The following is a 141362-nucleotide window of genomic DNA, read 5'->3' on the forward strand; positions in this document are numbered from 1 at the left end:
GGATCGGCCGTCTAGTGGCCAAAGACAGCCCACCGGCGGCCGTCGGTACGAAATCCCTCCCCCCTTGTCGGTACATATAGCAACACGAAAATGCAAAAATAATACTAATAATAATAATTACTTAGTTTTTTTGAGATTTTTTTTAGAAACACAATCCTTATTGCTATTTTGAATCGATTAAGTAGTTTATAACAGGTAGTAATTGGTAAGATTTGTTAAAACAGGTAATGAAATACATAGTAACTAATACTAATCAAGATTCATATCATGTATACTAATACTATATATATTATATATACCTTTATAATAGGGAATTGATTTTGTCACTACTCTTTGGGTTAATGTCACTCCCCTTCTTTCACAAAACAAATTATCTAATAAAGACACAAAGAGGAGTGGTATTAACAAAAAGAAGAGTGGCAAAATAACTTCTCTTATAATATACGTTGCATAGGTAGTATGTATAACTGATTTTGGGGCGGGACGGGAACGAGCATTTGGGGCGGGGATTATAAAAATCATACCCCAAGCAAGTATTCTTTAAACCCACCATACCCGTCACTATTGGAAAAAATTTGGGGTAAACCCCGCCTCCATATGAATGGGGCGGGGCGGGTATACATCGGATATGGGGCATTGTCATCCCTATAACTAAGGTTCATCGCATCAGTGAAATCTCGGTAGCTAGGAGCTTTAGAGTGCTCGTTGAAAGGTTTTAGAGTCAAAAATTCATTATGACCATTAAAGATAAAATGATAAAAAAAATATTATCTTTGCACTGATTAAACCGGATTGAAATATTGGAACGCTTAAATAATATTAAATAAATATAAGTTATTAAGTAAATAAAAGAGAAATAAGGGGTTGGGGTTTTTTCTGGGGGTATTTTCGGAAAGAGGGAGGTAGGGTCGGGGGGTGGGGATGACAATTTTTGAAACTCGTGTCATTTTTCATCGCTTATATCTTTCAATCTATAATATTTTTCATGAGTTTGAAAAACTTTGTATAATAGAACTAATCAAGAACTATCAAACAAGATCCATATTGCATATATTTTGAGATCCATATTGAAAGATATAAGTAATTGAAATTGGCACAGATATCAAAAATTGACATCCAATTTGGGACGGAGGGAGTATATTAAATGCAGAGTGTAGCAGAGATGTAGAGAGTGTTGGGTCCACCCAGTGGGCCTGTTTTTTGTTATTGGGCAGGTTAGGCCCTGTTGGGCTCTCTTTTGTATTCTCATTTGTATAGCGTGTTCAAGAGAGAGAGAGAGAGAGAGAGAGAGAGATTGAGAGGAGTGTTCATTGTATTGAGAGGAGAGTGTGAGTGATCTTCACGCTAGAGGACCATTCCGAAGTCCTTCCGGTATGATCTGTTAATCGTGCTTCCTTATGCAAGTTAGGCTCGAACCCAGCTGAACCAAAAGCTAGAGAAGTAACCTAACCGGAGATCTAAAGCCCCACACTTATTAATTGCTGTAACATTTGAATGCTATGTTGTTTACCAAACACGACTTAGTTAAAACTGCTCAAAAGAAGCGGCGAATTTATGTATGATATTGATAGTTTCCTAACATTTTATTGATGCTATAACGACTAGGTGTAGATGCTAGTTTGCATGGTTATTTGACTAGCATGTCTAAACGAAACATACTTGCAAATGTGCTAAAGTCAACAAAATGACGGATTTTGGGACAAGTTATTCCTCTTACATACAACTAGGGGTGTTCATGGTCTGGATTGGATCGGACTTCTAGAAATCCAAGGATCGAAGTGCTAGTCACGATTTTTACAAAATGAAATTCGTGTTTGGACCAAAAGTTCTATGATCTGGTTCCAATCCAATCCATGAAGCGCGGATCGGTTACGATTTTATCCCCGGACTACGTTACATAAGCAAGCAAAAATAAACACTTCACAAAAAAAGATCTTCCATCAAAGCACAATAAAGTATTTAGCAAAATGCAATCAGTCCTAAATTTTCGAATTGGGGGATGGTGTCATGCAGTGGTGTGGATTTTAACAAAAAAGTATTTAACAAAACGAGCTCTTGTTCGCCTTAGGGTTTTCTTGTGCTGAATTGTTTGTAATATGAGCTTTGAGGCCCATAGGGTGCAAGCTTTAGCCCAATAGGTGTGGGCGCTATCCCAAGAGTTAGGTTGGACTATGTTGTCTATGGGTTGATCTCCGGCTTGGAAATGCGCAGCACGGTATTGTGAATTTCACTGCACAGCACCAACTCAAAGTCCTAAATTTTCACCTCTGGATTAGGAAGTTCAGGAAGGCTCATAAGTGATGTAATTTGATTACCGGCAACGATAAACCTGGAAGCATTTTAATTAGCAAAAATAAAAAAAGAAGAACAAAGCATCTCAATACCTTCCCACATCACGTGTGAATGAAGATAACGGATACACACCTGTAGGGCTCTGCAGTTCTCAAGTGGTTCAAATCCAGGCCCTTAAGCTCAAATCTACCTTACATCACAATATAGTGTGTGTGTACGTGTGTGTGTTTATTTATTTATTTATTTATTTATTTATTATTTATTTATTTATTTATTTATTATTTATAAAAATAAATATCTTACGGTTCAGTTCGGTTAATCCAAGGTTTCGTAATAAAAATTCATGGACCGAACCGCGAGTCACGGTTCTCTAATTTTTCAATTCGTGCTCAGACCATTAAATGCACAAAAAAATCCAAAAGGAACGGATTGGTTCAGTCTAGACCGGTTTCACGATTCATCGGATTTTTTGCACAGCCCTACATACAATATCTAAAAGTCTTTTAGAGGAAACAATTTGTCTAAAGTCCTCAAGTTATATGTCAACTTTTTAGGGAAAACCTCAAGAGGATCGTCCGAACTCTGCTTTGTTTCTGTTTCTAAAATGTTTTCCGTTTTTGTTTCTCTCTCCGAATGATTGACTCCCTGTTAACTGTAATTCTGTTTTTTGAGTCTTGTTTGACATATGATTGTCAATGGTTTGGGTGTCAACATAGTTAGAATAATTTTAATCTTTGTAACAATTTTAAAGATTAATAAAATTTCCTGCTGCCTTTCAAAAAAAAGTTTTTAGGGACCTAACCTAATAATGAACCAGTACTCCGATAGGCTTTGAATTCGCAAACAAATTGCTGGCCGGCCATCATTAAGAGAGGCCCAAGTTGTGCGCAAGGCTCAAACCACTGGCTAGTACTCGATTTATAAATAGCAAGGAATTAACAAACATTTTAGTTAGGCTACCGTATATTTCTCTCACTTGAAAAACACTTCATAAATTGCGAGCCCAAGAGCTTTTTTCTCTAATCTCATGCATCAGCCAGGGAGTGAAAGGAAAGACTAAAGAGTGTTCTTTAATTTGTTGTTGTTTAGTCCCTCTTCTCTTAACATTCATTGCCACCAAACAGCCCATACCCATCCAAGAAAAATGGAAATGACTACTAGTCCAACTCTGTCATTAACCCAGAGTAGTGTACCCGAGGTCACACAACGTCGCTCTGCAAATTACCATCCTAGCATTTGGGGAGATCGTTTCCTTGCCTACGGTTCTACTATCACGGTAAAATTGCTTCAGGTTTTATTAAATCATGCATATAGCTGTACAAAATACACGAATAGTTATTTCAGCCTTTTAATGTGGTCAACTAAAATGCAGTAAATATATTTTTGCGGATTTTTTTTAAATGTTTCTTATATTTTTGTTTGATGTAGGAAATTAAGAAAAATCTATTTCTCCTTCATTATTCTTTTAACTCATGACAAGTGTAAGATCAAAACGGGCTTCTAACACGGTAGTTTTCTCTTCTGGAGGGCCTGTCCTCTCTTTAGAATTCTGCTCTGCCTTGGTTGGTATCTTGCCAAGTGGGCTTCTTGCTTGGATTTGGAGTGACATATGATTATCTTGATTCTAGAGGTTAGGTGCATGGCAACATAGTTGGGATGTTTGAGTACTATATTCCTGGCACCCTTTGACGTAACGTGTTTGTAATACCCGTCCCGGATATTTAATATTTTAAACTCATATTTTAATTGAATTATGTGTTTACAAGGTTAATTATTATTTGATGGGAATTTAACTAAATGCTATTGGTCGGTTGCATAAGTGGATGGGTGGTGTGGTTACACCACATAATTTTTCAAAATGAGATATTTCTTAAATATCTCATTCCTCCCCCTTTCCCTGATATTTTTCGTGGAGAGAGAGAGAGAGAGAGAGAGAGAGAGAGAGAGAGAGAGAGACGCTGGGAGAAAGAAGAGGAGAAGGAGAAGAAGAGAAGAAAAGAAGAAGAGAAGAGAAGAGGATTTGCTTGTGGATGATCATTCTTTCTTAGAATTGAAGTCCTAACATGGTAATTCATGTTTTTTTGTATTTGATTTCATATTTAATTTGTTGAGTTCATATGTTTGGGGGTTGAAATCGTGCCTAGAATAGATGGGCTTGGGTTAATTTGGATGTGGGTTGGAGTTCTTGGAGAAATTAAGAACCTAGTCTTAAATCCCTTGAATTTGGTGTTTAGAACTTGATTTGATTCGTGGGTTTTGATGTTCTTGAGTAGCTCTTTGTTATGTACGAGTTTGAGCATGATTTTGTGAAGTTTTAGTGGGTTTTAGATGAGATTTGAGTGGAGAAAAGGTTGGGAATCGGAGGATGAACAAACTGAATTTTCGCTGAAAACCCAGTCGGTACCCGTACCACTTTTTGGTGGTACCTGTACCGGCAGATTAGAATTGAAACATTTGGGTCGATTTTGGGTGGGTACCCGTACTGAGTTTTTGTGGTACCTGTACCTCTCGGGTAACTTTTCAGCAACTGTTGTGAAACTTCGGACGATCATATCTTTTTCATCCGAACTCCTTTTTGGGCAAATTATATATCGAAATTGATGTACTCAAAACGTACTTTCTAATGGTGGAGGTTTCATAACCCAATTCTAATCCTAAAAGAAGTTATGGTCAAAATATGGTGAAATGGTTATAAGTTTCCATATAGATTTTGGAGATTAAGTGCTACTCTAACTTTATGTATGCTTTGGTACACATATAGGTCTTTGAGATGGACATGTTTGTATTTGTTGGGTATTGTTTAATACCTAGTTAGCTCTACAACTCGATATTAAACATTCGTTTGAATGCCTTAGGGATGTTTGGTGACTTGGTTAACTTTTTGGCATGTGTTAGCTTGGTAAAATGTTATGAGGTGTTATCATATATTTGTTTGAGCATTTCAATGGAGTCGTATGCTAATATGGTTAGCTTGTGATTAGGTAGCGAGTTGGTCAAGTGGGAGGTGTCGAAACCGTAAGTTTGGCATACTCCAGTCGAAGCGAAGGTGAGTGTGTCTGATATGGTACTTCTCAATAAGATATTGTTGTGGTGATATGTGTATATCATGCTAATGGTATTTTAGCTTTCGATATGATTATCGTTATATAGATAATGCGGTGGAGGTGATTGTATATCAATGATATCATGCTAATCGAGGTTTAGCTATTGATATGGATATATATGGTCGAAATTGTATATCATGCTATATGTTGTTTTAGCTAATGGTATGCATGCTTGTTGTATGTTGATTGTACCCGCGAAAGGATTGTGGAGTGAGTCATGCCATGTCGTATGCCATTCCGTCTAATTAACGGAGGTTGGGAGCATGGTTTGCGGGACACAATGCCTTGGGTACATGGGAATGTGGCAGACGTGTCACTGCATGCTTGTGTGATTTACATTCATGCTGTCGTTAATTCAGTTATTGTTACGTGGCTGTTTATTGGATAATATTGCTATGTTTGGCGGATGTGGTGGTTATAACTAATATACTCATATGGGTATTGCAGTTATGTTGGTGGTGAATATTCTTATTGATATTCTTATGGGTATTGTGATATTTTATTGAGCATTACTATATCTCACACACTCTGGCTTTCCTTTTTGGTCTGCCAGGTAGCAGGTTCCTTAGAGTGGTTCCACTACCGGTCGACGTGTTGAGGTGTACTCGAGTATTAGCCTTGGGAGGTGTTGGTGGTCGAGCGTGCTGTAGGTAGTTATTGAAGGAATTGATTTTTATAAGTTGTAATTTAGTCATTGGTGAATATGTTGAAGTATAGAACTTAATAAGTATTGTAGTAGTGGTTATGGTTTTAGCTATGCAGGCTTGTGATTGGTTGATCGGTACGTTGACTCATTTCTGTTTTATTGTGAGAAGTCTTCCGCTAAGTTGTATTCTGATTGGTTGTAGAGTGTGGTGTGGTCTTTTGTGTGGAATGCCACGTGGCCGCGCCGACTCGGGCCCACTTTGGGTGTCGTTTGCGGGGCGGGGCGTGACAGCTTGGTATCAGAGCTAGTACGTTCTAGTCTCTGCGTTGAGAGTCGATTGGGGATTTTGGTAGTGGACCATAGGTTGTTGTTACTGTCAAGGAGGAGTTAGTGGGTGACTAATGTGAGAGTATTTAATACTTTGCACTATGTTTGTTGTTGGTGGTTTGAGTTGTTAAAGCAGGTTATTGATATGGCTCAGTTCAAGGAGCAACAAATGGTAATTATTCCATGGCAGATTGCGTTGGCACTGGTGGTGTTTTATGTGGGTCATGTTATGTGTGTTAAAAGTAAAGGGACTGATGGCATTATGGAGGGTATATGCTTATGCGTGTCAAGGAACTCAAGCTTTGCCGGATATCGTGATAGGTATTTTCAATATTGAATGTTGTCAGGTGTAGGTAACGGTAGATGTGGTGTTAAACTTATTTACTGTATTATCAATGGTTAGTGTGCACTTAGAGTAATTTTGTGCTTTTGTAAGATAAGGTTTATGTTGTAGTGAGATGGTTGTATTGTCATGTGGTATGACAACCTTGTTATGGTGTAAGTTGGCGGTGGAAATATTCTTGAGAGTTGGAAAGGTACGCGCTAGAGATGGTTCATTTTGAATTTGGAAGGTTAGTGTCAAAGTTGTAGGAATTTTGGTGAATTTTGGGAGATATGGAAAAAAAGGGGTGTGTGTGTGTGTGTTTTTATGGAAGTGGCATGGCTTCATTGGTGTGTGATTGGGTACGTGTATGATTTGTGCATGCTAAGAAGATGATAAGAAAGTTTAAAATGATTGTTATCCGTTCATGGTGTGGAAAGTGTTAAATGTTGTAAAAATTGAAAACTTTGAAATGTGTTAAACGTGTGTAAAGAATGTTAAACTTTCAAAATAAAGTGGATAACTTGAGTATGTACACATCTAGTGTGGTAATATTCTGGGCATAGCGCCTAAAGAAATGTTGTGGGGATGTGAATACTTTCGTTTAGTTGAAAGGTTCAAATACGGTTTGATATTCTTATGGATGATTGTTTTGTGTGGCGTTGAGTTTGGAGTATTCGATAATGTTATAATATTACTTTTGGGGACTCGAATAAGTAGTGAATATGTATCTAACCCTTTTTTCTACGAATGTTTGTGTATGCTTAAATGGCCTGTACAGTATTTGTAGTTATGGTGTGAGATATATTATTTAAAAGTTAAAGGCACGTACGGAAGGGTTTTGTATTCTTTGAAAAATGTTAGAAACTACACTTGATAGTCGTAGAAAATAAATCCATATTTGGTGTTTGAAAGGAGCGAAATGAATATATGTAAATGTGAATAGTAGTTTAGTGTTACGTGAAGATGGTTTTATTGGTTCTATATGAACTAGTATATGATTGTGGATATCTTTGGGGAGATAGGTGTTGGTGAGTATTTTTATGTCTTATTTCATGTACAGATGAGTTGGAAAACTTTAGTGAGTTAGTTGTCAAATGTAGCGTTAATGGATGAGATGAGAAAATTTGGGGTATTAGTTGTTGGAGGTGGAGTAGGTAGGGGCGATAGTGTGTTTAATGGTTGAATTTGTGAGTTGAGAATCGCATGTTGGGCGAATGAGATCAAACAGAAGGGGAAATCAGCTACAAATGGTAACTGTGAATGTTTGGATACCACAAGGGTGAGCTATGGTTGGGATTGTTCAGTTAACGAGTTGAAATGATACAAGTCTGGGGAAATACAAATCAGGTCGGGATTGAATTGTGTTGAGAGAATGGACAATGCCTATAAGCAGTTGCAGTGGTCAGATGGGAAATGGGTTAACTTCCCGAAAGTGAAACTGGGGCAGAGTGTTGGTGTTCTTGAAAACCATTCGGAGAGAATGGAACAGGTATAACTTTATTGTTGTTTAATTTGATAACATGTTCATGCATTATGGCTTCGTGTCAAGGTCAGTCCAGTCGACTGGAGTATCAGTGGTGTTACGATGAAATAGGCAACGTGCCTATCAAATCACGACACGTCTTGCATATTGTCATATTCGCATGCCATCAATGATACATATGTTGTGGACTAACCTTGTTTTGAAGGGACACGTTACAACAGAACTGAGTTTGGATTTCTGGAACAGAATTCGGGGGTGGTACTAAGTTGATAATGAGACGTGGAATGGTGTTGGGATCTGTATTTTGATGGAATGATGGAAAGGGCGTTGGGGTTTATGAGGGAATGCATAGAGGAAGTAGATTAAGGGAAGCACAGGTGATTGTTAAGGTCAGATGTGAAATTTTAAGTGATAATTGAGCTACGATGGTAGTAAGTTTTGTGATGAGTTGAAGGTTAGGAAGATTGGGTGGGTTGTTGATTCATGTTAGTATGCGTTGGGATGGATTGTATACTAGTATATACGAATTTCTTGAGGTGTTGTTTGTGTGAGATGGATGTGCTTGTTTGGTGTACCTAAGTGATAAAATGGTTAGTGAGGAATGATCATATAATATACATATAATATTGTTTCAAAATTGATGTTTGTTGGTGTATCAAGTAGTGTGATTATACTAATTGATAGTGTGAGGTTAAAACTTAGTTCTCTTAAAAAGGTCATACTCTTGTTTTGGGAGTGCGTGGTGGTATGGGGATCATGATAGTTTATTGAGTTGGTACTGATGATGAGATCAAATTTTATAAAGAAAACTGTTGAGATTGCGTTATATTGTTTTTAACGAGAGTTGATATAAAACAAAGGGGGTTTTGATTAGGAGGTGAAGCCAAGGGAGAGTGGGTTACGATGGTGTATTTGAACGAGTAGCTAATTTATGGTTTCGTGTGCTGTATATATCAAGATGTTGTGAGGTTGTGTAGTTCAGCGGTTTATTCATTCCTGGTGGTGTTGTTGCTAGGCTTAGTCATGTGGCAGGGTTGCTTTGAATAATCTAATAGTTGTGGTTGTCGTTGGTGTGGGGTGGGTGGTTCTAATTTCGGGGACGAAATTTTCTAAGGGGGGGAGAGTTGTAATACCCGTCCCGGATATTTAGTATTTTAAACTCATATTTTAATTGAATTATGTGTTTACAAGGTTAATTATTATTTGATGGGAATTTAACTAAATGCTATTGGTCGGTTGCATAAGTGGATGGGTGGTGTGGTTACACCACATAATTTTTCAAAATGAGATATTTCTTAAATATCTCATTCCTCCCCCTTTCCCTGATATTTTTCGTGGAGAGAGAGAGAGAGAGAGAGAGAGAGAGAGAGACGCTGGGAGAAAGAAGAGGAGAAGGAGAAGAAGAGAAGAGAAGAGGATTTGCTTGTGGATGATCATTCTTTCTTAGAATTGAAGTCCTAACATGGTAATTCATGTTTTTTTGTATTTGATTTCATATTTAATTTGTTGAGTTCATATGTTTGGGGGTTGAAATCGTGCCTAGAATAGATGGGCTTGGGTTAATTTGGATGTGGGTTGGAGTTCTTGGAGAAATTAAGAACCTAGTCTTAAATCCCTTGAATTTGGTGTTTAGAACTTGATTTGATTCGTGGGTTTTGATGTTCTTGAGTAGCTCTTTGTTATGTACGAGTTTGAGCATGATTTTGTGAAGTTTTAGTGGGTTTTAGATGAGATTTGAGTGGAGAAAAGGTTGGGAATCGGAGGATGAACAAACTGAATTTTCGCTGAAAACCCAGTCGGTACCCGTACCACTTTTTGGTGGTACCTGTACCGGCAGATTAGAATTGAAACATTTGGGTCGATTTTGGGTGGGTACCCGTACTGAGTTTTTGTGGTACCTGTACCTCTCGGGTAACTTTTCAGCAACTGTTGTGAAACTTCGGACGATCATATCTTTTTCATCCGAACTCCTTTTTGGGCAAATTATATATCGAAATTGATGTACTCAAAACGTACTTTCTAATGGTGGAGGTTTCATAACCCAATTCTAATCCTAAAAGAAGTTATGGTCAAAATATGGTGAAATGGTTATAAGTTTCCATATAGATTTTGGAGATTAAGTGCTACTCTAACTTTATGTATGCTTTGGTACACATATAGGTCTTTGAGATGGACATGTTTGTATTTTTTGGGTATTGTTTAATACCTAGTTAGCTCTACAACTCGATATTAAACATTCGTTTGAATGCCTTAGGGATGTTTGGTGACTTGGTTAACTTTTTGGCATGTGTTAGCTCGGTAAAATGTTTTGAGGTGTTATCATATATTTGTTTGAGCATTTCAATGGAGTCGTATGCTAATATGGTTAGCTTGTGATTAGGTAGCGAGTTGGTCAAGTGGGAGGTGTCGAAACCGTAAGTTTGGCATACTCCAGTCGAAGCGAAGGTGAGTGTGTCTGATATGGTACTTCTCAATAAGATATTGTTGTGGTGATATGTGTATATCATGCTAATGGTATTTTAGCTTTCGATATGATTATCGTTATATAGATAATGCGGTGGAGGTGATTGTATATCAATGATATCATGCTAATCGAGGTTTAGCTATTGATATGGATATATATGGTCGAAATTGTATATCATGCTATATGTTGTTTTAGCTAATGGTATGCATGCTTGTTGTATGTTGATTGTACCCGCGAAAGGATTGTGGAGTGAGTCATGCCATGTCGTATGCCATTCCGTCTAATTAACGGAGGTTGGGAGCATGGTTTGCGGGACACAATGCCTTGGGTACATAGGAATGTGGCAGACGTGTCACTGCATGCTTGTGTGATTTACATTCATGCTGTCGTTAATTCAGTTATTGTTACGTGGCTGTTTATTGGATAATATTGCTATGTTTGGCGGATGTGGTGGTTATAACTAATATACTCATATGGGTATTGCAGTTATGTTGGTGGTGAATATTCTTATTGATATTCTTATGGGTATTGTGATATTTTATTGAGCATTACTATATCTCACACACTCTGGCTTTCCTTTTTGGTCTGCCAGGTAGCAGGTTCCTTAGAGTGGTTCCACTACCGGTCGACGTGTTGAGGTGTACTCGAGTATTAGCCTTGGGAGGTGTTGGTGGTCGAGCGTGCTGTAGGTAGTTATTGAAGGAATTGATTTTTATAAGTTGTAATTTAGTCATTGGTGAATATGTTGAAGTATAGAACTTAATAAGTATTGTAGTAGTGGTTATGGTTTTAGCTATGCAGGCTTGTGATTGGTTGATCGGTACGTTGACTCATTTCTGTTTTATTGTGAGAAGTCTTCCGCTAAGTTGTATTCTGATTGGTTGTAGAGTGTGGTGTGGTCTTTTGTGTGGAATGCCACGTGGCCGCGCCGACTCGGGCCCACTTTGGGTGTCGTTTGCGGGGCGGGGCGTGACAGTGTTACACAGACCAATCACATGAACTACGTGGAAATTATTAAGCTATGTGGTTATTGTCATATTAGACATTATATTCACTAGTACATCAGGTAGTACCAAATGAGCTTATTTTAAGTTGTGTGGCTTTTGCAGGAAATGGAGGTTAAAATGGAGCAAAGAATTGAGAAGCTCAAAGAAAAAGTGAGAGAGATGATCGCGGCGAGAGCTAATAAATCTTCACAAAGCTGAACTTGATTGATGCGATTCAACGCCTAGGTGTGGCCTACCATTTCAAAACCGAGATTGAGACTGTATTACAGGACATCTATGAAACCTATTATGAAATGGCCGATGATGAAGATCTTTACACTGTGGCTCTCTCATTTCGGCTACTTAGACAACATGGACATCCCATTTCCTGTGGTAAAGTCACTTTGTCTTGTGGGTATTGGTTTAAATACTCTAGCAACATCTCTATTAAATTTTCTCGATTACTACCGCAACCTTAGTTTGGATGGCAGAAACATTGGGATAGAATGAGAATGTGATGATATATTCCTAATATTTTTATGTTCACTTGACCACTCACTGGCTTAAGTATTTTTTTATTTTGCCCAAGTTTAGCATTTGACCCTTCCCAATTCGGAAAAAATTTAACTAAAACCCTCTCCCTTATCACTATTTTTGTGTCGCTCATATATACTTTGAAGCGCATATGAATCTATGATCATGTCATTTCTTCTTTTATTTCACACGGTTCATCACGCCTCAAATCATGTAAAATAGATGTGTTCAATAAATACAAGGACAACAAAGGAAAATTTCAAGAATCCGTAGCTGGTGATGTAAGAGGAATGCTATGCCTGTTCGAAGCTACACATCTAAGGGTGCATGGAGAAGATATATTAGACGAAGCACTGACTTTTACCACCACTCACCTCAACTCTGCACTTCCAAACTTAAGCAAGAATCCTCTTGCAGCACAAGTAGTTCATGCTCTGAATCAACCCATCCACAAGGGCTTGACAAGGCTTGAGGCACGATGTTACTTCTTGTTCTACGAACAAGATGATTCCCACAATAAAACTCTACTGGATTTTGCAAAATTGGACTTCAACCTCTTGCAGAAGTTGTACCAGAGGGAGCTACGCGAAATCACAAGGTGCATGATCGACTTCATTAATCGAGTCGAATTGCAGTGGTCTTACAAGTATGACATACTGATTTAGTTTCATGGTACTTTCATCTTTGTTTTTGCTTTTTCAGGTGGTGGAAAGATTTAGACTTTGCAAATAAACTACCTTTTGCAAGGGATAGATTGGTGGAGTGCTACTTTTGGATGATGGGTGTGTGCTTTGAGCCTTAATATTACTTTGCTAGGAAGCTTCTAACTAAAGTGATTATCTTGGCTTCAATTATGGACGATATTTATGATATCTATGGAAACTTGGAAGAACTTGTGCTCTTCACGGATGCAATTGAGAGGTTTCATTCTTTCCCTTCTTGATCTTAATTTAGATTTCATCTAATGCAAGACTAGTCATTCAAAGTGGCAACTTGATTTGCAGGTGGGAAATGAGAGCATTGGACCAACTACCGGCCTACATGAAACTATTTTATCAAGCCCTTTTAGATGTTTACAATGAGATTGACGATGATTTGACCAGACGGAGTTCCAGAGTGTCTGAGACAAACCCGCAAAGTTTGACCTTTTAAGCAACTGTAGTGCGCCCCAGGCGCATTTTGATGCTCCCCAGGCGCACACCATTGCGCCCCGAGCGCATTCTTAAAATTTTATGACAAGCGAAATTTGCTGGCTAGATATGGACAAACCCGAAATCTGATTTGCGCGTGGTTTGGACCATTGAAAAGCTTGTTAAATATATTTTCTAACCAAATTAGTTTTGATCCAAAATCATTCTTACATTAAAAGAAATGACCATTTCACCCTTAGTGGGTCGAAAACAAATTCTTTTGATAAAACGCTCGTATCCCACTCATTTTAAATCGTATCAAGACCAATTGTATATTGACAAATAGGATTTTTAAAATACTAAAATGTAATGAAAACTTAAAACGAAGGTAGTGAAGTTCTATTTATGAAAAGTTGGTTGAAAGCAGATCGATTCAAAAGATCATCGGAGCCACTAAGGCTAAAACTCATTTGCAGGACTTCTACACATTCTAAGTTCCATTTGGCAATCACATGCACAGTTCTAGATCATAGGGCTTTTTATATACACAACCCATGTAACATATGGTCATCAATCAAGCAAAATACACATCCATGTAATCTTTCACGAACACCACCAAATTCCCCTTTTCTCTGTCCTTTTTTCTTTTATGCCGATAAGTTAAGTGACTGGAGAAACAGAGTAAGAAATCTTGAAACTGGGGGTTCTAATCACACTTGGCCAACTTGTGCTATGCACACATTGGCACTACTAAAATCTTATTTATAGGTGTTACTGGAGAAAAAAGGAAGAAACTAATAGGCTTAACGATTTTTCGAGTATAACTAAAGTTCGGGCAAACTCTGACACGAAGATTACTAATGCTAAAATGCTGACAAAAGATTTAGGTAGCCGATGGTGAGGTCACAACTTCATTTTCTTGTTTCGCAATCGCACACCATTAACATGCCGCTACCGGAACTCCTAATATGGTACCTTATTGGTTCAGAAGATTTTTGTAACGGTCTCCTTTCTACCCACTTTTCATGAACTAAAGCTTAACATTTTTATGGTTGCATTCTAATATCTTGTAGTACTTTGAAAACCCTATTTATCAATATATAATAGGTCTTGATCGAATTTAAAATGAGGGAGTTGTGAGCATTTCATTGAAATGAATTATTTTTTGACCCACTGAGGGTAAAATGATCAATTTTTTTTTATGTTCAAATCATTTTCGATCTTAACTACTTGGGTTAGAAAGTAGATTGGACAAGCTTTTTAACAGTTCAAACCACACGCAAATCGGATTTCTAAAGTGTCCGGGACTAAAGCGCAAAGTTGGACCTTTTAACCAGCTTTTGTGCGCCCAGGCGCATTTTGATGCTACCTAGGCGCCTTCCATTGCGCCCCGGGCGTATCCTTAAAATTTTCTGACAAGCAAACTTTTGCAGGCTTGGCACACACACACCCGAAATGCGAATTTCGTGTGGTTTGGACTGTTGAAATCCTTGTTAAATCTACTTTCTAATTGAAGTAGTTTTGATAAAAAAAAAAATCATTTAAATTACCATTTTACACTTAGTGGGTCCGGAAAAAAAATTCTAGTAAAGGCTCGTATCCCCGTCATTTTAAATTGGATCAAGACCAATTGTATATTGACAAATAGAATTTTCAAAGTACTAAAAGATGATGAAAACCAACAACGAAATTAGTGAAATTTCATTTATGAAAATTTGGTTGAAAGCGAACCGGTTCAAAGATCATCGGTGCCACTAAGATAATTTGCAGGGCTTCTACACATTCTAAGTTCCATTCGGCAATAACATTCAAAGTTCTAGGAGGTCATAGGGCTTTTTATAACGCCACCCATTTAATTTTTTGTGGCCAGAAGTAATTTTTCACGGTTAGGAGTAATTCTCTGTGGCATTACTCTTGGCCGCAGAGAATTACTCCTAGCCGCGAAGAATTACTCTTAACTGCAAAGAATCATTCTTGGCCACGAGGAATTACTCTTGGCCTCGAAGAATTTCTCTTGGCCGCTAAGAATTACACTTGGCCGCGAATAATTACATTACTTGTGGCCATGATTAATTCTTCGCTGTCAAGTGTAATTGTTAGCGGCCAATAGTAATTCTTCGCGGCCAGAAGTAATTCTTTAAAGCCAACTGTAATTCTTAGCGGCCAAGAGTAATTCTTCGCGGCCAAGAGTAATTTCTCGCGGCCAAGTGTAATTCCTCGTGGCCAAGTGTAATTCTTTGCGGCCATGAGTAATTCCTCGTGGCCAGAAGTAATTCTCTGCCGCAAAGGGTAATTCCTCGGGGCCAAGGGTAATTCCTTGCATTCTAATACCTTGAAGTACTTTGAAAACCCTATTTATCAATACATAATAGGTCCTGATTTGATTTAAAATGAGGGAGTTGTGGGCGTTTTACGGAAATGAATTATTTTTTGATCCATTGAAGGTAAAATGGTCAAATATTTTTATGTATAAATCATTTTCAGTTGAAACCACGTGCAAATCAAATTTTAGGAGTGTCTATGATAAACATGCAAAGTTGGACCTTTTATGCAGCTTCTGTTTGCCCAGACACATTTCGATGATCCCCAGGCGCATTTTTAAAATTTTATGAGAAAGCGAAATTTTGACGACTTTGCACGGACACACCCGAAATCCGAATTGCTCGTGGTTTGGACCGTGGAAAACCTTGTTACAACTTTCTAATTGAAGTACTTCTGATAAAAAATCATTTGTACATCAAACTAAATTAACATTTTATCTTTAGTGGGTCTGAAAAAAAAATATTTCGGGAAAAGGCTCGTTTCCCCCTCATTTTAAATTGGATCAAGACTAATTGTATATTAACAAATAGAATTTTCAAAATACTAAAATATTATGAAAACAAACAACAAAATTAGTGTAGTTTAATTTATGAAAATTTGGTTGAAAGCGGACCGGTTCAAAGATCATCAGCACCACTAAGGTCATTTGCGGGGTTTCTAAATATTCTTAATTAAGTTCCATTCGGCAATAATATTCATAGTTCTACGAGGTCATAGATTTTTATATACACCACCCATGTAATTTTTTTGCGGCTAAAAGTAATTCTTCGCCGCCAGGAGTAATTATTTGCGGCATTACTCTTGGTTACAAGGAGTTACTCTTAGCCGCAGGAATTATACTTGGCCGCGAATAATTACTCATGGCCGCTAAGAATTACACTTAGCCGAAAAGAATTACACTTGGACGCTAAAAATTACACTTGGCCGCAAAGAATTACTCCTGGCAACAAGTATTAGTCGCGGCCAGAAGTAATTATTAGTGGCCAAGTCTAATTATTAGCGGCCAAGAGTAATTCTTAGCGGCCAATAGTAATTTTTCCCAGCCAAGTATAATTCTTCGCGGCCAAGTGTAATTATTAGCGTCCAAGAGTAATTCCTCGCGGCCAAGAGTAATTCTCTACGGCTAAGAGTAATTATCTGAAGCCAGGAGTAATTCTCTGTGGCCAAGAGTATTTCTTTGTGGCCTTGAGTAATGCTTTGCGGCCAGAGGAATAATTTTTTGAGGCCAGAAGTAATTCTTAGCGGCCAGGAGGACTGGAGAAACAGGGTGAGAAATCTTGGAACTGGGGTTCTAAACAAACATAAGGCCAACTTCTTGTTGTCCACACTGTGGCACTAAAAAATCTTATTCATAGGTCTTACCGGTTAAAGGAGGAAGAAACTAACAGGTTTAACGATTTTTCGGGTATAACTAAAGTTCGTGCAAACATTGCCACGAAGATTACTAATGTTAAATACGACACAAGATTTAGGTAGTCGATGGCGAGGTCACAACTTCATTTTCTTGTTTGCAATCACACACCATTAACACGCCCCTAACGGAACTCCTAATACGGCGTATACCTTATTGGCTCGGAAGATTTTTGTAACGGTCTATTTTTTCACCCACTTTTCACGAACTAAAGCTAAACATGTATATGTTTGCCTTATAATATCTTGGAGTACTTTGAATATTATTTTTTGACCCAGTGAAGGTAAAATGGTCAAATTTTTTTTATGCATAAATCACTTTCTGTCCAAATTACGAAGGATAGAAAGTAGATTGGACAAGCTTTTTAATGGCCCAAACCACGTGCAAATCGGATTTTCAGAGTATCCGGGACAAACGCGCAAAGTTGGACTTTTTAGCAGCTTTTGTGCGCCAAGGCGCATTTGGATGCTCCCCCGGCGCACTCCATTGCGCTCCGGGCGCATCCTTCAAATTTTACGACAAGCAAACTTTTGCAGGCTTGGCAAGGACACACCTGAAATCTGATTTGTGCGTGGTTTGGACCGTTTAAAAACTTGTCCAATCTACTTTCTAACTGAAGTAGTTTTGATAAAAAAATCACTTGAACATCAAATGAAATTACCATTTTACCCTTAGTGGGTCGGGAAAAAAATTTATTTTCAGAAAAGGCTCGTATCCCCCTCATATTAAATTGGATCAAGACTAATGGTATATTGACAAATAGAATTTTCAAAGTACTAAAAGAAGATGAAAACCAACAAAAAAATTAGAGTAGTTTCATTTATGAAAAATTGGTTGAAAGCAAATCATTGGAGCCACTAAATTCATTTGCGGGGCTTCTACATATTCTAAGTTCCATTTGGCAATAATATTCATAGTTCTAGGAGGTCATAGGGCTTTTTATATATGCTACCCATGTAATTTTTTTGTAGCCAAGAGTAATTCTTCGCAACATTACTCTTGGCCAGCCACAAAGAATTACCCTTCGCCGCGAGTAATTACTCTTGGCCGTAGAGGATTACTATTGGCCGCAAAGAAATACTCATGGCCGCGAAGAATGACTCTTAGCCGCGAAGAATTACTCTTGGCCGCAAGAAATTACTCTTGGCCACTGAGAATTACTATTGGCCGGGAGGAACTATGCGGCCAAGTGTAATTCTCTGCGGCCAAGAGTAATTCCAGGCCAAGCATAATTCTTCGCGGCCAAGAGTAATTCCTCGCACCCAATAGTAATTCTTCGTGGCCAAGAGTAGTTCTCTGCGGCCAAGAGTAATTTCTTGCGGCCAAGTGTAATTGTTCGTGGCCCTCAATATCGCGGCTAATAATAATTCTTTGCATCCAGGTGTAATTCATTGTGGCCATGAGTAATTTTCTGCGGCCAAGAGTAATTTCTCGTGGTCAAGAGTATTTTATCGCGGCCCCGAGTAATTCTTCACGGCCAGGAGGACTGAAGAAACAGAGTGAGAAATCTTGGAACTGGGGTTCTCAACAAACATAAGGCCAACTTGTTGTGCACACTGTGGCACTACAATTTTTCGGGTATAACTATAGTTGGTGTAGACTTTGCCACGAAGATTACTAATGTGGTCCCGAGTAATTCTTCAAGGCCAGGAGAACTGAAGAAACAGAGTGAGAAATCTTGGAACTGGGGTTCTAAACAAACATAAGGCCAACTTGTTGTGCACACTGTGGCACTACAATTTTTCGGGTATAACTAAAGTTGGTGCAGACTTTGCCACGAAGATTACTAATGTTGAAATATGACAAGATTTAGGTGGTCGATGGCGAGGTCACAACTTCATTTTCTTGACTGCAATCGCACATCACTAACATGCCCCTTAAAGAACTCCTAATACAGTATACCTTACAGGCTCGGGAATTTTTTGTAACGGTCTTGTTTCTACCCACTTTTCATGAACTAAAGCAAAACATTTTTATGGTGGCATTTTAATATCTGTAGTACTTTGAAACCCCTATTTATTAATATATAATAAGTCTTGACTTGATTTAAAATGAGGGAGTTGCGAGCGTTTACCGAAATGAAATATTTTTTGATCCACTGAGTGTAAAATGGTCAAATATTTTTATGTATAAATCATCTTCGGTCCAAACTACTTGATTTAGAAAGTAGATTGGACAAGCTTTTTAACGGTCCAAACCACTTTCAAATCGGATTTTCGGAGTGTCCGGGACACACATGCAAAGTTGGACCATTTATGCAGCTTTTGTGTGCCTAGGCGCATTCTTATACTCCCTAGGCGCACTCTATTGAGCCTGCTTATAATTTTATGACAAGCACAACTTTGCAGACTTGGCACTAGCACACCCGAAATCCGATTTACGTGTGGTTTGGACTGTTAAAAAGCTTGTCCAATCAACTTTTGAACCGTAGTAGTTTCGATATTCGTACATCAAATGAAATGACCATTTTACCCTTAGAGGTTCAAAAAAAATTATTTTGGTAAAAGGCTCGTATCTCGCTCATTTTAAATCAAACCAACACCAATTGTATATTGACAAATAGGATTTCCGAAGTACTAAAATATGTTGAAAAAGAACAACGAAATTAGTGAAGTTTTATTTATGAAAGTTTGGTTGAAAGCAAACCGATTCGAAATCTACTCTAGAACCGAAGTGGTTTTGATCCAAAATCATTCGTACATCAAAAGAAATTACCAAGAAAGTTTGGGATACTCTAAAACATCTAATGTGGATATCGGCACAGGCTAGTGTACGGGGAGAATGGTCCTTCAAAAATTAGTTGAGTATCATGTAAATCGGTCTAGAACTATGAAAAAAACATCTATTTGTGATATCGATTAATAATTTCAAAAAAAAGGAATACACAAATAATGGTAAATAATTAAGAACATCAATCATTCATTAAGTTTAGGGACATTCTCCCACTAACTAAACTACACAGCGTCGATGGCACCACGGAGAGTGGCCGGTAGGAGTGAACGTAACGTTGTATGTTTTTCCTTTTCTTTGGAGTCTGTTTTGTCAGCAAAACTAAGAGCATATCATGGCTCTTACCGAGTACCAACCTCGCTTTGCCCCTCTCCAATTTCTACAATAGCTACAGCAAGCAAAACCATAAAAGCACGATTGCCCGTTATTTCATCGGCAAGATAGTGGTTTCTCACATAAATACTCATGATTGATTATATGTGTGGCCTCAGAGCGGCTGGAGAGATAAGTCCGGTTTATCGGAACACTCTTCATTGCAAAAAAAGAAGATTATATCTGTAATATGTTCTGTAATATATATTGACCAGCTAACTTCCTCTGCATTGATCTGGTTTTGGGTGTTTGGTGCAGGAATTCTATGGGATATACGGGCCGGGGTGGCAGTGTATCGCAGGGACAGATTTCAGCTCGTTCGTGACTCACTGTACGGATGTTTCATTCACTTCTGCATTGGAAACCTTGCTATTTTGCTCTTTTAGGGGCTCAGCAGGCCCAGAGGCTGAGGCAACCCAAAATTCTATCTTGGAGGCTGTGAAAGCATGAACTTTGTGTCCATTTTCCTTCTGTTGGTTTTCTGCTCTAGACTTGGAATTAATGAGAAAATCTCTTCATTGACAAAGTCTCTTAACTGTCACCTCATATTTTGCACACTTGTTCATTTGCTTGTTTCATCTGCTCGGATACGATTTGTCTTCTCTGGTGAACATTTTACTTTTGTCCTGTGAGTTAGAGAGGAGGAGAACCATGGTGACCAAATTGTGACTGAATTATCACCAAATTCATTTCAATCTTCAAACTTCAAATTCACTTCAACTGGGAAATGCTGTCCAAGCACACGAGGCAGATTCAGTGGATGGTCAGTGACCCGGGTTGGGAAATCTTGTAGGGAGGAGACAGGGATTGTAGTGCGGCACATGAGCCGTCGGGATCCTCGGGTCCGAACCCATTCAGTCACGAACTCAGAGACAACATTCCCATCACAATTATTAGACAAAACATAGCCGATGACGGTCTTTTTTATGTACGCCACCCATGGAACATATGGTCATCGATCAAGCAAAATACACATCTGGGTAATCTTTCACGAACACCACTTTTTCCCCTTTTCTCTTTCCTTTTTTTCTTTTAAGCCGATAAGTCAAGTGATTGGAGAAACAGAGCAAGAAATCTTGGAACTGGAGTTTTAAAATGGTCAAATCTTTTGATGTATAAATAATATTGGATCCATGCTTGGGTTACAAAGTAGATTGGACAAGCTTTTTAAAGGTTCAAAACACGCGCGAATCGGAGTTCCAAAGTGTCCGGGACAAATCCGCAAAGTTGGACCTGTTAAGCAACTGTAGTGCGCCCCAGGCGCATGTTGATGCTCCACAGGCGCACTCCATTGCGCCCCAGGCGCATCCTTAAAATTTTATCACAAACGAAATTCGCTGGCTTGACACGGACACACCCGAAATCTGATTTGCGAGTGGTTTGGACCATTGAAAAGCTTGTTAAATCTATTTTCTAACTGAATTAGTTTTGATCCAAAATCATTCGCGCAGCAAAGGAAATGACCATTTCACCCTTAGTGGGCCAAAAACAAATTATTTTGGTAAAACACTTGTATCCCCTCATTTTAAATCGCATCAAAACCAATTGTATATTGACAAATAGAATTTTCAAAATACTAAAATATAATTAAAACCAACAACAAAAGTAGTGAAGTTCTATTTATGCAAGATGGTTGAAAGCAAATCAATTCAAAAGATCATCAGAGCCACTAAGGCTAAAACTCATTTGTGGAACTTCTACACATTCTAAGTTTCATTCGGCAAACACACAGTTCTAGCTCATAGGACTTTTTATATACACTACCCATGTAACATGTGGTCATCAATCAAGCAAAATACACATCCATTTAATCTTTCACGAACACCACCAAATTCCCCTTTTCTCTGTCCTTTTTTTCTTTTGTACCGATAAGTCAAGTGACTGGAGAAATGGAGCAAGAAATCTTGGAACTGGAGTTTTAAAATGGTCTAATCTTTTGATGTATAAATAATATTGGATCCATGCTTGGGTTAGAAAGTAGATTGGACAAGCTTTTTAAAGGTTCAAACCACACGCGAATCGGAGTTTCAGAGCTTCCGGGACAAACCCGCAAAGTTTGACGTGTTAAGTAGCTGTAGTACGCACCAGGCGCATGTTGATGCTCCCCAGGCGCACTCCATTGCGCCCTGGGCGCGTCCTTAAAATTTTTTGACAAGCGAAATTTGCTGGCTTGACACAAACCCGAAATGTGATTTGCGCGTGGTTTGGACCGTTGAAAAACCTATTAAATCTATTTTCTAACCGAATTAGTTTTGATCCAAAATCATTCGTACAGCAAAAGAAATGACCATTTCACCCTTAGTGGGTAAAAACAAATTATTTTGGTAAAACACTCGTATCCCCCTCATTTTAAATCGTATCAAAATCAATTGTATATTGACAAATAGGATTTTCAAAATACTAAAATATAATAAAAACCAACAACGAAAGTAGTGAAGTTCTATTTATGCAAGATGGTTGAAAGCAAATCAATTCAAAAGATCATCGGAGCCACTAAGGCTAAAACTCATTTGCGGGACTTCTACACATTCTAAGTTCCATTCGGCAATCACATGCACAGTTCTAGCTCATATGGCTTTTTATATACACAACCCATGTAACATGTGGTCATCAATCAAGCAAAATACACATCCATATAATCTTTCACGAACACCACCTAATTCCCCTTTTCTCTGTCCTTTTTTTCTTTTATACCGATAAGTCAAGTGACTGGAGAAACGGAGCAAGAAATCTTGTGACTGGAGTTTTAAAATGGTCAAATCTTTTGATGTATAAGTAATATTGGATCCATGCTTGGGTTAGAAAATAGATTGGACACGCTTTTTAAAGGTTCAAACCACGCGCGAATCGGAGTTCCAGAGCGTCCGGGACAAACCAGCAAAGTTTGACGAGTTAAGCAGCTGTAGTGCGCCCCAGGCGCATGTTGATGCTCCCCAGGCGCACTCCATTGCAGCCCGGACGCATCCTTAAAATTTTTTGACAAGCGAAATTCGCTGGCTTGACACGGACACACCCGAAATGTGATGCTCCCCAGGCGCACTCAATTACCCACTTTTCATGAACTAAAGCTAAACAATTTTATTGTTGCATTCTAATATCTTGTAGTACTTTGAAAACCGTATTTATCAATATATAATAGGTCTTGATCTGATTTAAATGAAGGAGTTGCGAGCGGCTTATCGAAATGAATTATTTTTTGACCCACTGAGGGTAAAATGGTCAATTTTTTATGTGTAAATAATTTTCGGTCCAAACTACTTGGGTGAGAAAGTAGATTGGACATGTTTTTTAATAGTTCAAACCAAGCGCAAATTGGATTTCTCATGTTTTCAGGACAAACGCGCAAAGTTGAACCTTTTTAGCCGCTTTTGTGCGCCCGGCGCATTTTGATGCTACCTAGGCTCCTTCCATTGCGCCCTGGGCGTATCCTTAAAATTTTCCGACAAGCAAACTTTTGTGGGCTTGGCACGGACACACGCGAAATAATTCTTCATATATGCCACCCATTTAATTTTTCTAACCGAAGTAGTTTTGATCCAAAATAACTTGTACATCAAATGAAATTACCATTTTACCGTTAGTGGATTGGAAAAAAAAATTATTTTGAGAAAAGACTCGTATCCCCCTCATATTAAATTGGATCAAGACCAATTGTATATTGACAAATAGAATTTTCAAAGTACTAAAAGAGGATGAAAACCAACAACGAAATTGGTGAAGTTTCATTTATGAAAATTTGGTTGAAAGCGGACCGGTTCAAAGATCATCGGAGCCACTAAAGCCATTTGCGGGGCTTCTACACATTCTAAGTTCTATTCGGCAATAGCATTTATAGTTCTAGGAGGTCATAGGGCTTTTTATATACGCCGCCCAGGTAATTTTTAGCGGTCAGGAGTAATTCTTCGCAACATTACTCTTGGCCGCAGAAAATTACTCTTGGCCAGTCACAAAGAATTACTCTTGGCCGCAAAGAATTACTCTCGGTCGCGAAAAATTACTCATGGCCGCAAAGAAAGTTTTTTGGCCGCGAGAAATTACTCATGGCCACAGAAAATTACTATTGGCCGTTGAGAATTACTCTTGGCCGTAAGGAACTACGCAGCCAAGCGTAATTCTTCATGGCCAAGAGTAATTTTCCACGGCCAAGAGTAATTCCTCGCGCCCAGGAGTAATTCTTCGTGGCCAAGAGTAATTCTCTGCTGCCAAGAGTAATTTCTCGCGGCCAAGAGTATTTCTTCGCAGCCCTAAGTAATTCTTCGCGGCCATTTGTACATCAAAACAAATTACCATTTTACCCTTAGTGGGTCAGGAAAAGGCTCCTATCCCACTCATTTTAAATTAGATCAAGACCAATTGTATATTGACAAATAGTATTTTCAAAGTACTAAAAGACGATGAAAACCAACAACGAAATTAGTGAAGTTTCATTTATGAAAATTTGGTTGAAAGCGGACCGGTTCAAAGATCATCAGCGCCACTAAGGTCATTTGCGGGGCTTTTACACATTCTTTAACTTCCATTCGGGAATAACATTCATAGTTCTAGGAGGTCATAGATTTTTTTATATGCCACCCATGTAATTTTACGTGGCCAAAAGTAATTCTTCGCGGCTAGGAGTAATTCTTTGCGACATTACTCTTGGCCGTAGAGAATTACTCTTAGCGGGAAAGAATTACTCTTGGCTGCAAAAAATTACACTTGGCCCGAAGAATTACTCATGGCGGCGACGAATTACACTTGGCCGTTAAGAATTACACTTGGCCGCGACGAAGTGAAATTCTTAACGGCGAAGTGTAAATCCTTGCAGCTAAGAGTAATTCTTCGCAGCCATGAGTAATTTTGTGCGGCCAAGAGTAATTTCTCGTGGCCAAAAGTAATTATCTGCGGCGAAGAGTAATTCCTCGCGGCCAAGAGTATTTATTTGTGGCCCTGAGTGATTCTTTGCGGCCAAATGTAATTCTTCGCTGCCATAAGTAAGTTTTTGCAGCCAAGAGTAATTCTAAGCGGCCAGGAGGACTGCAGAAACAGAGTGAGAAATCTGTGAACTGGGGTTCTAAACAAACATAAGGCCAACTTCTTGTTGTGCACACGGTGGCACTATAAAATCTTATATATAGGTGTTAACGGAGAAGGGAGGAAGAAACTAATATGTTTAATGATTTTTTCAGCTATAACTAAAGTTCGTGCAAACTTTGCCACGAAGATTACTAATGCTAAAATACGACACAAGATTTAGGTAGTCGAGGGCGAGGTAACAACTTCATTTACTTGTTTGCAATCGCACACCATTAACATGCCGCTACTGGAACTCCTAATACGGTGTATACCTTATTGGCTCGGAAGATTTTTGTAACGGTCTCCTTTCTACCCGCTTTTCATGAACTAAAGCTAAACATTTTTACGGTTGCATTTTAATTTCTTGAAGTACTTTGAAAACCCTATTTATCAATATATAATAGGTCTTGACTTGATTTAAAATGAGGGAGTTGCGAGTGATTTACCGAAATGAATTATTTTTTGACCCATTGAGAATAAAATGGTCAAATCCTTTTACGTATAAATCATTTTGGGTCCACCCTACTTGGGTTAGAAAGTAGATTGGACAAGCTTTTCAACGGTCTCAACCACATGCAAATCGGATTTCGGTGTGACCGTGCCAAGCCTGCAAAATTTTGATTGTATATAAAATTTAAAGGATGCGCCCAGGTTGCCATGGAGTGCGCCTGGGGAGCATCAAAATGCGCCTGAGGCATACATAAGCTGCTTAAAAGGTCCAATTTTGCGTGTTTGTCCCAGACACTCCGGAAATCCGATTTGCGTTTTATTTGAACCGTTGAAAAGCTTGTTAAATCTTACAGATGCTTCTAACCCAAGCGCAATTGAATTTCCTTGAGTTAAAACATATACCAATTGAATTTTCTTGAGAGTAAAACATTGGTACCCATCTCCACAAGCAGATGCATCAAGAAAGTGGAAGTGATGCGTCAATGAAGTATTGCAGGAATTCCATTCATATTTAACATACTCAAAAAGGCTTCTGCCTCTATTTCAAGAAAGTCTGAGATACTACAAAACATTGGACGATGAGATTGATCCTTCGGAGGTTAGTCAAGTTATATGTAAATTTATCAAGAACTATGGAAAAAAAAATCTATTTGTGATATGGATTAATTATTCAATGAAAAAAAGGAAGACACGAATAATGGATTTGTTCGTTTCTTTTCTTTCTTGGAGTCTGCTTTGTCAGCAAAAGTAAGAGCATTAACATTGTTAGGAATGCCTTGTATTCTTTAGTCCCACATTGGTTAATTATGTTGTTCCCGTTTTTGTAGCCTATTATAAATAAGGCTTTTGGGGTACTTCTAGAAATTATCTTTTGGGCTTTCATATTGTGGCCTTTCTAGAGTTACGGATTATAGCCGGCTCTTTGTATCTCTTCTTCACGTTGGTTAGTGAATCCTCTCTCTCCTCGCCCGTGGATGTACCCATCTTGGGGAACCACGTATATCTTGTGTCTTTGTGATTTCTTGTTTAGTTTTCAATTTCTCGTTCTTAGCTTGCATTCATAGCGTTCGTTACAACAAACTGGTATCAAAGCCTTAGGTTGCAAAAACTAGGGTTTCGTTTCCGATTGTGGCTATGGCGGCTAAATTTGAGATTGCGAAGTTTGATGGGCAGAGCAGCAGTTTCAGTCTTTGGAGAGTAAAGATGAAGGCTCTGCTAACCCAACAAGGATTGCACAAGGTTTTGTTAAGCAAGACTAGTTCTGGAATTAAAGAGGAAGATTGGGATGATACGGATGCCAAAGCTCTGAGTTCTATTCAGTTGAGTCTGGCAGATGACGTTCTTCGCGAGGTGGAAGAAGAAACTTCAGCAGCAGGAATTTGGCTGAAGTTGGAAGGCATATATATGACGAAGTCGCTCACCAACAGGTTATATCTCAAACAACGTCTTTATACGTTTCGTATGCGAGAAGGTATACCTGTTAAAGATCATTTAGACGAGTTCAACCGTATTATTATGGATCTGAAAAATATTGATAGTAAAATTGAGGATGAGGACCAAGCCCTAATTTTGCTATGTTCTTTACCACTTTCGTATGAGCACTTTGTTACAACCCTATTGTATGGCAAAGACACGATATCCATGGAGGATGTTAAGGCCAGCCTATATTCGAAAGAATTGAGGAAAAAAGTGTCAGGTGAGGGTGATGCACATGCGGAGGGTTTGTTTGTTAGGGGAAGAACAACAGAAAGGGTGGAGTTGAGTAATAGGGGAAGATCCAGATCATCAGGTAAGAAGAAGGGAAAGTGCAATTATTGCAAGAAACCCGGGCACTGGAAAAGTGACTGTTTAAAACTCAAGGAGAAGGAAAAAGAAGACCAGAAAGGGGGTAAAGTAATTGCTGGAATTGCTGAAAGTTCAGATGAGTCAGATAATGTGTTATCAGTTACAGAGGGCGATTCTCGCTCTAATACCGAGTGGGTTCTAGATTCTGGATGTTCATACCATATGTGTCCGCATAGAGAGTGGTTTTCTACTTATGAGGCGGTCAATGGTGGTACAGTTTTGATGGGCAACAACATGGCCTGTAAGACTGTTGGTTCAGGAACGATTCAGCTTAGGATGCATGACGGTATTGTTAGGACTTTATCTGAGGTTCGACATGTTCCGGATTTGAAGAAAAATCTTATATCCCTGGGTGCTCTTGATTCTCATGGTTGCAAATTCCTCGGTGAAGGTGGAGTTTTGAAAGTCTCAAGGGGTGCATTAGTACTGATGAAGGGTCAAAAGCGTGGTAACCTTTATACACTCCAAGGCAGTACAGTTTTAGGTGCTGCAGCAACGGTTGCTTCATCCAAGGTTTCAGATTCAGACTTGACTCGTTTGTGGCATATGCGCCTTGGGCATATGAGCGAGAGGGGGATGACAGTTTTGAGCAAACAGGGTTTGCTATGTGGCCAGAAAATTGAGAAACTGGATTTCTGTGAGCATTGTGTCTACGGCAAGCAGTGCAGGGTAAAATTCAGTACAGCTGTTCATCGCACCAAAGGCACGGTGGATTATTTTCACTCGGATCTTTGGGGTCCCGCAGAGGTAACTTCTAAAGGTGGTTTTCGATATTTTATGAGTATTATCGATGATTTCTCTCGTAAAGTTTGGGTGTATATGTTGAAACATAAGAGTGACGCCTTTAATACATTCAAACAGTTTAAAACTTTGATTGAGAATCAGACTGGTAAGAAAATAAAACGTTTGAGAACTGATAATGGTATGGAGTTTTGTCTTGGCGAGTTTGATAGATTTTGCAGTGATGAGGGCATTGTGAGGCATCACACAGTGAGAAAAACCCCTCAGCAAAATGGTGTGGCTGAACGAATGAACAGGACTCTTTTGGAGAAGGCACGTTGTATGTTGTCCAATTCCGGATTGGGCAAAGAATTTTGGGCTGAAGCCGTTTCCACAACATGCTATTTGGTGAACAGGTCTCCGTCGACTGCTATTGAGTGTAAGACTCCGTTTGAGGTATGGTCAGGTCATCCGGCTGATTATTCTGTGTTGCGTGTTTTTGGGTGTCCAGCTTACGCTCATGTGAATGAAGGTAAACTGGAGCCACGGGCCAAGAAGTGTATTTTCTTGGGTTATGCAGCAGGTGTCAAAGGGTACAGGTTATGGTGCTCTGATGATTTGAAGTTTTTGATCAGTAGGGATGTGACTTTTGATGAAAATTATCTGATTAAGGGGTCTAAGCAGGTTGATGATACAGTTCAAGAACATAGTGTTCCAAAGCAGGTGGAGTTTTTGGGTGAATCTTCCGACTCAGGGAAGAAGCACATTGAGAAGCCAATTGAAGAGGAGTTCAAGAGTTCAGACACAGAGGTTGATGCATTAGTTGAGCAACCACGCACTATTGCTAAAGATAGGCCAAGGAGGGAGATTCGGCCTCCTGAAAGGTATTCGGCTTATTCTGAGATGGTGGCCTATGCTTTATCAGTTGCTGAAACAGTTGAGTATGAGGAGCCTTCAAGCTATACGGAAGCTGTTTTGAGCGCTGAGTCTGCACAGTGGTTTGTTGCTATGAATGAGGAGATTGAGTCTCTTCAGAAGAATCAGACATGGGAGTTAGTAGAACCGCTGAAAGGGAAGAGGATTGTTGGATACAAGTGGATCTTCAAGCGCAAACCAGGTATTCCAGGGGTAGAAGACGCTCGGTTTAAAGCTCGGCTAGTGGCGAAAGGATACAGCCAGAAGGAAGGTGTTGACTACAATGAGGTATTTTCACCAGTTGTAAAACATAGTTCCATTCGCACTTTACTTGCTATTGTTGCATGTTATGATCTTGAGTTAGAGCAACTTGATGTCAAAACTGCGTTTTTGCATGGCGAGCTTGAGGAACAGATTTATATGCGTCAGCCTGAGGGATTTGTTGTTTCTGGTAAGGAGGATCACGTTTGTTTACTTCGTAAGTCTTTGTATGGCCTCAAACAATCCCCTAGGCAGTGGTATAAGCGGTTTGATACTTTTATGATAAGCCAGTCATATTCTAGGAGTGAGTATGACAGTTGTGTGTATTTTCGAAAACTTCCAGATGGTTCATTTGTTTATCTACTGTTGTATGTTGATGATATGCTTATTGCTGCCAAGAGTGTATCAGAAATCAACAGGTTGAAACAACAGTTAGGTGGTGAATTTGAGATGAAAGATTTGGGTGCAGCAAAACGTATTTTGGGTATGGAGATTTGCAGAGATCGAGTAGCTGGCAAACTATTTTTGAATCAGAAGTCTTATGTTCTTAAAGTGCTTGAGCGCTTTGCCATGCAGAACTCGAAGCCAGTCAGTACCCCTTTGGCAGCACACTTTCGACTTTCAGCTGAGTTGTCACCACAGTCGGAGGATGAGGAGAAGTATATGTCTCAGGTTCCATATTCGTGCGCAGTTGGGAGCCTTATGTACGCCATGGTATGTACTCGTCCTGATATTTCACATGCAGTTAGTGTCGTTAGTCGTTATATGGGGCGTCCAGGAAAGGCACATTGGGAGGCTGTGAAATGGATACTACGGTATTTGTGCGGAACTGCAGGTGTTGGTCTATTGTTTGGGATTGTCAATTCTGGTGATCATGCTGTTGGTTATGTTGATTCGGATTTTGCCGGTGACCACGATAAGAGGAGGTCTCTGACAGGTTATGTCTTTACTCTGTCCGGAAGTGCCATTAGTTGGAAAGCTACTTTACAGGCTACAGTTGCGCTGTCTACAACAGAAGCGGAGTATATGGCCATTGCTGAAGCTGTGAAGGAGGCATTGTGGATGAGAGGTTTGCTTTGTGAGCTTGGTCTTGCACAGGGTGTGAGTTCAGTATTTTGTGATTCGCAGAGTGCTATACATTTGACTAAAAATCTGATGTATCATGAGAGGACTAAGCATATCGATGTCAGGTATCACTTCGTTCGGGATATCATCTCACAGAAGCAAGTTGAGGTGAAGAAAGTGGGTACGGCAGATAACCCAGCAGATATGTTGACTAAACCGGTTCCGGTTGCCAAGTTCAAGCATTGCTTGGGCTTGCTTGGTATTTGCAGTTGATCGCCCCTCGGGGGCATTTGGCGAGTGAGAGGTTAGAAGGGGATAGCTATATTTGGTAATTTGGTTCAGTGGAATTCAAGTCAAGGTGGAGAATTGTTAGGAATGCCTTGTATTCTTTAGTCCCACATTGGTTAATTATGTTGTTCCCGTTTTTGTAGCCTATTATAAATAAGGCTTTTGGGGTACTTCTAGAAATTATCTTTTGGGCTTTCATATTGTGGCCTTTCTAGAGTTACGGATTATAGCCGGCTCTTTGTATCTCTTCTTCACGTTGGTTAGTGAATCCTCTCTCTCCTCGCCCGTGGATGTACCCATCTTGGGGAACCACGTATATCTTGTGTCTTTGTGATTTCTTGTTTAGTTTTCAATTTCTCGTTCTTAGCTTGCATTCATAGCGTTCGTTACAACAAACATCCTGCTCGGTAAACTATCATTTCGACTTAGGGCTGTACACGAGTCGAGCTGAGTTTTGTCGAGCTCGGTTCGTTTACTAAATGAGCCAAAAATTTCCTCAACAAGTCAAACTTAGTCATTTACTAAATGAACCTATTTAATTGAGCCGAGCCTCCCTAAACAAGCGGCTGAATTTTTGTCGAATGAGCCGAACTCCTTTACTAAATTAGCCAAAAACTCGAATTCGAGCTTGACTCGTTTACTAAACGAGCAGAGCCGAGCATTAACAAGCCGAGTCGATCCAAGCTCGCGAGTTGTTCGGTTCGTTTAAAGCCCATTAATAAGGTAACATGGCAAGCAAGAGACGATAAAAATCATGGCTCTTTACCAACCTCGCTTTGCCCCTCTCCAATTTCTACAATAGCTACAGCAAGCAAAACCATAAAAACACGATTCCCCGGTATTCCACTGGCCTCATCACTTGCCCCTTCACAATTTTTTTTAAAAAAACTACAATACGTTGTCAATTGGGACGAGCGGCTGTTTCGATAGCTATTCCATTCTTTACTATTTTCACACGACATCAAAAACTAATGCCTCTTTCTCCAATCGTCTCTCAATACCATGAATGCCGATTCTTTACGTCTGATACGATAAAAGAAAGCACAAAAAGGGGAACAACATCCCAGTAACATATAAGTGCAAGAGTGTGATCTACTCGGTATCACTGGAATTCTAGCTAGCTAAATAGAGTTGAAAAATACCATTTTCAAACTATAAATTGTTTCAAAAAAAAAAATTGAAACAGAGTAAGATATTTGTAACGGTCTCCTTTCTACCCACTTTTCAGGAACTAAAGCTAAACATTTTTTTGGTTGCATTCTAATATCTAGTAGTACTTTAAAAACCCTATTTATAAATATATAATAGGTCTTGATCTGATTTAAAATAAAGGAGTCGCGAACTTGGGATAGAAAGTAGATTGGACAAGCTTTTTAACGGTTCAAACCACGCGCAAAATGGATTTCTGGAGTGTTCGGGACAAACACGCAAAGTTGGACCTTCTAAACTGCTTTTGTGCGCCCCAGGCGCATTTATATGCTCCTAAGGCGCGCCCCAGGCGCATCCTTAAAATTTTACGACAAGCAAAATTTTGTGGGCTTGGCACGGACACACCCGAGATCCGATTTGCGCGTGGTTTGGACCATTGAAAAGCTTGTTAAATCTATTTTCTAACCGAACTAGTTTTGATCCAAAATCATGTACAATTTTCCATTTTACCCTTAGGGAGTACAAAAAAATTATTTCAGAAAAAGGCTTATATCCACCCCATTTTAAATCGGATAAAGACCAATTGTATATTGAAAAATAGTATTTTCAAAGTACTAAAAGATGATGAAAACCAACAACAAAGTTAGTGAAGTTTCATTTATGAAAATTTGTTTGAAAGCAGACCGGTTCAAAGATCATCGAAACCACTAAGGTCATTTGCGGGGCTTTACACATTCTAAGTTCCATTCGGCAATCACATGGATAGTTCTAGGAGCTCAGGGCTTTTTATATACACAACCCATGTAACATATGGTCATCAATCAAGCAAAATACACATCCATGTAATCTTTCACAAACACCACCATTTGAGTTGCGCGTGATTCAAACCGTTGAAAAGCTTGTTAAATCTATTTTCTAACCGAATTAGTTTTGATTAAAAAAAATCATTCGTACATCGAAGGAAATGGCCTTTGTACCTTTAGTGGGTCGAAAATAAATTATTTCGGTAAAAAGATCGTATCCCCCTCATTTTAAATCGTATCAAGACCAATTGTGTATTGACAAATCGGATATCATTTTCATAGGTGGTAAATTGGATAAAGACCAATTGTATATAGACAAATAGGATTTTTAATGTACTATAAGACGATGAAAACCAATAACGAAATTAGTGAAGTTTCATTTATGAAAATTTAGCTAAAAGCTAACCAGTTCAAAGATCATCAGAGCCACTAAGGTCCTTTGCGGGGTTTCTACCCATTCTAAGTTCCATTCCGCAATAACATTCATAGTTCTACAGGGCTTTTTTTATACGCCACATAGAATTGCATTCATAGTTCTTTGCAGAATTACTCCTGACCGTAGAGAATTACTCTTGACCGCGAAGAATTACTCATGGCCGCGAAAAAAAAGTTTTGGCCGCGAGGAATTACTCTTGGCCGGAAAAAATTACTCGCGGCCAGGAGTAATTAGAGTAATTAATGGCGGCCAAGAGTAATTCCTCGCAGACATAAGTAATTTTTTGCGACCAAGAGTAATTCCTCATGGCCAAGAGGACCTGAGTTCGGAATGAGAAATCTTGGAACTGGGGCACTTCAAAATCTTTTATATAGGTCTTAACGGAGAAAGGAGGAAGAAACTACTAATGCTAAAATATGACACAAGATTTAGGAAGTCGATGGCGAGGTCACAACTTCATTTTCTTGTTTGCAATCGCACACCATTAACATGCCCCTTTTGGAATTCCTAATACATTGTATACCTTACAAGCTCGTAGATTTTTGTAACAGTCTCCTTTCTACACACTTTTCATGAACTAAAGCAAAACATTTTTATGGTTGTATTCTAATATCTCGTAGTACTTTGTAACCCCTATTTATCAACATATAATTGTTCTTGATCTGATTTAAAATGAGTGAGTTGCGAGTGACAAACGTGCAAAGTTGGACCTTTTTAGCAACTTTTGTGCGCCCAGGCGCATTTCGAGGCTCCGAGGTGCACTCCATTGCACTCCGGGCGCATCCTTAAAATTCTACGACAAGCAAACTTTTGCGGGCTTGGCACAGACACACCCGAAATCCGAATTGCGCGTGGTTTGGACCGTTGAAAACCTTGTTAAATCTACTTTCTAATTGAAGTAGTTCTGATAAAAAGTCATTTGTATCAAATGAAATTAACATTTTACCCTCAGTGGGTCGGAAAGAAAAAATATTTCGGGAAAAGGCTTGTAACCCTCTCATTTTAAATTGGATCAAGACCAATTGTATATTGACAAATAGAATTTTCAAAGTACTAAAAGATGATGAAAACTAACAATGAAATTGGTGAAGTTTCATTTATGAAATTTTGGTTGAAAGCGGACCGATTCAAGGATCATCAACGCCACTAAATTCTTAATTAAGTTCCATTCGGCAATAATATTCATAGTTCTAGGAGGTCATAGATTTTTATATACGCCACCAATGTAATTTTTTTGCTCCCAAAATTAATTCTTCACGGCCTGGAATAATTCTTTGCGGCAATACACTTGGCCGCAGGGAATTACTCTAAGCCGCAAATAATTACCCTTGGCTACAAAGAATTACTCTTGGTTGCGAATAATTACTCATGGCCGCTAAGAATTATACTTGGCCGCAAAGAATTACTCCTGACGACAAGTATTAGTCTTGGCTAGGAGTAATTATTAGTGGCCAAGTGTAATTATTAGCGGCCAAGAGTAATTCTTCCCGGTCAAGTGTAATTTTTAGCGTCAAAGAGTAATTCTCTACGGCTAATAATAAATCTCTACGGCCAGGAGTAATTCTCTGTGGCCATGAGTAATTCTTGGCAGCCAAGAGTATTTCTTTGTGGCCCTGAGTAGTTCTTTGTAGCCAGAAAAGTAATTTTTTGAGGCCCGAAGTAATTCTTAGCGGCTAGAAGGACCGGAGAAACAGAGTGAGAAATCTTGAAACTAGGGTTCTAAACAAACATAAGGCCAACTTCTTGTTGTGCACACTGTGGCACTACAAAATCTTATATATAGGTTTCACCGGTGAAAGGCGGGAGAAACTAACAGGTTTAACATGCCCCTAACAGAACTCCTAATACGGTGTTACTTTATTGGCTCGGAAGATTTTTGTAACGGTCTCCTTTCTACCCACTTTTCGTGAACTAAAGCTAAACATTTTTATGGTTGCATTCTAATATCTTGTAGTACTTTGAAAACTCTATTTATCAACATATAATAGGTCTTGAATTGATTTAAAATGAGGGAGTTGCGAGCGTTTTGCCGAAACAAATTATTTTTTTACCCACTGAGGGTAAAATGGTCAGATATTTTTACGTATAAATCATCTTCGGTCCGAACTACTTAGTTAGAAAGTAGATTGGACAAGCTTTTTAACGGACCAAACCACGCTAAAATCGGATCTTCGGAGTGTCCGGGACACACATTCAAAGTTGGACCTTTTATGCAACTTTTGTGTGCCCAGGCGCATTTTGATGCTCCCTAGGCGCACTCTATTGCGCCCGGAAGCATTCTTAAAATTTTATGACCACGTAATTTTGCGGACTTGGCACGGACACACCCGAAAGCCGATTTGCATTTGCATGTGGTTTGGACCATTTGAAAATCTTGTCCAATCTACTTTCGAACCGAAGTAGTTTCGATATTCGTACATCAAATGAAATAACCATTTTACCTTCGTGGGTCACAAAAAATTATTTTGGTAGAAGGCTCGTATCTCCCTCATTTTAAATCAGACCAACACTAATTGTATATTGACAAATAGGATTTCCAAAGTACTAAAATATGATGAAATCAAACAACGAAATTAGTGAAGTTTTATTTATGAAAATTTGGTTGAAAGCAGACCGGTTCGAAATCTACTCTAGAACCGAAGTGATTTTGATCCAAAATCATTCGTACATCAAAAGAAATTACCAAGAAAGTCTGGGATACTCTAAAACATCTAATGTGGATATGGGCATGGGCAAGACACGAATAATGGTAAATAATTAAGAACACCAATCATTCAGCAAGTTTAGGGACATTCTCCCACCGACTAAACTACACAGCGTCGGTGGCACCACGGAGAGTGGCCGATAGGAGTTTACTTAACATTGTGTGTTTTTGCTCTTCTATGGGGTCTGTTTTGTCAGCAAAAGTAAGAGCATATCTTGGCTCTTACCGAGTACCAACCTCGCTCTGCCCCTCTCCAATTTCCACAATAGCTACAGCAAGCAAGACCATAAAAGCACGATTCCCCGGTATTTCCACCGGCCTCACTTGCCCCTTGCCAATTTTAAAAAAAAACTACAATACGTTGTCAATTGGAACGAGCGGCTGCTTCGATAGCTATTCCATTCTTTACTATTTTCATTCGACATCAAAAACTCATGCCTCTTTCTCCAGTCGGCTCTCTCAATACCATGAATGCCGATTCTTTATGTCCGATAGGATAAAAGAAAGCACAAAAAGTGGAACAACATCTCAGTAACATATAAGTGCAAGAGTGTGATATACTCGGTATCATTGGAAGTCTAGCTAGCTAAATAGCGTTGAAAAATAGTACCACTATCAAACTATAAATTGTTGGGAAAATTAGCTATAAGGTCATCCACAATGGTATAATCAAAAATGAATAATCAAAAGTTAACACATCAGTTTTTTATTATTCATTTAAGAGGTTGCTAAACTTAATAATGTTGAGGTTTCAATGGTCACTTCTAGTCCATAACCAAAATAAGGAATTCACTACAATTTCACTCACTCCCCCCTCTATTTTCCGCCATTCATTTCCCTCAATTACATTTTTTGGGGCAAAATATATTGATTTCCTCTCTTAATTTTGGAGAAAAAATCGGTGACTTCCAATTTCCTCCTATTATGATTTTTTATTAGTATGCTAATAGTTTTATTAGTATGCATATTAATAAAAATCGATTATTCATTTTCCTCAAAACATAACTAAAATGCCCAGATTGAGGGACCATTAAAATCGAAACCAGTGCAATTTTATAGGGAAATTTTCAAAACAACACCTGAACTTTGGACCTGATGTCGCATAAACATCTGAACTTCATTTTATTTCAATTAAGCACATGTACTTTATAAATCCCCAAATTCAGGCACCTACCTCATTTTCCATCCATTTTGTTACGGCATTTGCTGATGTGGCGACCTTCTCCCGTTAGGAAGCCCATGGGCACATGACCTGGGTTAATTAGGGAAAAGCACATCTGGTTCAGCATCTCTTCTGGACAGTAACAGAGAGAGAGAGAGAGAGAGAGAGAGAAGGGACGAAGACCACACCCCCACCACCAACGGAAGCGACTCAACCTCCACCTCCAGCAACCACCGAGAATGATAACTCGCCGTACACGCGCCAGGATCGAACGGCCCGTGATAACCCTGTGCTACTCCGATCAAGATGGGTCTTGCACCAATCTCTTTGCTCCTCCGAGCCGCACAAGACTTAAGGATCCGATTGATTTTACGGAACAAAACCTCAAAAGAATCAAAACCCACCTCTCAATTTCTCACAATTGTACGTATGTATGTATGTGTATGTGATTCTCTCTTTTGATCTCTAAATCACATATTTTGCTACGTACTGATTCTCTCTTTATCCCGTAATTTCTCACAATTTTGGTGTGATTTGGTGGTTTTGGATTGGGTTTGCTGGGGTTTTGTTGTTAAACCCCAAACCATTTTCGAGTACATCGTCTCCGTTTAGAAAAAGGGAGGGCAAGGGGTGGGGGAAAATGATTATGTGCAACACACATGCTGAGTCATGTGCCTATGGGCCACTTAAGGGGAGAAGGTTGCCACGTCAACGCATTCCGTTACAAAATTGACGGAATATGAGGCCAGGTGCCTCAATTTGGAGGTTTTGTAAAACACAGGTGTCTAATTGAAATAAAGTGAAGTTCAGGTGTTTATGAGACATTGGGTTCAAAGTTCAGGTGTTATTTTGAAAATTTTCCTTTCAAGTATGAGCACTGTTGGCTGATTTTAAAGCACAGTTCGAAGTGGAACAATTAAGTTTTTATTTGAAACACAGCCAAGGCATCCAAAAAATCATCAAACCCACAAAGTCAAGCCATTGGTTTGGATAACGTGGGCAGTCCACCATTATCTACTCCATCACCATGCACCAAGTTCAACACCCCTTGGCGAGATTATTTTCCAGGATGATGCACACAACCAAATCTGACAGGAAGGAAGACAAAAAACCAAAGCAAAAAAAAAAAAAAAAAGAGAATGAAGGGAAGGATGATGAGTCAACATTGTACTTGAAAAGTAATGAACACTTAAAGATACTGCATTGATCGAGAGGAAAAAGTGGAAGGCCGAGAAGAGGTTTGATTATTAAAAAAGATTGCTAATTTTGGTTATTCAAAACCAAAAATTTGATTATTTCTAAAGATATTGCTAAGTTTGATTATACCATTGTGAGCACTTTTTTGTATCAACATTGTTAACTTTAACAACAATTGGCTTTTGATTATACCATTGTGAATGGCCTAAAGACGATAAAATAGTTTTCATTTAGGGGAAGGACGTCAGCAAAATAGTTTTCAGTGAAGGTTCTTCAACTTTTTGAGTTTTTTAGCCACAAGGCCAAAATATGTTTAAGCACTTTCATAGAGTTTTAGGGTGCACTTTTTTATTATATGGTTTTAGTGGTTTAGGCATTTTCATAAGATACCCTAAGATTTTAAGCATTTTCATATATAGGATACCCTAGGGTTGTAGACGTTTTCATAGGCACATTTGTCCTTATGTTTGATTGTAAAAGATGTTTGTCATTGAGCTCAAAAAATATAAAAATAAGGGATTTTTGGCTAAAGTCTCCCAAAATTGTTTCCATAAAAATAAAAATAAAAAAAAATTGTAGACCGATGTGGATGTTCTGAGGGTGAGCAGTGACATTTTAATAATATCAGGGCTAGTCCTTGCATTTATCGTAAACTTCAGGGAAGTTTTTTGAAATTAACCTCCCTCTTTTCTTCTTCTTTCTCGGACTCAATCCGCTTTCCTTTTAAAATTCCGCGCCACCGTATCGGTCCGTCTGAACACCGTTTGTCGCAACTCCGTCAGCTGACGACGGTGTTGCCGTCCCCACTGGATCCTGCCTACAAGGTATAGCCGATTCTCTCTCTCTCTACATTCTCTACACCCCTTTGAACTGCACTGTGTTTGATTCTAGGGCTTTTCTGAGTTCAGTTTTTAATTCCTATTAGTTGCTCACGGTTTGTGGCTGACAAACGAACCAAACCACTTGAGTTTGAGCTCGTGTTCGCTCGTTTTCCGATCAGTTTGTTACACTAACAAGCCAAGCTTGAACATTTTTTTAAGCTTGTTAAGCTTTCAAACCAAACTCGAACAGGCTACTGCTGGGTTTGTTCGACTTATGATGCTTACTCTCTAGCTACACAAGATCTTTGATTAAAGCTCGTTGGAGATGGGCTAGTGTCATAAACAATCCAAGCTTGAATACTTTAAAGCTCTTTAGGTTTTCGAACCAAGCTTGAACAATCAACTGTTCAGCTCATTTATCATTATCACCCCTAGTTAGGTCTCTTTGCTTCGAACGTTTCAGATAATCCGAGGCAGCTCAAGCCTGTTTGAGGCGCTGAGGCAAAAATTCTGAACGAGGTCTGGTGGAATAATTTGATGATGATAAGTAATGATTTGTTTTGTCTTTTGACTTTTGAGATGCAAACTATTAATTCAGTGTTTTATGGTAGTTTTTTTTTAACAGCATTTTATGCTAGTTTTTGCTAACATATCCCTTATAACTGATGTTAGGCTAGTTCATTTTAATTTTCTTGTGATAAAGGCTACTATTTTCAACTTGTCCAAATCTTTTGATTGTTGGTTTTTGTTGAGATTCAATGCTTTATTTGTTTTTTCCACTTTCTAGTTGGCGCGCACACTTGCACGCGTGTGTGTTAACTGTACAACAAAGGTCTAAAAAATGGTGCCACTCTCGGCACAGCTCTGAAGGCGAGCACCTAAGTTTCTAGTGGTTTTGAAACACTATAGGACTGTTAACTCAATCTTCGAGGCTCGAAAAAGGGCTTCTGACTTTCTGAGCTATATCTGGGCCTGGGAAACTCTAGCTGAATTTGCTAACTTAAATTTGTTGATGTGTTATTGTAGGTGTCTTGAAGTGGAACTTTGTTGGCATGGGTGACTCATCAAGGTAAAACATGTTTCATGCATATGTACACAGACCATGTTCTGTACTTGTTAGCTGGCTAAGGCAGAAGAACAAGTTCTATATTACAGTGTAGTGTATGTTATATGGACTCTTCGGGATGGTTGAACTCCGTTGAAGTACCTGTGCTGCACACTTGACATTTTGGGAAGTGTATGGAACGTGACCCTTCAATTTTGGTTGGACATTCACCTAAAAAACATTTCAGTTTTCATGTTTACGGCTGAATTATGCATAGAACTCTGATATTATGCATGAAATAGTCCGTGACAGTTTTGACCTCTTACGTGAGGAAATAAGATAATCACAGTAATAAATGTGTATTTCTCACATAGTCCCTGTGTCGTTGATATTTTTTTTGAACGGCCCCTAGGTCGTTGGTATGATAAGTAGATCAAGATGAATTCAATACTTAGATACATACCCTTTCCTGACGCTACTTGTGTGTTAATTTCAACTGCGTTGGAAGTACAATAGTTGGTGTTCAAATATTCTCTTGGCACATTAAATCCCGTAAATTACCTAGGAGGGGCTTTTTAGTGATACGTGTCTACTGTCTTTTATGCATTCCTGTCTGTGATAGGCTACTAGATCTTTCCTCTTTTCAGTGGAATGCCAATTTGTGGATTTTCTTCGATCTTTCGATACCCTGACCCTCACTTCGAAGAAAATAAAGCTGCTACTCTCTCCCTTCTGAGTCGAATAGCTGAGCGCCTCCTGCCTCTAAAGAAGGAGATCTGGCTCTTGCCATCTCGTTATTCTCCGGCTTAGTACCTATGAACTTCCTTTGCCCGTATCCTAATGAGTCAAGCATCTCCCCTCAACCCATATTTCTCTCGAACGTTGTGTACTTGTGTATTAACCTCTTTTTAGCTTAGCTGTGTACAAATAGAGGAATGATGACGTACCATTAAATACTTTTATAATTTTTACCTGTCAACCATATTAAATCTGTTCATGTGGTTCTGAGGCAGGGGCTTTAACATAGTATGGTATGTTTCATGCGTTGCACATAAATTCGTTGTCTTTGCGTAATTAAGAAAGAATTTCAGGGAGGATGTCAAAAGTACACTACGGATACTTGTTGCCACGGATTGTCATCTGGGCTATATGGAAAAGGATGAAATACGTCGGCATGATTCATTCCAGGCATTTGAAGAGATATGCTCAATAGCAGAGCAAAAGCAGGTGATGTGTTTTCCTTTTCAATTTTGTTTTGAAATGTCAGTACTGTCATTATAAGTTTTGTCATACACCATGTTATTACCCTAACGTTGCTCATATTACACGTTGTTGTACAATGACTGATACTTAACTTGGCATCAGGTTGATTTCTTGCTCCTTGGTGGCGACCTTTTCCACGAAAACAAGCCCTCAAGGTCAACATTGGTGAAAGCCATTGAAATTCTGCGTCGCCATTGTCTCAATGATCAACCGGTGCAGTTCCAAGTTGTCAGCGACCAGACTGTCAACTTTGCAAACTCGTAATGGCTTATTTTTGTGCTGGATTTGTTATAGTTAGAAAGGAATATCTTTTACGTTGAAGAATTGATGTACTGATGTGGGGTTGCTAAATAATTTTTAACTGTTTGTTCTTTACTTGAGAATGTATTAGAAAAGTGTGTTTTTTTTTTACAGTTTCGTATCTGTTTAACCCTCTTAATGCCTTAACAGAACTTAGTTATCCTCCCTAGATGCCTGTTATTGTTGTTTCCATTTTATTTGAGTATGTTCCATTGTGCCTTTTTTCAACTGCTGCATTGGAAATTTGGAGAAAGTTACAAGGTTATCGCTCTCCTTGCCTCCCTGGATTCTATTTCTATTTAAACACAAGCATGTCTTTTGTTATTTTGTTAGGGATTTCATTGCTTTCTAAGAAGAACACACTAGAAGAATCCAAAGTGGCAATCATATGTGTGTGCGCTCATTCTTACGAACATCATACAGATGTATTTGTGCAAAAGCGGTGTTTTTTAGCTTTAGATAAATATGTGTTCGTGTGTTATGCATGTTTGAGTTTGCAATCTTATTAGTCTCTGCGTTTGGAAGACAGTTTTCATGTTGTAATGACTTTTTGATGTTAACAGGTTTGGTCATGTAAATTACGAGGATCCTCACTTCAATGTTGGCATGCCAGTGTTCAGCATTCATGGGAATCATGATGATCCAGCTGGAGTGGTATTGAGTGTATTCAGTTAAATGTTCTATAGCTCCGTTTGTATGGTCGAGCCTATCCTGTTGATCTCGGGGATTTACTTTTGGCTTTAATGCTACTTTGAAATCCCCACGCAGTTTTTAACTGGAATTTTTAGCCAATTCTTGAAATTGCTAACCATTCTTTTTCTTCCCACTATCAAACTGGAATTACAACTGATTTCCGCTATATTAGTTGGTGGTGGAGGTCATGCATACTTGGAGTGGTGTTGAGTGTGTTCAGTTTAATGTTCTATAGCTCCATTTGTATGGTTGGGCCTATCAATTTGTATGGTTGGGCCTATCATGTTTATCATGGGGATTTACTTTTGGCTTTAATGCTACTTTGAATCCCCTCGCAGTTTTTTAACCGGACATTTTATCCGATTCTTGAACTTGCTAACTATTCTTCTTTCTGCCCATTATCAAACTAGAATTACAACTGATTTCTGCTATATTAGTTTGTGGTTGTGGTCATGCAGTTCATCTCAGAAGTCATATTTAAGATTTAATGCTCTGAAAATAATAACACCCATGTGACTTCAGTTTTTGAATATTAGTTGGTTGTTTTCTGTTGTGACAGGACAACCTCTCGGCAGTTGATATCCTTTCTGCTTGTAATCTGGTGAACTATTTTGGGAAAATGGTTCTTGGAGGTTCTGGTGTAGGGCAGATCGCTCTATACCCAATTCTCATTAGGAAGGTCTGTCAGTAAATTCAATTAACCAGTTACCAGAGGCTATGGACATGGATAATTAACTAACTTCAGTAACTTGCAACTTGAATCACAGGGTTCAACGTCTGTGGCTCTATATGGCCTTGGAAACATTAGAGATGAACGGCTTAATAGGATGTTTCAGGTGCGCATTCTAGATAGTTGGTTTTCAGACTGTTATTGGCTTTAATGCACCTCACATGTTATTTTTATTTTTGAAATATCAGACGCCGCATGCTGTACAGTGGATGCGACCTGAACCTCAAGAAGGATGCCAAGTATCAGACTGGTTCAACATTCTAGTACTTCATCAGAACAGGTTCTAGTTGTTCTTAGAGATGGAATTTATCATGCATGAACGGAGAAGTGTTTTATTTTTATCAGATGCATACGAAGGTGCTCAATGAAGGGACTTCAATTCTTTTTCCTATTTAGTTCAGATCTTTCTCTTATGTCCTTTGCAGGGTGAAAACAAATCCTAAAAATGCTATCAACGAGCACTTTTTGCCACGTTTTCTGGACTTCATCGTGTGGGGGCATGAACACGAATGTCTTGTTGACCCTCAGGTGTCAGTGATATGGTGATTTCCTCATCATTGAATCCGCTATGGTATCTCATTCATGGTCTTTTATGACACAGGAAGTTCCAGGTATGGGTTTCCACATTACTCAGCCAGGCTCTTCTGTTGCAACATCACTAATTGATGGAGAATCAAAACCGAAACATGTACTTCTTTTGGAGATTAAGGTTGTCTTTGGACAGTTAAACCATTCTGAATAGTATTTATGTCTTATTTCTTTATCAGGCAATAGTTGTTGCTTCTTGTTCTTCTTCAACTACTTTGCTGAGCTACCTCACTCTGCATTTTGATGAATTTGCACAGGGAAATCAATATCGCCCAACCAAGATACCTTTAAACACAGTTAGGCCTTTTGAATATGCCGAGGTAAGTCAAATGGTGTTGATTTTCAAGTCAGAAGTAATGGTTGTTAAGCTTTCGAATGTTCATGAGCAGGTAGTATTGAAGGACGAAACTGACATTGATCCTAATGATCAAAATTCAATGCTCGAACATTTGGACAAAGTGGTAAACTTTCTTCTTCTAATGTCTCATCTTTTCATTGACAAGAAATGTTATGGTATTTCTACCATTCTTTACCTGCTTGTGGAAGTTGTTCTGCTGTCTGTGTACTAATTTTTTCCCGATAATTTTTGAATTAAGTACTTTACATTTTTTAGGTCAGAAATATGATAGACAAGGCTAGCCAAAATCATAGTAACAAATCAGATTTCAAGCTTCCATTGGTCCGAGTAAAGGTAATATTTCTTTTATTGTGTCAAGGGAATGCTTTGGTAAGAGGGATTTTGCAATTGGCATATCTGAGCTCCCTTCTTGTTTGTTGCCATCCCTATGTTCTGCATTACCTAGTTATCTGTCTTGTTTGATTTGACAGGTTGATTACTCTGGATTTATGACAATAAATCCTCAAAGGTTTGGGCAAAAATATGTGGGGAAGGTACTTCTATCTTTTAGTAAACTTATAAGGATGATAATGTGTTGTTTCCTTTTTGTCGTTGTCCTGTGATCTCAAGGATGCTTTTTCCCCTTTTCATTTTTCGTTTCCTTACACTTGAATCAAAATCTTAATCTATTTCTTGATCTTGTAGGTTGCAAATCCCCAGGATATTCTCATATTCTCAAAGGCTTCAAAAAAAGGTCGCAGTGAAGGTATTTTTGATGCTCTTACAGGCTCCCAATCTTTTCACTTATTAGTGTGTTGGTTTAGTTCTTCGATGGTGATCGAATACCATGTGTTTCTTCCTGTGACGTAGCCAAAATTGATGGTTCTGAACGGCTTCGACCTGAAGAACTAAATCAACAAAATATAGAGGCTTTGGTTGCTGAGAACAACCTGGTACTGATCAAGTTTCATTCTTTTGTTTCTCTTTACATAAGCTATTGACATGTTAATTCATTTGGTTCTTTTCATTCTGAAACATGAACATCACTTTCCGTTACGGTGGAGCTCTGGTACATGAACATCATTAATTGAATACATGCCTTTAGATCTGTGGATACCGTAAATTATTATAACTAGTCAAGCCTATTTTCTTATTTCCCAGAACTGAAAGAGGGGAAAGCCTTCTCTGTGTATGTTTTCACAACTTACATTAGGTCCCCAATTAGGCATTGTCTCTACTCTTTATTGCCATTATGCCATATACAGGCTTCTGGTTTGTACATGCAGTGTTAGTTGTTTTGTTCTTCTTTTCAAGTGGAAATGACAGTAAAAATTCATTATATAAGACTCTTCAGCTAAGATGGCATTTATATGCTTGCCTATACAATTTCCGTTTGCATTATGTTGTTCTAACTGATGACCAATTTTACAGAAAATGGAGATCCTTCCGGTTAATGATTTGGATGTTGCACTGCACAATTTTGTTAACAAGGACGATAAAATGGCTTTCTATTCATGTGTGAAGTACAACCTTGAAGAAACACGCGTGAGTATTCCGTTTCCATCTTGCTTCTTAAGTTGCTGTGGAAAACTTGCAGGGAGCCTTGGGATGACATTAAAAATAACATGAGCATCTGGCTCTTGGATACCAATGTTAATTTTTTTATAATTTATTTTGCTTGTGCCTGTGTCACATGTCTATAGATTTAGAGTTGGGTTTCTAATGCTTACATTACTTTACTTTCTTTGCAGAATAAAATTGCTAAAGATGCAGATACTGTAAAGTTCGAAGAGGAAGATCTACTTCTCAAAGTTGGAGAATGCTTAGAGGCAAGTAGCTGAAATTTGTACTATTCTGTACTGGTTAGTATTTAATGATAGGTATTGCAACTGCTGTAAAGGTATGTTATGGTTTGGGGAAGATCAAGTTTGCCTCTTGCTTCCTGTGAGACATAATATCTTTGACACGATGACCTGACACTGGAAATCAAAATTTTATGGAGAGTTCCTAAGATAAAATAAGAGTTCATTGTTTCTTAGCCTTGGAAGAACCGAAGAAAGTATATTTGCATGTAGTACCATACTACCATGTTGTTTTGAATAAGAAAAGGATTCGTTGGATATGTACACCCCTCTACCTTCCCTTTTGACCCCAGCCTTTTTATTATATCTACTTTTGTCTGAATTCATGTGCATTATTTTTTACGGATAAAGCTACAAGAGAGAAGTTGGTACAATTTTTTCATGCTGATCCGAGGTCACTCTGGCATCACATGGGCATTTTGGGAGTAAGGGGTGACTAGACTCCCCAACCATGCAACAATTAACTGCAGGGGTGACACTTGATATTTGCAGGAACGTGTGAAGGAAAGGTCAGTACATTCTAAGGAACCACCGTTCACTTCTACTTCACAGTCCTTAGAGGTAATTATTCCACATTGTCCATTTGTTTCGTTGTCCTACAAGTTCTCTGAATATCTGTTGAGGCGTTTATTTTCGGTTATACCCAGGACACTAGAAGTGCTGGAGGAGTTGGAAGTGCAGTTTCCTTCAGTGATGATGAGGATACCACTCAATTTACAGGTTCAATGTCTGCCAGCAGAGGTAGGAAAGGATCATCTGTACCTTTCAGGGCCTCTCATGATTCTGAAGAAGTTGGTAAGACTTCAAGAGGCAGGGGCAGGGGCAGAGGAAGGGGAAGAGGCAGGGGCTCTACTAACTTAAAGCAAACAACTCTTGATGCATCAGTTGGATTCCGCAATACACAGAGGTTACTATGTTTCTAATCACTGGTGATTTTTTCTACGCGAAGTGTGAACTTTTTGTTTTGATAAACTGTTTCAGTGTTTTGGCCCTCTGCCACAATGTGATGGACAATGGAGATTATTCTTCCAGCTATTGCTGGCTAAATATTTGGTGTGGTGCTAGATTTGAATTAGTCATGCTTAACGAGGGATGGTGCAAAAATATCACTTGGGCAGAAGACGCGTATTGATGTAGAAAATTAGAATTCAGAAATAATTGCTCACTGGAGTAATATTTTGTTGTTCATATGGTATGGGCTTCTGGACTGCAAGTGGGATGTTATCTCTAGATCTAACTAAAGAAGAAGAATTTATTTGAAGAGGGCAATGGCTGGTTTGTCCTGATTGGCAGTTCAACAGCATTTGTTTTGCTATTGACAAGTGAGCTGTCACAAGATATGTATCAGAATACAGGGCTATTTTGATTGATCAACATTCACTCTTGCCACTTTTTTGAGAAACATCATTTAATTGGTCGCATTCATGCTTGCCAGTAAGTTTCATGAGGAACTGTGTTACTGCAGATCTGCATCAGTTGCAGCAGCAGCATCAGTCCGAAGCATCGCTGATGATGAGGATAACGTGGATTCTGGTTCAAGTGATGAAGCGTGGAAAAAGGGTGTAAATGAAGTTGATGAAAGCTCTGTATGGCTGATCTTCTTCGTCTTCCCTGTATTGCATTTTTATATTTGTACTCAGTGTGGATGCTTTTTCTAGTTAAACGAGTTTCATGCGCTCAAGGTGGCTGTGGGCTTTCTTTTCTGGATCTTTCTCTGAACCTTGAGGAAAAATACTAATTGACCATACCCGATGCTCAAAAGTGCATTTTCCAGATTTATTTCCCTACATCCGTGCATCAGTTCATGACAACCATAGTTGAGCCACTGCTTGAAATTAGTTCCCTTGTTCAGAAATTTAGGCACTTTTTTTGGCACAGTAGCTCTTGTATTGCAGTTGCTTTGCTTCGAGTTTCTCAGGTTGATTCTATTAACTACTTGCTTCACTTGCTGAATCAAATCTGGTATTTACACTCTTAAGGACGATGGTGAAACCCTTCGAGGCAAGGGAACCAAAAGAGCTGCTCCCAGAGGTAGACGTCCTGCAGGACCTGCACCATCTAAACGAGGAAGAAAATCAGACAACTCCAACACTTCATCTTCGATCCATAAAATGCTCATGAGTAATGACGACGACGATGACGATGATGATGACATGTCAAGGAGAGTAAATAAGTCTCAACCGCGGGTAGGTGATGTTTTTCATGAATTTTAGCCTGTGGATTATGTTGTTTCTGCTTTATACTCAAAGAATTAAAGCTCTCGCATATACCGCATAATGGCATTCTTTCTCTCTTTATTTTTTCTGCCATTCTAAACTTTCCTTGAGATTTGAGAAGAATACTGCTTTTATCACTTTTTCTATTGCTAAGAAACTGTCAATGGTAGTAACCTTTGTTTAGATATTTCTATGATTACACCTTTCTTAAGAAGTTGTCTTGATGCAGAGCCCTCTCTAAGTAGGACCACCATACCTCAAAGGGAATACCCAGAACACAAGAAAGATACTGGAAAGAGAGAGATAGTACACGGAGAGAGAAATTGATACTGCAGATCAACCAGTAGCTAGAGATTTAGCTGTGATTGATGTGCTAGTTAGTGACAAATGTTCGGAGAAGAGGATGTGCTACTTGCAACTTGCCCTCTATTGTTCAATGAGAATTCAATAGATAGAGTATTATCGTGTGCCGAAATGAAAAAGTTATTCAGAAAGTGTGCACATAATCTTTGCCCAGTTATTCTATAAAAGTCTTGCCCCAGTTGTGTCTTATACTACCATCCATCAAGAATACCTATTCCGTGATTGTCGTTGCCTTCTGTTTGTTTTTCTGTATCAGGGAATTTTATGATTGCAATTCCTCTCTCTTTTTTCTGTTTGGAGCATGTTCTAGTTAAGCGGGATGGTTTTGACCCTTGCTAAAGTCCTTTGAAGTTCGACTGGTAATTAGTCTTTTCTTTTGCAGGTAACAAGAAATTATGGTGCCCTGAGAAGACAAGTGCCCTAGAGATTACATGGTCCTTTTCAACCAATACTGGCCTGCATCATGTCATGTATGAATTATCCCTTCTGCAAAGCATTCTGTTGTGACCTTACGACAAGAATAGAATGGTATGGTGAGCTTTGGAAAGTATATTATGCAGATTAGGACTAGGAACAGAAGGTTTTCAACACCTTTTATAATCTGTACATTTCTCACCTATGAGTTCATAATGGAATGATAATGGTTGATTGGCCATTGAGCCTTGTTATGTGTGCAATTTGCAGAGGTTGATGCCGTAGAATGGTTTTATATAGATGATTAGTAGAGTTGTTACCGTGCATGCGCTAGTATCAGCCATTAGGGTACATGCAAGAGTCATTTGCGAGATGGGGGATCTTTGAGTCGCAGGATGGGCTTGGAGCAATTCAATTTCTTGTTTGCAGCATTCACTTCCACCCGATTGGTAAACGGCAAAAGTAGTCAAAAAGTGTGGAGATGCTGTTAGATTTTGGTTATAAATAACTGGATGAATTTTTGGGGTTTGTCTAAAAGGCATGGGCAAGCTTTCCTCTGGGCAGCTTTCCTCTATTTCTTTCGTTGATCAAGAAGTTCCTATTTTTGTCGAGTGAAAATGGTGATGAAAATGCTCAATGTCAAATAATGTGCAAGTGAACCTAGCTTGTTCTTTTTTCTCCCTACTATGACAAAGTAGGGCATTTTCGAATTTCCCTTTATGAAAAGATTCCTACCTAATTCCCTCGTTCAGTGAAATTTTAGTTCCATTCACTATATTTAACTGCGAAAGAGTCATTACCAAGCATAGCGATAATAAAGTGAAACAAGTGAGGAAGAATCTTAAGTTTCAACAAAAAATTGAGATCTTGATGTTTTTGCTCTAACTTCGGTCGGGCTCGAATAAACCGAAAAACAAAAAATGAAGTGAAGCGTGAACTGTACAAAACCGGCTACTTTTGCTCCCTTTACCGAAAGTACACCTTCTGAATTACATTTGTCAAACTTTTCCCTTCGTTGCGCCCACTGATTTTCCCCTGCTCGCAACAGAATAAAACATGAAAATGAGTACAAATGAACAATGATGCCAAACCTTGTAGAAGAATTAAAAAGTCAGTGCCTGATTTGTAATAAACAATGATCATTGTTTCGCAAATAAATAAGAAGGGGCTATGTATTCTGTATTCCTTTATCTTTATCTTCTCAAGGAAAGTTAATTCTTGTCTATTTCAGCAAGAAGTATATGAGGTGTATGCCAAAACATATTATGATGGTATCTAGACAGCATAACTGGTAGCCTATGATCCTGATGCCAACAAAACAAATTATTATGTTTCTCCTTTTCTTATTGGTTGGTTGGTGGGTAGTTAACATGTTCAAAACCTCTTTGCCCATTCTCGTTCTAATGGACAGGAAACCGGGGGGAATCTGGATAAATATGCAAACGTTCACAACCCAACCAAAACCACAAAACTTGGATAACTCTGCGGTTCACTTAGTTAAAGATTTTTGGCTAAGGAAAGAGATGGAGATTTGTCTTTCACTAGTCACTCTCCCAAATGAATTCCAAGTTCCCGTTCTTTAGTGCGTCTTCGAACCAAATCACAAGGAGCTAAAGTAAAGTGTTAGTGAAACTGAAACACCATCATATATGAATCTCCACCGTGTAACAAAGATGTAAAAGAGAAAAGACAGGACTATTTGGTTTGGTTGGATGACTATTGAAAAGATATTTATGGTTAATCATTTCCCCATGTTTGTATTCTGTTGTGAATATATTTCCGATGCTTTTGCTTAAGTGTATTGTGTAGTAGATCAATGTTTTATCAGGACATTGTTCAAAAGCAAGCATTTGCAAGTTTGGTTTAGTAAGCAGTTGAAGCTACATTATTTTCTTCAAATTATTAGTGGCTATAATATGCTAGGAGTAAGCATTTATTTCATAGATTTTACTCCTGATTTTGAATCAAATAGCTTCAAGATGATTAGCTAGTTTTCATGAAGAAACTAAATTATGCTGAAAACAAGATACAAGAGCTCAAGTAACTGGTTGATATACCTTTGGAACAATCAATCCTGCTCTGTCACTCTTTGGAGGTGCAATTTGCCTCGTCACTTTCTGAACCTGAACGATGCCTCCAGCTCTGGTATTGGATCTTTGACTCGTAGCATTCTCTTTACCATCACCCAGTCTATTATACTTCTCGACTCCCACTTTGCCAACCGCTTTTGCAGCCGTAGTCGCAGAATCTTGTTTATTGACTCTATCTTGTCTCATTACTTTAGAATGTCCACCCTGGTTGACATGAAAAGTTGGAACATGATTCAACTAAATACTTAAAGTTCTAGGGACAGGTTCTAAATTCAAGAGCCGTTGCTGTTATAGATCAGAATGAGAAATACTTCAAATTTGATATTGGCTCTATGTTGATATGAAAAGTTGGAACACTTAAAGTTCTAGGGACAAGTTCTAAAATAAAAAGTCATTGCTGTTATAGATCAGAATGAGAATTATTACAAATTTGATATTGGAATTAACTTTATGAAAAACAGTAATGGATATCTGCGAACCGTGGTGACTCCCAAACAATCCAATGAATATTCTCAATATTCATCATACTTTCCACTAATCCACAAGTCTGGATTGCATATAGCTAATCACAGCATCATAACTAGATAAGTAACAGTAATACTAGATTTCAACGAAAACTTGTTGAAGTTTGTGAGATGATTACATCAATAAAATCACTGTAAATTCTCACCTTAGATTTTGCATTTTCCAGGTGGGTTGACTTTGCAAGAGCCACTGTTTTGCATCCGCCTCCTGGTTTAGAAATCAAATCCTGATTTTTTGCAATAGAGTCCTTGGACATACTTGGCATTTTTACTTTGTCCGTAGTAGCTTGAGGCGCTCTCATGACATTTCTACTATCAGGAGTTATGTCTTTATTCTGCGATGCAGGAAGTGTTTTGTTCTTAACATAATACCCGGGGAGGGAAGAGGATCCCACACTCGATTTTCCCGAAGAAGATTTACATCCCTCTGATTGCCTCCCACCATCTCTGTCCACCCTTGATGCTTGTCTAGTAGCACAACTTTTTCTAAGAGTAATCTTTAGAGCTGATAGAAGCCCGTTTGTGTGACAAACAGCTTGACTAGACACCTCCAATAACTTCTGTTGTTTGTTCTCACTATTCTCTGATGTAATGGTGCTCACTGATTGGTAGTCTTCCTTAATTGCTCCAGAGCTTGAACTGGTTTTTGAATCCCGAACAATAGATGATGGGTTTGGGTATTTCGGTCCAGACATTCCAGTTAAGCTGCTTTTGCAAACTGAATTTGGTTTTGTTTTAGCGTTTCCTCTTGGTCCATTGCTTGGTTTGGTCTTCATTGTCTGACCAGATCCTAAATTTACCCGTGAAGATTTACTGCTTAAATTCTGGACTGGGTGTCTCTTATTTGCCACAACCCCAGAATTGATTTGTCCCCACTCCCTGCTTCTGTAAGTTTTGCCTCTTGATTGTGAGACTGAGGGTGGAAGCTTTGGAGAAGATGGTTCCTGCATGGCAAACTCTACATTTGCAATCCCCTCACCATGAGGAAACACCGAAATTAATCGAAGGGAAGAACATTGATGGATCCTGAAAACGTTATAGCACATTTTGTCATACATTAGCCCTTAGCTATTCTTATTAATCTTGAAAGACACTAATCTTGAAGCTACTTACGGATGGCTTTTCTCAAACCAATCATCGTCACTGCAATAGAGCAGAAGCAGAAGAAGATTATAGTTGGATGCAAGAAGTTGAACCATATTAGTGAATTACTAGAAAACATGGAGCAACTATTTTAGAACTAGTTGTGGAGAAACTTACATGTCTTTATAACTGGAGCTAGCTTCGTGATCAAGATCTACCCACATAGGAGCTTCAATTTCTTCCTGCATATGTGAATCAGCAATGACAATACCAATGTTTTCAAATTGGGTTACGTATCGTGTACCATTTTTTTTCATTTTATGAATCGAATTGGAATACATATCGCGTACTGTAAAATATGTTAACAAAAATTAATATATAATTAAAAGTTGTCATACCCAATAACACATTAAAATCCTATTGCATATATGAAAAAAGAAGTTTTTAGGATGAAAATTTCTAAGTTTCCCAGGTGAGGTCTATCACATTGAGGTGTTCTAGCGTCTTGGCTACAGGAAGAGAGGAAGAGTCCTAATTTGGTTAATGCAAAACATCATCTGACATATATTCTTTTTTTCTATTTGAGCCCTAATGGATTGAATTTGGGTTTTCTTCAGATGGTTTGAACATGGTCATAATTAGATTAAATGATTTAGAACGTATTTGGGTTTTTCTTTCTAAAATAAGGTCTAATTCTTAGTCAAAAAAGGAATGGTAAGATACGTATCATTTCGGGATATGCAATTATAGTATCATAAGATTTCTACACAAAAAGGATACGAGGTGGGATACATATAGTTTTTCTAAGGAGATGATACAGATTGTAGGATACATATCCCATATCGTAGGTTTGTAACAACCATGGGCAATACAAGTATGTTGGTTAACAAGATGACTTCGGAAATTTGTGCAAAACAAAAGGAAGGCAAGTTTTTAGGGGGTAACGGTCCATAGGTTCTTTTCACTTTGGACTTGTATTTTCTTCACTATTCCTTTTTGCTTTAGGAAAGGTATGTCACATTGAATCACTAGTTTTTCAAGGAGACCCACCATGACCAAGATCAAGAATCCCAAAATTTAAAAAATACTGAAGCCGAAAAGAACAACGAAAGCTAGAATTTAAGTGATGATATTGATTGGATTGCACCCTTCCCAGATAAAAAATAATAAACAGAATGCAAGCTACATGCTAAGCTGACACAATTATGTTAGTAAGCAAGATGACCACTGAAACTAATACAAAACCCAAAAAGAGACGTTTTTAAGGGTACAAATGCAAGAAAAGAACTACAAGCCATAGATTCCCTCCCATAAGGATTGGGTACACAACCTGATAAAGTGCGAAGCAGACGTAAAGCTACTAAAGCAAAAAAAGGAAGAGAGAAAGAAAGTATAGCCAAAAATTGAAAAAGAACAGAAAGGTCAAGATTAAGAATCCCAAAAGTATTTGATCGATGAGGATATTCAAGACCAAGAATCAAACAAGAAAAAATTCCTGATGATAAAGGATATTCAAGACTCAGAATTAAACACGAAAATTCAAGAATCAGGGACACAGATTCATAGAAATAATCTTATGAGCATATATATACAAGACACAATCGTATAAGGATATTCAAGACTCAGAATCAAACAAGCAAGTTTCTCAGGGACGCATATTCAAAGCAATAATCAATCCCGGAAGACCGAACCCAGCATTAAGCCTGAAAGAAAAAGGTCAAGATCAATAAATCCTGAAAATTTTCTGATCGATAAACCCTAGGATTTGCCCAAGCCAAGCTACTGAAGTGCATACAATACAGAATGCCCCATTCCCATATCGATTTTTTTGCTTGAAAAACAACAAGGATCACCTCTGAATTCAATCATATACCCTTTTGAACCAAAATCCCCAATCTTGTATTTCTTCTAGGGAAACCACAAGAACACCAAAGCCGAGTTCAATAATTTCCAAGATTTGAACGAACTATCATGCAATTACCCATATAATCACATACAGATGTAAGTCGATAATCGGAAATTACCAGAAAAGCCCAGTGGTCTGATGCTGGCTCGACGCTCTTCCTCGTAGCAACTCCATCTCTGTCTTTGGCTATTTCAGCGTCTTTCACCATTGAGACATGGGGTTTGGGTTTCATTTTTCCCTGACGCATTTCTCTTTCAAAAACCTTCCTCTTCTCTCTCTCTCTCTCTCTCTCTCTCTCTCTACAACATCAGCGAACAGTCAACATAGATTGAATGTGGGGTTTTCTTCATCGCCATTAAACACAGAAAATGCACACGCCCGACTCCGTTGAACGACAATAAAATGATCGTGTGGACTTGATTTGATTAATGGACTTTTCGGATAATATCTGTCATGGATTTTGATAGAGGGTGGTCTGTAATCTCGACGATCTCTAAAAGTTGAACGATTCCGACTGTGGCCCTTGGGGTTCTCCCCCTCCCATCAGTTCATTTGACCGTTGGTTAGAATTCAAAAATTGTTAGAAGCGAGCAACGGATCTTGTTGTCGAGCAGACCAGGGGCCAGGCCCATACACTTTTGATAGGGCTTGGTTTTGAACCTAAGCCCGAAATCTTTTGGGCTTCGGTTAGCTTAGCCCTCAAAACCAGCCCTTGAGAATCATGACCTGTATTTTGGATCAAACTACTTGTAGTGGTGATAAACGAACCGAACAACTGATTGCTCAAAGCTTGGCTTGACAATTTAACAAGTTTTGAAAGGTGTTCAAGCTCCATCTATTCTACTAATATATAAAGGGAGAGCATAAGTTGGTGCCTCTCTTAATTGACGTCCCGTCATAAAAGTAATTTCCAGTATTGTCCTAATCAAAACTCAAATTTTACATCTGATTCTAAACTATAACATGAATTAATTTAAGGGCAAAATAGTAAAATTATTCAAACTCAACCACCCACCCCACGCCCCAAAAAATTACCCACCCTCACTCCCACTCCCCCCATATTTTCACTTGCACATGCACACACGGGAGGGTATGCCCCCAGCCGCTAGTTGGTTTAATTAGACAAAGCACTTTAATCAAGCTGATTACAAGCCGAACTTGAACAGTTTGAAGTTTTTAAGTATTGTAAGTCGAATGAGCCCAGCAGTGGTTTGTTGACTTTGGTCGACCTTGGTTCAAAAGCTTAACGAGTATTTCAAGCTCGATTTTTTAATGCAGCAACTCGATCTCAAACGAGCATTTAACAAGCGAACGCAAGCTTGAACCTGAGAAGTGAGAAATATGGCTTGTTTATTATTAGCGTGAAGTGCTTGCTTCTCTCTAAGAGTTTTTTCTTAATATAAATTAAAGATACCACAAATAGCAAACACGGCGGGGATAGCTCAGTTGGGAGAGCGTCAGACTGAAGATCTGAAGGTCGCGTGTTCGATCCACGCTCACCGCATTTTCATTTTTGTTCCTTTTGAATCTCTCTCTCTCTCTCTCATTTTCATTTTTGTTTCTCTCTCTCTCTCTTTGGAAAGGCGGTGGGAGAAAGTATTCAGAGGTCTTCTGGTGGATCAACGACGGTGATTCAGGTTTGATATTTTGGTTTTGTGTTGATATAAGAAGATGTGCTATGAAAACTTCGAGAAACAAAATCCTAATGGGCTCATAATATATGAGGAGCCTTAAGTCATAATCAATTACGGTCAGATAATATTCATAATCAGATTTATGTCATAAATATCAATCTAGATTTTTGCTTGGCTGTCAGCTACCTAATACACAATCCCTTTTATTTGAGGCATGAAAGCGACGGTAGAAGATAAGGCTCTAAGCATGAACACGTAGAGTTTATAATAAAGCGTTCATAAAAATTGGCAGGCTAAAGCCGAATTTTGGATAGGAACTACCAACTCTACAAGAGAGAGATACAAATAGAATTTAGCTTGAGCCAAATCATAGGCCAAAAATGGAGCACAGTATCGGCAAGTTTATGGATTGGACTTAGGGTTGAAGATGATTTTTTGTGAGATTTTGCCAAACTAGGACTTTTGTCGAGGAAATGGGCGTTGAAGGTGCTCTTTATGCAGTGGTATGTATTAGATTTTCTGTTTTTCTTTTCCTAAAAATCCAAATGGACCGATTATATGTGGTTCCTACCATTCATTGAAACAAGAAGATTTCAATATCAAAATTCGTGCCAAATTAAGAAGTACAATATTAAACAGCGAAAAAATTCGGAAACTCTCATAAGTAGCAAGAGTTAGTTCTTGGGTTCATGTCAACTTCTAGCTATAACAGCATTTCAACTACCCCTTGGAGTATACAGGTTGGTAGTATTTCATACTAAGTAGTATTTTTTTTTCCCCCCCTATTTCTTATTCTCAGGCACCAGATTTGTTATGATAAGGTTATGCACAGGTTTACAGAAAAATTACCAAGGAAATGGGAAATCAAAAAAGTTGGAATTTACCCAAAAACATTTATCCTGCTTCTATTTGCTAGATTGAGTTGTTTTGCATTCCCAGCTCAATGAATCACTAGAACCACATAATATTGGAAGTAACTAGTAAGACATACTTCCAGCTGTAGATCCTAATTGAGCACAACTCCTGTGATCAGAGCCACAGAAAATGCCCACAGACACAACAGACAGTGTGTGAGTGAAAACAGCTGATGTTTTTTCACCCCTCAAGTGAATTGTGGATAGAAGGATATGAGTTGGAGATTTTTATAATCTTTTGAAGCCTTCTGATTGGCTGATGAGAAAGAGCTGCAGAGTCAGTCTGTCACCCACCACATCTTTCAATCATTCAATCTCAACCACCCATCTCTTGATTCTCATTTCCTTCACTTATATATAAATTCACTCACAGCTTCCCTTCTACACACTTCAAGTTTGCAATTCTTAAATTATTTCAGAACCAGTTCTGTCAAAAAACCTAAATTCTAAGCTTTGGGGAAAAGCATGGCATCAACGTTCATGGCAGCTACTTCTAGTACTAGCACTGCACTCAGACCTACCCCTTTTCTGGGTCAAACAAGGGGAGCAAATGCTAACCCTCCCAGGTTCATTGTCATGGCCTCGGTACGCATCTCTCCCTCTCTTTTCTTGGTTTAGTTAGGACTTACGCGATTAAATGAGAGTAGAGTGCTATGATGAATGCGCGGTAATAGAAGAGAGAAATAAAAAAACGACGTAAGTCGAGAGGGTAGCACCAATCGAAGATAAGGTAGTTGAAGATGTATCAGGCTGATTGTTAGTTGACATGGAAATGCTGTAGTACAAAAAGGTAAAATAAACAAGGTGGTCTACTTTACTTGGGTGATTAAATGACTTATGTTCTGGGTTAATGCTTGTGTTTTTTTAACAGAAAAATGATTTGTGGTACGGCCCAGACCGAGTGAAGTACTTGGGACCCTTTTCAGCTCAGACTCCGTCTTACCTGACCGGAGAATTTCCCGGTGATTACGGATGGGACACTGCTGGGTTATCTGCTGATCCTGAGGCTTTTGCCAAGAACAGGGCTCTTGAGGTAATCTCACTGTCTTTGCATCTTAACAACACTTTGGTTGTGACTCTCAATTCCTCCTGGCAACAAAAGGTTCTGTTACTCTATAGTTGTTCAAGTATGCTTGGTAAACTAGGTGAGAAAAGAAAAGAAAAGAAAAGTATTACTGAGGAGAAAATACTGTATTTTCCTACTGTGCATAGCATGTGAGAGGGTTATGATTTCCTTGTTTTTCCCTGGTATTTTAATGGGCAACCGATGTATAGAAAATACACAAACAATCAGTTTTGTTTCTCGGCAAATCTCACCATCGTTTTGTGGAGAAAAGTAATGCAATTGCCTTAAATATAAAACAAACGTTAAAGGAAGTTTCTTTCTCTTCATTTCTCACCGACCACTTGAACTAAATGGCTATGACGAACGATTTTCAGGTCATCCATGGGCGATGGGCCATGCTTGGAGCACTAGGCTGCATCACCCCAGAAGTCCTTGAGAAATGGGTCAAAGTGGACTTCAAAGAGCCAGTTTGGTTCAAAGCCGGAGCCCAAATCTTCTCAGAAGGCGGCCTAGACTACTTGGGCAATCCCAATCTTGTCCACGCCCAAAGCATTCTGGCCGTGTTGGGCTTCCAAGTCGTCCTAATGGGCCTTGTTGAGGGATTCCGCATCAATGGACTTCCCGGAGTGGGAGAGGGGAACGACCTCTATCCGGGTGGTCAATACTTCGACCCATTGGGTCTTGCTGACGACCCCGCCACCTTTGCCGAGCTCAAGGTGAAGGAGATCAAGAATGGAAGGCTAGCCATGTTCTCCATGTTTGGGTTCTTTGTCCAAGCCATCGTCACCGGGAAAGGCCCACTTGAGAACCTCTTGGACCACCTTGACAACCCGGTGGCTAACAATGCATGGGTTTATGCCACCAAGTTTGCGCCTGGATCATAAACTCTTATTGTAACATGAAAATTGATCATTTGTGGTAATTGGAAATGAGAATGCGTAGATTTGTGTAAATTGTCGTAGTTTCCACTTTGTTGGATCTGAAGGTTTGAAACGGCTTATGTTGGGCGATTATGAAATGTGATTTGCACCATTTGTTACTGCTGCTGATTTCGATATAGAGGAAATAGGGGCATTTCGAAACGGCTTGGTTTGTGTTCAGCTCCATTCATCCCGTTCAAAATCAACCTGTGTTACAAGGTTGTAAACATCTTATTCTGTGTCATTTTTGGGAACTCGGATCAAACTTGGTTAGCTGAATTTGTACAAGACTAAATGTCATGCTATTTCAAGTTTGGTTGGTAATCGGCTTACCTGTTTTTTCTTTATGCAAATTACGCTTGAGCAGCCAAACAATCGACCCGACTCATTTACGACTGTTAACCCCATCTTGCACAGAAAAATGCTCACAGTTCATGATTTACTCTCTTGTTACAAAATGACAGGTTCATCTGCAAAGGGGAGAGCTATTTTTCCAGTAGCGTTGCAGGTTTCAATCCACAGAACTCTAGATTACTGCTAGCTAAATGTATATATTTGTCAATACTACTGCCGGAGAAAGTTCCGAAATACCTCCTACAATTCAGATACAATGGCGCATTTTCCATTGAAAATGAGAGGGAATGTAACCAATCAATTACTTCTAATATGTACAATGTTGCTGGAGCAAAGTTTGTAAACTACATCCCATAAATCAGACACAATATAAACACCTCTCCCACATTCAGCGTACAAAGTACACCTCCATACTACACATGCTGAAATTACGACACTGGTAGCAGCATATTCACAAATACACTCTGAACTACTCTGAAGCAAATGAGGAGGAAGAATCACGCACCCTTACGTTATACACAAGCTCCTTGGTCATTTCTTGAAGTACCGAATATTGGCTGACATGGAAAACCAACCACTCTCCCTTTCTATACTCATTCTACACCAACACCGACCAAGGATACCACAAGGGAAGAGAAAGTTCCTGAAAACGATCACCGTAGTCTTTCTACAACATTTTGTCTACGAGAATACTACTCTCGTTAGCCATGTCCACACCCCAAACACATATATGATGTATAACCTACAACTAAAACACTATATCCATCCTTTGGTCTTCTTTCCCCACCACTTGCGGCGACTCTTTTCAACTTCTGAATGCCCCAGTTTGTGGATTTTTGCTTTCATCTCTCGTAACCGAGACTTGTACTCTTTCTTCCAAGTCTCAAACCTGAGTTTCAGTTTCCGAAACTCTTCATCTGGACGCCCCGATTTAGATTCCACAATTGCTTTCGCCTCATCATCGAAATCCTGCTTCCGTTGCTCAAACTCCTTTGCTAAATGACTCACAGCATTCAAACCACCATTAGTCTCTCGTCCTGCTCTAACAGTGTTAGAAATCTTGATAGGTGTGGTTCCACCAGGAGTTTGTGGTCCCATGGATGTGGTATCCTCTGAATCATAATAGTGGGGTGAGGGGGAAACATCTTGCCTTTCGGGTTGACCGGTAGTGTCGTCAGCAGCGAAACTCTTTTTCGTTGCATCAAGACTCACCTAAAGAAGATATAGATGTAATCATGCACATCAGAATTTGAGTTGGAGAAGAGGATCCTCAGACAAAAGCACAACTATTTTTGTGCAAAGATAAGACCACCAACTTTTATAAAACCTGGAGTTGATGAAACTTTGTGTTCGTGCTGTCATTCTAAGCAATATTACAAGTTAGAAGTGACGAAAAAACTACAAGTTTGTAAAGGCATTATGAGCTATGTTCCATGGACTCTTCTCTACACTATGAAATACAAGTGTAGGACTCTCAATACTTGGATAAGGGTATATGAGATACCAGATATAAGTGTCCGACAAACATATGATGTGATGGACATTCACCCAACATGCATATTTAGCAAGACGAGTCCACTATATTGCTCTGTATAAGACTCCCATATTATGGTACTTTGTAAACACAATGTTACCAAGGAAACAAAAGACATATTAAAGATGTGAATACTTTTACCATGACCCAATGGGTGTTGGAGGATTTCATAAACACGCCCACACCAGCACCCATACCTGAGTCCATGTAACATAGATCCGTAGTTTATAAACATGCAATATTCTTCTGTCTTCTAAAAATTTCAAATTTAATCATCCCATTTGTTACTTTTTCCATTTTGGGATCAGCAAGGCATAAAATTAGTAATTTTTTATTCCATCTTTAGTTTCAAGAAGTTCGCGAATAGCTATTAGTTCTTTCATTGTATCCTTAAAGATCCTGACAAAAATGGTTTCAGGTGTCACATGGCTCAGGGTAATGTCCACATCCTTTTGAACATGCTATGAGAACCTCCAACAATAATCAAGGTCCAGCAACAACATTTCCTGCTAAATGGCTCAAGTAATTGAATGAGCTACAGCCATCCAATATCCTTTTTATTCTCTGAATTTCTCTATCTCCCTCCCACCAGCATTGTTATACGTTCAAATGTACACAATTTTAACAGAATGTATATAGACATGCAAACTTACTTGCAAAGATACCATCTGCTTCTGCCACATCTCCTCCATCGATTTCATCTTTGCCTCGTACTCTGACCATTTAATCTCATATTGCTGTAGTTGCTCCCGCAATGCAGCATTTTCCTGTTCCTTTTGCCCTAGAGTAGATTCTGCCTTTGAAACACGACTTCGAAGCTCTTCTAGAGCTTTAGGCAGAACCATGCCATTCTCTTGCAACACGTCCTGCTACAATTCAAAAGCATTTAGAAAGGCAAACATTACTTGATTTCCTAGGTGAATGTCCAAGAAAAAACGTAGGACACTGGACACGTATCACTTCACTCTTATAGTCTTGTGGAAGAGTACATGTAAGAAAGCTAAAATAGAAAAGAGAAGGACCAAAAAAGAACTTCTCCTCTAGTTGGTCCATCATAAAGAGTACCTTAAGTTCCAAGGCTTTCATCCCTGGCTTTTGTTTCATATTTTCAGGATTTGACTTTTTCAATTTCTGGAGGTAAATGAAACTCCTTCTGGCCAACCAGCCACGGATTGCTGCAGAAAAGAAACTGTGAGGATGGTACAGTGCAAAACAGCAAAACAGCCAGATGATAGTCAAAATGATAACCATATAGTCTACCAGATTGTAAATGGATGATGGCCCTCATCTGTTCTTCAATAGTCTTGCGAACAGCCTGCTCTCTCAGCTTTAGCAATAAATCATGCTCCCTTCTAGCATTTTCACCACGGATAACTGCAAGATTAATAACTTTATTACGTAAGTGAAACCGGCATGATTGCTAAAGAAATGGAAGGCAGGCTCCTTTGAAACAATAAAACAATATATAACCGACAGATATGAACCCCAATACAAGATAAGAAGTTCTATCTGGGACTTGAAGACAGTTTAGTAAGTGATGCAGTTGCCATGGAAGAGGAGTACCACTTAAGGCATTTTAAGCCTAGGGTGGCAAAACCGTAAATATGCGATGATGGAATTACGAGTCAGGCCCACCTTGGTTCAATCCGAAAAGGTCCAACAGTCAAGACACACCGTGTGTTTTTTAGCCGTCTGAGGCCATTTAGGACTCCAAAAGGACAATTTTGCTGTTTTAGGAAATATTTGTTTTGCTTATAACTTTTAGTAGGAAATTCTGTTTCAGTCCATTCTTTTTGGAGAAGTCTTAGATTTTTCTCTATTTTCTGAATTTGTCATAATTTCAGTTTTTTTCCGAAATTGGTAATTTTTCGTTTTCCAACTAGGGTTAGGGTTTGCTACCTATATAATTAGTTGTGAGCCTTAGGGCTACGCATTTTTTGCATAATATTGAATTAGAAAGAGTTTCTCAAAATCTATCCCATTTTTTATTGTCCTTGTTGCACGTCTGTTCTTTGATTCGTAGTTTCGCCCTGCATCAGTAAGGTCCTGAAGAGAAATTTTATTGCCACCTCTCTCTTCAACTAGAATGAAGCACAGATGCATGAAGAGAATGAAATATAGGGCAACAAAACCAGCAAAATACCCCATCTATATGAAACAACAAAAGACAATATATATAGGTCTTACATGATTGCAGTGATATTACTCCTTTCTTGAGCTCATGGAAATGATGACGTGCACGCTGACCACGGAATCGTTTCTGCACCTCAAGTGTGCCTTGCAGAACTTGTTTTCTTGTATCTTCTAACACCGCAATCTATTTAATAACAGAGAAAATCAATTTCCAAGAAGTGTTTCAATCAAATAGTTATGTTTTACTGCTCCACAGCTAAGCAGGTTGATATACAATATCATTTGGTGTGAGAGCTTGTGTCGCTAACACTGGAGTAGATCAATTCTTATTCAAGCTTTGTGTAGGATTTCTTTTTCATTCATGTTTTTTTTTTTTTTTTTTGTTGAAAATAAATGTTTTAACTTCATGAAAACGAAACAAAACTTCCAGGGTATTCCATGGATTTTCCAGCCAATATTATTGCGCCACCCTTCTAATAAAATCTACCAATTTTATGACAAAATGATGATCCCCTTCAAGCAACTTTTTCGCTTCAGTGAATAAATTTTAAAAATGGTGAAAGATCCTTGACTGCCCAACACCTCTTACCCTCTTATATGAAGCCTACAGTTCTAGATTAATAACCAGAAAATTATGATGCAGTAACAGCGCAGACAAGGAAAACGTACAAAACCTTCAAAAGATGTACAAACTCACCTGTCCTGTTCTAAAATATAATTTTGTATAACCAACTTGGTACATATCAGGCAGGACGTCAAATTGCTGCAGAACAGAAACTGATGTGCTCAGTGGATCTTTACTTCCATTGTCCTCCGAAAGTAGGAAACCATACCTAGTATTCATTCAAAAACATTATTCCCCAGCACTCAAAAAGTTAATTTTTTCCAATAACTATACCAGAGTATCATACTCCACCTTCTTGCAAATTCTTGATGGGTCACTCGAGTAGGATAGCCAGATCTTGAGATTCGGACAATCTCCAGAACTCCACAGCATCTGAGTTGCTCTAAAACAAGATCCTTTTCATACAAACCAGGAATCTTCTTACTGTTTGGTTTGATGCAACGAATGAAGTGTGGCGTGGAGCTCTCCAACTGCTTCATTAGTTTGAACAACTGACCCTACAAACATACCCGGAAGTTAAAGAAACGAAAAATGACTTCGACATGAAGAAAAAAGCCCATGTCAACTTTGACGAAAAATATCTCTCAAAAAAAATTGACCAAAAATCCATGCAACATGGTTTAAAATAACCACATCAACAAGACATAGGCTACTACTGGTTCTTATAATCTTCAGACAGTTTCAGAAGAAAGTTGGTTAAAAACATCTATTGAAGACGTGTTGTCATAATTTCATTATCTTAAGCAACTATAACAGCTGCATATCTATCAAATTCAGACAGAGCTTCCAAAAACATCACTACCTTGAACTTTGTGCCAACACTTTGCTTCTGGGGATCAAGAACACCAATCTGGTGCAAAGGACTGGCTGGTTTCTGAAATTGGTGAAGCAAATTAGTGGCAAACAACTGAGGTAGCCGGCAACTGCATGATGAAAGGAGTTCGATGGTATCAGATTGCAGTGGATCTCTGTTCTTTTCCAAGAAGCCAGTTGTGTCATAGAGAACCTAAATTGAAATTGTGGAGAAAAAAACTCAAACATTAGTATTGATGAATGTAACTGTCCAAATCCAGACTTATCTAACTAGACTCAGCAAACAAAGAAGTAATTTTAGAGCACTGTTGTTTTTTGTTATCATAGCTACCTATAATAGCTCTAGCAAGATAAATTTCTAAGAGCTCAAATTTCTAATTTATTCCAGCAAATGCATCTAACAGATTACCTCTCCAGCATAATGCCGTATACTAAAAGCTCCACTTCTTTCTCCTTTAAAGCAAGAATTACAATTCAAGTGTTGCTTAAGCTTATTGGCAAAGGTCAAATCCGTGGCCTTCGGGAAATTTGATTCCTCGTCCAACAAAGATATAAGCCCAATAGGTTTCTGTAAAAAGCATTCCAGAGAAGCCATGAATACACAACCCATAATACATGAAAGATTGACTAGATATAAAAGCCTTAGCTCTGATATGATAAGATACTACCAAAGAAACAAGAACTAAGAGAATAACAAAGGTTCAACTGGGAACCAGAATTTTCAATCTTTCAGTTCTTTGCAACTTCAGTGTATAAGAATCAAACATGAAAATAAGAACATGGATTGAAATACGTATGAAAGGTGTACCGAAAGATTCAGGAAGACTATACTCTACAAAATCGCACGCATGTAGATGTAGTCCAATGTTCCACAATAGAAAGGACCAAGGGAAACTCATGCTGTACTGAATAAGGAAAAGAGGGCTTAGAAACAGAACTACCTTCTCAAAGAGATCCAAACACTCCTTGTTGTCTTCAAAATCTACTTTCGTCCAATCAATTCCATCCATTTCATACTCCTAAAAGAGAAACACAGAAAAGTTGGATCAAAAAAATGCGATTGCAGTTCCGTTTACTAAAAGATGTTCGAGGAGCTTCAAACAAGATGTTGTCCTCATCAATTGATTGCATGAGCAAGAAGAACTCGGCAGTCGTCACAAAACCCTTGTTACATAATTCTCCAAAAAAGGAACAAAAGAGATCTGCTAAGCTCACCTCCTGCTCAAGTTTCAATAGATGGCGGTTGAAATGTTGCTGCAGTCTCTCATTGGCATAGTTTATGCAAAATTGTTCAAAGCTATTCTTCTGAAAATTAGAAGAACTCAGCACATGTTCGATAACTGTATTCTCTCAAAACTATATGAAACAAAAAGATAAATACAAACCTGAAATGACTCAAAACCATAGATATCTAGGATACTTATGGACCTTCCTGAACTTAGTTTTCCCATTGCAAGCAATTTATTAATTTCTTCAATCAGCCAGCCAAACAAGCTTGAGTAGATGAATTTCGCCAAAGCATCTCTTCTGTCAATTGCCTAAGCAGAAGATAATAGTAATAACAATGGTTCTGTTAGAAATACCTGGACCATATAGTCTGTGCACATACATGGGTATATTATCCGTGAATATGCTTGTGTGTACATTCAGACAAACAACATAGTTGTACTAAAGAGAGAAAGACAGTTGTAAGATAAATGCATAAAACAGACCTGCTGCAACATCAACTTCTTGGCAACACTATCCTTCCCAGCTTGGATTCTATGGGTAGATAAAGCTGACATCAGGCGCTGGATAGTGCAACCCATCAATCTGGCAGCACTGGAAACAGCTGCCAAAAGAAACAGGAAATAAGCTTTGAATTTTGATAGCTTTATACAAAGTCCACATATGCTTTACTTTACTTGTTTTAAAGTACTTAATGATGTAGGCCATCGACAGGCACACATGGACACGGAAAATGTAACATAAGAGAAGTTTTGAGTCAGTTATTCACTCGTGCATGTGCATTCATTTGTTATTCTGTTATTCCCATAGTCATCTCCAAGGTTCGGCCAATTCAAAATTCACAAACAAAAATTGCAATTGGTTTGCACATACATCCCTAGTTTAGTCAGAAACAAGGTTTGGTCAATGTAAGAGTCTGACAAAGAGGCACTTTGAGAAATCCAGAGAACAGTACTGGTAGAAATCCTTGAAATTTCTGTAAATTAATTAGGTTCCAAGTGATATCCAAGGTTCTCACTGTATGACATCTTTTTCCGCAGATTCTCATTCAGAGCATCACAAATGACAAGGGAATCAGACCTTCCCTTTAGGTGAGTGTTTTGCACTACTATTGATTCTCAAAGGAGACCTGCGTCTGCAGGTAAGTCTGAATTTCCAACATACCTTAGCTAAGTAATTGGTCAGATGCAGCAATTTGTTTCCCTCCTAGGCAAAGTAACCACGTGTCTGTTATCTATATGGCCAATTGTCCCAAAACCTTAAGCTGTTCATAAACGGGGGTTAACAATATATACCAAGCTCTCCGAGACCGTCCCTCATGTGCAACCTCATCTTTCACATGGGGCTGCAAACAGATATAAGTAGACAGATGCAGAACGTAAACAGGGAGCAAGAGACCTGGACCCAATAACTCCCCCAACCTGATACCTTATTACATCACAAGTTGTCCCAAATCTCAATGGTTCGGAAATGGGTCACCTACATTTATCAAGCTATCCAACAGTGTTGGCTTGCTATAAACCTCGTGTATGTTATGTTAATATCAGAGTTTTAATACTAAAAGCATTAGCCTCAAGATGAGCTTAAAGTCATGCCTAGGACGTATGTTAAACTTGGTTTATCCGTGGCTTTTCAACAATTTGATTTCTAATAGCCATTAAAAACTTTGAATCAGGTATAGCCCATGAAAGGAGCATGTGACATTGACAACTTGTTGGAAAGGGGGAAGGTTAACAATCAGAAAAGTATATGGTTGACAACTTGATGAAAGGAGCATGAACGGGAAAGATTGACAATCAGAAAGTGTATATTTATGGAAACCAAGATTCAGTCTTTACCTTCATCTGCCACTACCTCTACATGATTTTCGTTGTCAATTATGTGAAATGATATGTTTCCCAGCCATAACACTGCGGCAAGCATTTCAAAGGCTTGCTCTTGGTCTTCTTTGCAAATTCGAACAGTATCTAAAGCTTCCTGTAAAAAAAGAGGCATAAAGTATTTACAACCAAAAAAATATTGACTGGGGGAAACAATGAACCCAGAGAAACTTCTGCTCTTTACTAGAGTCTCATCTTTGAGTTACCATGAGCATTTGAAATTTCTGAGCATCATCAACGTCATCAATGGCCAAGCAGTCACTCTGATTTAGATAACTGTACTCGCTAGACATTTTTAGGTTCAGTCTATCTGCAAGGAAGTATCCATGACACCAAGTAAGAGGGCATAAATCCTCTAAGGTTGAACTTAGATAATTAATATCTAGAAACACGTCATATATCTAATTAGAAATCCGCAGTTGAGAGCTAGCTTTTTAGCAAAAAAAGATATTTGTCAACAGAATTCTCAAGGCTTATCTACTTATTTAGTCCTTATAAATTAGTCTCAGTTTCATTTTCGTCCTTGTAAAATTTTTTGTTTCAATTTTACCCTTGCAGTTTATGACGGGTTCCAATGTTACCCTTTCCGTCAATAAGTGGATGGAAATTGCTTAGGTGGCTAATTGATGATGATAAATGACTCTAATACCCCTGTCCTTTTTTTTTTAAGCGTGTACCCCCCTCTCTACAACAAAAATTCTACTAATATTTTTTTTCTCTAATTACATTTACCTTTTACACCAACATTTCGGACATTTCCAAATCACAAAAATCTATATATTAGTACTCTCCACTCTTCACTCCCTCAACCACCACACTTCCATCAACAGCAACCATGGCTACCTTGTTTCCCCTATCAATTGCAGCAAATTACAATTCAAATCAAATGGGCTTATCTTTTTCCCCATCAATCACAATTTTAACCAAATGATCTACCTTTTTTCCCATTCAATTGCAATTTTAACCAAATGGGTCTACCTTGTTTTCCAATCAACGACAATTTTAACCAAATGGGTCTATCATTTTCCCTATCTCAATTGTAATTTTAAGCAAATGGGTCTTACCTTTATCTCCTGTCAATTGCATTTTTATCCGATGATAAAAAAGAGGGTTAACAATTTTCACAAATTAGACTCAAAATCACTAATGCTCAAAAACTGGGTTCCTCATTCCTGGCAACGGAGTCCGACTGGCGGCCATAACCTTGGCTCAATAGCAGAGAGGGGATGAGAGAGAGAGAAAGAAAGGGAGAAAGAGATTCAATTGAGACAGTACGGGATAGAGAGAGAAAATAGGTATTGTGCATGTGTGCGTGATATATATGGGTATACTCTATATATATGTGTGTGGGTTGTATTCGTTATATGTCGTATAAATAGCGGCCATAACCTTGGCTCAATAGCAGAGAGGGGATGAGAGAGAGAGAAAGAAAGGGAGAAAGAGATTCAATTGAGACAGTACGGGATAGAGAGAGAAAATAGGTATTGTGCATGTGTGCGTGATATATATGGGTATACTCTATATATATGTGTGTGGGTTGTATTCGTTATATGTTGTATAAATACACAATGGAAAGAGAGAGGGAGAGAATACGAGAAGGGAAAGAGAGAACAGTAGAGGGAAGACCCCAACTGGGTTTCCTTTTCCTCTTTTACAAATTTTTAGTAGAATTTTTGTTGTAGAGAGGGGGTAGACTGTACACGTTCCAAAAAAAAAAAAAAGGACAGGGTTATTAGAGTTCATTTATCAGCCTCCGTTAGCCACCTAAGCTATTTCCATCCACTTATTGACAGAAAGGGTAACATTGAAACCCGTCATAAACTGCAAGGGTAAAATTGAAACACAAAAATTTACGAGGACGAAAATGAAACTGAGACTAATTTATAAGGACCAAATAAGTAAATAAGCCAACTCTCAATGCATAATAATACAAAACGGACAGAACCACAAATTCAATAATCTGGACAACCTTTGAGGTCAGGTGGAGCACCAGCACAAAGTTGGTAAAAAATATGGTACGACCTTTCTCCATGGTTGAGCTGAACCACTCTTGACTGATCAAAGAAGACATGATACAATATCAAACTCGCATGGGTAAAGATAGAACCCAGGGAAAAGTGGGAGAGAGAATAAGGAAGAGTTTGATATGGAAGCAACTTACCTTTTCAAGCAGAACTATTCGCAATCATCATTGGAATTGATTTTTTCAGCAATAGGAGGTCACAAAATAATGTCAGTAAATTGAACCGTAATAGTGTGACAAGACAATGTTTTCCAGCAACTTTGTAATCTAAACATGCTTACAGGTCTGGATTTGAGCACCACATATATTCCCCGTTGCACTAAAATGAATCTCAATCAACTTCCCCTGAGAAAAAAGGAATGTGTGTGTATTGATCAGATGTCTTTTCAAGAGGATGTTTAAGTAACAAACTTACAAGACAGCATAAACGTAGGATTGCATTCTGCTTGGAAGGAAAAAAGGCAGACATAAATAGAGAGAGACTCACAAATCGGCTAGAGTTATCATTCCTGGATGTTTTTGCATTCCCAAACGCTTCCAGTATACAACTTGTCTGTAGAATTTCAGTTTCGACCCCACCACTGCCACCACCAAGACCAGCCAAGTATTGCATCGCAATTTTCGCTGTCTCTGTTTTCCCAGCTCCACTTTCCCCACTGTAAAATAGGTTTACAAAATTTCTCAGGGCAATCCTAATGTGGAACAGTAAAACTCAAAACTCATGGCGTATGAAAACTAAGCCAACAGAACTACCACAAAAGGAAGACAAGGGGAACAACAGTTAGCATCAAATGGAACGTTCAACACGCGTCTGAAAGACAAATGAACTAACCTTATGATGATGGATTGGTTTACTTCATCTGCACGGTCCATGATAATACTATAGTGAGAAATGAGTTGTAATAAAAGTATGAATAGCCAAATAGGAATGCTTTCCCCTTTCTAAAATTCCTTCAAGTATGGTCTAACGCACCTCTCATCATCTCATTGTAGGCGACATCTGCTATCGCATATACGTGAGGGTTGTCGAAAAGCTTCTCCCTATAAGCTGTGACAAAATCGGTTCCATAGCACTGAACATCTTTGAAGGGATTAATTGCTATTAGAACAGGTCCTGCTTTACTCTACGAGACACAAGCACAAGCATGGGTCAGCAAAAAGGAAAAGGGAATTCGACTATTTGGGATGGTAATAAAATGTCAAAAGCATTCATACATAGATCATATCATGAGAATATCTATACTGAAGGTTATGAAGAACGGATGGCTCGTTCAAATAACTGAGTTGTATCAGATCATCAACACCCTCAAGGATGTCTGGGTTTGCAGGTAAGAGCTCTCCCGTTGACACTTTCACAGCCTATAGTGATAACAGAATAAAAGTGCATGAAAAACCAATGTACTTCAGTGGTTTACAACAGTTATGAGTTTTAAGAAGGCATCAGAAGTTAAGAACTCACAGCTCCATCCAATAGCAAAACAGTTGAATTCTCCCCTAAAGTTGATTGTATCTGTCCCAATTCCCACTGCCCATTCGGGAGTCTACACCAAACACGAAGTCTCTGAAACATATTACTCAGAATGTAAGCAATTGTCAATAAATGAATCATCTTCAGGAAAGACGCATGCATTTCTAAGCCGAATAATATACCAAATACTAACAACAAAACCTAACTGAAATATGAACCGAGTTTCTATCACAAGGCCAATCAAAATCAAGCATGCATTTAAACTGTCCATCATGAAATTAAGATTTGAGACATTTATTACTCGCACTGTGAAACAAGTGCAGTCCATGATACAAACAAGGTCATGATATCAGAAAGCAGAAACCCAAAAATATTTATAAAAAAGTCAACCACCCTATATTATGAGCTTCATGAACCACAGAAAACAATTCCCACTGAGAAAGATATTTCTGTAGTATTTAAGCTGGATAAAGATAGAATTCAGGTATATTATTCCAGCATCAAAAAAAGTTACCCAAGTCAAATAAAGATTGAAGAAACGAAGATGAAATTTTAAAATAGGATTTCTAGACTAGAAAACACAATGATAAAGGTTAGGAAACAAACACATCATCTTGGAAGGCAAAGAAGCTCGTACAGCTTGATATAACATGATATAGCCAAGCTAGTACAGATTGATCAAAAGAAAGATCCACCAAAAGAACTAGTCAAAATACATGATATAGCCAATGCAACAACTAAGTGAGGCTTGAATTCAAACTATTAGTATCGTAGAAACCTGCATAAGACCCAAAATGGATGTCATTACTACACTAATCAATCTATCAAGCTTGATTTCAAAACTTAACAAGGCTTTAAAAATCAGTTCAAGATTGATTTCTTCATCAGTTCAATCGATCTCAAACAAGCTCTAATTGACTAATCACAAACCGAGTGCGACTATAATTGTGGAGGATGTCTTTACTATATTAACTAATCTATCAAGCTTGATTGGAAAACTTAACCAGCTTTACAAAATACGTTCAATAATCTACTGATCAGTTAAACCGACCGATCTCAAACAAGTCCTAATCGACCAATCACGAGCCTAGTGCGCGAGTATGACTGTAACAGATAATCCAAGTTTGGTTCGAAAACTTAACGAGCTGAAAACAATGAGAACCCAATTTGATCAAAGGCTTTACCTTTTTTATAAAGTAACCAATGTTGTCATCCCACTCAGACTCCCGAAACCTCGGCAGCGAAGCCGAGGGCTCCGCAGCTATATCAGCAGGGTCTGTCTCCTCCATCCTCATTTCACAATCCTCTTCTTCCACATACGGCGAATCGCCTGGCAAATCTCTATCCTTTTTGCCCCCAAAACTACCAATTCTTGCCCCCTTAACCTCCTCCTTCTTGCTAGGTTGGCTCACTAACGTCGCCGGAGCAGCGTCGAGTTCAAAATTCTTCGGCAACGACCTCCGGGCGGGCAGGAGGCGGGCCCGGGAGACCGGCCTGGACGGCAATGCCGGCGGCAAGTCCTTCGGCTTGTCGTCGTCGTCCCTGCGCCGGAGCGAATCCAGCATTTCCTCTAGGGAGCTACGAACTGTTGACGTCGGCGACGCCGACATCATCATTGTGTCTAAAAACCCTAACTCGAACGAAATTCAGAAAGGGAAAAGGAAGGGGGGGAAAAGAAAAGAAAAAAAGCAGTTTTTTTTGTTATTGGTTTCTGAATTGGAGCAATGTCGACGTGGACATTGCCGGAAACACGAATTCAAAACCCTAATTGGGTTGGGAGCGAATTTGGAGGTGGCAAATTTGTCTGGTAAAAACCTAATTTCTTGGGTTTGGGGGTTACCCAAGAGTTGTTCCGAAAGGGCGAATGACAGAAATTTCTGGAAGCAAGAAAAACTGTCAAAAATCCTAGAAAGCAAACTGGATAAAATTTGCAATTTCCGAAAACAGAAGGAGAGAGAGAGAGAGAGAGAGAGAGAGAGAGAGAGAGAGAGAGAGAGAGAGAGAGATGGGTTGGCTTGGCTTCGTTACTGTCACAGCCAAAGAGGAAGAAAGGAAAGTTTTTGAGGGGAGAGAGAGAGAGAGAGAGAGAGAGAGAGAGAGAGATTAATGGCAGAAACAGAAATTTACAACATTAAAACGAAGCTTAAAAAGCTGTTATGGCTGTTTTCTTGAAAACTTTCCGTTTTGAATAACCAAAATACTCCTATTTCTATTTTCTGGAGTATTTCTATATTGAAAAAAATAAAACTCCATTTGAGAACAGGACATTTCACCTGTCTTTGTTTTGGATGAAGACAATCTGAGTTCCAAGTGGGGCCTTTTCCGTTTGAAATCTGAGATAGGGAATAAAATCCAAGGAATCAGCCATGAATAAATACTAGTACTAGTACTACTAGTATATACTCGTATGTGCAATCTGACAGGGAGGTTCAAGTTTGGGCTTTTGTGAACTCATTCCAAGTTTACAATAATGATCGGAATCGTTCGTTTTGGTAAAAATTATCTAGTTTTTCATCGCAACAGTATAAAATTGGCTTCATCAAACATTCGTGGATATCTGATCGAAACAGATTTGTACAAGAATCTTTTTTTCAACCCATTTCTCTGGTCCAAATATGTTTCGATCGTGCACTAATCGTTATTGAATCAAGCTAATGTTTTGAATGGATCGTATACTCAACGAGCTCTACAAAATGAACAATTTCGATTATTATTGTGGTTCCGGAGGCTCAAAATTGAACCCAAACTGGACATTGGAAAACTGGACGGAGCCTCCCCGAAATTGGGGACCTGAATCTGAGAGTTCTAAGGACAGGAGAAAGACACAGTTACAGGGGAAGAGGCTAAATTGGGGAATGAATGTTCTGGAGCAGGTGCAGACTACCGGATACCTTTTCTGAATTTAAATTTTAAAAACTTTGGAATTACCATTTCTAACCCTATATGCTAAAAATATCCATTGCCAGCTTATTAGCTGGGGCTTTTTGTTTTTCTAATGACAACATGGAGGTGCTTTGAATGGCAGTTTTTCGGGGTTGAAACTGTCATTAAAAAGATGAATGACAGTTTCAACCTTGCAAAAGACTAACTGTTGAAATAGCAAAACGACTCGTAGACGTAACAAATGAAAACGAAAATATATTCATGGTACTTGCAAAATAGTACGAGAAAATAAATTTTGCACTCCATTTCTAAATGCACTTCGGAATTGTGTTCTGGTATTTAAAATTTCATACAACAGAATTTTAAAGGACGCTATAATACAAATTTTATGATGCATATATAACAAAGTGGAGTGCAAAAATTATTTTACGACAATGTTTCGCAAGAGAATCAAACAAGAGGTGGGATGCATTTCTACTTGAGATTTTAACGTTACCATAATTGCAAGTCTTTTATCGTTGTGATTTAATCTAGTAATATTTTGTGGGTGAGTTGGACTAACTTCTCCAATGACTTTCTAGGCTTTTTGATTGAGTTAAAAAAAAAAGTGTTTAGACTAAGTGCGAAGAGATTTTATGGTTGTCTCCGAGAAAGGTTTCTTTACCATAATACAATAATGAATTTTAGCCTCAACACGAAGACAACAAATTTAGCCCAAACAAGTTGTCTTCAACTCAATCACATTTTCTTTGAAATAATCAAAAAGACTCTAAAAGGTTTGTCCAAACTTAGCCTAACCAGATTTCACTGTAAAATTTTCTACATGTTAGTTTCTCTTCACCTTATGGAGCAAATAAATTATGGTTGAACCATTTCCTTATAATTTTTTGAAGGGAAATGATATTGGCACTCCAAAATCAGTGTAATTTCAAAGCCACTTTCCTTTATTTTTTGGAGTGCCAATATCATTTCCCTTTTTTGAACCATGCTGAGATTAATTATTAAAATTCAAACTAGGAAAGTATCTAAAAGTCAAAGTTTGTTGAATGCGGCCTCACAAGCCAGGAGGGAATTAGTTTGAACTTTAGAGATAAATTGGCCATATTGACCCTCAACCAATGGAGTTTTAAATTTTATTAATTTCTATATTTTCCACCAAGTGTTTACTGAAATTAAATCCTTAATTTTGTACCCCATGCACTCAAATTTATCATAGTTTCTGACATTCAAGTTATCTTGCTTCTGTATCCTCCCAAGAAGAGAATGCCACGAGCATTGCTAACAAGGCTGATGTCAAGATTGTACTACGTTGTAAGCATTGTTAACAAGGTTGATGTCAAGATTATACTACATTGTCACAACAAACTAGCATATTTCCCACTATATTATTTAGCAAATTACTTCAAGAAATTGTTTCGGCTGCCTGTACGTTTTGGTACATGCATCTTCATACGGGAATAATACGTGTAATCATTATTGAGGACATGTAATAGGATTTCTGGGTTTAATTTTCACAATTTTTTGCTCCTTTGAGTCGGGAATAAGGCCGACACAAAAAAGTGGCTTTAGTCGTCGCAAATAGTTAGCGACGGGTGCTTGCCGTTGAAAAAAAAACTTTAAACATTGTCTTAATTATTTATAAGGGGAAGGTAGTAGATGATAAGGGAAACGTGGCCCCCTATAATCAAGGGGAAAAGGGCCAAAAAGTATTGGGCCAAGTCTCACCAAAACTACTCTATTTAAAAAAAGATGGGCAAAAAAGCCTCCTAATCCCTATATTCTCCTTTTTGGTTTTGGAACTTTTTAATGCTTGTCATTTTCTTCTTTTCCTTTGGTTGATAATATGGGTAACCTTTTTGTGCTCAGCATGTTGTGCACCAATTCTATGCACTTCTGTTTCACCTATGGATGGCAATGGCATGTGCTTGGTGGATTCACAAAAGAGGTGGCCCATCAGCCATCATGCTGCTTTTTCAGTAGTGCTACGCTCACCGCTCTATTCCCACCTTTCTTTTTCATCTCTTCATACAAAAATGCAAAAAAATATTTATAAATTTTAAAATATTCTTTTTATGTGGTTCTGTAAAAAACCAGCTTTATGGCATATCGGTAGGTATGTTTTCTGAATTCGCAGAGGCAAAACTGAGCAGTTGAGCAGTTTTACCTCTACGAATTCAGAAAATATACCTATCGATTTGCGATTGAGTTGATTATTTACAGGCCCTATAAAAAAGTATTTTCAAATTTATGAATATTTTCTGTATTCTGTGGGGTCCGGAGTGGACCCACATGCAGCGGTGGAAAAGATGGGTGGAAATGGGGTGATCCTGGACTTTTTGCATCTTTTTGGTTCTTTTGAGTATGGTCGTAGATACATATGCTTGTATGGATACAGTTTTTTTCCTTTTCAAGGACAAGAACTTCATTTTAGATAAATAAATACTATAATTTACAGGACTACAAAACAAAAATACAAAGGAATATTCAGATCGATCTGCAGTAGCTCTACTCAAAAGGTGATGCCCGTCTGTAATGGAAACATGTATGAACGAATGAATCCCTCTTATGCTAGACGATCATGAGTTTAATGGATATCTTTGCGCTGAACTTTTATAATCTTTTATAAGGGGTTGGAGCTGGAGCATGACAACGAGCGGTCGCAAGGGGGGACATGGGCCCCTTTACTACTCCAAATGATCTCGCGTATTATTCTAATTTTTAAGTTAATTAAAAAAAAATCTATAAGATTAGCTCTTACAAGTCGTTTGAGTGAAAAAATTTCTTAGAACTTCTATATGTGTGGGGGTTAAAATCCCCTAAAATTAACCTTAAAGGGTTGGCTTAGTGGTCAAGACTTGAGACTTAGGGGTTTGCTTCCTTCAAAGGTCTCACGTTCGAAATGTTTCAGGTGCTATCAACAGCTTTGGGGCCAGTGTATATGAAACTTTGCTCCGACTTTAATTGGTTTTTACGCAAGTGGGTGGGCGGCAAGATTGGGCCCCTAGGATTAGTCGATGTGTGCATAAGCTGGCTCGAACACCTGTGTTATAAAAAAAAATCCAAAATTTTAAGTTATTAATCATTTTTTAGGTTGCATGTAACCGATGGCCGCATACATATATATAATATCGTCTCTTCTTCAAATCTCACGAGTAATATATATTATGTACTTATAAAATATATTTTCTATTATCAATATAGAAATACTGTAATTTGGGTCCCTAGTAGACATAAATTTTGTGTCTACCACTGGCATCAAAGAGTAGTTTGCCGTAAAATCCAGACCACTCTAATAATTTCCTCCTTCCAGGCGCCATCCACGTGAACATTGACCACCCTATGTTGGTTATTAAGAGAGTAAGGATAGAGAAAATCTTTTTAACGGCGGAGTCATGAATAGTTGTTTACAGAGTCAATTTCGATCGTTCAAAAGTGTTTTGAATGATCCAAATGCTAATAAAAAAATTTCGGAAAAAAGTTCAACTCTTCCCCAGAAATTTTTTATTTAAATCCGAACCATTCAAAACCGAAATAGATGGCCAAGATCGCGTGAAACCGTGAATAATTTTTTCAAAGTTTCTCTCGTCAGGATATGACTTTGATATTTTGTGAGATCTGGATCCCTGGTTTCCCATATTCTTTATATATTATTTGCTGTCACTGACAAAAGTCACAATATATAATGTCTCAAATTACGTACTAGTGAAGGGAATCAAAATTTTCTCTCACCAGTCAACCGATCGAGAAGTCCCCCACCTAGTACGCTGAGATAGATAGTATAGCATGACAATACCATATACACGAGTCACCATTGCACCAGCCACCAAGGATGTACTAGTAATTAGCTTTTAGGTTAACAAATTCCGCCGTATATTTTGGTAATAGACGGTTCGAATTTTAATCCAAACAATAAACGGTTCGGATCAATCGACGTTCAAATTAAATTCGAACCGTCAGCGTCAAAATAGACGGCCGGATCAACCGTCCTACAGCCCCTACAGTGCGGGTTGCACTTCAAGATTCCCCATTTCATATTTAGAATCACCGTTGCATACAGTATCCAAATTAACCAAATCTCGCTTAAAATTTTACGCTTCCATAGTCGGCATAAATAGCAATGCGATGTGTGTTGATTCATGAAACAAAATGAAAAGAGATCTACGAAAGTATATATGGCAAATACAAATGGAGAGTTTTTAAGTAAAGCGAAATGTTATGTAAAATTCAGCAGCAATGTCGAACTTCATGTAACTATGTTAGCAATTCTTGAAATGTGCATGGCAACTGGCAAGAACAAAATTGCTAGGTTCAATTGATACATCAAAACTCTAACTTTAACAAGCTTATAAACATAGGTTGAAACTTGTTTATAATAACAAAGTTATTAAGTACGAAGGGTGGAGGAGGGGATGACCAGGCGTAGCAGCCCTTCTTTTGACATGAGCATAGACTTTGGATCCGCAGTGGGCTTCGAGAGCTATAACAACTACTGCCCCAAGAAGGGCTAGTGGAATTACACAGCCAAACACCGTAGGATGGCAAAATTTGAAAGGACATCATTAGCACAAGGACTCGAACTTTGAACCTGTTGACCACTCAAATCACTTGGGAGTAACCACTAGGCTACCGAAAGAAAGAGTGTGTCTTGTATTCAACTCACATGAGTGTGAAACTAATTTTATTCAAAAAAGTATGAATCTTATAGAGGAGAGACCATATGAAATCCTCCATCTTTTTGAAGATTAAACTAGTTCTTTTCAAATACCGTGTATTTAGTGGCCAACTATTGGGTACTTCCGGATAAGCATGTGGCATATATTGCCATGTAGTATTCCCGGCCAAAGATCTCTACTATAGTTTTTGAGGCACTCATTGTCTACCGAATATCTCATTTTGTGTCCCCATGTGCCTCCATGATTTCTAATCATTGCTCATACTTGAGAGGAAGTTGGAAAGAAATTGTGATAAATCATTTTGTTTGGAAGTAGAATGCCCTTTTATGGAATGCATTTATATATTATGGTGGTTATTAATAAGAACACAACTGCATGGTCCACAATCCATATATATGAGTTTATGGTACAATTAGTAGTTGGCACGGGACCCAGTTAAAAGGACCCAATCCCAACTAAGGAGAAACTCGACCAAATCAATCCACAAATCCCTTCATATTCCTATTTGGTTGGTCTGTCGAATTCACAATTATAATTCAAGCCGTTCACGCAAAGAACTATTGGAAATTTTCCAAAAAATTGGGATGAATAAAATCGAGGCTTACAGAGGATCTTCCGAGACAATCGAAAGGCCTCCGGTTGGTTCAACAAATCTGGATGCGTCGCTAAAGAGTCTGGAGTTACACTTGGCTTATAACTCCCCATGATGAGGTTTATGCCCGAATTGAATTCCCTAATTCATTGTGGGAGTTAGGCATCTCTACGTCTTGTTCTTCCTATATAATGATGTATCCCGTTTTGTACAAGAGACCAGAAATAGAGGCGGGCAATAGTCAGTTCCGGTTGGTTCTCTTATTTTTGAAAAACTTAACTATTGCTCCTCTTATTCAAATCCATGGCAACTTATATGGATCTAAGTTGCTCCTTGTTTTTCCAAAGTTGCACCTGAATGAAATCAACTGAGTTTGCTTATTTGTAATCTTCTCAAATTTTCTCTATTGAAAAACAAACTATTGCTCCTTTTATTAAACTACGATGCACCCTATATCAATATACATTTCTCCCTGTTTCAGAAATTGTACAACAAATAGGGATTCCTTGTTAATTTCTATAATTACTCTACCTTTTACCATGACCTTAGAGCATCCACAGTGGAATAATCAAAAGTGGATAGTCAAAAGTTGTCACATCATCTTTTAGTTATTCATTTAAGAGGTTGTTAAAGTTAACAATGTAGATGCCCACAATGGTATAATCAAAATTGAATAACTAAAACTTGCCACATCGCTTTTTCAACTTATAAAAATCTAGAAATTGTGACATAGAAAACAATTTTTTTAAAATAGTTTTCAAACTAATAAAAAAGGGTTATTAGAAGAGGAGAAAATCGTTTTTTGAAAATTTTTGATTTAAAAAAAAAAGGGAAAAAGTTAATAAAAAAACTGTTTTGAAATAAACTATTTTTGCATAAAAATAAAGACTATTTTTAAAAGTATTTTTCTTAGAAATATGTTGAAAATGAAAGAGAGATAAGGTTTTTGTGTAATGATGGTGTACTTGATTGAGAAAATATGGGGAGAACTAAATTTGATTATTAGCAAAAAGTTATTAGTTTTGATTATCCAATGGCCAAAATTTGATGAGTTGCTAAGAGGTTATTAAATTTGGTTATTCCAATATGAGCTCTTTTTTGAGTAAATATTCCTAACCTTAACAACCTTTTAATTTTGATTATACCACTGTAGATGCTCTTATGATTTCCAAAAACTGTCTCATGAGTTTGGCATTACTTGCCCTCTATCCACTGAACCATAACACCCCAACAGAATAATAAATTGCAGTTATTGCCTATGGAGCAGGTTATTGGATCCAAATAAGACCATTAAAGATTATAAACAAACAATAGATAAGTTCATTAATGTGTTGGTTGTGTTCATTAAGTCAGTCAATTGAGTTCTCCAACTACAACTAAGTGTAGGCTCAAGGTTTGTTGTGTGAGAGTGGGTGAAAAGTGGAGACCCACTTGCACTATGCTAAATCGGTATCCGACTCAAAAATCGACTAATGCAAAAAGTTCATTCATCGTTCTCTAGTTGGACAGTTGGACTAATTAAAGTCGGGACATGGTTCCGTATAAATTGGTCCGAGATAGAAATTGACAGCACGGGACGGGAGTCGAATCCCATACCAATAATTTTCTGGAATCCCTAATTGTCACGTAACTATAATTGTCACGTAACCATCATTGTTTTTATCCAGTATATACAAACCAAATAAAAGCAAGGTTTAGTGTAACATCTCAGTACCCACATCTATGATCTAATTTACTACCATTCCATTTAGACCCACCCTCAGTCACGTACTGACAGTTTTGGACCTAAAATAAGGAACATAATCTTAATATATAGCTGCCACAAGTTCAACTACTGCAAACATTGACGTTGAAATAGAAACGTAAAAGCCAGTAATTCTTGGGGCCACCACACTCTTGTGCGTAAGCGTGTGAAAAAATTGTGAGGGGGCTGTAAAAATTAGTTCAAGGTGTGCACAAATTGGCTCTGAAACCTTGGCATGCAGCATTACCCAAAAAAAGGGGTAAAACTTTCTGTCACGAAGTAAAGAATTTAGGATAGTGTGGGATAACGTACGTATGTATAAACTTTCATCCCAAGGTCGTGAACGATTGTTGCAGTGACATTTTGAGCGTGCTTAATCACTTTGTTTGTACGGTTTTGATAGGATCGATTAATTGTGATCGATATAATATACTCGTATAATTATGTGTCATGTAATTCAGTTATCTAGCATTTTTGATGAAGGAATTAGTATGTATGACAAAGAATTATAGATCGATGGAGCACGGCAGAAGGATGATCGCTTATGGGAGCTTTTGCTTGGGTAGCGGTTGAGGATCGAGAAGTTGAGCGATGTCACAGAGGGGGGAAAGGATGCTATGCTGTCTGCAACCATGACGGCGGAGGTGGAGGTGGAGGCCTGACTGGACTGTTTTGAAGCGCTATTCGATGGTGCTCTAAACAGGGAATTTCCATTTCCAATGTCATGGTGCTTACAAGACAGCTTGCTCCTAGTGAAGTTTTTGCGCAAGGATATCGCTCTAGACATCTGGCTTGCCTGTATAATTTCACGAATAGTGTGTGTTTCTAGTAGGGTTTCTTCTTTGTCACTTGTAAAAGTTAAAACGGTCTGTGTTTCAAGTTGTTCGTAAGTTGGCAAGAGCCACCCTTACGGGGAATGATTAATTTTGTACTTGGTATTGTTATGAATGGAGTTTTAATGTATTGAGAGGGTGAGCTTGACGGGAGAGTCGCTTTAGTTAGTGTTAACTAAAATACGGACAAAACAAAAAGTATCATTGTACGTCGTTCTTCCTTGAAATGGAACTTTCATGTTTCTTAAAATAAAATAAAAACTTTATTATTTTGAATAATTTTTCTGGAGGATCAAAATAATAGGACTGCATATGCATATATGTTTGCACGAGCCCAAGTGAGCCTAGCCTAGCCTAGCCCACTCTGTTTGTAGCCCAACTATACGTTGTGGACCGGCCGACAGATTATGATTGGCCCGACCAGGCGGTGTGTTGGTCAGCTCAGGAGACCAGGTGGCGGCAGATTCAGCCTTGGAGGAATCATGTATGGATTCCTTTGGAATAATGCTGCCAAGGACCACCCTGCGCAGCGGATGCAGACCGGCTGATTCGGTTGTTCATTTTAGCAATCAACGGATTCGGATCTTAACCGAGCAAAGGACAATTCAGATTCGAATCTTATCCGAGCAAAAATGACATTTTTTTCGCTTAAAAGTGGTTATTTCTCAAAATACTTTGGTAAAAGTAAAAAAATATTTACTTTTCCGATTCCTCTCGTTGAGACGAATCAATAACCCGTAAAAGTTCGACACAAAACTAACAAATAAAAAAAATTCAAATAAGGATAAAATTTTCAAATTTAAATTAAGTTTAAGTGAAGTCCAAAAGAACAAAGTCTCCAAACTGTCTATACCGAGATGAATAGCCGAATCAATCATTGAGCACTGCTTTGAATGCTACTCCACTTGGCAGCATCCCCTGTCCGGATTTCTTTGATATTCAAAGAGTCAACTGACTCAGCTAATAGCTATCAACTTGTTCTCTGTTTCACTTTCACAATCTCTTTCTAAATATTATCTTCTAATTTTGGGAATAACAATGGCAGTGTAGCACAATCTACCTACCACAAGCTCTTAAAAAATACACTTTCGAAATTAACATCTTAAGTTTAAGGTTGCATTGTTTTTAACAAAAAATTTCAATTTTTTTTTAGTATTTTTTACTTTTCGTAATTTTTTGTTGAAATTTTCGTCATAATTTTTGAGATTAATCATTTATCTCGACGAGAGGAATCAGGAAAATATAAAAACATGGACCAATATTTAAAAAATTCGTATAATACATTACTTTAAACAAAAAAGACAATATTTGGTGTTTTTTCGTCTTTAAAAAACTTTTTTTTTTTGGCTTTAAACTTCTCTCGTCGAGATGAAGCCTAATCTACTGCCACTTGCCTCAATAAATTTTACTAAATACCAATAAAAATTTATGCAAATAATATTTCTACTAAAATGGGGTGGGGCCGAAGTCTCTTAAGCCCCACTATAGCTCATAAGATGCTAGTATTAAAGAGAAGAATTTTATCAATGTCTATTATAATAAATCATTGATCAAACCGCAGAATCTAAAGACCTTTTTGTCTCTCAAAATCTTGCCAACTTAATATTCAAATTTTTAAAAAAATATATAGAGGATTTTGCCTAATTTTAAGTTCGGCAGGTGTTTTTTCTCTTAATCCAAATGTTTTGACAACTCGAATAATTTTTTGATAAAACTAAAATTAGCCGTATTTACAATAATCAGAGGGAATTAATTTTTACACTCCCTTTTTCAATAATCATACCTTCTTCTTTTTTTATAGATTTTAGTGTTTAAAGTGTATTTTTTTTTTTTTGCTAAAAGACAAAAAAAATGTAATAAATATCAAAAAAGAAAATATAGAAATCAATTCCATTAAGTCTGAAAATATCTATCCACAGTCCACACTGGAATCCTCTTCAAGTCTATAAAAAGAGCCATTGACTCGTGTCATAATTACACAGCCCCACTGTCTTCCATTCCCTCCGTCTTTATCCCTCAAAAACACCAATTTCCATTCATTTCAAGACTCTCTCTCTCTCTGCACTGTCTGTTCTTGGCTTCAATGGCTTCCTCATCCTCTACAAAAGCCTGCTTCCAGTGCCGCGACTCCAACTCCACCCACTTCCGCAACGGCTGGCGGCTCCGGAGCGGACAGTTCGCTCAGCTCTGCAATCGATGCGCGTAACCCCTCCCCCCCCCCTCTCTCTCTCTCTTTCTATGTGTGTGGGTATGCATATGTTCTGGTTCATGTCTAGCCATCTATCATCTATGTTGACTGAGAAAATTATTCAGCCCCCGAGCCTCCACCACCACACACTTGTTGTGGGCTCAAGACTAAGTGTGTTGTCCCACATTGTTGTGGGGTGGTGAGGGGTCTGGGCAACACGTGGCGGTGCCTTGGGGCCCAAAATAATCTCTTACGTTGATGGGTTTTGGTATTCCTGCTAGCCTTATGTTTGCGGATTTGTTTGAATGAACAGGTTAGTTGACTAGTCGTAGTGTTTCTGATCACCTTATGTAACTCTTTAAGATGTTGTATTAGTCATTTCATTCCTCTGATTTTTGAACTTGATGGGTTTTGTTCTCTTTGTGAATAAGTTTTTTTGTTTTGTTTTGTTTTCTTGCTTGTCAAGCAATCTTGAAATCAGTCTTCGTTGGTCGAATGTGGACTGTTTTTTGTTGCAATTGGTGCTACATATTGTGTCTAGCTGCGGACATAGTTGTATAGTTGTGTTCCTTGAGCTTTTCTTGAAGGCATTGGAGTTGGGACTTAGGATTACACAAGGAAAAATTGGGGTTATGACTTATGCATAGTTCTAATGTTGCTGAAGTGGTGAATTGGAATTGTAGTTGGTGATGCATATGAGATTTAACTTCGATGTCTTTTGAGATTTGGATATCCTAATTAACATGGTGATATAGGAGTATAACTATGATTTTTCATTGCCATACTGTTACGGTTGGGAGAGTCATAGTTTAATTATGGATGCTAGCTGTTGTGCAACATGACAAATATGATCTTCAGTTGTGTGTTGGTGTAGATGAGGTGGCTGTGCTAGGAGACCATTATGGGAAGTTGGTGGGCACCTGGTGCTGGTGATGCCTGGAAACTGTCGGACGTGAGAGCTGAGCACCCTTACGAGAGACTAGAGAGAAGTGTGGCAGTTGTCGAAGAGGAAAAGACTAGATGGAGAAGGCATTGTTGGTAGGGTGGTGGAGATTTCCCTTGTACAGTGGTCGAACATGGGTGGGGGACAACTTGCATTGGATGCTTGTGATGTACTCCTTTGTTTGACCTTTTCAAGGAATACCTTCCATCTCATGTTCAGGCCTAGACAGTTGTATCATTGGGTGGGAGTGGTAGTTACGAAGCAACACAATTAGCCTGTGATACTACCTAGTACCTACAAGGTGTCATGCTCTGCTGAGTGATGCGGTGATGTGGAAACATCCAACGTATATCTTTCATGGAGAAGTGGTGGGCAAGCAGCTTGCGTGCTGGTGTTGTTATACTCGTTGGTGGCTCTGTGCCCCGGTGGTCCTTACAAGCACAGCTGCCTTTCCACTTGGGTGCAGTTATTTGAATGGGACTGTATTTGAAAACAGTCCTTTTTACTGTTCGCGGAAGCTTCTTTAAGGAGCTAGTGGCCCCTCTTCCTTCGGAGCAAGATGGTGCCCAGGTGTGGCTGGGCACGAGGTCTCCACATTTCATCTATGTAGGACTTGTGGCATCTAGAGGGTTGTACTTACAACAGGTCTACCTCTACACTGTGCGGGATCTCATAAGATCTTATCAGAAAACAAAGATTATACATCGGTCTACTGAAAAGTAGTTGAATGAGAGTGCATTACACAATAGATAGTTCGCTATAAAAGGATTTACCTTATGTGATGAAGTAGTGTTAGTCTATCACTAACATCCAAAAAACCAGCACCCAGAACATTAGATGCGAGTATTGAGTAACTTTCTTTTGTGTGCATGTACTGTATTCAAATTGATCAAAGATTGAGAAGTATGATGTGATACTGTATTACTCCAAGTTTAACATTGCAAAACTATGACCACCCAAAAGAGCAAGAGTGGCCTTCTGTATGCTTGTGTACCTATTTTACACTAGCACAAACTGAAACAAAGTAGTGTAGATGATATTTCATTTGAAGAAAAAAAAAATTGATTGCTTAGCACAGGAACATAGATGTCTGAACGTTTGGTTTATGTATGGTGCTATATCATGAACTTGTTAGTCGTCTGAATTGTTAAAGATCTTTCTTTTGGTTTAAATTGCATTGGGTGTGTTAGCGTATGGTCCTAACTGGACAGTCTTCATTTATCTTTACTTGTTCTTCTTACTTACCCTATGGTGAAGTTTGGAAGGATGAAATTGACAACTATTATGCGCTGACATACCATTTCATCATCTTACTCTTTCCATTGTGCATTTAGTTCCTTGTATGAAGAGGGAAGATTCTGTGAAACATTTCATTCAAATGATGAGGGTTGGAGGGACTGCGAATCTTGTGGAAAGGTTAGTTGAGAAGTTGTTAATTCTGCAGATTTTTCTTCCTAAGAATAGGTGGTGGATCTCTAGAGAATCCATCAGAGATACTTGGTTTCAGCACGCCAATAACTTGCTAATCCAAACTTCCGTAGCAGATGGTTCACTGTGGGTGCATTGTGTCATTCCTAGCATTTACGCTGTTGGATTTCGGTGGAGTGGTCTGCATGCAATGTTCGAGGATGAATTTCATTCTGGTAATAGGATACTACTTTCTTTCTCATCTCATTCTTTTTGACTTTCTGCCTCTTACGCAAATAACTTTCCAAGTTGTCATGATATCAATGGTTCATGGTTTCCCTAATCAGATTAATTGTCCTCACTTTTTCCATTAATGTCTATACACACACACAAACACAACACCCACCCACCCACACTCTGGTTTTATGGTACGAGAGCATTTTCCCACTGGAACCAGTATTTATGACAGCCCAACCATGGATTCTGCAGCAATATCAGGATTTGCCCACTATTATTGGTGTCGGGGTACAAAATGAATTTCCTTTTAACAGTCGTAATTTCAGGCTCGAAAACGATGTCTCCATTCCGAAACTCAAATAGGAAATGGAGAAACTCAAGGGGATGCTGCTAAGCGAATCCAGATAGATCCTCAATATTGGCCTCGGGTGACTGATCTAGAGTTACAACAGATCGGCAGAAAGTATCCTCTAATTTTTATGCATCTCGTTGGTTTCGAATTCGTTAATAGACTCTTTAGCTGCATATCAATCTATGATGAAAGTCATCTGAGATTCTGAAGCCAGTTTTTCTTACCAAATACACTTCGATTTTAAACAGTCGCCATCCATAGCTCTAATGTGGCATTTCATACCTTTAATGGGATTTCTAGTTTGTCTTACTTTCAAGTCAATAATCCTTGACTATATGTGAGAACAAAATCTGTTGTCATTCCTTTGTTCGAGAAATTATTGTCTGCTAGTGACGCTGATCACAAGCTGGCACGTCTCGTGATACCCAAAAGATGTGCAGAAGTGAGTCTGTAAACTTCTTAAATTGGTTGCTATCAGTTCTTCATTCTGCTTACTTTGCTTTGAGGACTGTATTGGCTTACTGTATTACCTGTGGCCTAGATTTCTTGGTGGTAATTTTTTTTCCATGTGTGACGCTGTAGTTCATATATCTTAAGAATCTTCATTTCTTGTATGGAAGAACTTATTGCTAAATGGTTCAAAAAGCAGTATTCCACCTTTCTAATGTACTTTTTTTGTCAGTGGTTGAAACCTTAAAATATTGAACAAACACCATGGACCAATGAAACTTCCCATTTGAACCTATCTAAGGTGATTCTATGGGCGCAGGCTGCCATTATGCTGGTGGGGTTGTACTTGTCTTTCTAGTCTGTTCACAGTGCACTTTGCGCACCACTCTGTTATCGGCATGCTTAACACACATATGATCAGCTCTGCTTGCTGATGCTGTAGGTGCCCATTGTAATACATTTGTACAATATGTATTATCAGATAATAGTCGATGTTAAATGCTCTAAGAGCTTTGATTGTGCTCATAACCCTAACCATCAAACAGGCATTTTTCCCCCAAATTACTTCCCCGCATGGGTGTCCTGTCAAAATCCAGGACACAGAAGGCAAGGAATGGGGATTCCACTTCTGCTATTGGCTCAATAATGGCAGCAAGATGTATGTTCTTGAAGGGCTTAAAGATTATATCGGTTCAATGCAATGGCAAGCAGGTGACATAGGTAAGTTGAGAATCACTTGCGGAAAAGAACTTGAGTGGACTTTTGTCATTGACATTTTTTATTAGTTTTTGTATATGTTGTTTGGGATACTAGAGAGTTGCCTTGCAATGACTGCAGGTCATAACATACCCTGTCATGGTCGCAATACCGAGTTCAAGTTGAATTGTCCATCTCTCCATATTTATGCTATTTTATTACTTCAGTTCAAATACTCAGTATTTGGGTTTTTATATTTATGTGCTTCACTTACGGCTCTGCATGGACCTTCTTCTCCAATCATATTGGATACTTTCTAGGTTATGCAATGACACAAAGTCTCCTAAATTTATCTATTGTCTGCATATTTTGTAATGTGTGCTCATGCCTTGTGATTTTTCGTGCATGCACACTTATTAGTGATCGGAAACTAGAACTAATAGTTATACTTCCTTGCAGTGACATTTTACAGGATTGAACCCGAAAAAAAGTTGGTCATGGGATTGAGAAAGACTTGCGCCGGTGTAACACCTTATGAGGTATTGAAAAGTTACTTCAAGTCTGTCACTGTCAATATCTCTTCATCATATGCACGTTGATGCCAATCGACCATATTCTATTATCATCCTTCTCTTATTCTGTCAAGGTTTTGCAACGATCAACACATAAATTACTGCAGATTATTGAATCGACGCAAGCCTCGCTTCTTTAGCTTTACTTCTGACATATGTTTTCTGTAGACAGTTATAGTTTGAATCAATAGATTAACTTGTTTTATTCCGCTCTCTTTTGCAGGTTAAGGGTAATGTTCATTAACAAGATTATTTTCCAAATTTTATGGCTTCTTGGGGATGCTGTTGATGGTTTCTATAAAAATGCTTTCAGCCAAGGACTAGTTTGTTAGTTGTAAAGCAACTATTCATGTGTTGTTGCTGTGATTATCCTGTTTGTCAACACTAAGTTGGAGGGATTAGAACAGAACACAGCAATTCACAGCTTTCAGTACTACTTAAATATATCATCTCCAGCACAATCGGTTTTCTTGAACGGCAAAGAAAGATTTCATAAAGAACAATTGTGCTAGAGTTGATGTATTTAAGTAGTACTGGAGTTGAAATATTCAACTCCAGTACAATCGGTAGATCGATCTGTTGTGGGTTTTTTTCCCCCCCCCCCCCTGTTTCAAGAAAAGATCTGCTTTGTTTTCTTGTTGGAATTTTGTTGTAGTCTCTGTTTTTTATGGGGGTCATTGACCTGAAACATGGCACTTGGTAGATGAAGTTTTAAGGTTGTGGATTTGAATATGAAAGCAGCCAAATTATGTGGTGCTCATTTTACCTTCTGATACTTTATTTGATGGGTCTTGTTTCTATTGCGCCAAAAAAAAAAACTTAATGGGAAAGAAAGGAAATGAAGGAAAACTAAAAAATTTAACCACCAAGGGTTAGTACTCTAGTACTCTCCCATCTGCCTAAACTGTCCAACATTTGAATAATAGGCGTAAAAGAAGGCGGAGACGGAAGTCTAAAATCATATACCAAACATAATAGGAGTTCTATATAAATTTGGTCAGAAAATAATTTGGTTAGAAAATTAGAATTTTTCTTGCGAACAATATCTTTAATCTGACATTAATGCTTATTACTTTATCAATTATTTGAGAGTCCGTAATAATTAAACTATGTTTAATAGATTATATCCTAGAAATATGTGGAAGCGTTTCCTTTTGATATGAATGTGTTATTTGTTAATAGGTCTCTTTATTCCTATCGTAGCAGCTTGTCGTAATAGCTGCACACAGTGAGTTGTAATCCTTGTTATCAATGGAATTCTTAGGGACTGTTTGAAACCTATGGAAAAGAAAGGAAATGAAGGAAAACTAAAAAAATTTCCTCCCCACTTATTTGGTAAAGAAATAAAGTGATAGGAAAATAAGAAAATCAAATTTTGAGAACAATACATTTTCCTCTATATTTTGCTCACACTTCTTTCTTAACCATTTTCCTTTACTTTCCACAAGTTCCAAATCAACCCTTACTCTTCTTAAGGGAAAAAAAAACCCATAATGAAGTAGTTAAAGTAAAAGAGAAGAACTAATCAATTTTCATCTTCGACAAGACTTGGCTCATTAACCAAAGTTGAGAGTTGAGAAAGAATGAATCGCAACATGATTCCAAAATCTTTTTCCTTCCAATTTTTGTTTTCCCGCCACGCATATAATGTGGCAGTCACACATTTTCTGGTAAAGCCCACGTAAATATGTGGTGGAGAAAGATCCCGTAGAACCGTCCTTCTGAAGTTTTCCTTGAGAGGGCTATTCTAGAATATGGTCAAAAAACAAGGATCAAAGTACAAATAGTTGCAAACAAAAGGAGCAAATGGTAATTTTTCCAAAGACGATCTTTTTTTTTTTGGGCGCTGCTATTCGCAGCCCTCTATTTTCTCCCATAGCCCGTTAAAAATTTTCAATTATACTCGACAGTTAGTTACCGAAATTGAGATATATTTTCAGCATCCAATTACCGAAATATAATATTTTTTTCAACAGATATTTACCGAAAATGTATGTTCGACAGTTGTTTACCGAAAGTTAAACATATTTTCGACATATAGTTACCGAAATATAATCTTGTTTTTAACAGAAATTTACTGAAATGTTATTTATGATTTTCAACAACCATATTTACCGAAATACAGTGGGCTATGGAAGAAAATAAAGGGCTGCGAATAGCGGCGCCTTTTTTTTTTTTAGCCGCCAAAGACGATCTTTAACTGCACAAATAAAGCACAAAAACTGCTGATTTGGTTGGTTAGGGTTCATCAGTTGGTTAAGCTTCTGTTGCTCATCTCTCTCTCTTTCTCTCCAAAATCCGAAACAGAGATGAATTCGGTTTTGAACAACAGCAGCTGCGTCCATTGCAGTATTCAATCTTGCTTAACTTCAAGCTCCAAGCGTTACAAGATTCGCAGTCACGGTATTATGTGTATATATATGTATACATGTGTACACTATATGTAGCAGAAGCTCAGTAAAGATTTAGTTATACTCTCTGATTAGTTCCTCAATTCGATCGCTGTAATTGGAGTATTTGTTGGTATTCAAGTTACTAACTAAGTTATTGAATTTTGAATTGGAAGGGAAATGCAAAATGCCTAAAAGAGCGCTCAACACAGTTTCCGTGACATCATCCAGCACTCGCCGGAGTGACAGTTTTGAAGTTATGACGATGATAACTAGCGTGACAGGTAATGAATGTCTCTGTCTGTTATTCGCGATTGTTTGATTGATGGTGTGTTCCATTACCTGAAATAATAAGTACTTATTTTTTGAATTAAAGGTGATGTCTTGTGAGAGAATGACCTTTCTTGTAAAGCGAAAAATAAGTACTTAAAAAATAAGAACATTGGCGGAACAGAGCCTGATTGATTGACTTCTTTGTATTTGAACTAGCCACATTGCTCTTATATGTCATCATATTCTGAATAAAGCCACAATCTTTTGGATAATTCTGTTGTTTATGAATTATTTTCCTTCTCAGCGTGCTTTCAGGTTTGGATTTCCAAATTCCCATAGTTTAAAATGTCTAATGTAAGTTTTGAGCGGGGGCTGATATCTAAATTCCTTAGGATGGAACAGCATAGAGACTAATTCTTAGTTTCTTACTTCTTACCCGAGTTAACAGGAAAGTAGTGTTTTTTAGCTTTTGATGCTTTCGTATCTTTCTAATTTTGCTCAGACATAAAATAAATTGGATTGTGTTGTTCCCAGCTTGTTTTCTTTGCTTATATTAACCTATGTTAACTACTTGAAGTTTTGGTGCAAGAATACAACTCCGTATAATTGTATCCATTTATGATGTTTCAGCTGCAAATTTGGCAGTGACGCATGCAGCATTTGCTGCAAGTATTGAGAATGTTATGGTGAGATGTTGTTAGCTTCATTATAGTCAGAGTTAATTTTTATCCTAATCTTTCATGCAAGTTTTTCTGTATATTAATAACAGTATGGAATAGTTATTTACTGATTTTCCTTCAAGCCAGGAAGGAGCAGCATCTTTCTATACTTTGGCAGATGGAGGTGTTGGAGATTGGTTTGGAAGCTTCCTTTATTCAGCCGGACAGCAGGCTAATGTAGCTGTTCAGGACCAGCTGTCGGCTCTAAGTTTTACTAGGTTCATCTTCCACATGCTGTTTCAAAGTTTTGATTTGGTGATTAGGGATTTGATGCTAATTGTTTGTTTTTCATTTGTATTTCTCTTTGCAGCTTAGCAGTTATATTTGGTGCGGGGCTTGTAACTAGCCTTTCTCCTTGTACGCTGAGTGTTTTACCCCTGACCCTTGGTTATATTGGTAAAAGATTGTTGGTGTTAAAAGTTATGGTAAACTATGTTGATACAGAGTAGTTACTGCTCAACTTTTAAAAATACGTCTAATGCTAGTTTTTGGACTTCTCGAAATAAACCAGGAGCATTTGGCTCAGGGAAAAGCAGAGCAGAGGTATATAACTCGCCAAACAACTTCTTTTAAATTTTAACTGCTTATAGCACTCAATACACTTTTTCAAGTATTAGGTAGTTGGTCAGGTATGCTCTGTGATAATTGTAAGCTCTATGTTTTTGTCGCTCAGGTCATTGGGAACTCGGTTGCATTTTCATTGGGATTGGCTACTACACTGGCAATCCTGGGTATATCAGCCTCCTTTGCTGGAAAGGCATATGGACAGATAGGGCAGGGCCTACCTGTGGCTGCTTCTGGTTTGGCTGTCATAATGGGTCTTAACCTCCTAGAGGTGATAATCATATCATGCTATGATTGCTTGACGATGTAGCTTTAGTGTTTGAATGATGGCATTGTCGATAGTACTTTTTTCTTAGCTTTCTTCTGCAAAGCCTTTGGTGATCTTTGCTTAGGTGTCTACTTGACGAAACAGATTTCTCTAACATACACTGGAATAGATCTCGTCATTATTTGTAGTGGTAGTATACCAATTTTTCTTAGGCAATACTTGTCAACTGCTTTCACTCTATAAGATTTTAAGTAGGCAATACTTGTCAATTGCTTTCACTCTATAAGATTTTAAGGCGGTTTGGCTGTTTTGGCTCTTCCTTCATTCTTTCATGTCATAACAGTTTGGGAATTAGCCTACACGTATGAAAATTGAAAATGGCCTAAATATTGCTATAACGATGGCGACTTAAGTTTTTGCTCCAACTGAAGCCACCAATCTTGAAACTCTAGTAGCTATGTTAGTAATCCACCCTTTTTATTAAAGTAACATAGGATTCGGTTTGCCCGTTCAGGAGACATGGCCCCAACCCTAAAAACCTTGAGTTGTATGTCCATGCTTCAATTTACAGCTGACATAAAACTTGAGCCATGTCAACCATTTGATCAAGTTGGTCTTGGGTATTATGACATGCAGTGCTTAAGTATGATCAAACAGAACCCCTTCCATTGCAGAAAGATCTATATTGATCTGCTTATCTCTTGCTAATCTCCATCTTTGTTTCATTATCTTGCTGACCGGTACTCCAGATAATTGAGATACAGCTTCCTTCATTTTTTGACAACTTTGATCCTCGTGCTGCTGCTGCTAATTTCCCTTCAAGTAACGACTTCATATTCTTACCTTCAGCCTCTTAAGAATTCATTAATTCCTGTCGAAGTAGCTCTCTGAGTCCTTTCACGGCTTGAAAGTATTAACTTCTCCATAAATTGATATCAGGCGTGCAAGCATATTTGGCTGGGCTTACATTTGCATTAGCTGCTTCACCTTGCAGCACTCCTGTGCTGGCAACCTTGCTTGGATATGTAGCTGCATCCAAGGTAATTTGAATTTAATTTTATCACTTTGGAATAGCACTCTACCTCTTTTATGTTTAGAAGCTTCACATTACAAATTTTGGATGAGAAAGTTTGGCTACCTCTCACTCGGTAGTGTTAGATAACAATGCACAGTTGATAGCAACCACCGTTGCTCTTCCCCATCAATGCCAGAGTCCAAAACAAAGTTCGAACACATTGATAACTACACAGGAACGACAACACCTCAGTGATGGCCGTCGTCAAGTGGCCGACTAATAATGCCTCGTGGTTTTAGCTGATCAAACTCCAAAACCATGAAGTTCTTATCTTCTTATTAGAGCATCCTCATTGTAATCATCAAAATCAAAGAGTTGCTAAAGTTAGCAATGCGTGCTCAAAAAATTGCTTACATTGTAATAATCAAACTTAGCAACCTCCTAACCAATAATCAAATTTGGGCATTTGCATAATCAAAACTAATAATATTTTTTCCAATAACCAAATTTATTGCCAGTAACCTCCTCTTTCCTCTTCTTCACCTCTTTCCTATTCATTCTCATCTCACTGTTGCTTTCCCGTCTCCTCGTCGTTTCACCGGAGTCTGTTTCGGTTGCCGGCTGCATCCCTTGTCAAAATTTCTCTTTCTCAACTTCTCTGTTATCTCTCTTCTCTCTCCCACATCTGACAAGAGCAGGTAGATCTCTCTCCTTTCCAAGCAATAATTAGATTAGTTTTCAATTTCGATTAACAATATGCAGTCATTATTATCCGAGTTGAGCATAAATTTTCCTTCTTGATCCTTCTGCCAATTTATGTTTGAAATTTTCTTGATTCCAAAAAGTTAGCGCATCCAAGTACTAAATCACTTGGAAGAACAGTTGGTATTCCCCAAGTATTGATGTTAAATATGTCACTCATACCAGACTGACCAAAAATTAACGGAACGGTGGGAAAATTGTTGGGCAGATAATTTTGGAGGGATGAAATAAGTGTGAAATGGAGGTGAAAATTTTGGAGGGAATGAATAGGTGGCAGTAGGCCCATTGATTTTGATTATGGGCAAAAAACAATGTGGGACTTGACATTGCTAACTTTATCAACCTCTAAATGGATAATCAAAATCAGTTTTGATTATTCCGTTTTGCTTATTACAATGAGGATGCTCTTAAGATTTTCTCTTTCTTTTGATTTTGCTATATTTTGTCAACTGGAAGATCTCAGATTGTTAATGAGATGATATTATATAAATGGGTATAACAGACAATCCATTTAAGCTTTCATGTCTAGTATTTGCCATTTGGGACTATTTAGATGGAGTATCAAGCAAGTCATCTTAGCATGAGAGTTGGTTTACTGGAAATGTATAGGAAAACCAGTATGAAAGAAATCACCTGAGAGATACTTAAAAGAGAAGGGACCACGGCCCCCTTCGCAGTTCACCCGACGTATGTCCATCCTGCGATCCATCATTTAAGAATTCGTCTTTTGAGTTGATAGTTTGTTGTTTCCTATATTCAATCCCGAGTTCCTATGTTTGCATGAAAACATAGTCTTGAGCAAATTTCTAATGTGAAACTCTTGACAGGATCCAGTAATAGGAGGCAGCTTACTGTTGACATATACAACTGGCTATATTGCTCCTCTACTTCTTGCTGCTTCTTTTGCAGGAGCTTTGCAGGTACACACTTCTTAGCACCCAGTAAAACTTTGTTTTATTAACTCTTGATGGGAATTAGTTAAACTTTGTTTATTTCTTAAGCAAAATGGTTCAGCAGAGTGTACTAATGTGACACTGGCACTGGGCCCAGATTGTCCTCCCATTAGTAGGTGGAAAAGCCCAAATCCATGTCATCAGTTTGGCACTTTGTTTTCTTCTTCCGTGTACTCTTTTGGTTTGTCGAATTCTCAGTGCTCTCATTCAGTCAGTTGTATTCTTAGCGATTTCTGACATAATAGATGTATGCAGAGCCTGCTTTCATTCCGCAAGTTCTCAGCATGGATCAACCCAATGAGGTACTTTCCTGATATTTTAGAGCACGTGATCTTATTTTGCATCGAAAAATGCACTTTCGCTAGCAGTTATTGTGGTGTACTTGTAGAAGACTCATTTAACTACTCTGTATGTATCATTCACGTAATCATAATGTCACTCAAACACTTCATTCTGTACAGCATCTTGTAATTGATTTGTAGTCTATCACTCATGTTGGAAAGTGATGTTTCTGCAGCGGTGCTCTCCTTTTAGGTGGTGGCATCTATACTCTGTTGGACAGGCTTTTCCCGGTGACTATGTCTATGTCTATGTAGATACACACAATGACAATACACGAAGAACCATATGAACCCTTCAGTGTCTGCAATCATTACTTCGAATCTGCTCTCGTTCAGCTACTTGAAAAGCGGGGAAAGTGTGATAACGCCAAAACAAAAAGGGGAGGTAAAACAGATACGCTGAAGATATTAGTGTCTGTATTCTCAATATTACAGTGGTTCCTAAAATTGAAATGTAAAGAAAGCAGAGGTTTGTTATTTTTTTATTATGTCAATGTGTAAGAGAAGTTGATGAAGAAGTTTAACCTTTTTTCCTGGAAGTATGGATTTGCACACTGCACCGTTTCTGCAGAAACTCTGGCGGTCTGGCCTAATTTCTATTCCCATCTACTTCAGCGTTCAAATACGCACACTTTTCAGACATTTCCAAATATCTCAACATAGATCAAGCAGCGCCTTAATTATCTCTGCAAGCTCTTTATGTTCAGCCAAGAAAAGCCATTAAAATTAGATTGAAAAGCAAGGGAGTAAGAATTGTACTTTTGGATAATACAATAAGAGTCAGAGGGAAACATGGATAATACATTCAGATGGAATCATGCCAAGCCGATATGGAAATAAACTGTATATTTGCAGTGGGAGGCGAAATGCATAGACAAATGGTAAAATGTGAAACATACATCAGTCTTGTCAGTTTTTCTAAAATTTGCCCCGAAAATGCCTCAGTACAACTAACAGTAACGGCTTAAAGTACCAATACTAGCCAGCGAAGAAAATAGCAGTTATCTAAAAAATAGAGACATCTTCTATGTTGAACACCGATGAATTCTGGCATAGATATTTTCTATAAATGGCAATCTTGGACCACCAAGGGAACTCTCAGTATGATATATCTCAACTCAAGGAATAAGAATGTAACTCTACAACAAACTTTGACAAACTAGAGCCGATGCACAGAGCCAGTAAACACATGAAGTAATTATTCAGTTTCAAATCCAAAATGCTGGTCTAAAATGTCTTTGGAAGTCTTGCCAAATCCCTTGGCTACTACTTCCATGTCCCTCAGTTTCACAATCTCCCTTTTTATCTGATCCACCCTCTTTAGGACAGCTTCCAGCAAGGCATCTTGGTCATCTGATGATGTAGCCATTGACAGTTCGGACCTCTCCTCGTCGAGTTGTTGATACAGATTTAAAAGACAGTTCTTTTGACCCAACAGCCTTTCCTCCGCAATTTTATATTCAGTCTGTTGTGCCTTCCTCAGAGCCCGAAGGACCTGATCAATCTCTTCCTCGAGTTTCAGGGAATCAATCTCAAGGTTGAAGTTTCCAGATAAAATTTGAGGTGAGCCAGTTCCAGACCCCGGAGTTTCATGGTAGTTTTTTACATCCGATACATCATTTCCATGATTGGACAGCCCTCCTATCGTCAAAAGGAGAGAGGCCAGGTGAGGGACGTTGTAAATTTTGTGTATACAAACAAATAGAAAAGAAGAGATACAAAAGATGTTTTGGCACCATATAGTAAGTGTTGAAACTACCCTGTTGTTCCCTTTCGGAAAAAAAGAAAAAGAAACTACCTGTTGTTCCACCATTTTTACCAGTACTTCTCGTTGCTAAGGAGTGCCCAAGCACTTGGTAGGCAATTGGTTAACATTTCATTAAACCCAAGAACACATAAGAAAATGGCAGAAGGAAAATTTCAGGGAAACTGTACTAGACGCACCGCGAATGAAAAGGAATTAAAAACAAGAGACAGGCAAAACAAATCAGCATCCTCGAGTGTCCAATAAATCCTCGGAACATCGGAGGCAGGTTTCGGCTCCATATGGAAGTGTTGAAACTACAAGCAATTTTAGGTTGCTAAGGAGCCCAAGCACTTTGTAAAAATTGATTTGACATTGCATTTAACCCCATAACAGAGGTTGGAGAGAAAGTGTACCTGCAGTAACCGCTGAAACGTCTTCTGTTTTCCATATATCACCGAGTTGAGTAACACTCTTAAGCTGGTGCAAGTATCAGAATGGTAATACTGCCAGTTTTAGAGCCCAAATATAACACAGATAAACATATTCAAGACAAGACTAGTTCTAGACCAGCCATTCAGCCATACCTTTGACATAGCAAATTCAATACGACGCAGCAAGCCCTTCGCACTTGTTTTCTGTGAGCCACGCAAGACACAAGCACCAACACTTAGAATCTTCTCAACAGCATCACGAGAATCAATAGATTCACAGCTCCGAAAAAGTTTTGTAACATGCGAAACCAATTCTGTCCTCTTATCACAGCGCCGGCAGTAATACTGGGCATCAAGTCCAATGCTACCTCCAACTGTCCCAGCCATGTATGAACGAAGAGCACATTCTATGTGGGCCATATGCCCACAAATGATGCCATTGCTTATTATTGCTTCGCACCTAATGAAGCTGAAGCCTCCATAGGCCGAATTAGTAGTCTTGCAGCAAAGAATACAACAACAATCTCGACAGAAACCAGGTTCACTGCAGCAAACATCGCAAGCCATGGCTTCTGAAGGGAAATTGCTTGCTTCTACTAAACTTCTGCATTTCTTGTTACCAGCCTTACAAGCTAAAGATCCAATTGGTGAATCAGACCCCAAATCTTCCACTATCTCCTCCTCGGAAGGCATCTCGACAATGGTAAGCTCCTCTACAGTGCATACACCATGGTTCAGCAAATTTGATATCTTAATGACAAGGACAGCCCCAATGCCATAAGATTTATGCGAGCAGAGTTTTAATGGTATAAAAACATTAGAAAGAAAAGAAAAGAATTGCCTGACAAAAAGAGAAAGGATGGCACACAGAGAATGCATATCGTAAAACCACATAATTAAGGGTTGCAATTGCAACTTACAACACATTAAGCCAGATCAAATTCAGTCTAGGAAATGTTAAATTGCGGAACCGCGTTAAATAAAAGCTGACCTTCTGTTCCAGAAAACTTTTTTGCGGGAACCTTCCAACTGAATGAGGAAAAAAATGCCTCAACGTCAGCACCAGGAAATGTCGCACGGACATACTGTTCAACTGAGAGCTTACTCTTAAAACTAAAAGAGGCCCTCTTGGCCTTCTGAAAACGGAGAGGAGGATACAAGTATCTGTCCAAGAAGTGACCATGATTTGCAATTCTCTGCCCAACCTTCCAACTCCACGTATCACCAGGGAATGGCCAGTCTACAGGAGCATATGGCAAGCCTTCACCTGAATCCCCCGCAGCAACTGGATAAAGATGAAACTGGTTTTTCTTTACTCCACCTGTGTTTCCATTACTTTCACCATGATTGTCAATCTCCATAGATTCTTATCCTTTTCTGAGAAGTTATTAGGATTGAGGAACTGCACCCATGGCCATTTGCAAATGGTTAGTTGTAAACAGAGTGCCATGACTAGCAAATATAACAATTTTTGAAGAATACCATGCTGCTTCTTTGTTCTACATTTTGAGAAGTTGTTTCCAAACACAAAATATCTACATAATAAGGGATAAGGGTTTTTGAATCTTATCTCTCTATAAATCCTAACCATTAATTTGCTCCATAAATCCTACGGCTCTCCCTCTCTCTCTCAAACAATAGTAATTGCACAATTGCCACTTCAAAATTCATCTCTCTCTCTCTCTCTCTCTCTCTCTCTCTCTCTACGTTCCCTTTCTGTCTCTCCGCTCCCACAATTGTTTAACTTTGGGTTAAGGTTTGATTTTGCAATTTTGTTTTGATTTCAGATTTATTTACATTGTAATCCTCTGTGATTTCCTCCCCCGAAAAAAAAAAATAACAATAATAAATAAATAAAGACCAACCTTCCACATTCTCTGTGCTATTTTTAAATTTTGAACGTTACAAAGATATAAACCAAATCAAAGTTTTTCAAGTTTCTACCTTGGCTTCTATCCTATGGGTACATTTTCAATTTACGGTTATTTGTAACATCCTCTCATATGGAGCGTGACATACACATATACGGAATTCACCCCATATGAGATGAAGTTAAAAGCAACCGTTATATCCAAAAAAAATCGAAAAAGTGATTTTTTTAATCCAAAAATAACCGGTGTTTAATACTTTATTTAGATTGTGTTTAGAAAATGTTGCGTCGTCCCTTCAGACACGGGCATACGTTGTGCCGTGCCTTCAGACACGGCGTTGCGCCATGCCTTCTGGCACGGGTATGCACTAGTAGATCTATGTACGACGACGTTAATTCCTTTAAGTAGGGCAGTAAATGAGCTGAGCTGAGAAAAGCAGTGGGTTGTTAAAGTTTGGCTGAAAAACTTAATGAGCCTAGAAAAATGTGGTGATAAAAAAAAGAAGCTTTAATTAAGCTAATGACAAGCGGAACTCGAGTAGCTTGATTCTTCAGTGTTGTAACAAATTTAAATACCCAAAGTCTTAGAGGGATTGTTTGATAAAGGTTTTAGAAGGAGATTTTATGAGCAACAAATGGAGGGAGAGAAATACAGAGATGAGATTAATAAGGGGAGAGAAAATTTGTGGCAAAGAGTGGTTGGTTTTGGAGCCAAACTGAACAACCCCCCCATAATAGTGTCCAAAACTTAATAAGCTTCAAAAATAAATTCTAGTTTGACTTGTTTATCATTTGATTCGATGTCATAAAAGTCTTTAAAGTTAGCTGTAATAGCTTGATTCATTTAACAGCCATTGACAGAAAACCCCGATAGACCTCCGAAGTCCCACAGATCCTCACAGTCCCTTTAGAGATTGAGAAAGGAAAATCCTTTCATTTATATGAATGAATTTAAGAAAATAAAAAATCATGAGAAAGCATGATAACGAAAGAAAAATGAATCTTTTTTTTTTTTTGGGGGGGGGGGGGTCCATTTTCTTTTTTCCGCCTAATCCAATCACTTTATTTTAGAAAATTTTGGCCAGAAATCACGACCATTCTTTTCTCTCTTCCTCGCAATCCACTGTCAACACTTTCTTTCTTTTTTCATCTGCTAACACTTTTATTTCTTTTGTGTATCCCGGAGATGCACAAAAAAGTTTCTCTTATTTCGAAGCCAACATCACCAAGATGAGCAAATGAATTAGGATAAAAAAAATAAAAAAATCATCTGAAGTGCATACGATTATGACGTGCACTAAATTGAAATTAAATGACTCAGGTTTCCCAGACTAGCCAAACAAAGCCTAAAAGGGACATGACTGGTGACGTCCTCTCCAAACAGTCCGAGCAATGCATGACAATAGGAGAGAGAGAGAGAGAGAGAGAGAGAGAGAGAGAGAGAGAAGTCAAAGTATTTACCTGACAAAACTAATTCCTTCTGACTGAGATTTTTCGGAGAGAAAATCCAGGGATAAGAGCGAAAAATTAGGGCTTGAAGCTCCGCGTGAATCGCTCGCTCTACCTGAGAAATTGCAGGGACAACGAGAAATAACGTCAGATTAACCGATGCGTTAGGAAATCTCTATTCACCGAGAAAGAATCGCACTCAGGTCTCCTAAACAGGAAAGGAAAGGAAATCAATTGTTTGTAAAGGCGGAGATGTCGTCATGGCAGCAGCAGAAGTGCACGCAGCGTCCGCTACGGCTATGTCTATTGTACTGGACTGAAAAGACATGCATGCCCTTCATCCCAAATACTCCTAGTACTGTATTTTATTGACGTTTCAAATTTAGGGCCGCAAACGATCCGAGCCGAGCTTCGTCGAGCTCGAGCTCGGCTCGTTTACTGAATAAGTTAAAAACTTGAGCTCGGGCTCCGCTCGAGTCTTAACGAGCCGAGCTTAGTCTTTTACTAAACGAAACTCTTTAATCGAGTCGAGTATCCCTTAACGAAGCAAACTTTTTTTTGAAAAAGACGAGCTCCAACTAAACGAGCTGAAAACTTAAGCTCGAGCTTGCGAGCTGTTCGGTTTGTTTACAACACTAATAGACAACAATGTAAGGATGACAATCTCGTCATCCCGAACCGACGGTTGACTGAACCGAAGACGAATTTTAACTGAATTGTTTTATGGTTCTGATGAAGTATTAAATTTGAAAATACCCTTACATATAAACTAATACTATTAATTTACAATTGACAATTTTATGTTATTTTATTGTTGGATATTTTAGTGCCTTTGAGCTCTATAGATTCACTATCTTCTAGTCTTTGTGTTGAGAATATAAACTTCTATGTTGATCTCTATGGTGATTTGGCTTTTATGTTGATTTCGTTTTGAACTCTATAGTGATTTGGTCTTTGTATTATGAAGATGGATTCACTTTGTATTAATTGCACTTATTACTATTTACACTTTTCCTTCTTCTTTTTTTTGCATTTTTTTTTGGTTGATTAAAATTGAGTGATTAAAAATGTTGAGTACCGGTTTTGATGAAAAACCAAACCGAAATAGAAACCAACGACTTTGGTTTTCATTATAAAATTCGGTTTTGATTTTGATTTTACAAACGAAGCTGGTTTCGATAAAAAACCAAACCGAAATAGAAATCGATTGACTTTGATTTTCATTATAAAATTCGGTTTTGATTTTACCAACGAAGCTACCAATTTAACTCAACGAGGAGAGCAAATCGAATTTATAAAAACAAAACTAGGAGAGCAAATCGTCATCTACTAAATTGCAAAACCCCTTTCTAACATAGAAACAGAAGAATTGCAGCCAGACCTGGGCACCTTGGCTCTTCTCCAACCTATAAAAAGGACAAAAGGGTAAATTTCAGCGACCTCACATGGGGTTTTCGACAAAATAGCAGCCACCTCCCTCACTGTTTCTATGTAATATCTCTGCACTCCCCCACTTTTGATGACAACCTCAAATCGGCCCCTTCTTACCCAAACGTTAAAAAATGGACAAAGAGTGGCATAATGTAATATTCCCACCGTCCCTATTTAATTGTCCACTACGGTTTTGCATGCATTTTTAATGACTTTATATCTTTCGACGTATATTGCTAAAAATATACATATGGATCTTGTTTGATAGATCTCCATTTTTTCTATAAGACAATGATTTTAAAAACATAAAACATAATATACATTGAGAGATATAAGCCATTGAAAATGCACGAAAACCGTAGTGGATAATTAATAGGGACGGAGGGAGTAGGAAGTATGTATGTAGCTGGACCATCTCCAACCCATGGTTTCAATCAGGCGTGGCGAAAGAGACGATAATCCTTGATATTTTCTTTGGATCCAACCTTGATGTCAAATGGAGTGTCAAATCCCAGCGTTGATTTTCCTCCAACCCATTTGCTTCGAATTTGACTCCCCATGCCAAATCTATTTTTGGCGTTTCGAAATTCAAAGAGTATTAACTACAAAACTTAGGATTTGACATCAGTGTTGGAGTTAAAGTTTTGTTGATAGTATCAAATTTGAAAATGCCAAAATGTCACATAAACCTTAAAAGAAATTGACGTCTCCAATTTGAAACCATGGGTTGGAGATGCTCACGAGCTATGTAATGGCAAGTAAAAAGAAGAAGAAGAAGAAGAATTTTTCAGCTACAGGTTGCATCTCTTGGACAAATTTTAACTTAGACCATCCAAATAGCATCCATAGTCATTAGTCAGTTTCGTCCACATTACATCATTCTAATTATATATGGACAATAGGGCTTTGCAAAAAGGGGGCAATAGTTACACAAATCACTCAAATATACCCCAAACCAAAAGCATACCAAAATATAAGCCCTTCCCATATGCACTACATATATATATTAGAAGGTCAGCCATACACAGGTACTTGCATTTTCCAAAGTCTCCACCTTCATATAGCTATCCAAAAAAGTTCAACATCCACCTGCATGGTCTCAATTTCAAATATTTAGTGTGAAATACAAAAATGACACTTGCAATTTTACACATAACACATACAATTACAAACAACAATTAAACGCGCAAAACATACTGCACTGTCACTTGAAAAAATTTCAGAGCGCAAAATCGAGTTATATATCTAACTAGAATTAATCAAGCATATGCATATTTTGATATTTTTCTAAAGGCTCACAAAATCTCAATTTTTTTTCACTACAAAGACGGTAATCGATCGCACAACACACTCAAATTTCTTCCAATTTCACAACAGAAACAAAAAGTAACAATTGTTTCCTGTTCACCCAAAACATACACCTTCCAACTACAATAGCATAAAAAGAAGGCATACATTAATTAAGTAGTACATAAAAGAAAAACCTAACAACTAACTCAAATCAGTAGTAGCAGTACCCTAACATTCGCGATTGCTTTGTTCGAAAGGACTCAAACATCCGACTCTTTCTTGCGTTGGATTCTAGATCTTCATATTTCCGTTTTCAACTCACCATTTTAATTTTAATCTTCATCTTCATCTCAAGCGTTCTCATGCACTTCTATGTGTGTGTGTGAGTCTCTCTCTGACTCTCTCCCTCTCTCTCTCTCTCCGAACTCTCAACGAAGGTTGTGCGTAAACTGAAGTGTAAGAACTTAGGAGTGATCAAGACAGCTGAAGTGATGGAATTTTGAAACCCTTCGGGCATCAATGGGAACTAGGAAGAATTACGCTTTCAGTCCTAACAAAATCTATAGTATTTTTTTTTTTTTTGTCAGATTTAAAAGTTCAGGGGTTTTCCTCAACCTATCTTATCTTTCCTTCTTTCTTTTCTTATTTTCTACATTATACCAGCCCTTTACAGTTTATCTAGAACTGTTCACAGCCCAGAGAAGCCCCTGTGTGTTACGCTTTCAGTCCTATCGGCGTTCTTGTAAACTTACAAGTTTGAAACTTATTTTGATATTTTTTATTTTTCGTAACTTTTTGTTTAACTTTTCATTGTAATTTTTGGAATTAATCGTTTGTATCGACAACACGAATCTGAAAAGTATAAAAATATGGACTCATGTTAAAAAAATTCAAATACGATGGCACTTTAGACAAATAAGGCAGTCGTTTGATACCTTTTTTTCGTCTTTAGTGAACTTTTTTTTCTTTCCGTCATAATTTTGTACTTTTTAAACTCCTCTCGTAGAGACCGATCGATGATTGATCCAAAAAATATAACGCGAATCTAGCGAAAACTCAGAAAAGACGAAAAAAAAAACACATAAAACGAAAGAAGAAAATAAGTTTAGAGGCATTCATTCGCAACCAAAACTCTAAAATCACTCACTTTTCCCACATCCCTCAGCATTGGCTGGATTGCAGGTAGAGGATATTGAAAAAAACTTACCCGCAAAGGACTAAAAGCATCCTGCCACGGCAAACTGAAGCAACCGCTGCTGCCGCTGAAAAAAAAAAAGGCGCAAATTTTGATTGATTTAGAAAAAATACATGATGACTAAAAAGTCCTCAGTACCAAAAACAATTTGTACAAACCATGGCCTTGATTTCCTCCACAAGGGACCGAATAGTTCGCTCTATTTTCGCTTGATCGTCAGCAATCGTTTGGATGTTTTTGTGGAATTTCTCAAAACTATCCGATGCCTTCTCCATGGCTGCAGAAATATCTCTCACAAGAGAATTCCTTTCCTCAGCCTGTAATGTGTGGAAAAAAAAAAATACTGCATTATTGAGTAATGAAATACTTGAGTGCTGTTTGAAGCCTAGTACGGCCAGAGGGTACACACATGGCCCCAAAACAATGCTCGGGATACTTAGACTCCGTTTTTTATTTAAACCCCGTTTGTTTGGACGTAAAATGTTTTTGACGAAATATATTTTCCACCAAAAGCCTGAAAATGAGTTACGCGGTCATCTTTCGTAAGTGAATTTCCGATGAATTGGTCAGTAGGCATGGGGGCAAAATGCATGGGCCTTGAGTTCATCGGTGATTGGTGTAATTTTTCTCTGTAAAATCTTTAACGTAAAAAAATTTCACCAAAAACGGACAGAGCCTTAGTAGCCAGACATTTTTGGGAAGGGAAGAGGGCAGTATCAGAAGGTTTGGGGGAGCGAACAGTGGTTGAATTTAAGGAAAGACGGACCTACAATTTTATGGAACCATAGCGATTGGGACGTAAGACTCGGTTTGGTTTGGTTTGGTTATAATTACCTTCTTGAGTTTATCGTTCGCATTGAGCACAGCGGCCAGAACTAGAAAGGAAAACACCAAGAGAAACTTGAGCAACATTTTGTCCTGCTGGTGGTTGCCAAGGTGTTGAATGGCAAAAAGCACTGCACAGTAATAGGAACCCTATCTCAGTGAAAAAAGAGAAGACAGGCTACAAAAGCGAAAAAAATTTCAGTAACACCTTTGAGTATAGCAAAACACGAAATCCATCATATTTCCGTTTGACCAAAAAAAAACACGAATTCCATCAACGATAGGAGTTCTGGTGTCCAATTGATTGAAAAGATCATACAGAAACAGATCACAAGCATGCACATCCCAACAGGACATAGTGGTAGGTTCATTGCATAAACAGATCATACTCAAAATCCTCCCAAAGGAACTCCGGAGCTCCACTTTAGATTCAGCTTTCAATTCAAAGAAATAAAACTGCGAAAAATTAATATGACAATCTCGAAATAACATTACCCTGTGTTTGAAACTTGAGGAAAGAGAGAGAAATGAAAGGGAAAGAAACGGGAGGAAAATCGACAAAACATCTTACTGTGGAACTCTAGATCTAAGATGCAACAAAACAAAGAGAGGAGATAGACAGTTGCTCTGCTCTATTTCGCATTATACAAATTTGATTAGTTTTCCCGCAACATGTTAAGTTAGCTGTGATTAGGCTAAGTTCCGCTAAGATTTTTGGGGTTTTTTTTCTTGTTTTGTCCTTATTCAATTTTTTTTTGCGTTCGACAGTTTTGCGCCTAAATTCCGTGGATTATTGATTCGTCCGCACCTAACTTCTTCTGTGGATTATTAACTCGTCTTGAATGGAGGAATCGAAAAAGAAAAAGAAAAATTATGACTTTTACCCAAATATTTTTGAAAACATCCAAGAAAAAGCTCCAAAAGCAAGGCATTACAAACACAGGATACATGAACGAACCAAAAACTAGCAGGCCAACAAAAATGTTGTGCATAGGGCCAGCCAAAGATGCAGACCCAGCTCAAAGCATAAGAATAAGCGCACAGATGAAATCATCAACTACCAACCCACACGTGGGTGAGAAAGTCCCACAAAGGGTATGCCATTTGCAAACGAAAGGCCACCATAGAAGGCATTTTCTGGCACCAACCCCGCAGTTTCAAAAACAAAAAAGAGAGAGTTATGAATGAAAACAGAGAGAGAGAGAGAGAGAGAGAGAGAGAGAGAGAGAGAGAGATGTGAACTCACTGAACTATGAAGGTGAAGGTGAAACTTAATGCAGAAGTCATTGACAGGAGTTGGTACCTTCGATCGAGGATACTGTCATTGCGTAGCTGGAGGAAATGAAGTCACGTACGTACTGAATACTGATGAGAGGAAAATTTCTCTCCACTAGGCACCAAGACCATTTACAGTGAAATAAGTAAAATAAAAAATTATTAAAATTACAAATATTGAATTAAAAAAGTGTTCATATAGGAATAATCAAACCTAACAACCTCTTAATAATTCATCAAATTTTGACTCTTCAATAATCAAAATTAGCAATATTTTGTCAATAACCAAATTTTGTCTCTCAATCAAGTACCCCAACATTACACAAAAACCTTCTCTCTCTTCTATTCTCTCTCTCTCTCTCAACAATGTTTTCAAAAAATAATTTTAAAAAACTGTTGTAACTTTCAAATTTTTTTAGAAACTTTTTTTTAACAAAAAAATAATTTTTTCAAAAATTTTGAAAACTATAAGTAAATAAAGTGTGTTTTTCAAAAAACTGTTTTTGAAATTTCTCAACTCTTTTATAGAAAACTGTTTTTTACACAAAATCTATTTTTAAAAAACTATATTTATTGTTTTTAAAATTTCAAAATTATTTGTGTAAATACAATTCTTTCAAAATTGTATTTACAGTTTTTAAGTGAACAAAGTGTGTATTTTTTGAAAAACTGTTTTTTGCTTCGAAAAACTATTTTTTTAAACTGTTTCTAACATAAACTGTTTTTTTTTTCCTTCAAAAACCGTTTTTTCAAAAAATATGCGTGAAATGAAAGGACAAAGTTTGGAGGGCCCATTGGTTTTGATTATGAGCAAAAAATAACTAATGTGGGATTTGACATTGCTAACTTTAACAACTTTTAAATGGATAATCAAAATCTGATGTGGCATGTTTTGATTATTCACATTTATTTATTCCACTGCTGATGCTCTAAACCTCTCTAACCCTCGAGAATTTTCTCCAAATTGGAACCGTCAAAAAACATAATGGAAGGCTTGAATGCACTGAGAGTATACCGCGCGACGCTCACTCGGTACTAAAAATTTCTCCCAAGAGATTGATAAGAAAACTTTCCATGAAATTAAAATGAATGACTGAGATTTACAGGACTGTGACATCAATCACTTTAAAAGGTTTTTGCGAAATCTTGTTTTGCTAAACGTTTTTAAGAAATAAGTATTTATTTATAATTTTTAAACTTAAAAAATAATGTATTTGCATAAATAATTTTTTGATTTAAGGACGAAATAGAAATAATGTGAATATTTCAAGAAAAAAAATGAAATTAACTCGTCTATAAAACACGAATTTCGAAATATGTTATTCACTTCCAAACCATCAATTAAAAGTCCAAATAGTGGAAACTATTTAAAGGTCATAAGCTATAAATGAGTTTTTTTTACGGAAAACTCACCTTAATAAGTGGAGAAAAATTTATAGAAAACTGTGATAAGCGAGAAAGGCTATGGGAATCTCAAGTGAACAAAACCCCATTCCTCCCCAGATTTTTTTATGCAGTCCGACTATGTGTGTGTATTGTGCACAAATAGCTTTGGGAGATCCGCTTCTGAATCTCACTTGATTAATTTGAGTTGTCCATTAATTTTAAAATATTTTTTCTTATTATTCGTTAAAAATTAGCTCTATCGGATATCGGATAATGGTAAATGTTGGATCCAACCTTTCAATTTTCCATTCATTATTCATGACCTAAATACTGAATGAAATTGGACCAAAATAAAGTTCTGGGTGGAGTAATTGACGAAATTCAAACTAATAGGGTGCGATCGAAACCTTCCTACATACGTATAATATATGAATCGATAGCGTAGTTTACTGGTTCTCTCTCTCTCTCTCTCTCTCTAAACTCTTGCTTATTACTCGCGAGCAGGCCACATCACTGATCAGAAGATTTTTGGGTTTCCCTCTAAAATTGTAAGGTTAGGGTTTTGATATTGTTGTTTCTGTTTAACGCCTTATTGATGAAATAGTACAGTGGATTGAGATAAACACTTGCTTGAATTTTGGGATTAGGTTATCATATCAGGAGTCAATCTTCAATATGTAACTTTGAAGTAAATATTTTTCGTGATATATATAACTATGTGGTTTTCAAGTTGAGCTTTGTGGCTTGAGTAGATAGTTTGTTTCCAAAGTTTATGTGGGAAAACCTCATATCTTTGTTCTCAAATTTTGGATCATATAGGTCCCGCAAATGAGAATGTTTAAACTGCATGCAGCATATGGTGTTGTCGTATTTATTTATTTATAACTCAGGTGTGTGGCCCAGCAAGCGCACTTTGACTATGAACCAATCTCACTATCCGCTGACGAGGGGCCCAATTAAAGTCAGAGCGAAGCTTCGTATGGACTGGCCCCCTAGAGTTCAATAGCACCTAGGAGGTTTTGAACGACCTATGGTGCTACCTTTGTTTATAGGAACTCACCACTCCTTTGCTGTCCTTTGTCGTTGTTTCTTCAGGAATCGAATGCATAGTTCCAACTTCCAAATACCATTTGCCCTCCTTATCCTGTCAATATCATTATGTCTTTGACTAGAATCCCCCATAATGTTTGATCAGAAATTCGTTTTGTTTGTTTCCATGACATGGTCACGTTACTGGGATTCACAAGTACTTGATTCAGTTGCATTCCTCTAAGACCTGAACTAAGGCGGCCTTTTGAATCCCTTTGCTAATGAGAGCCTTGGCTATGGTGCTTTGACCAATAGGTGCTTTAGTCATAGACTCTTCTACTTTAAAATAAAATAAATAAATCCAATTGAAAATTGGATTTCGGGTTGGGAGAATTAGCGAAATCCTAAATTGCATACGCACGAATGCCTTTATTGAGCGAAATCCTAAATTGCATACGCACGAATGCCTTTATTGAGCATGCCATCTCATCAAAGTTGAGAATTTTAGTAGTGACTAGTGCGGAGTTCATATTTTTTACGTCTTACCATCTTATATTTTTTGGTTATTGTTTCATATTATATTTTCATATCTTTTAGTTATCTTATGTCTTTTGGTGTCCTATATCAGGTATGGATCCATTTGGTAGTAAGACCCTGAATCAGCCTAAAGCAAGTCTCACTAGCCCTCAGGCTAAAGACGGAGGGAAGAAAAGTGTAGATAAGAAGGCAGCAGTGGATGAAGAAATGAAGAGAATGAATAAACTTCCTGCAAATAGTGTGTATGCTACTCATCGGTTGAGGGTTCTCAATAAAGTCCTCCAACTTTTGTCCATTCAGGTAGAAAAACATATCGCCTCCATTTTTGTTTTTTTGTTTTTTGGTTATAAATTCCGAGTTCATCTTGCGAGCATGCATTTGCAAAGTCACTAGGCATATTTAAATATGTCCACTTGTGCCTCTTATTCAGCCATAGTGTTTTTGGGATGCTGCAACATTTGTTCAAAATTCATCCCATCTTCTGGTTTCCTGAATATAGTAAGTTTATAGATTGTGCCACTTAGCTATCTCGTCAATTGATTCTGTTGTTCTGGTGACCATTCTGCTTCATGGTGCCCATTGGCTCTTATAGGCTGATGGATTACTAGAATCCTTGAATCAATTGGTTAACTTCATCGTATGAAGCCATTTCCAATTTTCCAGTGTCTCATGTATCGGTGATGGGAATTCAGATGCTCTTACATTCTAGGTTCTATTGAATAATGGGTGATATCCCACTTATGAAGAAGTAGCTTTAATTGTTGGATATATTTTCCTCCATATGGGGAATAGACTTTGAATGGAATACAATACGCTAATTAGGAGTAGGTTGAATCGTTGGATGCATTTCCCCCCTATTGGATCTCTAATTTTGGATGACATGTTTACAGTTTATTAAGTCTGTCTACCTATGTACATCGGTTGCTCTTATGTTTTCCTCTTATTAATTTTCAGAAGTATGATGTCTTCTATTTCCATGCTTTCTTTGATTCCAGAGATCCACATCGCAGGAGGAGGAATTGGAGTTGCTTTTTGCAAGTCTTTCTATATGAAAACGAAATCCAGATTGTCCAAGCAGTGGTCAGTTTGGTATCAAGTATTACTCCCTCTTTCAATATTCTGATGGTATTATACTCCAAATCCAATCATTCTTCAGTGTGTGCATTTTTGCATTTACATAATAGAGTTTGTTATGTTGTCCCATCTTTGGTTACTATAGTCATATTTAATTACAGGGCATTCGGTTCCAACTCTGTCTGAGATATTTTACTGAATCTTGTTTGCAATGTTCTAATCAGTGAATGCAATTACTTATTTTTGTAACTACGTTAAAGTCAACCCATGTGAACAGGAGTGTGATGCCATCTTTTGTTGTCTCACTGGTTATCTAGCTGTTTCTCTGCCCTTGCTATCTCAACGGCGTTAGTTTTCATTTTGCCTTGTCATCTATATCGCCTACTGTATAGCTCCTTTGTGGAGTAGGTGCCAAAGTATCTTTGACACTGACGAGTTTCTTCCTCCATTTAAGACTCAAAAGGTGTGTTGATGCATGAGCACATTTGGATTTGTCATGTACTAGAGGGCCGACACTCATTGTCTGTGCAGATCTTACGCGTCTGGTTTGTTCTCCTTCTGCACTTGCCACTTTATATCGAAACTCAGAAAGATGCCGACTGGCCTAGTTATTTCCTCAACAACCGAACTTTTACCGTGGCAAAACTTCTGTGACCAGAAAATATTTAACCGAATAGAACTGCTAAAAATTTAATTAGTAGGCAAGTTCAAGCAACACAGTTGTGATGTACGAGTTATTTTATTTTCCGCTATGAACTATGCGGTTCTGCTAAAACTCAGCTCACCAAATTTGCTGAAAACTCTTAACCCTGTATATTCTTACAATGTTGCTCTTGCAAAATTATGTGATTCTTATACTTATTTTGTCCGTCTAATGAATGGCAGGAACCAGTCAACGACTCAATGGATAGGTTCATCCCCTGTGAAGCTTGCCTGTAAAGCTTGCGTACGCTATTATTAAAACTGCTTACATGTAATGCTTGTGAATACCTTGTCTTGCGAAGGTTGCCCTGAGATAAAATCTGTAAGTGTCATTTGAGAAGGCATTTCAGTGCCTCCAGTATTCAAGCGAGCAACCCTTAGAATGTTCAAGAACTCTGCAAACTTAACATTTTGTTTCTACTTTGTAATTTCAGTTCCTGGTGTCTATGGCTTAATCTGGTGCTTAGTCACTACTATATTTTTATGGTTGCGTTGCAGCGATTCGTACCATGGTTGATTTGATTTCCCATTTCTTGTTTGTGGTTGCGTCGTCACAGTGCTGCTCAATTTAGGACTTGTTAGGTTGGCGTAGATGCACGATTCTTTCGCTGTGGAATTGCCTTGACCGTGGTTGGTGGTTTGGTTCAAATTGTAGAGTGGAATTGCCTCGACGCTTGCTCTCGCGGTTTCAACAGGAATAGTGTTTTGTTTCGTAAATTCCAGTCTTCAAAGACAGAAAAAGGAGTGTTTGCATCGGTCAAAGGGAGTGTAGAAATCAATGAGTGGTTTTCCAACAAGTCCTTTTAACTAGGGCAAATTTCATTTCGAACCCGTTAAGGACATTTTCAGTATTAACAAATGTTCTTAGCATGTTCTTAGCGGGTATTAATTATCATAACACGTCTTGGGCCGTCATTTTTCCTTTTCGTACTTTTGGGGTTTGGGCTTGGCCCATTTTTGTTGGTCTCTTGCCAACTTTTGGGTCTCGGGTAATCTTAGGTTAGTAATGTCTCCTACGAGTGTCCTTGTCCTTTTAATCTTTGTATCTTTTTAGAAATTAATAAAATTCTTTTGCCGAGAAAAAAATTTTTGTACTTCATTTTATTTCAATTAAACGCTTATAGTTCACAATACCCCTTAAATTCGATACCTCCCGTCTTAGATTTCGTCCAATTTATAATGGATTTTATTGAGTTGGCATATTTTCACATGAATTGGTATTTTTGACCCTGACATTGCTCCATTTTGTTCCTTAATTTTAAATAGAGAGCCAATATACATGAAATTGGGTCCATGAAATTTTCCAGAAAAAAAAATGAATGGTCTAGATTCGTAATACTGTAAATCTTCATTCATTTCCTTTCCCGGACAATTTCATGGACCCACCAGTTTCATATATCCGAACATTTTCGTTTCAAATACAAAAGTTACGGGTTCCACAGTGTCCAATTCCAACTCATGTAGAGTACCCAAGGTATTGTTCCAAGAGCAAATACTAATTTCTTCTTGTATGGTGATTTTAACACTTTCTTTTTCGTCTCAATTAAATTTTTTGTTTTTTTTTATGTGAATTTACAATGTTTTCTTTTAAGTGTGAAAATGTATACAAATGAAAAGTTAATGTTAAAAAGTTCACATCACAAGAAGACACAAAAATACTCCATTCATCCTAATTTACTTGTCTCAATTCTATTCTAATTAGATTAAAAAAATTAGTTATATCTTTAAATTGGTAATGAATTTTATATTCAATATGGATCTTATTTGATAGATCTCGATTTGTTCTATAATATAATGTTTTTAAAATCACATAAGACATTAGAAATTACAATATATAATAAAAATGTCACGAACTCCCAAAAATGACAATTAAATTAGGACTGAAGGAGTAGTGTGGTTATAAAAAAAAAACAAGTCTAGGAATATTCTTACTGACCACTCCCCCAACTACTACTTTTTTACATACGTGTGGGTCTCAACCATAATTAAATATGTAAGGCGAGGCCGATGCATATGCAAGAGATGTATGGTCGGAAAGTAATCGGTAAAAGCGTGTATGTGACATTGTTGTAAGAATATACTCCATGAGCGTGCAAATGACGAAAAAGAATTATACCTTTCTCCTTTTGGTTCTTTTTTCTAATATATATGGGCATCTCCTTTGGTTCCTACTTTTACTCTTCAGAGGGTTTGCTTCCATAAACCAACTTCTTCACCACCCCCAGTCCCCACAACGTAGAGAGAGAGAGAGATGATGATGATGAACGTCGTGGTGGCTCTGTTTCTAGTTCTGAGCTCACTCGTAGTAACAGCAGAGCCAGAGGCAAGGTGGACAGAGCATAGTAGGCGCCATAGCAGAGCAAACCCACCACCACCCGAAGACGCCATGGGAGAGAATTCGGCAGACAAGGTCAAGCAGGTCTTGGAGAGAACCAGAGACGTCAGAGAACACGCCAAGGAGGCCGTTTCCAAGGCTTTCGGCAAAGCGAAAGATTTCGTCCCGCGTACTGGAACCGGCGAGGTTTCGAACAAGGCGAAAGATGCCGTAAGGGCCGCGTGCCGGAGCTCCTATGACTTCGGCCAGACTGCGGCCGCCGTTGGCAGCGCTGTTGCGGAGAAAGTCGGAACGACTATGAACCAGTACGTGCCCGACGAGCGAGGCCGAGCAAAGATCGGCCAGTTCGCGACTAGCTTCGTCAGAAACGCTGCCGTCTATGGCTTACCCGAGGTCCTCAGATATTGGGTCCCTGGTCTGATCCATTTCTCTCTCTCTCTCTCTCTCTCTCTCTCTCTCTCTCTCTCGTATCTTCTTTCTTGATCAATTACTCTTTCTATATTATACAGCTATGCATGCATCCATGAAAAGATTAAATTACTTCCGCCGGGCCACCGGTGATCTGAACAGTTTATCTTGTTAAAGTTCACAAAATAGTATGTTTATTCCAAAAATTAGTTTAATCGGACATTTGGTTTATAAAATGAATGGTTGTGGACGAGTAATTATTCCACGCGGTGCCTTAAGTTATTTTCTTTAACACATTTGTATGAATTTTACACATTTTATGGTGTAGAAGAGGTTTGAGGCACCATGTGCCGGTGCCCCACGGGCATTGAATAATTTTCAACTGTAGACTGTAGTGGACAATTTAAGTTGATAGGGACCATCCATTTTAGAAACTAAAATTCAACTTTTGATATACTTATTGATATTCGGTCAAACTTATTTTTTGCGTGGACATATTATTTTGAGCCTTAGAGGATGAACGATTCAGATTATAAGAATAAACATATTATAAGAATAAACGCACGCTAGGGCTCACAACGCTGAATGGTAAAAAATCCACCATTTCTACTGTCGGTAGAAAGAATTTAATCTCATCTTAAAAGAGCAAACTAGTTACCAAAAGAAATAGATATCGATAAATTCTTTCAATTTGTGAATAGAATTTTGAAATCTTTTGACAAAAATGTATTTGTTTTGCCGACAGACTGTCTTTTGGGAACTAAAATGTACATTGCCTTTACTTGTGTAGCAAATAGCACGATTACGTGGTTCTGGGAGACTGGGATCAGGTGAAAGTGTACCACAATTTGCATCCCGAACGAGGGAGGCGACACTGGTTTTACCAGAAACTTGAGACTCCGTTTGGATGAATGGATGTGAATCCTAATGGATGGGCGCCTAATTACTGTTTGGTTTCCAGAAAAAGATTACAAATAACCCACATTATCAGTCATTTTGAAAAAATCTCCCAATCCAAACTTATTTTCGAGATCTATATGTAGACTATCAAAATCTATATCTAAGCTATTCTCATTGAGTATTGATGTCAAATCTATATCTTTGGTCTAGACTAAAAGGGGGTCATTTTTTCTGTTCCTTTAGAGCATCTCCAATGGGAGATGTCGAAGCTGAGGTGGACAATCAAACGGTTAGTTTTGGCATTAAGTTGTCATCCAACCATAATGTCTTTTATCATGCCAAAAGTGACATGGCTTTGAAATGAGGTGACGTGGCTTTGAAGGGAAGTCTCAACTTGTCAACTTTGACATCAACCTCTAGACTATCAATTTTCAAAAATTGACCATAAGCTTTCAATAATTTAACATAAAAGTTGGAGAGGAGGAGCATGATGTCAAATTACCACATCAGCCTTCAAAATAATTTGACATCTCCGCTTTTGACCACTCCTGTTGGAGATGCTCACTTCATGCATATATTGTCATAGTTTAAGTCTATTTTCAATTCTCTCCAACCCATATCCTTATTGATTGGAGATTACATAAGTACTGTTAAGTTTGTAATTTTGGTCTTGGCTAGTGCTAATTGCGATGGAGTATTTTTTTTTTTTTTTATGCATTCTTTCTTGGTGTTTGAATGTTAAGAGTATGGAATCCAACTGAAGGCATGGAACGTGCCATCGATGTGTTCTTTGTTACTCGTTGCGGACTTGTGAGCGGATTTACATCGAAGTTTGCAACTGTGTATGCAGGTGGAGTTCCTGTTTACTACATTGCTTCACGATCCCTTCGCGATGTGAAAACCGAGGATTATGAAGAAGCGAAGACGAAAACCGAGCATTATAAAGAAGAATTGAACAGATTGCGAGCAGAGGTCGACAAACTAGAGAGAAAATTGAGCGGTGGTCAGAATATCCGAGACGATGTTAAATTCGAGAGAGAATCCAGTGTCGGTGAGAATAACCAGGCCGATGCTAAATTCGAATCTGGAGCTGCGTCATGCTTGAATTCAAATGCGCACCTGAAGGCAGACGATACAATCAGAACGTGTATGATGAAGGAATTTAGCGGAATGTGTTATGACGAAGGAATTTAGTGGAAGATAATATGTTTGACGATCCGGTGGCCGGTCCCGGGGGTTAAGAAATCAAGAAAAGAACTGTCAACATCGGTATGGAAGTATCATATTCGACTTGGATTATTAGTACGAACTCTCTGTTACATATCAAGATCCTCCTCTTACGTGAAGGTTTTTATGCCGCAAAGTGAGATTGTATCGAATGGTGATAGTTGATGGATTGATAATATCACATCTCTATCACACTGCGTAATAGCAGATGTTCGTATCGAAAAACATGCCAGAACGTAATATAAACCATCCGCCCTACGGGTGGGGAGTAAATGTAATATACACAGAGCGTCATATTTATATTTTGGGGAAATTACAGTAAGCCCCCTCCAACTATACTTCGGTAACGAGTTACCCCCTTCATCGTTTAACTCGGACACTTAACTCCCTTCATCTTTTATCGTGTGACACTTAACCACCATCCGTTAGTCAAGAATACATACAACGGTACACTCTCTCTCTCTCTCTCTCTCTCTCTCTCTCTCTCTCTGCCCCTCCCAATGGTACTCTCTCTCTCTCTTTTCTATGAAATCTCTCTCTCTCTGCCCCTTCCAACGGTACTCTCTCCCTCTCTCTTTTTCTTTGAAATCTCTGTCTGTCTGTCTGTCTCTCTCTCTCTCTCTCTCTGTGATGGAAGGTAGCACTTGGTCTCATTGTATTTATGGTTGCAGACAAAATTTGGTTGTGAACTTTTCATCTAGGTCGACCCACCAAAATCTGAGAGCACTCAGTCCAACACAAAGAGCACCCAGAATTTACAGATCCGCAAGTCAGAGTTGCAGAGAAAGGTTGATGAATTGGAAAGTAGAGTGGAAGTATTGGAAGTAATGAAAGAACAAATGCATAAAGAAGTTCAACAAATGCAGAAAAAAAATTTGGGCAAATGCAGAAGGAAGTCCTATGTTTGAAGAAGGAATCGTGGTGGAAGAAAATAGGTTTCCTTTTGATTGTTCTCTTTTTTTTTATCCCACATGTACAAGAAAATGGAGATTGAAAAGTACCCAGCTTTGGCTTCGGTACAATATGAATGAGTATTGGTTGATTAATGTAGTGCATTTCAATAAAGATTACAACCCAGAAACAAAGTACTAAAAATGGTAGTTGTTACCCAAAAAGACAACCTACTTTTTTTAATTGTTTCGTGCATCGAACGGACACAACGCTAGAATGGATTAGTTTTGCACGTATATAGAATGGGTTGAACGCTAGTATGGAATTTGCTGGTAGGAACTACAGTGGGAACTAGTCGTTGGAGGTCATTTTACATTGGCCGGATTGACAGAGTGGACGACCGGGTGGTCGACTGGTTTTATCATCAGGGCATCATCTTATTTAGGGTTGAAAGAGGGTAAATTGGTAATTTTAGCAATTCCGTTAATGGCATCTTCCATTTTGCGCGAGATAAAAGATGAAGGGGGTTGAGTGTCCGAGTTAAACGATGAAGGGGGCAACTCGTTACCGAGGTATAGTTGGAGGGGGCTTAATGTAATTTCCCCTTATATTTTTTGAGACGTTTTCCTATTTGAGCTATTTAGGGCGCCGCTATTCGCAGCCCTTTATTTTCTCTCATAGCTCACTACATTTCGGTAAATGGTTGTTGAAAATTATAAATAACATTTCGGTAAATTGCTGTTGAAAACAAGATTATATTTCGGTAACTACATGTCGAAAATATGTTCAATTTTCGGTAAACAACTGCCGAACATACATTTTCGGTAAATATCTGTTGAAAAAAATATTATATTTCGGTAATTGGATGCTGAAAATATATCTCAATTTCGGTAACTAATTGTCAAGTATAATTGAAATTTTTTAACGAATTATAAAAAAAAATAGAGAGCTGCGAATAGCGGCACCCGCTATTTAAACCCAGAACAATTCTTTCTAGCAGCAGTTTCTCTTTACATTCGTTTGAACAAATTAATGTAAAACCTAAACAACCTCATCTTCAACCTTGTTATTCTTTTTGTACCACTAACTCATCAGCGATGTGACAAATCTTGGCAAAATCTTGAGAGAATCATGAGTATAAATGACAAATCTTGAGAGTATAAATAACAAAGCAACAAATACCGTCTGAAAATCTAAAAACTTCAAAAAGCTCTATCAGTATTTCAAGTTTTATTTATATATATATATTTTTCACGTTATGTGCTAATTTTCACAGTTGGTTTTGTGCTTGCAGTGAAGCAATCAATTCAAAAAGTCTAAGTCGCATTTTTACCCCAACGCATTCAGAAAACATACCTATTGATATCCGTTGAAGCTGATTTTTTACAAAGTCTCATACACAATTATTTTAAAATTTATTGGTATTTTTTTTGTAGAGCCTAGTATAGACCCCACACGGCGTGCAGTGAACCATGCGGTGGTCCTAGCTTGCCAACTGTTCTAGATACAAAAAGTCTAGGGGGAATTGCATTTCAGCGGAGAGAGGGGCAAAAAATGCCCAACTCATGGACCACTTTTTTGGAATTGTTCAGTCATGGGACGGAAAACAATAATTCCCAAGACATGAAATTGAAAGCCAAAAATACCCCTCCCTCCTGTCATGAATCAGGAGCAATTTAGGATTATACACGGGGCAATTTAGATTCATACATGGGACAACTTAGAGGGCAACTTGGGTTCATACACGGGGCAACTTAGATAGCAACTTAGGTTCATACATGGGGTAATTTAGATTCATACACGGGGCAACTTAGGCTCATACACGGGACAACTTAGAGGGCAATTTAGGCTCATATACGGGGCAACTTAGGCTTATACACGGGGCAACTTAGAGGACAATTTAGATTCATACACGAGGTAACTTAGAGGGCAACTTAGGTTCATACATGAGGCAATTTAGATTCATACACAAAGTAACTTAGAGGGCAACTTAGGTTCATACACAGGGCAACTTAGATTCATACATGGGGCAACTTAAATTAACACAGCTTGATAATTTCTTTCTTTATTTAATTACTTTTATTTTAGTTATTTAATTTCTATAAATACACCACATCTATATTAAAAAATATAATTCAAGAATTAAGTGTTTCAATTTTCAATTCAGTTGAACCGGGGCGAAAATCGTATTTTTTTGATCATTTTATTCTAAATGGTCATAATGAATTTTTTGTTGTAAGACCTTTCAACAAACACCCTAAGACTCATTATTTAGTTTCAAGGCTCTCTTAGGATGTCCATTGAAAGGCATTGGAGCCAAAAAAAATTATTACGACTGTTACCCAAATTATGCAACCTAGAGGGGGGGTGAATAGGATTGCTAGTAATAATTACCAATAAAAATTTATCTCTAACAATATATGCAAACAATAAGTATGCAATCAAAATAGAGAGATAGAGAGATAGAACCCGTTTATAGTGGTTCGGTCCGGATTTGTCCACGGTCCGGCCCTACTCCACTTCTCCTCAAGCAATTACTTGAAGGTTAGACTAATCTTTAAAAGATTACAACTTGTAAGTCTTGCGGGTGCTTACAAGAACCGAATGCCTCTAGCTTTCCCGAGGAGCTAGCACAACCGCAAGAATTTTCTCCGAAAACTTCTCAAAAACAATAACACCCAAATTCCAACCCGAATTTGGTCTTCTAAGCTTTCAAGTGTTTGACTCAAACACTCACTTAGGAAATACAAGTATGTGAAGAAGGTATGAAAATTATCGCTCACAACTTGTACAAATTTTCTCTCAAGAATAATATGAAAGTGGAAGAACAATGAGAATTTTTGGCTTTGATCTTTTGAGAATTTGCTCTTGCAATAATATGGAATGTTGTAGCTTGTGTATATCCTCATTAATGAGTTCTTGATGCCTTATATAGCCATCCATATGCTTCCTAGCCGTTGGAACTAGCCGTTGGAAACTAGCCGTTGGAAACTAGCCGTTTGAAACTAGCCGTTGGAAACTAGCCGTTGGAAACTAGCCGTTTGATAGAGTGGTCATCCGGGTGATCGTCCGATTGTCACAGCTTTCTGTTCAGACAGCCGGCTTGTCAGCCGGTTCGTCAACCTGTGGCTCACAATTTCATCTAAATAAACCGTTAAAGCATGTATTGAGCTCAATAAAGTCTTTGTAAATATAAATCATGAATCCAAGAGACTTTATGCTATATTTCAAGGTCACGAAAATATTTAATTCGGGAATCGACTTTTCGATAATTTTGTATTTGCCGAATAAAAATATCATTGAATTAATCATCAAAATAATTAATAGAGATGCATATAAATTTTCACAAATTATAATGCATACATTTTTCAACAATCTCCCCCTTTTTGATGATGACACAAAATGATAGTTTTTATTCAAGTAGGAGTTATGCCAATCTCCCCCTTAATACATGCACCAAAGCAGTTATCTATGATCAACGAGTAATAGCAATAATCATCAGATCATAGCAAGCAATTTTTTAAATTTGCCCAAAATAGCAAGATAGATCAATTAAAACTTGGCTTTTTCTCCCCCTGTGACATCATAAAAAAAACTAAAAAGAGAAAAACAATAGGGCCATGGTTCCAGCACCATGCCGCTCTTGCCCTGTAGCACTCTATCTTCGTTCATTGAGAGCTTGGCGTCCTTGATTTTCGTATTCTCGAATAATGGCTGCTACAACGGCAGCTATAATGCCAATCCAATACCACAGAGTATCCACATTTACATTCCATCCGAACCATGGTGGTATTCTCATGGTAAGTAACGCACACAGCAGAATGAAGATAAAGAGTTGCATCCAAATGGTTTGGATAAACAACCTGAACTCTGCTCGTTCGGCATCTCTTTCGTAAAACTCAAACGGTAACCCTTGCGGTATGTTTGCCATTGCTTGATGAGAGATTTAGGCCGAGAGAGAAGGAAAGATAGATAGATGAAGAGATAGAGAGAGTGTTGTTGAATTTATAGAGTATGAGAGAAGTGTTTGAGGATAAGGGATAGAGATACGGCGCCGAATAGAGATAGGATAGGGGCGGTGCCGAATAGAGATAGGATAGGGGAAGAAAATTGTGTTCGGGTGTTTATTGTTGTGTCCCCTTAATACATGCTCCCCCTAAAAGAGAGCTTTTTAAAGAATGCGAGGGGTATTACCGAGAATGATTATCCCTGCAAGCTTAGAGACAAGAAATTCATATCGGCGAAGTATATAAGAGACAATTTAAGCACTAAGCCATGAAGTTCATACAAACTAAGTGTAACAGACTTAATAAATCAGAGTTAGCAACGCAAAAGCTTGAATAAGTCTCAACCTCACGGTCGTCCGGTTGGACATCCGCTTGGACATCCGACTGACAAATGCAGGTTAAGTCCAGAAAACGTTTAAGAGGAGTAGCATTAAAGACCATAAAACTGATTTTCTTCATACCAAACACAGGAAAATGAAACATATGATAAAATGTTTGGAGGGTGATTTCTTTATCAAGATCATTTGTACTCTTCATCAAGTATGATATTTACGAATTCAATCAACTCAACATTGAATCCAAAAAAAAAACTTTTGACATCAAGAACACAAAACTTTTTCATAAATGATTAGACATGCCGAGTTCTCGTCGAATGAAACAAAATTGTTCTTCACCAAGGGGTTTTGTGAAAATGTCCGCCAATTGCTTGTCGGTACTAATAAAGTTAAGTTCAATATCCCCTTTTTGAACATGATCTCTTATAAAATGATGTCTAATCTCAATATGTTTTGTTCGAGAATGTTGAATCGGATTCTTGGTTAAGCTAATTGCACTAGTATTATCACATTTAATAGGAATATGATCATATTGCAAATTGAAATCCTCCATTTGTTGTTTGATCCACAATATTTGGGCACAACAACTTCCGGCCGCTACATATTCCGCCTCGGCGGTAGATAGAGCTACGGAATTTTGTTTCTTGCTATGCCAAGACACTAGAGAGTGCCCTAGAAATTGGCAAGTCCCACTTGTACTTTTACGATCAACTTTGAAACCTCCAAAATCCGCATCCGAATAACCAATTAAATCAAATGCAACTCCACGTGGATAAAACAATCCTAAGTCATGAGAACCGGCAACATATTTAAAAATACGTTTAATAGCTTTTAAATGCGATTCTTTAGGACATGATTGAAATCTAGCACACATGCAGACACTAAACATTATATCAGGTCTACTTGCCGTGAGATAAAGTAATGAGCCGATCATACCTCGATACATCTTTTCATTGACGGCCTTACCATTCTCATCTTTGTCTAGCTTAGTTGATATGCTCATTGGTGTGCTCATTGGCTTTGATCCTTCCATGCCAAACTTCTTAATAAGTTCTTTCGCATACTTGGCTTGGTTGATTATGATCCCCTCATTAGTTTGCTTGATTTGAAGTCCGAGGAAGAAGTTAAGCTCCCCCATCATACTCATTTCAAACTCACCTTGCATACACTTAGCAAACTCTTTGCACATATTATCATTAGTGGCACCAAAGACAATATCATCAACATATATTTGAATAATGAGCATATCTTTACCTTTGGCTTTAATGAAAAGAGTAGTATCAATTTTTCCACGAGTAAAGCCATTGTCAAGCAAGAATGAGCTAAGTCTATCATACCATGCACGTGGTGCTTGCTTCAAACCATATAGAGCTTTTGAGAGTTTAAAAACATGATCGGGGTATACATGATCTTCAAAGCCGGGAGGTTGTTTGACATAAACTTCCTCATTTATGAACCCATTCAAAAATGCACTTTTCACATCCATTTGATAAAGCTTGAAATTTTTGAAAGATGCAAAGGCAAGTAATATGCGAATAGCCTCTAATCTAGCTACCGGTGCAAAAGTTTCTTCAAAATCAATACCTTCTTCTTGATTATAACCTTGAGCAACAAGTCTAGCTTTATTCCTAACAATATTTCCGGATTCATCTAGCTTGTTACGAAAAACCCATTTAGTACCTATAATAGTGTGATCAAGAGGCTTAGGTACTAATGCCCAAACTTTATTCCTTTCAAATTGATTTAACTCATCTTGCATGGCCAAAATCCAATTTTCATCATCTTGAGCTTCCGGAAAGTTTTTAGGCTCAATTTGAGAAACAAAAGCTTGATTTTCACAAAAATTTCTATGAGACGAGCGAGTGGTTACCCCTTTCGAAACTTCTCCAAGAATCAAGTCCTTTGGATGGTTTTGCACGAATCTCCAATCCTTGGAAAGATCTTGGTTGTCTCCCATGGCATCTTGAGGTTGATTAATAACTTCATCTTCTTTGATTTGAGAGCTTTCTACTTGAGTATCACCATCAACTTTTTCTTGAATTGTCAAGTCATGAATCTTATGTGTAATCTCTAAGTCATCATTATTAACAACATCCTTAGTAGCACAAGGATTAGATTCATCAAAGGAAACGTGAATAGATTCTTCAACAAGATTAGTGCGCTTATTATAAATTCTATATGCTTTGCTAGTAAGAGAGTAACCAATAAAGATGCCTTCATCCGATTTTGAATCAAATTTACCCAAGTTATCTTTTCCATTGTTTAATACATAACATTTACAACCGAAGGCATGAAAGTAATTAATGTTGGGTATTCTACCATTCCAAAGCTCATAAGGAGTTTTCTTGAGGATAGGCCTAATTAAAACTCGATTCAAAATATAGCATGAGGTATTAACGGCTTCCGCCCAAAAATATTTTGGCAAAGAGTTTTCACAAAGCATAGTGCGGGCCATTTCTTCCAGAGTACGATTTTTTCTCTCTACTACTCCATTTTGTTGAGGAGTACGAGGTACGGAAAAGTTATGACCAATACCATGTTCATCACAAAACTTTTCATATAAAGAATTGTCAAGTTCTTTTCCATGATCCGTACGAATGTTAGAAATAACAAAGCCTTTTTCATTTTGAACTCTTCTACAAAGTTTAGTGAAATTAGGATAAGCCTCATTCTTATGAGCTAGGAACATCACCCATGTATATCTAGAGAAATCATCAACAACAAGAAGACAATAATAGTTTCCACAAAGACTTGGAGAGCGAGTTGGTCCAAACAAATCCATATGAAGTAATTGCAAAGGTCTAGTAGTTGAAACAACATTTTTGGACTTAAAAGAAACCTTGGTTTGTTTTCCTTGTTGGCAAGGACCACAAAGTCTATCTTTTTCAAATTTGATTTTAGGAAGACCTTTTACCAAATTTTTTCTAGAGAGTTTTGAAATAGCATCCATACTTGCATGTCCTAGGCGCCTATGCCAAAGCCAACTATTTTCACTCAAAGCGGAAAAACATTTTATATCACAATTACTTAAATCATTGAGATTAAAAACATATACATTTTCAAGTCTTTGTCCAACGAAGAGTGTCTTGTTGCTTTTGACATTTTCAATGATACATTTGAATTTTTCAAAGATAACACGATTTCCTCTATCACATAATTGACTTATGCTAAGAAGATTGTGTTTTAAACCACTAACAAGTAAAACATCTTCAATAATAGAAGAATTACCTATATCACCGATTCCTATGATTTTGCCTTTGTTGTTGTCTCCAAATGTGACATGTCCACCATCTTTAGACGAAAGAGAATTGAAAGCCCTCTTGTCACCGGTCATGTGTCTTGAACATCCACTATCAAGGTACCAACTTCCTTCCTTGAGAGAACTTTTGAAGCATACCTACAATAGCACATCAATTCTTGACTTTTGGTACCCAAATCATCTTGGGTCCTTGAAGGTTAGCATTGATACGGTTCTTAGGAACCCAAACCTTTTTTGCATTAGAAGATGAGTATCCTTTCATAGGACATGTAGGAGAAATATGACCAATTTTACCACAATAATGACATGTCAATTTAGAATGGCTAGAAGGAGGAACATCTTTTTCAAAAAGATTTTTGTGTTGAGTGGGATTATAACCAATTCCGGCCTTGTGAAAAGAAACCATTTGTTTTCCAAGAAGAATGTCTAAACTTTCTTTTCCATTAGTGAGTTTTGAAAGAGAATTAGTTAAATCATCAATTTGTTTTTCTAAAGATTCGTTTTTGGAAGTATCCTTCAAATACTCTTTTTCTTTTTCCAAAGAGGTTCTTAAACTTTCATTTTCTTCCTCCAAAATATCTTTCTCTTCAATTAAATCATCTATTTCTAGTGAAAGATCTTTAGCAACCTTTTTAAGAAATTTGTTTTTAGAAACAACCTTTTCAAATTCTACTTTCAACTCTTTATAGGCAATAAATAATTCATCAAAGGAATAGGATGAGTCGAGATCTACCTCGTTTTCTTCGATGGCCATGAAACACAAGTTAGCGACCTCTTGTTGCTCATCGTCCTCATCAGAGCTACTATCGTCACTATTGTCCCATGCGGCCATCATAGCTCTCTTTTTGTCCTTCTTTGAATATTTTTTTGCATATGGACATTCACTTTTGATGTGGCCGGGCTTCTTGCACTCGTAGCAAATGATTGGATCCTTTTTACTATTTTCTTCTTTGCCTCCATCTTTTCTTGAAAATCCTCTGCCTTTGTGAGATGCTCTATTTTTGAGGAGTTTCTTGAACGTTTTTGTGATGAGCGCCATTTCATCATCCTCACTTTCGTTGCTTGAATCCTCCTTGCTTTTTGATTTGCTTGTTGTACTTTTGAAGGCAAGATCCTTAACTTTCTTCTCTTTTTCACCCTTGAGGTTGTGATGCATTTCCTCCGTCATGAGAGATCCCATGAGCTTGTCCATCGTGTATGTTGAGAAATTTTTGGATTGTAGGATGATGGAGGTGGTAGTGTCCCAATTGGTTGGCATGGAACGGAGCACCTTCCTTGTCATTTCGGATTGACTGTAAATCTTTCCAAGAGCTTTTAAACCGTTAGTAATACTAGCAAATCTAGCAAACATTTGAGATATAGATTCATCCGGTTTCATTTTGAAGAGCTCATAGCTATGCACAAGAATATCAATTTTGGACTCCTTAACTTGACTATCTCCTTCATGTGACATTTCTAACTTATCCCATATTTCTTTAGCCGATTCACATGCGGAAACACAATCATATTCATTGGGAGTAATAGCACAAAAAAGAAGGTTCATAGCTCTATAGTTCTTTTCTATTGAAGCCTTTTCCAAATGACTCCACTCATAATCTGGTTTAGGCATAGTCTCTTCTCCAACTTTCTTAGTAGGAATAATGGGACCATTTTTGATAATTTTCCATAGATCATAATCCGTGGATTGAATAAAGATCATCATTCTATTTTTCCAATGAGAGTAATTTTCTCCGGTGAACAAGGGAGGTCTATTGGACGATTGACCTTCGATACAAGAAACATTACTAGTGGTTGCCATGGATCTTAACTCTTAGATGGTTAAATCTACAAACAAGAGCCGAGGCTCTGATACCAATTGTTACCCAAATTATGCAACCTAGAGGGGGGGTGAATAGGATTGCTAGTAATAATTACCAATAAAAATTTATCTCTAACAATATATGCAAACAATAAGTATGCAATCAAAATAGAGAGATAGAGAGATAGAACTCGTTTATAGTGGTTCGGTCCGGATTTGTCCACGGTCCGGCCCTACTCCACTTCTCCTCAAGCAATTACTTGAAGGTTAGACTAATCTTTAAAAGATTACAACTTGTAAGTCTTGCGGGTGCTTACAAGAACCGAATGCCTCTAGCTTTCCCGAGGAGCTAGCACAACCGCAAGAATTTTCTCCGAAAACTTCTCAAAAACAATAACACCCAAATTCCAACCCGAATTTGGTCTTCTAAGCTTTCAAGTGTTTGACTCAAACACTCACTTAGGAAATACAAGTATGTGAAGAAGGTATGAAAATTATCGCTCACAACTTGTACAAATTTTCTCTCAAGAATAATATGAAAGTGGAAGAACAATGAGAATTTTTGGCTTTGATCTTTTGAGAATTTGCTCTTGCAATAATATGGAATGTTGTAGCTTGTGTATATCCTCATTAATGAGTTCTTGATGCCTTATATAGCCATCCATATGCTTCCTAGCCGTTGGAACTAGCCGTTGGAAACTAGCCGTTGGAAACTAGCCGTTTGAAACTAGCCGTTTGAAACTAGCCGTTTGATAGAGTGGTCATCCGGGTGATCGTCCGATTGTCACAGCTTTCTGTTCAGACAGCCGGCTTGTCAGCCGGTTCGTCAACCTGTGGCTCACAATTTCATCTAAATAAACCGTTAAAGCATGTATTGAGCTCAATAAAGTCTTTGTAAATATAAATCATGAATCCAAGAGACTTTATGCTATATTTCAAGGTCACGAAAATATTTAATTCGGGAATCGACTTTTCGATAATTTTGTATTTGCCGAATAAAAATATCATTGAATTAATCATCAAAATAATTAATAGAGATGCATATAAATTTTCACAAATTATAATGCATACATTTTTCAACAACGACCATTTAGAATGAAATGATCAGAAAAATAACATCTTTGCACTGGTTCAAATGGATTGAAAATTGAAACACTTATTTTTTTAACTATATTTTTTAATATGTATATAGGAAAAAAAAAACAGTCGGATTCAGTAGAGACAATACTTACACCCCATGCTTAGAGTGTTGATTCGTGTGCCAAAAATGTTATTTCTGAAGGCTATAAAAAGAGGATTTTGTATTTCAACTATATTCTTTAACTACAAAATTGAAATACATAATTTTTAACTGTATTTTTTAATATATAAATAATGTAAAAAAATAAGTGTTTCAAATTTTAATCCGTTTGAACCGGTACAAAGATATTATTTTTCTGATCATTTCATCCTAAATGGTTGTAGTAAATTTTTGGCTCTAAGGTTTCAACGAGTACCCTAAAATTTTTTATTTAGTTTTATAGTTCTCTTGGATGTACATTGAAAGGCCTTAGAGCGAAAAATTTATTACGATAATTTATGATGAAATGATCAAAAAGTAATATCTTTGCACATGTTCAAACGGATTGAAAATTGAAACACTTATTTTTGTAACTATATTTTTTAATTTATAAAGGACAAAAAAAAAGGAAAAAAAAACAGTCGGATAGAAAGAGAGAAAATGAAATAAAGAGAAAAAAAACGAAAAGAAGAAGAAGATTCAAACTGGAAAGAAAGAAAATGAAATAAAGAGAAAAAAAAAAAAAAGGTAAACTAGAAAGAAACGGGTATAAGCCTAAGTTGCCTCATATATGAGCCTAAGTTGTCCCATGTAGGAGCTTAAGTTGTCCTTTAAGTTGCCCCGTGTATGAATCTAAATTGCCACATGTATAAATCTAAGTTGCCCCGTGTATGAACCTAAGTTGCCCTCTAAGTTGTCCAGTGTATGAATCTAAGTTGCCCCTGATTCATGACAGGAGGGAGGGGTATTTTTGGCTTTCAATTTCATGTCTTGGGAATTATTATTTTCCTTCCCATGACTGAGCAATTCCAAAAAAGTGGTTCATGAGTTGGGCATTTTTTGCCCCTTCCTCCACTGAAATGCAATTCCCCCAAAAGTCTATACGTGGGCTTTACATGTATGTAAGATGTTATGTTTAATATTCCTATTATATTTGGAATGTTGTGTATGTAGCATAATTGGATATATGATGCCGAATCCTCTCTATTTGCTTCGGATAAGTTTGGTTCATTTGATACATTCGGGTTTAAAACGCCCCAAAATTTAAAGGGATAAAAAAATACATTTTTAAATTTGAATCGTCCAAAACACTTTTAGACAGCCTGAATGCACTAAGGGCTTGTTTGGATGCCACACTATGAAGGGGTATTGTCCAATCCCTCTTCTAATCCATGGGGCCGGTTCTAAGGCGTGGTTTGGGAAGACAAAAATCGGGAGATTTGATAATACCCTCTCCTCCATAACCCCCCTAATACCCCCTGAGGGGGCCTTACATATGGTTATATTTTGAATTAGCATTGTGGAATCCCCCCTCCTAATACCCTCCTCTTTTCCATTTCAACTACAAAACAATTTATCCCTCATTCAAATCAAATATTATTTAATCTCCGTCACATTAATATGGGCCCATATTTCTTACATAATACCCCCTACTATTCAATCTCCCTTCTTACAAAATACCTCCAAATCTAATCCCACATCCAATCGAGCCTTAAATAAACTGTACCAGTCTGAAGCCAAATTTACTGGATCCAATCCTGAATTTATGGTAGACTGGTGGTAGCATAGTTGTGAATACTGTTTCGTACCGGTTGATACCGGCCGATACGTACCGATTTGGAGAGAAAACAGTACTCCAACCATACAATACCGTTCCAGCCTCAATACCGGTCGGTACCGGAAATTCCGGACAATACCGGGCGAGATGGTGGTACCGAAAATTTCGAGCAGTATTTTGCTAATCTTTTCTCAGTGAGAAATTCTCACACATCACACGCAATGATAGAGAGAGAGATTGAGAGAGAATCAAGAGATACAGAGAGAGAGAGAGAGAGAGAGAGAGAGAGAGAGAGAGAGAGAGAGAGAGAGAGACCAGAATGATCGGAGCAAGAGGCGGCTGGAAGAAGAAGAAGAAGAAGGCGGTGGCAGTAGACGGAGTCGGAGAAGACAAGGGGTTGCAGAGGATTTGCTAGGCGGCACGGGTAATGACAGAAAAGTGGATTTTGGTGTTGTGAATGAAAGAAGAGAGTGGGTTTTGTTGTTGTATGTGTAATCATTTTTTTAAATTCCAATTACGTATACTATATATATACTTATGTCAGTATATTTTATAATTTCCAATTACATGTATATATACGCTCACTTTTCCATCACTTCTTCATTACGTTTTTTTTTTAAATTTCGGGGAATAACAGTTCTTATAACAAATAATATGGATAACTTTAAATGTTTTACAAAAAAAAAAAGGTTAAAACATTTGTATTCTAAAATGAAATTATTATCTAAAAATTAATGGTAAATATCAACTTATTCTAATTAATACTATGAATTAAACCAATTTTGAGCGTTAAAAAATCAATTTATAATTATACATTGGTAATTGCACTAAATTTGAAAAAGTACCGATATTTGACTTGTACCGGTACGTATCATATCTGTAAGAAAATCGATACTCTTGCTTGTACGGTACGCAGAACTTTGGGCGGTAGTGGAGAACCTTTTGCTTCTCCACATCGATGCTCCTTCAGTGCGTTGGTTACTTTACTCTTTAGAGAGAGAAGCCCGGTAGAAAACCCGAAAAGGAGGGAGAGAGAGAGGGGAGGGAGAGGGAGAGGGAGGGAGAGAGAGAGAGATATGGGAATACGGGATTTCATCAGCTCAACCACCGACAAACTGAGCTCGCCGGTGACGGCCGCTTGCCGGAGCTCTTACAATATCAGTCGGGGCGCCGTCACCACAGTTAATAGCGTCGTTATGGAAAACGTCGTTCCGACTGTGAATTATTACGTGTCCGATGAAGAAGGCCGGGCAGTGATCGGCCGATTCGCTACTAGCTTCGTCAAAAACACCGCCGTCTATGGCGCACAAGAGTGTCTCAAGTGGGCTACTGGTCTGATACATTTCCTTTCCTCTCCCTTTATGTTCTTTCTTGAAAATTCCTCTCCCTATATCTATGCGTGTAAAATATGCTTGTTTAACAATATAGCATGATCAGTTACTTACCCAAAAATAAAAAAATAAAAAATTACAGCATGATCAATTACGTGGTTCTGGGATCAGTTGCGTTTCCTAATGAACGCGCTTACTTGTTTGGTTTTCAAAAAAAAGATTGCAAATCGAGAGCTGCTATTCCCCCCTCCCCTGACACATACCCCTCCCGGCCCCACCACCCCTTTTCCGGAATTACCCCGCCCCTTTCTCTCTCTCTCTCTTTCTTCCTTTTCTTCTTTCTTTCTTTACAGTTTCTTTCTTTCTTTTCCTTTTCTTTCCAGTTTTTTTTTTTTTTCATTTTATTTCTTTTTCTTTCTTTCTAGTTTGAATTTTTTTTTCTCTTTAATAATAGGTTCAAGTCTAATTCTAGGCTTTGTAAAGTAATTAAGAAAAAAAAAGTGTTTCAATTGATCATGTTTATACGACTGTTTTTTTTTTCTTTTTTTGTCCTTTATAGATTAAAAAATATAGTTACGAAAATAAGTATTTCAATTTTCAATCCGTTTGAATCAGTGCAAAGATGCTATTTTTTCTGATCATTTCATCCTAAATGGTCGTAATAAATTTTTGGTTCCAAAGCCTTTCAATGGACATCCTAAGAGAGTCTTAGAACTAAAAAATAAGTCTTAGGGTGTTTTGTTGAAAGGCCTTAAAAAGATATGAGTAATTAAATAAAGAAATAAATTAAAATAATATGATCAGAATAAAAAAATCTTCACACCCGTTCAAACGCATTAAAAATTGAAGCACTTAATTTTTTAACCATATTTTTTAATATATATAAACGGTCTAAAAAAATTAAGTGCTTAAATTTTCGCTTAATTTTTTAACCATATTTTTTAATATATATAAACGGTCTAAAAAAATTAAGTGCTTAAATTTTCGCTCCGTTTGAATGGGTGCAAAGATCTTGTCAATATAATCAGAATAACAAGATCTTTGCACCGATTCAAACGGAGGGAAATTTGAGCATTTAATTTTTTGACCGTTTATATATTAAAAAATTAAGTACTTTAATTTTTAATGCGTTTGAATAGGTGTGAAGATCTTTTTATTTTGATCATATTATTCTAAAGAGACATAATCAAATTTTGTCTCTAAGGCTCTCATAATTACGTTTCTGCTCCATAGGATTGTAAATTGATGGTGAGAATTTCTTTTTAACCCAAACGAAAAACCCAAACGTCGCCGTTTGGGGCTAGCAGAGCCCAGACCAATTAAAATGGCGGAGAGAGGTAATTAAAAGGGCTAAGGGAGGGTAAAAGAGGAAAAAGGATGTGGGACCGGGAGGGGTGTGTGTCAGGGGGGGTGGGAAAAGCAATTTACTTGCAAATCACCTACATTATTCTTTTAGTGATCAATTCAAATCCGGCGTGAAAAGCTTTCGAATCCAAATTCGTTGTTGAGATCTATATGTAGGGTGTAGTCACAATAGGTGTGCGTAAGCAAGCTGGTCCTGATGCGAGAGTTATAAAAAAAGTTCGGAAAAGACAGTCTTTCAGTGCCTTCAGCGTTGTCTTACATAAAGGGAATTGATTTTCGCGCTCCAAAATTTACTGCAGGCGCTCCACCTTTTTGTTTTTATACTGTGATATTGCAACATCAGTGTATATTTTGTTTTTACACTGTGCATGGCAACATCATAGTATAAAAACAAAAAGGTGGAGCGCCTGCAGTAAATCTTGGAGCGCGAATATCAATTTCCTACATAAACTTTCTCCAATTTTTGTCTCCATTTTCATACTTTCAACTATTCTCGTTGTTGAGATGAACATGTGATATAAAAATTTTATGAAGAAAATTTGAAAACAGTAACTAAAAGTTACATAATACCGAATGTCGGCTCCCTTCCGGAAAGGTAAATAAGTACTTATTTTTTAAGAAGGCAATTTCAAGCTCAAAAATTATGTGCTTACGCAAATAATTTTTCTATCAATATAGATCTTATTTGATAGATCTCATTGAGATCTTTAATACGGTGTAAGAAAATTTGAAAAATTATTTTTCATTTACATTATTTTTGAGTTTGAAAATATAAAATAAGTACTTATTTTTTAAGAAGGTGTTCTGGAACGGGGCCTAACAAAAATTAATTTTGTCCAAAGTCTATATCTGATACTATTCTCATTGAGTATTTATGCCAATTCACTTTGTTTGAAATCCATTTCTATCCAAACGGAGCCTGATTGACCGATGTCCCTCTTCGATTTCAATGAGTAGAGGACATTAGCTACAAGTGAATTGCCTCTAAGAAGTGGCACGAGGTAGCATTTTTGTAGGGTATGGAAGGAATCTATTCATTGCGATGTTACTCTTGATGTGGATGGCTGGTTAGAAATTCTGTTTTTGTAATGTTACTTCAGTTAAAAGGACCTTAGGATTTAAATTTCAGAGTTTCTTTTCATTTAGGTCGGATAACTTTGGTCTAGACTAGATAGTAGGGGCTGCTATTTCAGCGGTAAAAGTTTTTTAGAGCCGCCACTTTGTGCATCTCGATCTCCGGTCCTCTTCCACCCATATCCTTATTGAATGGAGATTACATAGGTACTGTTATTGTTGCAACTCTGGCATATACTGGTGCTGATTTGCGATCAACTTTTTTTATGCATTCTCTCCCCTTTCCTGGTGTTCAAGTGTTGACTATGGAATCCAATTGAAGGCATGAACGTGCCTTTAAGTTTCTTGGTTTCCATTGAGACTCCAAATTTTCTCTTCACTTCTTGCCCTCTGCTTTATGGCTACCGCAGTTGAAGTTTAGATGCAGAAGTGGAATTACTTCTCTTACAGCAAATGGGCGGTAACTGGTAACTATTTTGATGTTTTTTCCCTTTAGATGCACATTTTCTGTTTGTGATTTATTCGACTGTATCATCGCTAACTATACCCACTGTTGTGCAATTTCGCAACTCGGGCACTGACTTCATATTTTACCTGGAGTGTGAATTTTCTAAATCGATGTTTCCTTAGTTACTTGTTGCGGACTTGTGAGCTGATTTGTGTTTTCATGCATCGGCGGATTGTTTGAAATTGTGGACTTCTCTTTCACATTAGTTTGTTACCTCCACTTATTGATTGTCCAGACTTCGGAGCTCCAAAATTGTTAGGTTCACATATGAATCATTTTCTGGTGCTGAGCTGGAATTTATCTGGGAAGCCAAAGTTTACCTCTTTAACTGTATATGTAGGTCCTGTTTACAATATTGCTTCACGATCCCTTTGTGATGTGAAAGCTGAGGATTATAAAGAACTGAAGATGAAAACTGACCATTATAAAGATGAAGTGCAGAAATTGCAAGATCTGGTCAATAGACTAGAGAGAAAATTGAGTGGTGGTGAGAATGTCCAAGACGATGTTAAATTCAAGAGAGAATCCAGTGTTGGTAAGAATTACCATGCCGATCTCAAATTCGAATCTCGAGTTGTGCCGTGCTTGAATTCAAATGCACACCTGGAACCAGAAGATGTGATCAGAATCTTTACGATGAAGGAATTTATTAGCGGTAGATTTATGTTTGATAATCTGGTGGTCCCTGGGGTGAAGAAATCAAGTAAAGACCCATAAATATTTGAAAGTGGTACGGAAGTATCAGGTGTGAGCAACTGATAAAGTTGTATGATGATGATTGATGGAAGTATTGTTTGGTTGTTGTTTGTGGTATGTGCGAGATTAATTGTGTTTCGGTCCGATTAATCTTGTAGGACATCGTGTATTTTGTTGTCATTCAACTACGGTTCCATCTTATCAATTGGGAATGCAGTGCTATAGTTCCTGTTCTCAGAAATAATTTGTGCTTTCAGTTTCCAAATACCTCTCGTCACAGGATAGGACAATGTTTGGTGGTTGTATGGTTGCTGACAAGAAATTGAACTTTGTCAATGAGATATGTGGTATTCTGGTGGATAGGGTGAGCATTGAAAGTTAAGTAAATACTACTATATTTTTTTTGCCTAGATTGTTATAGCGTGTTGTCTCAAATTCAACTCGGATTATGAGTACGAACTCTTTGTAACGTATCGAGGTCCTCTCAAGTTTCAACGCAGGAAGGGAGTTTCCATATCTCAATCGAACCCCAAGAATCAGCCTTGAAAGAGTTTGATTCAGTTTAAGCAGAGAATTTCAAGCTACAGCTACTCTTTCATTTGGATGGATGAGAGATTTACAGTTTCTGCAGCTATGCTTCAATGTTCAAACACTTCAAACAGTTCCTGAGGAACTAAAAGGTGATAGCTATTATTCTATTAACATTAGCTAAAAACACCTCCCAACTTCTGAATAACCAGTTTTTTTCAGTTCATATAAGCCCATTATCGGGTCACGCAGAAGCTACAACGAACATTTGGGAGCAAACTCGCCAAAAGTAACAATTATAAGGACTCGCCTTTACTTGTCCCTTTACTTGTACTCTCTAAACATGACCTAGTCCACAAACAGTTTACTTGTTGGGTGTTGCAATACCATCTGACATCCACTTTTAGTGTACCGTTTGCTAAACTGAATGCTCTAACGCCAAGTCTTAAGCAACTGCAACCAGGGATGGATGGAGAGGCGGATGAGCAAGAGCAATTGCCTGCTTCAAGTTTAAAAACAAAAGCCTATTCAAGGATTTGGTCAGAATATTGAGAATTATGTGGGTTTGCCTCCCAAGTTTAATACATTCGTAGCACATTATCCTATCGTCGGTGCAAGTTGCCCACTTAATAGTATAGAATCTTGCGTCCATCGTTACTGCAAGAGCCTTTTGATTTTCCATTTTCCACCTTTCTTTCAAAAATCATTCTCACCCAGTGACTTGAAATTTTTTACAAATTAAACAAACACAACTTTGTGTTGTGACCATATATGAAAAAGTATCAGATAATCATACAGAGGATCAGTACAGGAGTACCATCAAAATGTTTGAAACTGTTCTTGCCAGAGAATGGAGTGTCTTTAATGCTCTTCTCTTGGCCAGAAACTCCTCAATTTCTCTTGTACTGCTTTGGGCACATTCTGCAGAAACTGAGAGTGCAAAGGACACACAAGCCACAATAGCTGCAAGAAGACGGCTCAAGAGAACATGGCTGCTAGGTAAAAGTGAGAAGAAAGAACGAATATAAAGAGAATGACAACAGGATCACTCAAATTGTAAACATCGGTATGGAAGTAATTTAGCAGAATGTGTTATGACGAAGGAATTTAGCAGAAGATAATATGTTTGACGATCCGGTGGCCGGTCCCGGGGGTTACGAAATCAAGAAAAGAACTGTAAACATCGGTATGGAAGTATCATATTCGACTTGGATGATTAGTACGAACTCTCTGTTACATATCAAGATCCTCCTCTTACGTGAAGGTTTTTATGCCGCAAAGTGAGATTGTATCGAATGGTGATAGTTGATGGATTGATAATATCACATCTCTATCACACTGCGTAATAGCAGATGTTCGTATCGAAAAACATGCCAGAACGTAATATAAACCATCCGCCCTACGGGTGGGGAGTAAATGTAATATACACAGAGCGTCATATTTATATTTTGGGGAAATTACAGTAAGCCCCCTCCAACTATACTTCGGTAACGAGTTACCCCCTTCATCGTTTAACTCGGACACTTAACTCCCTTCATCTTTTATCGTGTGACACTTAACCACCATCCGTTAGTCAAGAATACATACAACGGTACACTCTCTCTCTCTCTCTCTCTCTCTCTCTCTCTCTCTCTGCCCCTCCCAATGGTACTCTCTCTCTCTCTTTTCTATGAAATCTCTCTCTCTCTGCCCCTTCCAACGGTACTCTCTCCCTCTCTCTTTTTCTTTGAAATCTCTGTCTGTCTGTCTGTCTCTCTCTCTCTCTCTCTCTGTGATGGAAGGTAGCACTTGGTCTCATTGTATTTATGGTTGCAGACAAAATTTGGTTGTGAACTTTTCATCTAGGTCGACCCACCAAAATCTGAGAGCACTCAGTCCAACACAAAGAGCACCCAGAATTTACAGATCCGCAAGTCAGAGTTGCAGAGAAAGGTTGATGAATTGGAAAGTAGAGTGGAAGTATTGGAAGTAATGAAAGAACAAATGCATAAAGAAGTTCAACAAATGCAGAAAAAAAATTTGGGCAAATGCAGAAGGAAGTCCTATGTTTGAAGAAGGAATCGTGGTGGAAGAAAATAGGTTTCCTTTTGATTGTTCTCTTTTTTTTTATCCCACATGTACAAGAAAATGGAGATTGAAAAGTACCCAGCTTTGGCTTCGGTACAATATGAATGAGTATTGGTTGATTAATGTAGTGCATTTCAATAAAGATTACAACCCAGAAACAAAGTACTAAAAATGGTAGTTGTTACCCAAAAAGACAACCTACTTTTTTTAATTGTTTCGTGCATCGAACGGACACAACGCTAGAATGGATTAGTTTTGCACGTATATAGAATGGGTTGAACGCTAGTATGGAATTTGCTGGTAGGAACTACAGTGGGAACTAGTCGTTGGAGGTCATTTTACATTGGCCGGATTGACAGAGTGGACGACCGGGTGGTCGACTGGTTTTATCATCAGGGCATCATCTTATTTAGGGTTGAAAGAGGGTAAATTGGTAATTTTAGCAATTCCGTTAATGGCATCTTCCATTTTGCGCGAGATAAAAGATGAAGGGGGTTGAGTGTCCGAGTTAAACGATGAAGGGGGCAACTCGTTACCGAGGTATAGTTGGAGGGGGCTTAATGTAATTTCCCCTTATATTTTTTGAGACGTTTTCCTATTTGAGCTATTTAGGGCGCCGCTATTCGCAGCCCTTTATTTTCTCTCATAGCTCACTACATTTCGGTAAATGGTTGTTGAAAATTATAAATAACATTTCGGTAAATTGCTGTTGAAAACAAGATTATATTTCGGTAACTACATGTCGAAAATATGTTCAATTTTCGGTAAACAACTGCCGAACATACATTTTCGGTAAATATCTGTTGAAAAAAATATTATATTTCGGTAATTGGATGCTGAAAATATATCTCAATTTCGGTAACTAATTGTCAAGTATAATTGAAATTTTTTAACGAATTATAAAAAAAAATAGAGAGCTGCGAATAGCGGCACCCGCTATTTAAACCCAGAACAATTCTTTCTAGCAGCAGTTTCTCTTTACATTCGTTTGAACAAATTAATGTAAAACCTAAACAACCTCATCTTCAACCTTGTTATTCTTTTTGTACCACTAACTCATCAGCGATGTGACAAATCTTGGCAAAATCTTGAGAGAATCATGAGTATAAATGACAAATCTTGAGAGTATAAATAACAAAGCAACAAATACCGTCTGAAAATCTAAAAACTTCAAAAAGCTCTATCAGTATTTCAAGTTTTATTTATATATATATATTTTTCACGTTATGTGCTAATTTTCACAGTTGGTTTTGTGTCACGTTATGTGCTAATTTTCACAGTTGGTTTTGTGCTTGCAGTGAAGCAATCAATTCAAAAAGTCTAAGTCGCATTTTTACCCCAACGCATTCAGAAAACATACCTATTGATATCCGTTGAAGCTGATTTTTTACAAAGTCTCATACACAATTATTTTAAAATTTATTGGTATTTTTTTTGTAGAGCCTAGTATAGACCCCACACGGCGTGCAGTGAACCATGCGGTGGTCCTAGCTTGCCAACTGTTCTAGATACAAAAAGTCTAGGGGGAATTGCATTTCAGCGGAGAGAGGGGCAAAAAATGCCCAACTCATGGACCACTTTTTTGGAATTGTTCAGTCATGGGACGGAAAACAATAATTCCCAAGACATGAAATTGAAAGCCAAAAATACCCCTCCCTCCTGTCATGAATCAGGAGCAATTTAGGATTATACACGGGGCAATTTAGATTCATACATGGGACAACTTAGAGGGCAACTTGGGTTCATACACGGGGCAACTTAGATAGCAACTTAGGTTCATACATGGGGTAATTTAGATTCATACACGGGGCAACTTAGGCTCATACACGGGACAACTTAGAGGGCAATTTAGGCTCATATACGGGGCAACTTAGGCTTATACACGGGGCAACTTAGAGGACAATTTAGATTCATACACGAGGTAACTTAGAGGGCAACTTAGGTTCATACATGAGGCAATTTAGATTCATACACAAAGTAACTTAGAGGGCAACTTAGGTTCATACACAGGGCAACTTAGATTCATACATGGGGCAACTTAAATTAACACAGCTTGATAATTTCTTTCTTTATTTAATTACTTTTATTTTAGTTATTTAATTTCTATAAATACACCACATCTATATTAAAAAATATAATTCAAGAATTAAGTGTTTCAATTTTCAATTCAGTTGAACCGGGGCGAAAATCGTATTTTTTTGATCATTTTATTCTAAATGGTCATAATGAATTTTTTGTTGTAAGACCTTTCAACAAACACCCTAAGACTCATTATTTAGTTTCAAGGCTCTCTTAGGATGTCCATTGAAAGGCATTGGAGCCAAAAAAAATTATTACGACTGTTACCCAAATTATGCAACCTAGAGGGGGGGTGAATAGGATTGCTAGTAATAATTACCAATAAAAATTTATCTCTAACAATATATGCAAACAATAAGTATGCAATCAAAATAGAGAGATAGAGAGATAGAACCCGTTTATAGTGGTTCGGTCCGGATTTGTCCACGGTCCGGCCCTACTCCACTTCTCCTCAAGCAATTACTTGAAGGTTAGACTAATCTTTAAAAGATTACAACTTGTAAGTCTTGCGGGTGCTTACAAGAACCGAATGCCTCTAGCTTTCCCGAGGAGCTAGCACAACCGCAAGAATTTTCTCCGAAAACTTCTCAAAAACAATAACACCCAAATTCCAACCCGAATTTGGTCTTCTAAGCTTTCAAGTGTTTGACTCAAACACTCACTTAGGAAATACAAGTATGTGAAGAAGGTATGAAAATTATCGCTCACAACTTGTACAAATTTTCTCTCAAGAATAATATGAAAGTGGAAGAACAATGAGAATTTTTGGCTTTGATCTTTTGAGAATTTGCTCTTGCAATAATATGGAATGTTGTAGCTTGTGTATATCCTCATTAATGAGTTCTTGATGCCTTATATAGCCATCCATATGCTTCCTAGCCGTTGGAACTAGCCGTTGGAAACTAGCCGTTGGAAACTAGCCGTTTGAAACTAGCCGTTGGAAACTAGCCGTTGGAAACTAGCCGTTTGATAGAGTGGTCATCCGGGTGATCGTCCGATTGTCACAGCTTTCTGTTCAGACAGCCGGCTTGTCAGCCGGTTCGTCAACCTGTGGCTCACAATTTCATCTAAATAAACCGTTAAAGCATGTATTGAGCTCAATAAAGTCTTTGTAAATATAAATCATGAATCCAAGAGACTTTATGCTATATTTCAAGGTCACGAAAATATTTAATTCGGGAATCGACTTTTCGATAATTTTGTATTTGCCGAATAAAAATATCATTGAATTAATCATCAAAATAATTAATAGAGATGCATATAAATTTTCACAAATTATAATGCATACATTTTTCAACAATCTCCCCCTTTTTGATGATGACACAAAATGATAGTTTTTATTCAAGTAGGAGTTATGCCAATCTCCCCCTTAATACATGCACCAAAGCAGTTATCTATGATCAACGAGTAATAGCAATAATCATCAGATCATAGCAAGCAATTTTTTAAATTTGCCCAAAATAGCAAGATAGATCAATTAAAACTTGGCTTTTTCTCCCCCTGTGACATCATAAAAAAAACTAAAAAGAGAAAAACAATAGGGCCATGGTTCCAGCACCATGCCGCTCTTGCCCTGTAGCACTCTATCTTCGTTCATTGAGAGCTTGGCGTCCTTGATT

The 141362-nt window shown here is 37.9% G+C and overlaps 10 protein-coding genes, 2 long non-coding RNA genes, 1 other non-coding gene and 1 pseudogene across 23 annotated transcripts; 9 read left to right on the forward strand and 5 right to left on the reverse strand.

Moving 5' to 3' along the window:
* Positions 1 to 3235: 3235 nt before the first annotated feature.
* On the forward strand, positions 3236 to 20576 carry LOC131322649 ((-)-germacrene D synthase-like; annotated as a pseudogene).
* On the reverse strand, positions 4766 to 10352 carry LOC131323300 (uncharacterized). The gene is made up of 2 exons (XR_009199148.1): positions 10060 to 10352; positions 4766 to 4797 (listed from the first exon to the last, which is right to left on the reverse strand). It is a non-coding gene; the product is annotated as an uncharacterized LOC131323300 (long non-coding RNA).
* An 18301-nt stretch (positions 20577 to 38877) lies between the features above and the next one.
* LOC131323301 (double-strand break repair protein MRE11) lies at positions 38878 to 49395 on the forward strand. 3 transcript variants are annotated; one of them, XR_009199149.1, is made up of 24 exons: positions 38878 to 39000; positions 40024 to 40066; positions 41134 to 41269; positions 41408 to 41565; positions 42169 to 42259; positions 42858 to 42977; positions 43066 to 43134; positions 43217 to 43308; positions 43454 to 43556; positions 43630 to 43737; positions 43874 to 43936; positions 44006 to 44077; positions 44230 to 44307; positions 44445 to 44507; positions 44659 to 44719; positions 44824 to 44906; positions 45385 to 45498; positions 45705 to 45782; positions 46308 to 46376; positions 46463 to 46722; positions 47281 to 47401; positions 47795 to 48001; positions 48777 to 48922; positions 49079 to 49395. XR_009199149.1 is itself a non-coding variant. In XM_058355017.1 (24 exons), the coding sequence occupies exons 2-23, from the start codon at positions 40050 to 40052 to the stop codon at positions 48816 to 48818; spliced, it is 2205 nt and encodes a 734-aa protein (XP_058211000.1). In that variant the 5' UTR covers positions 38878 to 39000; positions 40024 to 40049; the 3' UTR covers positions 48819 to 48849; positions 49003 to 49071. The 3 variants fall into 3 exon arrangements, 2 of the variants coding, with proteins under 2 accessions (XP_058211000.1, XP_058210999.1); XM_058355017.1 differs by lacking the exon at positions 49079 to 49395 and adding an exon at positions 49003 to 49071 and having other exon boundaries at positions 48777 to 48849; XM_058355016.1 differs by lacking the exon at positions 49079 to 49395 and having other exon boundaries at positions 48777 to 49071.
* A 228-nt stretch (positions 49396 to 49623) lies between these two features.
* LOC131323302 (uncharacterized) lies at positions 49624 to 54959 on the reverse strand. Its single transcript, XM_058355018.1, has 6 exons — positions 54530 to 54959; positions 52683 to 52747; positions 52536 to 52565; positions 51569 to 52448; positions 50866 to 51102; positions 49624 to 49843 (listed from the first exon to the last, which is right to left on the reverse strand). The coding sequence occupies exons 1-6, from the start codon at positions 54656 to 54658 to the stop codon at positions 49775 to 49777; spliced, it is 1410 nt and encodes a 469-aa protein (XP_058211001.1). The 5' UTR covers positions 54659 to 54959; the 3' UTR covers positions 49624 to 49774.
* Positions 54960 to 55842: 883 nt separating this feature from the next.
* Positions 55843 to 55915, forward strand: TRNAF-GAA (transfer RNA phenylalanine (anticodon GAA)). Its single transcript has one exon. It is a non-coding gene; the product is annotated as a tRNA-Phe (tRNA).
* Positions 55916 to 57122: 1207 nt separating this feature from the next.
* On the forward strand, positions 57123 to 59064 carry LOC131323305 (chlorophyll a-b binding protein 13, chloroplastic). Its single transcript, XM_058355021.1, has 3 exons — positions 57123 to 57544; positions 57831 to 57992; positions 58400 to 59064. The coding sequence occupies exons 1-3, from the start codon at positions 57425 to 57427 to the stop codon at positions 58907 to 58909; spliced, it is 792 nt and encodes a 263-aa protein (XP_058211004.1). The 5' UTR covers positions 57123 to 57424; the 3' UTR covers positions 58910 to 59064.
* Positions 59065 to 59577: 513 nt separating this feature from the next.
* Positions 59578 to 73195, reverse strand: LOC131323304 (myosin-2). Of its 2 annotated transcripts, none has more exons than XM_058355020.1 (24): positions 72187 to 73195; positions 70994 to 71095; positions 70750 to 70893; positions 70508 to 70658; positions 70367 to 70394; positions 70022 to 70190; positions 69816 to 69879; positions 69673 to 69686; positions 69481 to 69565; positions 67718 to 67821; positions 67470 to 67608; positions 66117 to 66235; positions 65790 to 65942; positions 65620 to 65709; positions 65346 to 65423; positions 64814 to 64972; positions 64394 to 64597; positions 63883 to 64088; positions 63664 to 63799; positions 63021 to 63150; positions 62094 to 62207; positions 61899 to 62008; positions 61487 to 61699; positions 59578 to 60511 (listed from the first exon to the last, which is right to left on the reverse strand). In XM_058355020.1, exons 1-24 carry the CDS (start codon positions 72616 to 72618, stop codon positions 60056 to 60058), a joined length of 3600 nt encoding a protein of 1199 aa, XP_058211003.1. In that variant the 5' UTR covers positions 72619 to 73195; the 3' UTR covers positions 59578 to 60055. The 2 variants fall into 2 exon arrangements, with proteins under 2 accessions (XP_058211003.1, XP_058211002.1); XM_058355019.1 differs by having other exon boundaries at positions 61487 to 61702; positions 72187 to 73194.
* LOC131323307 (uncharacterized) lies at positions 67981 to 68755 on the reverse strand. The gene is made up of 2 exons (XR_009199150.1): positions 68215 to 68755; positions 67981 to 68151 (listed from the first exon to the last, which is right to left on the reverse strand). It is a non-coding gene; the product is annotated as an uncharacterized LOC131323307 (long non-coding RNA).
* A 10503-nt stretch (positions 73196 to 83698) lies between the features above and the next one.
* On the forward strand, positions 83699 to 89332 carry LOC131323308 (B3 domain-containing protein Os07g0563300-like). Of its 2 annotated transcripts, none has more exons than XM_058355022.1 (8): positions 83699 to 83929; positions 86193 to 86274; positions 86400 to 86501; positions 86829 to 86965; positions 87197 to 87296; positions 87850 to 88024; positions 88460 to 88539; positions 88796 to 89332. In XM_058355022.1, the coding sequence occupies exons 1-8, from the start codon at positions 83811 to 83813 to the stop codon at positions 88814 to 88816; spliced, it is 816 nt and encodes a 271-aa protein (XP_058211005.1). In that variant the 5' UTR covers positions 83699 to 83810; the 3' UTR covers positions 88817 to 89332. The 2 variants fall into 2 exon arrangements, with proteins under 2 accessions (XP_058211005.1, XP_058211006.1); XM_058355023.1 differs by having other exon boundaries at positions 83700 to 83929; positions 86403 to 86501.
* Positions 89333 to 90801: 1469 nt separating this feature from the next.
* Positions 90802 to 96412, forward strand: LOC131323310 (cytochrome c-type biogenesis ccda-like chloroplastic protein). Its single transcript, XM_058355026.1, has 12 exons — positions 90802 to 90975; positions 91139 to 91246; positions 91866 to 91921; positions 92042 to 92172; positions 92265 to 92350; positions 92466 to 92497; positions 92628 to 92789; positions 93536 to 93608; positions 93726 to 93826; positions 95391 to 95483; positions 95772 to 95818; positions 96034 to 96412. The coding sequence occupies exons 1-12, from the start codon at positions 90882 to 90884 to the stop codon at positions 96110 to 96112; spliced, it is 1062 nt and encodes a 353-aa protein (XP_058211009.1). The 5' UTR covers positions 90802 to 90881; the 3' UTR covers positions 96113 to 96412.
* A 490-nt stretch (positions 96413 to 96902) lies between these two features.
* On the reverse strand, positions 96903 to 101627 carry LOC131323309 (protein OBERON 1). Its single transcript, XM_058355024.1, has 5 exons — positions 101367 to 101627; positions 99027 to 99437; positions 98189 to 98748; positions 98018 to 98081; positions 96903 to 97498 (listed from the first exon to the last, which is right to left on the reverse strand). The coding sequence occupies exons 2-5, from the start codon at positions 99394 to 99396 to the stop codon at positions 97056 to 97058; spliced, it is 1437 nt and encodes a 478-aa protein (XP_058211007.1). The 5' UTR covers positions 99397 to 99437; positions 101367 to 101627; the 3' UTR covers positions 96903 to 97055.
* Positions 101628 to 109146: 7519 nt separating this feature from the next.
* On the forward strand, positions 109147 to 112553 carry LOC131323311 (uncharacterized). Of its 6 annotated transcripts, none has more exons than XR_009199152.1 (4): positions 109147 to 109309; positions 110414 to 110622; positions 111318 to 111812; positions 112282 to 112553. XR_009199152.1 is itself a non-coding variant. In XM_058355028.1 (4 exons), the coding sequence occupies exons 2-3, from the start codon at positions 110416 to 110418 to the stop codon at positions 111372 to 111374; spliced, it is 264 nt and encodes an 87-aa protein (XP_058211011.1). In that variant the 5' UTR covers positions 109147 to 109309; positions 110414 to 110415; the 3' UTR covers positions 111375 to 111418; positions 112282 to 112553. The 6 variants fall into 6 exon arrangements, 3 of the variants coding, with proteins under 3 accessions (XP_058211011.1, XP_058211012.1, XP_058211010.1); XR_009199151.1 differs by having other exon boundaries at positions 111318 to 111447; XM_058355028.1 differs by having other exon boundaries at positions 111318 to 111418.
* Positions 112554 to 114226: 1673 nt separating this feature from the next.
* On the forward strand, positions 114227 to 117081 carry LOC131323312 (uncharacterized). Its single transcript, XM_058355030.1, has 2 exons — positions 114227 to 114848; positions 116592 to 117081. The coding sequence occupies exons 1-2, from the start codon at positions 114350 to 114352 to the stop codon at positions 116933 to 116935; spliced, it is 843 nt and encodes a 280-aa protein (XP_058211013.1). The 5' UTR covers positions 114227 to 114349; the 3' UTR covers positions 116936 to 117081.
* A 13702-nt stretch (positions 117082 to 130783) lies between these two features.
* Positions 130784 to 135310, forward strand: LOC131323313 (uncharacterized). Of its 2 annotated transcripts, XM_058355033.1 has the most exons (3): positions 131078 to 131427; positions 134714 to 134751; positions 134782 to 135310. In XM_058355033.1, the coding sequence occupies exons 1-3, from the start codon at positions 131172 to 131174 to the stop codon at positions 135088 to 135090; spliced, it is 603 nt and encodes a 200-aa protein (XP_058211016.1). In that variant the 5' UTR covers positions 131078 to 131171; the 3' UTR covers positions 135091 to 135310. The 2 variants fall into 2 exon arrangements, with proteins under 2 accessions (XP_058211015.1, XP_058211016.1); XM_058355032.1 differs by having other exon boundaries at positions 130784 to 131427; positions 134714 to 135310.
* Positions 135311 to 141362: the final 6052 nt, after the last annotated feature.

This window comes from Rhododendron vialii, chromosome 4a (assembly GCF_030253575.1).
Source record: "Rhododendron vialii isolate Sample 1 chromosome 4a, ASM3025357v1".
NCBI lineage: Eukaryota > Viridiplantae > Streptophyta > Magnoliopsida > Ericales > Ericaceae > Rhododendron > Rhododendron vialii.

Excerpts from the sequence above, each read along its gene's own strand:
- LOC131323311 (XM_058355028.1), top strand. The coding sequence starts at position 110,416 with ATGGATCCATTTGGTAGTAAGACCCTGAATCAGCCTAAAGCAAGTCTC. Across the intron at positions 110,623-111,317 it reads TCCAACTTTTGTCCATTCAG|AGATCCACATCGCAGGAGGA; the intron begins GTAGAAAAACAT and ends CTTTGATTCCAG.
- LOC131323304 (XM_058355019.1), bottom strand. The coding sequence starts at position 72,618 with ATGATGATGTCGGCGTCGCCGACGTCAACAGTTCGTAGCTCCCTAGAG. Across the intron at positions 70,659-70,749 it reads ATTCTCATGATATGATCTAT|AGTAAAGCAGGACCTGTTCT; the intron begins GTATGAATGCTT and ends TGTGTCTCGTAG. Across the intron at positions 63,800-63,882 it reads CATCAAGAATTTGCAAGAAG|GTATGGTTTCCTACTTTCGG; the intron begins GTGGAGTATGAT and ends AATGAATACTAG.
- LOC131323309 (XM_058355024.1), bottom strand. The coding sequence starts at position 99,396 with ATGGAGATTGACAATCATGGTGAAAGTAATGGAAACACAGGTGGAGTA. Across the intron at positions 98,749-99,026 it reads AAAGTTTTCTGGAACAGAAG|AGGAGCTTACCATTGTCGAG; the intron begins GTCAGCTTTTAT and ends TATGCACTGTAG. Across the intron at positions 98,082-98,188 it reads TTGAATTTGCTATGTCAAAG|CTTAAGAGTGTTACTCAACT; the intron begins GTATGGCTGAAT and ends TACTTGCACCAG.
- LOC131323313 (XM_058355032.1), top strand. The coding sequence starts at position 131,172 with ATGGGAATACGGGATTTCATCAGCTCAACCACCGACAAACTGAGCTCG. Across the intron at positions 131,428-134,713 it reads GTGTCTCAAGTGGGCTACTG|GTCCTGTTTACAATATTGCT; the intron begins GTCTGATACATT and ends CTGTATATGTAG.
- LOC131323305 (XM_058355021.1), top strand. The coding sequence starts at position 57,425 with ATGGCATCAACGTTCATGGCAGCTACTTCTAGTACTAGCACTGCACTC. Across the intron at positions 57,545-57,830 it reads GGTTCATTGTCATGGCCTCG|AAAAATGATTTGTGGTACGG; the intron begins GTACGCATCTCT and ends TTTTTTTAACAG. Across the intron at positions 57,993-58,399 it reads CCAAGAACAGGGCTCTTGAG|GTCATCCATGGGCGATGGGC; the intron begins GTAATCTCACTG and ends AACGATTTTCAG.
- LOC131323310 (XM_058355026.1), top strand. The coding sequence starts at position 90,882 with ATGAATTCGGTTTTGAACAACAGCAGCTGCGTCCATTGCAGTATTCAA. Across the intron at positions 90,976-91,138 it reads TTACAAGATTCGCAGTCACG|GGAAATGCAAAATGCCTAAA; the intron begins GTATTATGTGTA and ends TTGAATTGGAAG. Across the intron at positions 95,819-96,033 it reads GCATGGATCAACCCAATGAG|CGGTGCTCTCCTTTTAGGTG; the intron begins GTACTTTCCTGA and ends ATGTTTCTGCAG.
- LOC131323308 (XM_058355022.1), top strand. The coding sequence starts at position 83,811 with ATGGCTTCCTCATCCTCTACAAAAGCCTGCTTCCAGTGCCGCGACTCC. Across the intron at positions 86,966-87,196 it reads TTACAACAGATCGGCAGAAA|AACAAAATCTGTTGTCATTC; the intron begins GTATCCTCTAAT and ends ACTATATGTGAG. Across the intron at positions 88,025-88,459 it reads ATGGCAAGCAGGTGACATAG|TGACATTTTACAGGATTGAA; the intron begins GTAAGTTGAGAA and ends ACTTCCTTGCAG.
- LOC131323312 (XM_058355030.1), top strand. The coding sequence starts at position 114,350 with ATGATGATGATGAACGTCGTGGTGGCTCTGTTTCTAGTTCTGAGCTCA. Across the intron at positions 114,849-116,591 it reads CCTCAGATATTGGGTCCCTG|GTGGAGTTCCTGTTTACTAC; the intron begins GTCTGATCCATT and ends CTGTGTATGCAG.
- LOC131323302 (XM_058355018.1), bottom strand. The coding sequence starts at position 54,658 with ATGCGTCAGGGAAAAATGAAACCCAAACCCCATGTCTCAATGGTGAAA. Across the intron at positions 52,748-54,529 it reads CAGACCACTGGGCTTTTCTG|GAAGAAATTGAAGCTCCTAT; the intron begins GTAATTTCCGAT and ends TCACATATGCAG. Across the intron at positions 49,844-50,865 it reads CAGGATTGATTGTTCCAAAG|GGGAAAATCAGTGGGCGCAA; the intron begins GTATATCAACCA and ends TGTTGCGAGCAG.
- LOC131323301 (XM_058355016.1), top strand. Across the intron at positions 42,260-42,857 it reads ATGATGATCCAGCTGGAGTG|GACAACCTCTCGGCAGTTGA; the intron begins GTATTGAGTGTA and ends CTGTTGTGACAG. Across the intron at positions 43,557-43,629 it reads AATGTCTTGTTGACCCTCAG|GAAGTTCCAGGTATGGGTTT; the intron begins GTGTCAGTGATA and ends TTTATGACACAG.